Source organism: Argiope bruennichi, chromosome 8 (assembly GCF_947563725.1).
Source record: "Argiope bruennichi chromosome 8, qqArgBrue1.1, whole genome shotgun sequence".
NCBI classification, from domain to species: Eukaryota; Metazoa; Arthropoda; class Arachnida; order Araneae; family Araneidae; genus Argiope; species Argiope bruennichi.
The window spans coordinates 59,472,047-59,593,942 of record NC_079158.1 but is presented as its reverse complement, the minus strand read 5'-3'; the positions used below and the strand labels follow the sequence as shown (position 1 = coordinate 59,593,942).

The 121,896-nt window shown below is 27.7% G+C and overlaps 4 protein-coding genes across 6 annotated transcripts; 1 reads left to right on the top strand and 3 right to left on the bottom strand.

Annotated features, from left to right (window-relative positions):
* Positions 1 to 652: 652 nt before the first annotated feature.
* LOC129981893 (KRAB-A domain-containing protein 2-like) lies at positions 653 to 13,131 on the bottom strand. The gene is made up of 5 exons (XM_056092939.1): positions 11,639 to 13,131; positions 9,634 to 9,744; positions 6,075 to 6,206; positions 2,950 to 3,013; positions 653 to 763 (listed from the first exon to the last, which is right to left on the bottom strand). The coding sequence occupies exons 1-4, from the start codon at positions 12,863 to 12,865 to the stop codon at positions 2,975 to 2,977; spliced, it is 1,509 nt and encodes a 502-aa protein (XP_055948914.1). The 5' UTR covers positions 12,866 to 13,131; the 3' UTR covers positions 653 to 763; positions 2,950 to 2,974.
* An 11,993-nt stretch (positions 13,132 to 25,124) lies between these two features.
* LOC129980849 (uncharacterized) lies at positions 25,125 to 53,765 on the bottom strand. Of its 3 annotated transcripts, none has more exons than XM_056091278.1 (11): positions 53,434 to 53,765; positions 49,579 to 49,927; positions 46,144 to 46,289; positions 45,918 to 46,001; positions 44,786 to 45,113; positions 43,970 to 44,094; positions 43,771 to 43,872; positions 41,703 to 41,872; positions 34,005 to 39,069; positions 28,570 to 28,698; positions 25,125 to 27,214 (listed from the first exon to the last, which is right to left on the bottom strand). In XM_056091278.1, the coding sequence occupies exons 2-11, from the start codon at positions 49,805 to 49,807 to the stop codon at positions 27,089 to 27,091; spliced, it is 6,504 nt and encodes a 2,167-aa protein (XP_055947253.1). In that variant the 5' UTR covers positions 49,808 to 49,927; positions 53,434 to 53,765; the 3' UTR covers positions 25,125 to 27,088. The 3 variants fall into 3 exon arrangements, with proteins under 3 accessions (XP_055947253.1, XP_055947254.1, XP_055947255.1); XM_056091279.1 differs by having other exon boundaries at positions 53,452 to 53,765; XM_056091280.1 differs by having other exon boundaries at positions 49,579 to 49,810; positions 53,452 to 53,765.
* A 1,303-nt stretch (positions 53,766 to 55,068) lies between these two features.
* On the top strand, positions 55,069 to 68,919 carry LOC129981659 (cytosolic non-specific dipeptidase-like). Its single transcript, XM_056092589.1, has 12 exons — positions 55,069 to 55,272; positions 55,608 to 55,731; positions 55,897 to 56,067; positions 57,070 to 57,225; positions 58,511 to 58,665; positions 59,751 to 59,825; positions 61,460 to 61,604; positions 64,072 to 64,171; positions 66,013 to 66,184; positions 67,108 to 67,193; positions 67,297 to 67,463; positions 68,666 to 68,919. Exons 1-12 carry the CDS (start codon positions 55,256 to 55,258, stop codon positions 68,708 to 68,710), a joined length of 1,413 nt encoding a protein of 470 aa, XP_055948564.1. The 5' UTR covers positions 55,069 to 55,255; the 3' UTR covers positions 68,711 to 68,919.
* A 931-nt stretch (positions 68,920 to 69,850) lies between these two features.
* Positions 69,851 to 82,475, bottom strand: LOC129981054 (cholinephosphotransferase 1-like). Its single transcript, XM_056091681.1, has 10 exons — positions 82,248 to 82,475; positions 80,988 to 81,137; positions 78,061 to 78,190; positions 77,608 to 77,752; positions 76,622 to 76,763; positions 75,664 to 75,748; positions 74,931 to 75,068; positions 74,665 to 74,814; positions 73,292 to 73,423; positions 69,851 to 72,004 (listed from the first exon to the last, which is right to left on the bottom strand). Exons 2-10 carry the CDS (start codon positions 81,125 to 81,127, stop codon positions 71,795 to 71,797), a joined length of 1,272 nt encoding a protein of 423 aa, XP_055947656.1. The 5' UTR covers positions 81,128 to 81,137; positions 82,248 to 82,475; the 3' UTR covers positions 69,851 to 71,794.
* Between the last annotated feature and the right edge of the window lie 39,421 nt (positions 82,476 to 121,896).

Genomic DNA, 121,896 nt, shown 5'->3' with positions numbered 1-121,896 from the left:
GTTAAAAATTCAAAGTGTCTTCGACCACAATTCTGCTTCAAAAATTATGTTTACATATATATATAACTTTCCCCATGTTACAAAATAACTGCAGTAATATTGTTTGGATTTAACCCGTTTGGAGTATGTTAGAAATGTAGAAACCTCAAATGAGTTTGTAAATGGGCCATTTTGCTTAAGGAGGGTAGAAATGGTGGGGGTGTCTAAATTTTTATTTTGCTATAACTTCCTTAATATTGAAGATAAAAAAAAATAAATCAGATTAATGCTTCATTAAGACAAGAATCTTTAAAGCTTTTCGATAACTGCAATATCTTAGAAGTTAGGGGTTAAAAAGTGATTTTGAAGTCTCAATTATGTCTGAAATTAGATTCAAGAAATATTAACTTAAATAAAAAGGAATCTACCTTTGCCTTCCAGCTTGCTGAAAAGAATTTGTTTTTCCTCTGTCTGGAGAAATTTTTTAAAAATTCTACTTCTAATATTCTATAATAGATTCTATATTTTAAAAACACATCTTTAGGACTATTTCAGATGTTGCATGAATATAGATAAAGAAACCTTTTTATAAATGCATAACATTGTATTTTCTTTATTATTTGTTTTTAGAATTTATTATACTTTTCATAATTACAATAATAAAAAGTATTCCTAAAAATGTTTCAAAAACAAACTGTCATAAATAAATCTATAATCTTCCACAGTTTTCTTTGGAATGTATTTGATAAATCAGATATCACTTCTTCATTTTTCTATAAATGCCCTATAAAAGAAGAAAACGTTATTAATATATTAATTAAATCATTCTAATTTCCAAGTTACTCAGCATTAAAAAACATTGATAGCTGTAAACAGAAAAATGAAAAACAATTTTACTTATTTTCAGCTAAAGTATATATAGTTAATTAGCAATCAATCTTGGATATTTTAATTTTTTTTTTTTTGAGTGAATCTCTCATTGTAAAGAAAAATTTATTAACCTTTATAGATGTTTTGAAAATAATAACTAATTATTCAAATATTTTGAAATGCTATTTCATTTTAAGAACAACTACTAAAACTGATTTTCTTTAATATTCCACCTTCGATTGGTGATTTATAAATTATGATTTACTTCACTGTTTTTTAACAAAAAAAAAAGCAGGAAACTACCATTTTTGTTCAGATTATGGAATTTGTCTGCCAATAAATTAATATGAAATTATTTATTTATTTTGAAATTTTACTTATTTGATACTACTATAAATATGAATTTAATAGAATCAGTTTACTACAAATTATCGAAAAGGCAAATTAAAAAGTATATATTCTATGAAATAAAAGTGGCTCTGGAAAATCTACTTCAGGGTTAATATTCAAAGAGAGCACTTTTTTTTTTAAATGTTAACTTTGACGAAATCAAGCGAATATCCTGATAGTTTGAATTTCCTCATAACATTAAAAACCAATCACCCAATTGTGTATCAATAAATTTAAAGAAAAAAACATTTCAAAAATGAAATCAATTCTAATTTTTATGCGATGATAATTTTAGAAGATACTAGCAGTACCCGCACAGCATTGCCCGTGACATAACATCAAAGAGGAGCCTCCACCCGATATGACACAGGCATATTACGTAACATCAAACAAACATAAAAATATATTTAAAAATTATCAAAAATAACTACAAAACAATTTTTTACAGCACACATTCAGAAACATTTCTTCTGTTAAAAAGGTAAAAATATGATAAGTTCTTAGACAAAAAAAAATGCACTAAAAATATACAATAGAAAAGCTATTTTAAAATTTAAAAATATACAAATAAGTCATTCTATACATTGTTCCACACTTATCAACTCTGTATAATCTGATATGAAAATAAAATACAGCTTGCTTTATAATATTTCTTTGTAAACTATATTGGTTGTTTTTCCTCCCGGTGCCACGACAGAAAAATTTTGTTTGGATGTAGCTATAAAAAGTGCCCATAAAGTAATCCATGAGAAAAACATTCTTCGCTTAAGTGTGGACATTCTTCCTCCGATATTCACTAACTGAACGTTTCTTTCCTTTATATTTTCATTATCGCATAACAAACGTAGTGCTTTGTACTCCGGCCAAAGTTGGATTTCCTTTTTATAGGCAAAGAAATGTATTGCATTTGCATACCACAGCTCTTGTTAATTGTGCATGTGCAATTTGAGGTTTTCGCATATGTGCGGATAAGTGCAAAGCACAGATACTGTTGTTTTTACGCATACGCGAATCATAAAAAAAAATTATTAAAATCTCAATTATAAAACTCCTTTTTTTTTATTTTGATATGACTTCAATATACTGAAACCTTTCACAATAGATGCCCTATAAAATGATACAAATATCTTCAATATCGGTTAAGTATTTCTCGAGTTTTTCTCTTTCAAACATATAGATGATTTCAGGAGATTTCATTTCATATTATGAATAGATGAACAACAAATTCCATATGCAAGTCACAGCAATTATCCATCTGGCGATAGTAAAGTTTGATGAAACTAGACTGATCAAAATTCTTGATTTCTTTTACATCTTTCTGAATAGAGCTTTTGCTGATATGGCGAGGTCTCTTCTGAGCATTTCTAATAATATTTTGTAACCCCTTAAATTATCTAAGCTGAGTGTTGAATTAAGTGCAGCTGTAAAATGGTTTAATAAAGCAATCTGAAATGTTCATGGAATGGTTTGTTTACATTTGACTCTTGCCATTTGACAATATATAAAAAGAGTGAGTTCTTTGTCATGTACATTCATGCTTTATGCATATAAAACATGTAATACGTTTTACATGGTTAAATAGAAAAATAAAATAATAGATCAATTAATTTTCATCTTAACATGTGAAAATTGCAATCAATAATTTACTGAACAAAAAAGAAAAAGAAATCTATCTTCATGCCTGTAGAAAATTTGAAAAAAATAATTTACCATTTCTTTGATTTCAATTCATATATCAAGAATCTTCATCATCTACTTCTTGTTTGATTACAATCTACAATATAAAAAAGGAATTTTTTTAATAAAAAGTAGAATTAATAATAATATTCTTCCAAAAATTATATCATGGCAGAACATTACGATTTTTGAAATACAACTAAAGAATATTTTACTTAAGACTTTTACATACAGAAGAAGAAAAAAATTGTTATTGATTGCTGTATCAGACAGTATTATGAATGGTCAAGTAACAAAAATAATCAAATAGAATCTTAAGCTGTTACAAAGGACGATGACTAACAGAGAAATTGGATATATAAAATTTTTTTAGACCAACTTCCCATTTGGAATCTACATGCAGATTACTAAAGGAAAATCTTGCAATCAGGCATGAATATATGACATCTGAACCATACCATATTCATCAAAGTTTTATATCATACTCACATCTATAAAGAGAATGACAGGTGTCATTCTCTTTATAGATTTCATACTGTCACGTAGGTACTTTAGTGTGGAACTCAATGACACACAGGAAGTAAAGCTAAACCAATTTATTAACTCAACTCTGAACTCAGAACCCCATGTCTGAGAGATCTTTGGCTTTTATATCAGCAGGGAAAGTTCCAGAATACTTTTCTGGGGACAAAAGTCCACAGCACTTAACTGGTAAACTAAAGAAAGGTCTAGAATCCTTAGGAACATGAAATAAAGGAGAACATAAATCAAGGGAAAATATTTACACAAATTTCGAATCTTATTTGCATCTAGTGGGATTCAAACTCACAATTTCTGGTTTACAAGACCAGTGTGATGACCATTCGGCTATGGAGAGTCGATTACTTCTTTTCAATGCGGCACTATTTAGCAGGCTTATATAAACGAAATCGGAAAAATTCAGAATTATATACATATTTATATATCTTTTTGAAACATAAAAATTCTTCTACTTTGACTTCTGAATTGCAAAAAACTTTGAATTTACCTAGCTTTTGTTATTCAAATTACAGTAATTTTCACTGATATTATTTATCTTCCATACCTATCACATTGGCAGCCTCAAAAAATGCTAAATATATTCTTCATCAAGAGAATTTTCATTTCAAAATTATATACTCCAGTCTTGAATTTCTCTCTTTACAAATTCAGGTTACTTACAACTCCATGCACTATATTTTCCTTAGATCTGTCATGGAGTCCAATTCTTTGCAAATGTTCAAAAAAGTTAGTAAATGAGCATCTCATATATTTATAGATTAATTTAAGATTAAAATAAAACATTTTTGAGTCAAATAATTACATACCAATTTTATTTTATATATAACTACATATCTGCTGGAATTTTACATTATATTATTAAAATATTTATCAACAAGTAACAACTAAAATATTTTTTTTTTGCCTTTAGAAAATAATAAAAGAATTATTTAGGCACTAAATAATATTTCTCTCCCTATATATAAATATCTAATGTAATGATATCTCTTAATCTAATTAATTCCTAATCCTTCATTAATTTCCAAATTTTTATCTTTATTTAACCCATATTAACTTCATTCTAAAATGTTCTCTTATTTCCTGATCTAATTCCCACTTTTTTATTTAATTAATTCTGCATGCTCTTTGTAAAACTGCTGAATTTGGTGTGAAGGGTGCTTCACTTAATGCTTACAACATTCTTTTCATATTTCTAACCACTTATTCTTTGTTCATAAATTATGCTTCCCATGATGAAATAAATCAATGTTTTAAAATTTCAAAAGTTTCTTCTTCTCGGCCATGCATCTGCTAAAATATGTTTACATATATATGAATATATAATGAATCTTTCACTAAGCAAAATTGTTTTACAGTTGAAATTGAATCTGTTAATTTTGTCTTTATGAACAAAATGTTTAAAATTAAATAAAATCCACTTACAATAAATTTTGCTGTCTGAAATTTCTTCCCCCTTTTATTGCAAGTGTGAATATAAAAATTATTTCCTGCTTTATTGCATATAAAACTGCGTAACATAGCTAACTCTTTTCATTTCTCTCTCTTATGAAATATGTCACATATAATCAAGATCCTTCTAATGTGTTCTTCATTTAATATGTGTAATAAATCAGAAATTGTGATATATATTTTTTTAATTTTGGCAATAATAATAATTTTATTCTTGATATTATCATAAATTAATCCAGTTTAGAGTTGTGAATAATATCTTCGGTAGTAGAATTTATAATCCATATAAAATAATAATCTGATGCTAACATTTAATCCTTTCTGCTACCAGATATCCATTCCCTTCAAAAAATCAAAAGTGGGAATAGTAATATTTTTAAACAGGGTTTGTATTTCTCAATAATAAGTTAATGTTTTAGTCCCTTATGTTATTTTAAATTCATTAGGTTCTGGAAAAACTAATGTTGAATGTATGATTGAAGTTATAAAACTGTCAAGCATACTCTTGAAATAAATACCATAGAATTTGTAAAATCTTGCTCTTCTATCTGTAAGCATTGCATAAGCAAGCACCTTAATTGTATTCCAGCAATGAGCGGAGATACATTCATAACACTCTACTCATTTACACTTCACACTTAGTTTAGTTATATTAATGTCCCGTTTTAAAGCAACATTAGGGCTATTTTGCAATGTACCTCGTAATTTTGAACCGAAGTCAGATGACGAGGACGACACCTGAGCTGGCACCCACGCAGCTCTCCAAACTTTCATACCACACCAGCGGAAGGACGTTTGGCTCTGATGGATTTAACACACACCACACTTGCTTACATAACAGTTCTTCGGTGGAATTAAGTCTTGAACCTGAAGCCCTCTGATTCCGAAGCCGAGACCTTACCACCAGCTACCTCGGCCCCACTCTTATTTGAAAGAAGATTGTGTTTAACTGATGGCTGTTAAGATGATTTTTACAAAGAAATAGATCTAGTTCTTCATTCCAGGCCACTGTGGCCCAACACTCTTGAATAAAAAAATTTTAAAAAGATGCTAATTCAACAATAATCTATCTTGGTACATATTTACAATACTGAGGATATCTTTAAACTAAAGCATTCATTATACAAAAATTAAAGGAATTAAGGAGAATACTAGAATAATATATTTACTTCTAAATTTCCAAGACCTGGTGACATGCAGCTGTCATTTGATGAATCACTTATCTCAAAACCATTTGCTTTTTGTGCCTCTGTATCAGAGAGAGGTTCAGGTTTTATCACAGGAGAAAGATTTTGTTCATTCTTAAAAGAAAAATTAACTGTCAAAAACTTCCAAAATAAAAAAATTGTTACAAGAATAAACTATGACAATTATTAACAAAATTCAAGTAAATGTCAGCTATGATTAAAAAATGTATAAAAATATCACATTTCATCAAAATGAAAGGATAATTTCTAAAATCATTCTTACAGATTTTCAAACAATGGCAAAGCCGAAATTCTATCAGTAAGTTAACACAAGAGATATGTAAACTAGGAAATTAACAAAGCGTTGCATAATGAATTCTAGTGCAGTAATGTTTAATGTTATTTTTCTAGCAAAAAAGCATTGCATAATCAATGAGTGTTTGAATTCTAATGTAGTTAGTGTTTGAATTCTAATGTAGTTAGTGTTTAAATTTAACGTTATTTTTAAGAGAGAATAATTTGTGTAAGTTCTCAGTCAAAGGTATCATGTTCATGCATATTAGTGAAGAACAAAAGCAATGGTTAATTTGTATACTCAAAGGGATTGATTCAGTAACCAGTCATAAATACGTATGCTATCTTCGAACCCCATATAAGGCTATTGGATCAGATTTTTTTGCTAACTGAATCATAATCTTAGCTAAGATTTTTTTTATAGTACTTATTTTGTACATATTTAACAATAAGTCTTCAAAATAATGCAAAAATCTATTAAAAAAATATTGACGAAGTAAGTCCATTGATATCCAAATGAATGTGAATCAATATATCACCAGGTTAATTCACATATACCTGGTCTAAATTAATTCCTTGCTAATTAAAAATCAACCAAGTCAAAAAAATTATTACATTTTTTTTCACATTGATATTTTTGATTATAGCAAAATTAATTGTTTAAATTTTTGTTTCAACATTCAGAACACTGAGCCTTATTGTATAAGTTCTATAGTAAAACTTCATAACAGAGTAAACCAAAAAAAAAAAAAAAAACCATCCCAGTACAAGACATCAATGTATCCAAATAAACTAAATGTAATGGTTCCCAGATCAACTGTCTCAAAAATGAACTTACTTTTTTTCTCTTAATGCTAACTCATAGGTTCATTAATGGGTTAATATAATTAAAATGTAGTTTAATTATATTATTAACTTATTTCCAAGTAACATGAGGACTATTTAGGGACAGCCTTGCGATTTTGAACTGTGGCCCGAAGAGAAGGAACATACGTCACAGAACCTTCTCTCAAAATTTTCTTAATACATCTGAAACAAAATGTTTGACCTACATCAGATTTAGTGTGTACCAGCTCCATATATACAGCAGACCTTTAATGGCATTAGATCGGAACTTAGTCCCCTTCAACTCTAAAACAGATTTCACCATGATCAATTAAAAATGGGAATTTTGGGAGTTTAGAAGAAGGTAATTTGCAAAACTAAAGATTTATGATATGTAATTCAACAAGCATTTTGTCTTCAGATGCTCAGTAAAAGATTTATAAATCTTCTAAATGACATAACACAATTTTGTCAATATAAAAATATTGGAAGTTCTTTACAATTTTTCATGCTCTTTAAATATTTGTTTTTCTCTTCAAAGATAGTAAATTTGCTTCAATTTCAACAGCAGTGATGAGCATACTTTTCAGCTATGATGGTAAATATAAGAACTCATTTTGCATTTTATCCAATAAAATGTTATAACTATCCTGAGTTGAAAGCAAGAAATTCTATTCAATAATTTAGACATTACAAGTGATGGTAAGAATATGGGTCAAAACAAAATAATAAATTTTTAGTTGGAATAAATAGGGGGTGGGGGGAGGTATTGTACTTAGAATGAATTATGGATGATCTTTGCATTGATTTTCTTTTTAATTTGAAATTTTTTGCTACTAAAAAATTAAAACCACATGTTAATTGTAGGCAAACTACAAATTATCATTTCACTAGATATGTTGTAATCTATTATGAGTGAATTATATGACTATCAAAATCTGAAGTTTTAAAATATTTTGATGAAGAAGCTATTAAAGTAGGAATTGCATAAAATATTTAATTAAAATTTTAACGAACATTAAGATTGGTGAACCGGCTGGTCGCCAAAGGCGGCTAGTCTATCAATAAATATCTAAAAATAACAAATTAACTAATTTCATGAACACTTTATATTTCACATATTAGGTCATCAAACTTTCAAGTCACTTGAAAACTTTTTCAACCTTGCTTTAATCTAGTATTTCTATAATTTTCACAAAATTGTAGCACATCTATAATTTTCTAATTTTTAATAAGCAATAAAACTGATTAAATTTTAATATAAAAAATATTCAGTTATTCAATGTAGTCCATTAATGAAAAAATTAGATACTTTTTTATGAATTATAATTAATTTTGACTGAATAAAGTTAAATGTTAAATAATTTCATAATTAACCCTGCAAAACTTGATGTGCAAGTTCTATATTAATTGGCCATTTTAGCACCAGTTTCTGCTTCAAATGAGGAATGCAGGCAAGCAAATGATAAAGCAAATTATCACCAAGGTTGCCCTTACTTTACATCCTGAATCCTTCATTTGAAAAAGAAAATGGCCCATTAGTATAGAAAGAACTCACATGGCTGGGTTGGGTCAAGTTAGTAGCCAAGTTTTCCATCCATCCATTCCAATTGTCTTATTAGATTTCAATATAAATATTAGTCTTCAAATGATTTTTGCAGATTTTTTTATTTGACTTGACTTGTTCCATGTTCATAAAGATAGAATTTAGAAATTGACTTTTCACTCACTTCTTGATGCACTAGAGTTACAAAATTTTATACACTTATGTGTTCTTGATGAAATTGTATCATTTTAACACTTTCAGTATCAAATTATCAGTTAACAAATTAACTTACTTAAATTTTAATTCCATATTTGAAATGTTATGCAGTGAATTAGAGAAAAAGTATTAAAAAAATTATGTTTGTAGTAATGAATTATAAATTAGAGACAAAAAAGTAAAAATATTAAAATAAAAAAATCTACTCTTTAGTATATTAATACAAACTTTTACTAATAAATTCATTTCAAATAGCCCAGCTATAAAATTATAAACCCTGCTTCATTTAATATAAATGATGACTCCTGGCAACTGGCCATACTGCGATAGAAAGTTTATAGAAATTATGGCAGCCATAGAAACAAAATGCAAGGCTATTTATACATTTTTTAGCTCAAATATAATGTGGGCTAAAAAACAGTCATTTACATTAATTAAAAGTGAAGGTTGGAAATTCAAATGTATTTATGTGCTATTTACCCCCACTAAGCTATTGCTACCCATGGTATCTGATAATGTGGAAAATAATTAAATAGACCTGGAAATTGCTTGCTGATTGAATATTTCTTAATCTTTTCATTAAGTAAAATTAATTTTTTTATATGAATGAAGAAAAGAACCAGAATGTAAGAAAAATTAATTTTGATAATAAGCACTCACTTCAGATTCTAGCAAATCAGAAGGCACATTATTTTGAACCAGTGAGCATATTTTTGGATCCAGTGACACTTGCAGATGTTCACAAGTTTGTTGTGAAGAAGGAACCACTTTCTGAAACAGCAAAAGAATGCAATAAAATTAATGAAGAACAGCTGAATTCTAATCTTCAGGAAAGTTAATATTGTATTAAATAAGAGAAAATGATTTATATAAGTAATTTTTTCAATATTCATACATCGATAAATAAACTAATACATAGAATTATAGAAGATATAATATCCTTTTAATTGATATGTTGGTTAGTTTAAAAACTATTAGGATGAGAAACACTAGTTTAAAAAATAAGTCAATGTGAGCCTAAACTGGAAGCTTAAAGCTTATATATATATATATATATATATATATATATATATATATATATATATATATATATAAACTGTATACTTGATTTAATTTGATTGATGTTCACTTTGAAGTGACATGAGGAATACTTTAAGATAAGACTTTATAATTTAGAACTCTTATCAAGTCATGATACTCAATTCTTTGCTCTCCTTCTTCAAACTTCTAGATAACACTAATAATGGAAAGGCATAAAGTCTCCTATCCTTCCTTTTCTTATAAAATTGGCAATAAATATATGTTTTGCCATGCACGATTAATGCAGTCACATTTGTTATTCACTCTGGCTATTGCTGTGCTAGCAAGGAAAAAAATACTTGTTTATTTTACGGTGCCTGTAATAAATGAAAAAAAAAATAAAATGCAAACGTGACTTAGTGATTGGCAATATGTTACAATCTGTAAATCATCAAGTAAACCAATTACTTTGGCATAATCTAAGAATTGCCAAGTAAACCTAGGAATACAACTAACTATCTTAGCATCTTATATACAATGGATCTTGGTATGATCTGAAAAATCACCAAGTAAACCCAAAAATGCAATCATTTTGGTAAAATCTTGGTATTTTAATGCATAATGAAACATAGCCATTTGGGTGTAATTTGAAAATCACCAAGTACACTGAGGGGCTGTGAAAGAAAGCAAGTACAAAAAAAACAAAAAAAAACTATTTACAATATTTATAGAAATTAAACAACTTAATAATCTTTTCCTATTCTGCATAATCTGATTTTCTGAATAAAATCACCATAATTAAATTTTATTAAGGCGATTTAATATAAATCTAAAAATTCTATAGTGTTTATTCAATAGGAGTGATAACTTTAAAGATAACACTATTTAATTATTATAAAACCTTTCTTGTGAGCTTAGTTTGGAAATTTTTTTAATACTTTGGATTTCTAAATGTAAAATATATTCACGAGTTTTCACTTTTATAGCAAAAAGGAATACTAACTCGATAACTTAATTTAAAGGAGTGTTTAAATAAAGTCAATCAATTCTGCAAAATCCCACTGTGTAGAAAAAATACTATGCATGAACAGAAAAAAAAACAGCAAAAAAAAAAAACAATAGCATGTACTTTTATAGACAGAACAACTGCAAGCTGTTCTGCCATTTCTATACTTGCATAATCTTACTGGATTAACAGTATTGGTTTAGCTCAAACATAGATTTTAGTTAATTTCACCTAATTTTATAATAATACTAACTGTAAAATAAAATAAAATTTTTTTGTTGTTTTTTTAAGAGAAAAATAATTGATAGAAACTCCTTTGCAAACATTTTACACGCACACACACATATATATAAAGAGACTTTTAAACCATAGTAAAATATCAAGATCTTGCATTACCAAAAATAAATTAAAGATACAAAATAATTTTAAAATGGCAAATCCTTGATTTCAAAATTTGACTGATAGGTGTTATATGTCAGTTGAAAATTACTTATAAATATATATTAACTTGCAAGATTAAAAAAAAAATTATTTGTTTCACCAACAGAAATGAAATATAATTGTTCTATAAATAGGATGTTGCGAGTTAATGAGGAAAATGGAGAGATAAAGTATTATTAACAACATTGTGAAACTTACTTCAGATAAATTCTGTTCATTTATAAGACTCAATAAGTTTTCTTCTTTATCTGCTTTCTTTAACAGATTTATGTCAATTTCAGATGACAAATTTGAATTTAAGGAATGTCCAAAAAAGCATTCATATGAAGACTTAGAACTATTACAGGGGATTTTGGTATTTTTTCTCAATTGCACTAATTTCAAACCATAGCTCCAATGATTAGACTTAGTTTCACACATCCATGTTTTTAACATGGAATTTACCTCACAGATACAATTTTGTGCAACTTCCTGAACTTCTGCATAATTTGTTGAGCCTGAAACTAATATAAGTTCTGGTAGAGCCTGTTTTAGTTCTTGAATAATAGAAAATAAAAAATTGTTTTCAAAATTGCTATGCAAAACCTGAGGTGGACCCAATAGAGTGAAAACACTAAGAAGATGAGATACTATTTCAAAAGTACATTTACATCTAACTGGATACAAAGCACAAAGACAAGTCTGTACATCCATATATAAAAACACATATCTATAATCTCCATCTGGTGAAAAACTATAATCAATTAAATCTATAAATCCTCTAGTAAATGTGCAAACAGTAGTTTGTGGTATAGAATTATTTTGATTCAATTCAGTTTTGGCTTCTGAAGATAAAAGATTCTTTAAAACAGTGTTTTCTGTCCCATTTTCTATAGTTAATGGAATTTCTTGGATATTTTTAGATACAGGATTGCCTGAAACTTGGACTGATTGACTTTTAGGTCCAATTCTACGAGATGCAGAATTTTTCCCTGGCCTGCAAAGTTTACAGAAAGAAAGGAATAATTCTACAGTGTCTCTTGTTATGTTTACAATACCTTGACTTTGAAGTTTACGGACTATCCTATCTCTACAACCATGTTTTATCCATTTATGTGCTTCATTCAGAAAACCATAAATCTCTTCAAGTGCAACATAAAATTTCGTAGAAACACCAACTTCCTGAGAATTTTCAGCCAAAATGCAATTTTCAGGCTTGCAGGACAATCTTTCTTTTCCATTAATATTAACAACAATAAATTTTCGTAGCAAATAGTATTCTCCAGGAGTATTACACGGTGGATTTTCTTCGATTGTTTTTATTTTTTCTATAATATCATTATATTTAATCAGTGGATAGACATTTCTAATTTTGCCGTTGTGATAACGTCTCCATAAAGCAGCATTAAATTCATCAACGGGCACACGAGTATCATTTGAATCCATAATTTAAAATATATACCTTCAAAAATACATATTATCAATTTGTGAAAAGGCTTTGAACTTTCATGGGTTGAATTTAATAATATTTCAATAAACTTTTGAAACTTCAAGATAGTTCCGAATTTAATCAAGTGTTGTATTTGAAGAGTGTTTTTACTGGCTTATGCTGCAAGATAAATCAAATGTAAATACATGCATAAGCAAATACATGCAGACAAAACGCATACTATTTTCATAAACAACACATTTGTGACTTGTGCTAAAAGCAATAGTTTTGTTTTGGGACATGAAACCGGATTTTAGAAATGTTTTATACATGGTTGGTTATTCACATTTTCGGCTTACCAATGTGACTTCCGGTTTAATGCTCGATCAATGGACATCATCAAACTAATGAATATTTAAGGGCTTTTTTTAACCTCTTATGACTGACTACATTCAAAATATCAAATTTGGGTTTTTATTGCAATAAGTTCTGAAATTTATTTAAAATATGATACTCCTCTATAGAGTGACTCCTGTTATTGTTGTTTAGGGTATTTGACATAGACAAGCCCGCTGACTAAATCAGCGATTTGAAGCCGAGTTTTAGCATTTCTTGTTTCAGAAGTGCCATCTAAGACCAAGAGTACGTCTTAGCTACTCATGCGTCACAGCCTTTTTCACAGGGCGGACTTCATTCATACATTTTATTTACTCATCCACAGATCGTAATTTAGACCTGAATCAGAGAACGATCACCTCTGGTTCAATTGGTGTTGTCTCGACTTGGAGGGCTTTGTGGCTACGACAGATTTATACGTGCAACAGCCACTATATACACGGAGAATAACTCCTACAATTACTTTATTATCACTCTTTCTAATTGCACTTGTTGGTGGATTAATTTAAGGAAATTAATAAAAGAAAATAAAAAACAAAAAGAAACAAAAATATTAAATTTGTTACTTTTTGAGACACAGACAAATTTGAAACTGGCCCTCAAGATAGATTATCTTGCGATTACCTAGATTCTTTTAAAATTTTAGAGGTTGTTTCTAAATAATTCAAAAATAAATTTATTCAACGAGACAAAAATTATTTTGAGAAAAAAAAAATCATAATTTAAAATCATTCTCAGATGGCGAGGGTAGCTCCTAAGCCAAAATTTCGCACTAGAACAGCGTGTTTTAACCTTTGCAGCACATTTGTGTTCGTCCAGCCCACATATAAGGTGGATTTTTTGTATAATCGAATCTGCAATCCTGTATGATTGGAATCTTTCAACCAATTCTTTCATACGGGATTATGTTACATTATCGTAAAAATAAAAATACTGCATTATATAAAGATGAAATATGCGATACATTTACAGCAAAACCAAAATGTTTCATCCCCATTGTTATCATACAGTTGTCTGAGATAGGAGCTATTCAATCGATAAACTTGCTTTCTCCACAGGAGTTGTCTTGGTTTCGGGACTGGAAGATCACTCATGTTTTCGAGACCTGATTACTTGAAAGAAATACCATGAATATGGGCTCAATGCCTGGACAAACGTCCTTCTGTTGAAGTTGAAAAAAAGAGTGATGGCTCAGGCATCATCTTCATTATCGAGATTTGTCCTAAAATAGCTTTGAAACTGGATTTTAATGTAACTGAATCTAAAATCTGTCTTGGTAATTTTGAAATAATTCTTGTTTTTTTTTCCAAGCCGCAAAAGTGCCTTTTAATAATTAATAATTCCTTTATCATTTTTACTTTAGCAAGGAAAGGAACTTATAGTCAAATAATTATAGCTGAAATAATGTAATTTAGCACATTTTATTGGAATATGAATATAATTTAATCTTATAAATTATTTTCAGCATCTTTGCATATCACCATAATATTTGAAACTTTTTTTTTCTTTTCTTGTAATAGTCTTTCCCTCCCTTTATATATATATATATTTGTCTTTATTGGACTACTTCAAACTTTCATTGCTGTATGTAGAAATGTTAATGCATTTTTGTGCGTTTTTTCCTCTCTATAATATATCTTGTTTCAAAAAGCTATTATAAGACTTAATGCCGTTTTTTTAGTTTCTGTTGCATTTGTGCGGGTTGGGGTTCGAACTCGCAACGTTAGGGTTCATAGCCGAGTAACATAACCACTAGACAAAAGAGTACTCTCCTCTCCGGAAGTTGTTATCTGGCTTATAATGTTACCACTACAATAGTCCCCCACCACTGAGTCAGTAGAGTTTATCGCGCCAGTTATGGCGAGCGACGAACGTGATTATCGCGCCAAGTGTTATGGCGGGTGACGGCGAGCGTGTGTGAGTGGTTGCTGCCGGTAGATGGAGCCACGACAGCTGAATGAAGGATGCGGTTATTCAGAACCAGGGTCACCAATGTGCGGGTTGGGGTTCGAACTCGCAACGTTAGGGTTCATAGCCGAGTAACATAACCACTAGACAAAAGAGTACTCTCCTCTCCGGAAGTTGTTATCTGGCTTATAATGTTACCACTACACATTCATACCATAGATATTTAATTTAATTTGAACAGCAATTTTCCTATAGCTTTGTATATCACTAAAAAGTTTGAAAACTAAAAGCTATCATTAAATATCATTCTAAATCGCTTGTTTTATAATTTAAACATTTTACATTCTTAAATTCATGCATAGTAATAATAATAATCTGCATAAATCAGCGGAAGTTATTAACTTTTTTTTACATCCCTATAAAAAAATTCTAAGAATTAAAACATTATTCTGACAATAATCAAAATTTTAATTTATGAGGAAATGAATACCATACTTAAAGTGCTGAAGACAATGCTGTTCCTCATCAAAGTCAAGATTAAAATGAAGATACAGATCTCTAGAAATTTCTTTCTTAAATTCAGCAACTATGCAATAGGCTACCAAATATTTTTCTCATATAATGAGCAGATTTATGCCTATCTTTTACATAGCAGTCTATGGACCCTTTAACTGTTAGAAGTTTTCAATTTGTAACTAAGAACTTTTCTCAATGACTTCTGGTTGTATTTACATCGAATTTAAATGCTAATAGCAAACTTGGACAATGAATATTCCCAAATTACTCTACAGTTTTTTACTTTCTTGTAAACTATATATACAAAAAGACAGTATAGTAATCGAAAAAAAAATCTTGCAATATTAATATCTCAATTTTTAAAACTTCTCAAAATTAAAAAAAAACATGTTTACACCTATGTCTGTAAACACGGTAACTGGAAAAGGGAATGAGCTAGATGGTAGAAAGCTGGCATGTAATTAATATAATTTTTTTTAAAAAAAAATTTTGGACGGAATAAGAATTTAGTAGCTAATTACTCTATCTTTGAGCATTCGAAATCGATAGTTCAAAATTCAAAAGAGTGAATGTTATACTATAATTTATAACGCAATGTCTAAATAAATGAATTTTAATATATGATTTTATTAAATATTTTATATTCATTTTGTCAATTGTAAATATATCAATATCTAATACCCCCCCCCCCACCAAAGAAATCAATTGAAAGGGAAACATCCAAAATGCATAATCGTTTTTTTTCTCCCATTACACTATGAAAATTTTGATGGTAATTCAAATTTTTCTTTGATTTTTTTTATATTGCCTATTAAACTATCATCTGCAATTCAAATTCATTCTAGGTACCAAATAAAAAGTTTATTTTTGAATTGCTTTTGTTAATTATATACGATAATAACTTTTTTTACCACCCTTCCCCCTGATTTTATTGCATTATAGTGTATTCAATTATTAAGATAATACAATTTTTCACTTTTCATATTAGATATGAATTATGTGGTTCATTCCGAAGTTTTATTGTATTAGAGCAGCTTTTCTCAACCTTTCAGTATTCGTGGCTCAGTTTTCAATCATAATTTTCATTGCGCCCCCCGCTTACAATAAAATGTATACAACAATAATGTATATTGAGTATTTTGGATTCTGTTTTTAAATTATTTTTAACTAGCTGCCAAAACAAGAGTAAAAGTGAGCCAACGTTGGCGAGAAACCAGATCTTGCATTTTAGATAAGCGTGCGGTGAACAGATGAAGCGAATGAAAGTGGAGAAAATTTAAATATTATATTTGAAATGAAAGCCAAACAGGGAGATAACGTTAAAAGAATATGAAAGTAGAAAAATTCATCAATGAAAGTTAACCTAGACAGGGTGGGCTAAATTTAGAAACTTGGGAATACATTTTTTCGAATAATAAAAGAAATAAAACAGAAGCATGACAAAACAAAAGTGAAAAAAATAGCAATGTTTGTGGAAGGGAATACACACGACCGATGCCGTCTCGAGCATGCGCGGAGCAAATGTTTTCTCATAGGAAGAAGGAAAATATTCGATAACGCAAGTTTCAATTCCAGCCAGTCTCATTCGAGTCAATCCTTTTATCGCTATCGAATCTATCGTGAATGTGTATGTTATATATGTTTACGTGTTAATTGCAATTCACCATATTAAATATTCACAGCAGCAGATTTATGCAGACTCATGAATACATTTTTAAGCGGAAGTAAGCAAGCATTAGACGATAGTCAAGCATCAACAAGTCCGCAGACGAGCGTGATTCCGAAAATAAAATCAAGGAAATATTCTCAAGAATACTTAAATTTTGAGTTTACCAGTACTGAAGTAAATGAAGAAGAAAGGCCCCTGAGTATCATTTGCTTAAAAATGTTGGCCTAAGACAGCACAGTTGACCTAAGACCTAATAAACTTAAACGCTTCATAGTGAGTACGTCAACAAACCCAGAGAATTCTTCGAATTAAAATTAAAATCATATAGAAAGCAAAAATTGTTTTTTAAAGAAACTTTGTCTGTGAATAAAAAAGCTTTAATTGCATTTTACAAAGTTCACATTAAATAGCCAGATGCAAAAAGCCTCACACCATTGGTGTAGAGCTTATTTTGCAGCAGCAATTGAGATTGTAGAAACTATGTTTGGAGATAATTTTTCAAAATAATTGTAGTCCATACCACTTTTAAATGATACTGTTGCTTGTCGAATTGGCGATATAGCTGAAGATGTACAGTGTCAGCTTTTCTCGAAGTTGCGTGACAAATTGTTTTTCCATACAGCTTGACGAAGCAACAGATAGTAATAAAGATGTTCATTTAATTGCCTATGTTCGAATTTGTGATATGTCAGTAGTAGAAGAACTACTTTTCTGCAAGCCAATAGAACTCAAAACATCCGCTCTCGCATTATTTGCTATTTTAAATGATTTTATGAACGAGGCAAACATAGAAGGGAAAAATTGCGTCGGAATATGCACCGATGGTACTCGTTAAATGTCCGGAAGATTCCAAGGTATACAAGCACTTGTAAAACAAAAATCGCCTCAGTGCACACATTTTTTGCGATGGTTTATTTCTGATGAAATTGAGGTACTTGTTCGACATATTCGAGAAATTAAATAACTTGAATCTTCAACTCCAAGAAGCAAATACACATATGTTGGATACGAGTTATAAAGTTAATGCTTTTTGTAGAAAATTGGAATTGTGGAACAGAAATTTAAAGCAAAAAACCTAATAATGTTTGCAAATGTGAATGATTGTACTAAAACTTATAAGGCTGAAGAAGAACATGTAAAAGTTGTTTTTGTACCCATTGAAAATCATTAGCCATGCTGGCAAAGAATTTTACAAAAGTATTTTCATGCTGACGACTAACTGATAGCAAGTTACGAGTGGATTAGGGATCCATTTCATAAGACTCCCGAAGGACTCTCAATTGATGAGGAAGAAAAATTCATAGACTTCACGACAAGTGGCGAAACTAAAAGGTAATTTTGTAATATATCACTATTTGAATTTTGGGCAGGAGTAAAGATGATTTTTCTGCAGTAAAAACAAGGACATTTCACATTCTATTACCATTCAACACCCTACATTTGTGAAACTGGATTTTCTGCTGTGGCTTCTTTGAAGACAAAATATAGAAACAGAACTGAGAGTGGCTATTTCTAATACTAAGCCTTCCTTCGAAAAACTTTTTAATTTAGTATGTTTTGATTAAGTAAGTTGTTTTACTTTAATAAGTTATTAAATATGTCGAAATGTATTTTGTTTTCTATGTGTTTGTGTGCTTTCCTTCCAGTCAATTAATCAATTTTTTAAAATAATATTTTCTCTTGGATATTCTTGCGCCCCTCCCCCTTTAGTGTGCTCGCACCCCCCTAGGGGGGCGCGCCCCACAGGTTGAGAATCGCTGTATTAGGATGTCCCAAGTTTCTTTCACTTCGCGTTTTTAAGGTATCTGCATGGGTTGCCAAGTCAGTTTTTGACTAAAAATCAAATTTTTTTTATTGTTTCCTTTGAAAGACCAATTATTTTCGTCTCCAAATATGTGTTTATTTTGTTTCTACGATTATTATATCAGAAAATATAGATGTTTCTTTAAATCAACATTAACGAAAACGAAACCGGAAGTAGCACGTAAATAACCGGAAGTTAGTTTTTTGCGCTTTAATATCATTAATATTCACTGATTAAAATTCACTAAAAGTTCTGTTGTGAAATGTGAATGTGTAGGGCATGTTCAAAAGCAAGTGGTTACTCGCTTTTGAACATGCTCTACACGAACTTTAAAAAATCTATTAAAGGTATCTGGGTTAAAGGAAAGCTTACAGACAATGTCATAAATAAATTACAAAACTATTATGGCGTTGCAATAAGATCCAATGTTGGTAATTTATTGCAGATTCAAAGTGCAAAACTTGCTGCATTTGCTCATGTTTGTTCCAGTAATAAAAAACCAATGCATGGTCAACGCCCAAAGGGAAATGATTCTTGTTGCAAATACCAATGTGCACTTTCAGGAGGTAGAAATATAGACTCAAGTATAGGACTCCCAAAAAATATTATGAATATTATTAAACCTACATATATTAAATTATGTGACTAAAATCTTCTGAAAAAATGCCTTCATGGGAAAACACAAAATGTTAATGAAAGTTTGAACAGTCTATTATGGACAATTATTCCCAAAAATACGTTTGTCGAGTTGAAAACTTAGCGCTTAGGAACTAATATAGCTGTATTGTTATTCAATGATGCTTTTTTTCTGGCATAATAGAAATTTTTAATCAATTGGGTATTATTTCAAGTCATTACATGCTAACACAATACAGTAGCTTCGACAAAGAGCGAAATGTTGCTGCAAAAAGACATTCTTTGCCTGTTACAAAATTGTCTAGAAAAATAAAATGAACTTTTAAAAAATAAAAAAAATTAATAAAACAGCGAATAAGGAAGGCATTTGCTACAAAAATGGTGAATTTTAAGTGTTTAAAATGAAATATTATTTTAAATGCATACCAATAAAAACTTTAAATGCATTTTTTAAAGAATGTGTTTTTTGTCAAAATTTTACTACGCAAAACATAGTTTCACAAAAACTTATGGATATATTTTCTTGAAATTTTGTATATATATTACTATAGGTGTAATGAACTAATGATTTAGGTTTAATATTAATAGCTTTTGATTTTTAGCACTTTATTGCCAGTAGCAAATATGATTTTTACCATAAAAATGCTCAAAGACCCATAACTTTTTTTCATTTGTATATTTTTCTTAGCTTTTACTTCTTGCTAGGGATTGCAATACCGGTATACCGAATACCGGTATTTTGAGCCATTTGTACAATTTTGTAATACCGGTATTCACAAGTTTAAATACCGGTTTTTCGGTATTTACTAGAAATTTTTTTAATTGTCTCCACTATATGTTCAGAGATCGCCTACATAGCAAAATAGTATACGTGTTTGTTTTTATGTCTCCCTAACGGACGAAATTAATTAGCTAATTAATGGCTTAATTAATTGCTTATATCTAAATTAGCGAAACATAGATTATCCCTGAAAGAAGATATTGTATCCATAACGACTAATGAGCAACAATTATGAAAAAAGTTTTAAAGTTGATTGGTGCAAATCAGCAGTTGTGTATGCTCATGGCATTCAGTTAGGAGTAATAGATGTATTATACAAAATAAATAAATAAATAAAAAAGTAAATAAATAAAGAAAGAAAGAACAGAAGAATCCAAATACTGTGGATATAAAAACTTCGGATTCCGACATTGAAGAGAGTAAGAATGAGAGTGATATTGACAATGAAGATAATGACAATGTAATTGTTGAAGAAGATATTGCTAATGAGGATGAAATATTTACCCATCAAGAATTGCTTCCTATAATTTATAAAGTTCGAAAAATTGTTAAGATATTTAAACGTTCCCCTACAAAAAATGCCATATTACAAAAATATATACTAACTGAAAATAAAACAGAATATATGTCAATAATAAATTCTAAGACAAGTTGGAATAGTTTACTCCTAATGATGGAACGATTTTTGAAATTTAGAAATCCAATCTAAAAAGCAATAATCGACTTAAACCTGTAAATTAATTTTTCAGATAGTGAATTCGACTTAATATTCAGAACTATACCAGCTCTACTTCCAATAAAACTGATTATAGAGACATTATGTCGGAGAGATTTTAATTTATTAACAGCTAATGCAACAATAAATTTCATGTTGCAGTCATGAAAGAACGGCACACAACACTATCTGAAGAATTATATATTACATTGAAAAATCGCACAGAAGAAAGGCATACCGAAATAGAAAATGTCTTATGGTATTTACATAATTATAAAGATTTTAAAAATGAAAATAAAAAAGAAAATAATGAATTCAAATCTGATTAAATTTATAGTAAATTTTTTACCCACAAATCTATCCACATTCAGAAGAATTCGGTTCAGTTATCGAAGATTATGATGACACTAATCTCGATACTGAAAAGGAATTGTCTCTTGAACAAAAATTAGAATTAGCGATAAATTTTAAAAAAAATCAACGGACCAAAATACAATATAGAAACCAGCTATATTCAAAACCATCCGACGAGAAATTGATTTATTTGAAGATGAGGGATTTAGAGCTAAATACTTGGGAAAAATATATCGCTCATTGCTAACAGTATCACTAACTAGCGTAGATGCGGAAAGAGCGTTTTCGAAGCTGGTAAGTTTTACACAAAATTACTTTTCAGGCTTAATGACAGTACAATTAATGCATTATGTTTTTTAAGATCTCATTTCAAAAATTTGTAATAGTACCACAGACTGAAATAGTGTTATTTACACTTTTTTTGTGATATAAATAAATAAGTAGTTCCTTTACTTTTTTTGTGATTCTTTATATACTGTTATAATTTATAAGTTACATATTATTTTTGTGCTATTTACACTCTCTTATAAAACTGGCAAATAAAACAAAAAAACACCTGTTTTTTCTTTCTTTTTCTAAAATTTCTAATACCGGTATTAAAACCGGTATCCCGGTATTAAGATCTAAAAAATACCGAATACCGGTATTGAAATTTTGGTCCGGTATTGCAATCCCTACTTCTTGCCTTTATAAGTACAATAATTATGTTATGTAGAAAAATAATTTAAATTGGACAATTTAGTGTAGAGTGTTTTGCTCGAATTTCATCAAATTTTACCTAAAATACTTCAATTTAATTAATTAAATTTTTCTAATTAATGTTATTCAGTGTTTTGAGTCATAATCATCAAGAAAATCTACTAAAATTGATAATCGAAGGATTATTTAAGCATGTGCCTCCGAAACCAGTCAGATACCTTAAAGAGACTTTTCACTGAAGACGAAACTTGGATTGGATATGAAAATGTGCATAGAAATTGCATTTGGTGTAAGGACAATAGGCTTTCAACGTCTCAAAGCCTGGATTACACCCTAAAATTCTTTTGTCCATTTCGTGGGATTGGAAAGGCGTAATTTTCTACGAGCTCCTTCTTCAAGGTGAAACAATAAATTCATCAACTGGATCAATTAAACCCTGCTATAGCAAAAAAAAAAAAAAAAAAAAAAAAAAAAAACCCGGCCAGAATTAATGAACCGACGAGGCGTTGTTTTTCATCATGACGAGAGACCACGTATTGCATTAGTCATAAGAGAAAAGCTCTTCTAGTTTGATTGGGATGTTTTACCGCATCCTTACATCTAGGTATTTACTCATCAGATCTTGCTCCATCTGATTATTATTTCTTTCTACCCTAAAAAAATTCTCTTCGCGATAAGCACTTTAAATACATCAGTGAAATAAAAGCGCACTTCGAGGATTATTTCTTGGCCAAAACACAACAATTTTGGAAAGAAGACATAATGAGGTTTCTCGAGAGATGGAAGAAGGTAATAGAGCAAAAGGGTTCTTATATAACGAAATAAATAATATCTTAAACAGTAAATATTCTGTATTCATTTAATATTAGAAATAAGAAAGAAATTTATGGGACACCCTAATACAATCGTCGCATTCATTGCATAGTATATATTTAGTTTATAGAAATTACTGTTTATTTAGCAATCAAATATTATTTAAAAAATCTATTAAAAATAAATCAATTTCCATTTTAATTTAAAAGTTGTAACTATCTTGCTGTATTCATTTTTTTTCATTCAAATTTTTGAATGAAATAAGTTGAATTTTTATTGTGGTTCTATTAGTTTTGAATAAACCAAGTTTAAATTACTAAAAAAATAAAGTCAAAAAATCAGATTTTTTTTTTTCAATTTTTATTTAAGTTAAGATCATACAATTTTTTTTTTTTTTACACATGTGATTATTTTAAGTTTCTTCTACATAAAAACTAGAACTTGATAATGAGCAGCTGCTTTCCTCCTGTGCTTACTGAAATAAGGAATACAGCACAGTTTTCAAAATATTTTGTTCAGCTATTGACAAAATATTTTATACACACAGGACAATTAATTATCCAATAGATTAAAACTGCCATACATAAACATTTAAAAAAAACAAAAAAGCATTTATATAATCAACGATTTTATTTCAAAGACCCTTTAAATTAGCAAAACAGCACAGTAAATCACACTAAGTTACAGAAAAGCATAATCATAACACTATTATTATTTCAAGAATTTTTTCTCCCTCTTTCATTTAAAAAAAGCTTGTGCATAAATTTTAATTTACTTGACAGATTAAATTTTATATATTCAATATAATTTGACTTAAGTGGCTTTCAAAGCATTTTAATTATCAAAATTTAACAAATATTATTTCAACTAAACTGTCATCCATCTATTAAAACCTAGCCTTTATATCTGCCATATAAAACTTAATGTTATTTTATAAATCATAACTTTTATTTATTTAAAAGAGTGTTTTTCAGCACAATAACAGCATCAATTAATAAATACATTATTTATGAAATAGCAATTCGTACATTTATCCCCCAAATTTGAATTGGTTTGATTTAAAATCTAAATCATTTTGATTCTCAAAAGAATATTAAGATCAGTTTTTTTTCTTTCTTTTTAAATCAAGTCTTTAGCATATTATTTCTTAAAAAGAAATATATATATATATATAATTTTGTCAAAAGAAATAATATTGAGGAATTCTTTTTTCTAGTAAAGGATCAGCCAATGAACAAACCACACAAATGAACATAACAGGGAAATACAAATATATCAAAATAATAATTAATTAACTAATTTAGTTTTTCATAAGATATATACATAAGCCGAAGCCATGTACAATGTTGATATTCTTACCTATGCAAAAAATGATTAAATGTTATAATTTATTAAAATAAAGAACATTACATTTTTACATACAAAAGCTGTAAAACTAGAAGCTGTGCAGAGATTATGAAAATATTTATACAGTAAGAAGTACTTTATTATTGTTTATACCTAGATGTATAAAAGTGAAACATGCAGAAATTTAATGAAACTGAACAGTTTTTTTAACCTGCTCTTCAATTACAAAAATAAAATATTCCAATTTTTTTTCAGCAATTTTATAAAGCATTGCAAATAGAATTTTTTCAATAATCTCTCCTTCCTCTATTTATATATGCAGTAAGATTTCTTACAAAAAATCACTTAGCAGTGAATTTATACAAATTTCTATTCCTCCACATGAAAATTTATATGAAAATGCTTATAAAATAAAGAACGCATAACTCTGAAACTAAGAATTCAGATCTATAAATATGATAATTTTTTAAAGATATTTATACACAACCAAATGAAATGCTTCTATTTACATAATTTAACATTTGTAAACAGGAAAAACAATTTACATACAAAAATAAATAAATACTTCATTGAATAGATTTCATATTAATTGAGCTAATAAATATTTCATAGTTAAATACTAGTTTAAATAAAAATAATCAGCTTTTAATGCTTCTTACATAACATATTTTTGACTAAAATTATTATTATTATTACACTTTATAAATTAGCAACTCTAAAATAAAGTCTATATAACATTTACCATATTTTTAAAATCTCAAATTAAATTACCATTGTTGTTAGATTCACTTTCTTTGAGATATTCAACAGTTACATAATATTTCAACAAAATAATTCTATACTGAAAAATTTCATAATGTCTTTTTTGCATTAGCATTCTTTTCATATTCATAACTGGACCATGAACTTGTTAAAATTTCTTTTTAAAAAGCGACTTCTCAGTTGGAAGGCCTTTGACATCAAATTTTTATTCCTATCAAATGGAAGCTCTCAAATAACCAGAGAAAAGTTTCAATGAAAGATAAAACTTTTATAAAAGATTACTGCATGTATGCGGAGAGAAAAATAATTATAATTTCGGGCTTTTTCGAAGATATAGCAAATACATAAAACTTACAAATGGTTTTTCAGAAAGTAAAACCACTTCAAAATTTTTTAAACATGCAGAAACTTTATTTACTTCCTCAGGTCAATGAATCAATGTGATCAAAATCAATGAATCTGAAGATTAATATTTGGGAATTAATTTATCTAAAAAGATTTCCTTGATTTTCTATTTATTTTCAGTATTTAATTTATTTACAGGTGAGAGTTTATTACAATTTAATTTCATAGTAATAGATAAAAGCATTATTTCTTATAAAAATGTGCTGAATCAACAAATGCAACATATAAATATATTCATAAAATTTTAAGATTTTAAAGCAAGATATCTTAAAACATAGGGTCAGGTACCAAATTGGTAATATGCATAAATTTTATACTAACAAATGCATTCATTTTAGAAAACAAATATCACAGGAGAAATTATCTGGATTTTAAATATATAATTAAATTTTATAAATAAACATAGATTTTATTGATCAAGATACTGGAATTTCCACTCCCCCACCCAACATACATGCAAGTACACTTTGAATCATAAAAAAACATTGTTTATAAATAGGATTGAGGAATTTTTCTCTGATTTATTTTTAAAATAAGACCACAAAATTAAAAAAGATCAGAAGCTCCATTTTAAAAGAAATAGTGAAAATGAGCATGTAGCAGTAGCTTTTTCACTATAATTATATTCTAAACTTTAATATGCATTACATTTCACAATACAAAAATAAACTAAAAGAAACAAGAATAAAATTACTCTAAATTCAACAATTCCATAGACATATACATAAATCAACCATAAAGAATTAAATACCTATTTTCTAGGTAGAGATAAAAGCATACAAGCAACAAAATAAAGAAAAAGAATAGTACAAACACATAAGTTATGCAATAAGAGGGAAAAGAAATTCACTCTGTCTATTTATATTGGGATTGTGCTGTTATTGCTTACTTTTGTTGGTTCCACCAAACTTTTCGCCATACAGATGTATTTTTCAGCATACTGAAATTGTGAATAATTTGTCATATTGGAAAATGTAAGTACCATATTCAAATTTGATGATTATTTACAACTATGCATAGTATGACCTTATGTTTCATATGGGAGTAGTTAAGGATTTTCCAGTAGATTGCTGATATTGAAAAAATGACAGAAGACCAACAGATTCAGAAGAAAAATAACATTGTTTCTACTTCTTTTGTAGCTGTTGTTTTTACATTTATACTATTTCTGGCAAACTGTACAAATTGATTTATATGACTGAAATAGCAAGGAAAAATATCGTTTTGTAAAGTTCAGAGCATATTTCTCGAGACTTTTTTTTTTCTTTTTTTTCTATATACAGTACCAGCCTCGAGAGTTTTATAATAAATAGTACATCTCATTAAATGCTGTATAAAGAATTTTTTGCACAATGACTTTTTTTTCACCAGTCAAGAGTCAAGCACAATCAGATTAAAAAATCCATTAAAATAATAATAAATGCTCAGTTCTCTATCATGAAAATTTAGATGATTTCTTTTTGTCACCTTTCTTTCTTGCATGTTTAGCTTTCTTAACATAACATTCTACAAGATTTTTAACCTTTACTGGATTGATTTCACCAGATTTGTTATGACATATCTAAAAAGGAAACAAAGTACAAATTTAATCATTATATTTCATATAGTCATAATCACTAAACATTTTGCAAATTTCATACAAAGCTAAGTACTTAAATAATGGAATTTGGAATATTAGCAAGAATACTTTTATCGCTAAAACAAAAGAAACTTTAACATTATTCAAAAACAACAAAGCATGATTTTAATCTTTTTTGCTCTAACATATTAAGGTAAATCCACAATTCGGACTTGTGCTAAATATGAATTTTTGAGTTAGCCAAAACAACTTTCTGACTTATCACTAAGACATCAGCATGGACTAAATTAATTCTTGAAAAATATTCAAGGAAAATTTTTTCCACATTTGTGAAGTGCTAGACAGAAAGCATCCGGAAGAAAACCAAATACAAAGAAAGTAATTTTGCAGGATCAAAGTAATACCTGAGGAAGAAATATGGCTTAGCTTTAATATGGGAGTAGGTTCTGTTCCTTTAAGGAAAACTTATTCAGAATTTTGCTTCTATTTGAGAAGAACCAGAAGAACTAACGGCATTGATTGATTGAAATTGGGGGCTAAAGATCAGAGATTCAAAGAAGAACCTTCCATCAATTCATGTTTTATGTCAAAGCCTTAATCTATTAGACCATAGGTTCACATACAACAATATTCAAATAAGTATTAAAAAGAAAGTATTATTCATATGTATGAAAAATTGTCAAAAATAATAAAAGGCAATGTAAGAAAAATCTTTTAGCTATTCCTAACTTTCCAACTCTTACTTATTTATCAACTGCATGCAGTGATTAATCTCTCTCACTTGCACACAAAAGAGCTAAAGATCAAATTCTAATAAGCTCTTTTGTAGCTAAAGTTTACTAATGGCATGTGGTTAATATATAAGTACTTAAATCTCTATAGGATTAATAAAATAAAAAGCAAAATTAACAAACATTTCCCCAATTAATGATTTAAATATTAATGAGATGATTTATTCTGCTTTCATTTAAGAACACAGTAAAAAAAAAATATCAATTTCATAAATATACAATTTAAAAAAATTAAATTTTTCAAAAAGAGATACTAGTCACTTCATTAACTTATTATAAACAGAGATAACTAAAATACAGAAAATTACAAAGCATACAGAATTACAAAATCTGATCAGACAGCATACAGAAAATTACAAAAGTGATGTATCATTTTTCATGCATGATTCAACATAGGTGTTCATGTCCTTTTTTGGACTTTAAAAACAGAAATGGAACAATTTTTCCAGTTAAAATTTAATTTTTAGCAGAAAGAGACCATGACTGCTAAATATAATTTCAAATGTATCAACAAGATCACATTTTAGAATATTTAATGAAACTTACTTTCGGCACAGACTTTCTAAGTATATCTTTGTATTCTTCCTTTGTTACATCTCTTGATTTATAGTATGGTTTTAAGGCTAACTTGACTTCTTCTACAACACGTTCTTGTCGATTCAATTTCTTCAAAAACTAAATAAATAAAAGGATTAGTCATAAATTTTCTCATAGTAAATTAGAAAATAATAAAAATGGTCACTGAAAATTATACTGCTACAAAATGAAAACAATAAAAAGAAAAAGCATTTGATTTTCTATCTGATAAAACAAGAATATAAAAGAAAGCAAACAAACAAAAGTTGCTCAATTATGTACTTGAAAAATGTCTGATAAACAAACCAGTGCCTCTCCTAATATTTCTTGAGCTGGAAGTTGCTATGAAGCAAAAGTGGCAGAGGATCCTATGAGAATAGGAGAAGAATCTAATCCTGTACATTCCCCATTAATGTCAATGTGATGTGTGTTGGCAGATATGGGTGAACATACACCCCAATGAATAATCAATATATGGCACACTCATCTAGTTTCACATGCTTTTGTTTATCTCCATTAACTACATAATCATGTCACTAACTACATAATCATGACTATTATCATGACCATAGTCATGATAATTTAATTTAAAGTACAGTTGCATAATGAAACAACTGACTTTTTGCTTCTTTTATTTATTTACTTCTTTGATGTTTTCATGTAAAAATAATAAATAATATTAATTTTGAAATATTCCGTAATCTTTTTGATTAACATATCATTGTAATTAAAAAAGTCATTAATAATATTAAAAATCTTTATTATTTAATGTTATATATCATCATTAACATTAAAAGAACAAAACAAATAAAATGAATAAATCAGTAACAATATGATCTGAATTTATCAACTTCCTCTCTTTTCAACAGTTGATGTGAATGTAAGTAATTAAATAAAAGAAGCTTAATAATCACAAGTTACCAATTCAACCTGCCTAAAGGCACATAGAAATTTTGAATGATTGTACTTCAGGAAACATAAATGGAAAATATGGTTGAATTCTAAGGATCAAGCACAGTCCTTCCCATAGAAAATGTATACCATTATAATTTCTGTACCGGTCAATGAAAACCAACCAACTTCTTATTCCCACATCCATGGTGCTCCCCAAGGGAATAAAAAGCTTAATAAAAGAATCTTTAAAAATGTAAATTAACCTCTTCAGTCCTGATTTTTTTAAAAACTGGTTTAAAAATTTGATTTCAAGATCTTTTACCTTTGTTACATCTCAATAGTATGTGGGAAAAAAATTTTACTGATCAAACAATTTTAAGTCCCATAATTTTAAGCTGCACATATGTGTACCTCGGGTCTTAAGTAAGTCAAAATATCCTCAACAAAAAAAAAAATAATAATAATTTTCCTGTTTACTTAATAGCTATATTTTTCTTATTCTAAGGCCTTATAAATGAAAAAAATACAAAATTTATTACATTAATAATCTATTAAACCTTATTTTAAAGGATTTTTTTTTTTAATATTACGTAAATAGATACTGCATTTTGAGTGCTTGACTCTTCTCCTAGAGTTATTTCCTGTGTATCTGCATTTCGATACATACTTATCGTCCATGGCTTGACATATCTTAGCTATTATTTCTTTTTAATTGGGAAGGGACAATTTTTCTTACTGTTTTAGTGTTATTTTAACCAGATGGTGGTAATGAAATCTCCAGTGATCTTGTAGTTGCATTTCCATCATTTGATAACCCTTCTTCTATTAATTTGTCTTCATTGAAAGATGATTTTTTTACTTGTTCTTGGTTTCCTTTCTTGCTGATGATGAGAATTTCCTCATATTTCAACAGGGACCGAATTATATGCATTTGAAATTGCAATAAGGTCATAAGATTTTCATTTTCATTCCTGACAGCTCAGCTTGTCGCTTTGCCACCATTTATCAAGCAATTGACAACTACTAAATCTACAAAATGCTTGAATGCTCGCATCGTCATTTTTTGTAATTACTGCATGCCGGTAATATGCAAAATAATGGCCGATATTATGTTTTTATAAAAGCAGATTTTTTTATGTTAGCTTTTTGTTTCAATTATTTTGTCTATCTTTTGCCTATTCCAATTGCCTCATTACCTATACATGTGGATAATAGTCGCGGATTTATTATCTTTCTATTGATAAGGCAGATTTGACTATCGTCTGTGACCCATTCACCCTATTTGCCAGGTTTCATTATTTTTGATACATGAAAAATTCTATTGTTTCCACTAAAATCTCTTTTTCCTAAAAGTTCAAAAACCTACTTGTGAGTTAAAGCCACTTGACGTGAAAAAAATATTATTACCTTATAAAATTCTGTATATTCTATACATGATGTCGGTTTGAAATATCAATTACTAACTTCAAGACAGCTATAAAATTAAATTTCTTAAAGTTAAATTAGTCTTAAAGTCTTTATTAAAGTTAAAAAAATAAATATTTTTAAATTTATATTTTATTACATTACAGAACATAAGAATTATTTATTATAAAAAGTTATACAATATATTCAAGGACAAGAAGTGACAATTTGAAAACAAGCGCTCAAAAGATAAGCAGGCAATGGATCGCAAGCAGTCAGCAAACGGGTTCGAAAACGCCCGAGGTACACATATGTGTACCTTAGTTAAATTTGTATTTTCACCGATTCTATTATAGATAACAAGATATAATTTGGTAATGACTTTAACCAGACACTTAGTATTTTATAAAAAAATATACAAGCGTTTATTTTAATAATAAATATTAAAAAACGTACTTATATTTGTTGCGTTTTCTGTTCAACACCATTTTTGTTATGTATCTAATTAATAACGATGGATATGAAAAAAATATCGAACTGCAGTGCTATTTATTGATGAAAAATGGAAGTTAAATTCATAAACGTTGAAATGCATGCATTATGTCGTCAAAATTTAACTTTACCGGATAAGAAAAATGAAAAAAAAAAAAAAAAAAAAAAGGATTTGTACCTCGGGACTGAAGAGGTTAAAGAATGTCTTGGTCTCCCCATATATATAGATCTAATTTTCTTATTAATTGCATTTGGCAATCAACTTTTTGCCTACAGAAATTGATCATCCGGAATTTCAATTTGATCTGAAAAATTTATTTAAAATTAACCCTTTAAATTTTTAATTTAACAATTAATAACTTCTTGCTAGCAGAACTGATTGTCTGGAATTTCAATTTGACCTAAAGCAATTTTAATTTTAAATTTAACAATGGAAAAGAGATTAATCAGAGTTAAAATATTGACACAAAAGATATGAAGAAAATGGATAATGAATTAGCTGTCTGTTAGTTAAACAATAAATATACAGCTACTATATATAACATCAGATTTGCAAACATATAACAGATAAAAAAAAAACTTTGTATTAAAAAAAAAAAAAAAAAAAAAAAAAGGAAAGAAACATAATTCCCCCCAAAAAATTAGTGTTTCCATTTCTGGTGCAGAAGTTCCTTTATAACATTATGGAAAATGAGTGGAAAATAATTTCAGAATTTATAAGAAAGTAAGCATGCTATTAGAATAAATCCATTACAAATTTTGAAAAAAAAAAAAAAAAAAAAACCTCAACTTTAACAAATAATAATCATATTTAAATGAAATGTCCAATTTTAGTGTTATTGTTGTATGCAATTTTAAAATATGACATATTCATACAAATAATGTCAGGCAAATAAAAACAAAACATTTAGTAGAAAATTTACGATTCCTAATGATCAATACAAATTCAGCTGAAAGATCGAAGAATACAAAATACAGCAACATTTATACCATCTGACAACTTCCAAAATTCAAATGAAAAAATACTGAATAAAACAAGACTTTGTATATACATGCAATTACTTACAAAGTAAAATGAAAGCAAAAATCTATTTCTTTTATATTTTCAAAGGAAAGGAGAAGAAAACGTTAAAAGCAAAAGCTGCTTTCAACTCGTACAACTGAAAGCACTGCCACATAAATTCTAATTAAAAAAATTAGTAAAATTTAGAAAAAAGTGGCATAAAAATAATGTAATATTACATTTATAAAAAGAATCTGAATTTCTATATTTTATTTAAAAAAATATGACGTCTTTGAATTTTTTTTTCTTAATTTCAAATAATAATTATTAAATGATTGCAAATATTATAGAAAAACTAATTTAAAATGACTTCAAAACAAATAAAAGTACAGTCAAATTCATATCTAACTCCTTGTACTAAAATCAATATAAACAAGTTCATATATTTTTTAACATTATTACTGCTAGTAAGAACTGTAATAAAGTACTTACTTCTAAGCTATATATAAGTTAAATTAACTGGCTTATATTGTGTACTATCTAATTAATCTTCTATTTTGAGAATGGTTTGGTTTGATTCAAAATCAATAGAATACTTGAATATTCGACTGTTCTATAAATTTTGTATTCAATTAAGTATATAACTATATTACTGTTTAAAAATGTAAATATGTGATAAGTTGATGCATGGATGATTTATTGGCAAATTAGTTAAAAATGTAGCAAAAAAAATTACCATTTTTATCACAGAAAAGGCTTTTTCCTTTTATTCATGTGAATTCATATATAGCATTAGGTATGGGAGAATATTATATTTTTTTAATCCACAGGAAAAAGTAACATAAGCATTTTTTTTTTTAATGTCATAAGTTAAAAAATATCTTGCAGTTAAAAATCACAAATTACTTTATAGCACGCTAGGGGAGTAAGATTCTTAACTTTTAATATTTATATATTTTGCTACTTGCAAAGACAGGTAAAATAATATGATGGTAATAATATGGCAGTATTTGTAATGTAAACAGGACATATGTGATTTGTAATATTTCTATTATTTCCTACTTTTTAGTCATTTATATATTTCACATTTCATTACAATAATTATAACAGATCTTGACTCCAAAGTTTTCTAAAATTCACTATTGGCTTTTAGTGCAGAAAAAAAAAAAAAAAAAAAATCAAAATTTATTTAAAGTTAATCAATTTCCAAATAATTAAGATTCTAAAAAAAATTAAATTATTATATTGTTTTCAGTAGTACACAAATGTACAAAACTCCAAAACTGTAGCACATCAAAAAGAAAGAGTAAATAAATATGGCTTTGATCAAGTTAAATTAACATATGTAAAAATGGCTGATAATTTAATAAAAAAGTGCTTCAATTCATACACATGAATAAAGCATGTCTTAAAGAATGCTTAGAAAACTAGAAGTATATTCAACACTATTTGATTCATTCTTCTAATATTTACTTGTATTATTTATCAGAATTGTATCATGAACTCATACAAATGATTCGGAATATATTGCAAGTAGAGGAAGTTGTAATTCAATGAAATATCAACTAATCATTAAAAATTAATTGCCTATTCATACAAAGAAAAAACTTACCTTTTCTTTCACTTGCATTTCCACAGCAGAACTAGGAAGTTCATCCAAGATTTTTAATTGAGAATCTTCTAACTTTGTAACAGTGTCCTTTTTTTCGGCACTTTTAAGTTCCTTTCTAGACTTTTTATATTTGTCCTTGACTTGCATTCGCACTGAATGCCGTGCTTTTGAGTCTGATTTGTGCTCATGTTTTGATTTTTTAGATCCTGAATAGTGTTTGAACTTTTCATTAGTATCAAGAGTCCGCTTCTCTGAAGTCCTTTGATCTGCAGGAAATAAGCTATCAAAAACATCTTTAGTTTTTGGAGATGAAGGAACAGGTGATGTAGCTGGAGAGTAATCAGCAGGGCTGTTTTCAACAGAAGGCGAATCCCCGGGTGAATATGGAGTATCAACTTCCATATCAACAACTTCATTCTTTTCGACAGATGGCGATGGTTTAGAAAGTTTATCAGTTTTCTGCTGAGAATTGCTGCTGGTTGCCATGGATAAAATGTGTGATGAAATGAAATTAACAGCACTACCCTGAGATTTGTTGCTATCACTAATATTTTGATTTTGCAAAAGGGTGCCATGATTTAAAAGTTGGTTTTGTGAAAATACCATTCTTGAGACTTGTTGATTTGCAATGCTTGCAGGAAGACTTGTGGGCTGACTTTGTGAAGTACACACAACAGGGGATTGATGATTAGCAAGAATACCAGAAATATTGGGAGGCAAGTGATGAATCATCTGCATTGGTGGAGCATTCATAGTATGGGCCATTGTTAAACTTTGTAATAATGAATTAGGTGTTAAAGGTGGTTGGAGACTGAGACGAGGATGCCTTGTTTGAGGAAGTAATGTCATACCAGCAGGAGGAGGTGGAGGTGGTGGCACTGTGCTCATATGTGCCATGTTAGGTGGATTAGGTGGTGGTGGTAAGGTACTGGTTCCAGCCATATGCGGCATAAAAGTACTACTCATTACCTGTTGTGAATGGTTAGCAGGTAACATCACTGTTGCATGATTTCCCATTTGGAAACCACCATTTCTTGTCGGCACTAAAGGAGACATTCCAGGTAAATTAGTAGCAGCTGAAGACACATGAGCCATAAAACTAGGTGGTGGCAATAACACACTCTGGACTGAAATGGGACTAGCCACTGATGTTTGAGTGTGTACCATATTAGGCTGAACAGCACTAGACACTACAGCAGTAGAAACACTAACAAATTCACTTGATGTGTTTAGCTTGTGACTATGAAGATCTTCACGCGTGTCAATTGGTTCAGGTTCTGGAGGCAGAGGTGGAAGCTCAGGAGAAGGTGGTGGTTTAGGGTTCAGAGTAGGTAGGGGTGGTGCTGGAGGCATAGGTGGTGGAGATGGACTTTTAGTTGGTTCACATGGATCATAGCTATCATTATCAGCAGGTGATGGAGGTGACGGAGAACGAGGAGACCTTCTTTTAGAGCTGAAATTTTCATTGTCTTTTGATACAGTGTTGCTCGTTTCTTTATCAGATATGAAAGAAGGCTCTTCAGAAACTGAATTATTATCTTTAGATGCTAATGGCGATTTTGTTTCAGGACTATTACTACTATTTGAAAAATTATTAGTCTCAAATCCATTAGCAGATCCTACATCGTTCTCATTTTCTGCACAAGTCTCTTCTTCAGATTTTTCAGAGACTGGTGTATGATTACCATCAGGGTCATCAACACCCTGCCAATAACATTCACTAACAGATAAAACTGGATTTTTTTCAGGTGGTGTAACTGGTCGTTTACAAATTGAATTATCTGAGTTTTTACTTTTTTCAGCAGAAGAATGTTTTGTTTTAGTTTTTATTTCATCAGAACCCACAGGTTCATCTAATTTCTTATCTTCAGATAAAACTTTCTTATCTTTTATATCAGAATCACCCCCCTCTGATGTGGCACTTACTTTAGGAGATGAGGCACGATTGAAATTAACATTAATAATGATACTGTCACCTTTAGCAAAAATTTCTTTGGATTCTATTGATGTTAATTCAGAGTATGGACTTCTTTCACTTTCAATTTTTCTTTGAAGAATCTGCTTTTTTTCATGTTTTGTTTCTTTTCTTTCTTTGTGCTTTGATTTTTCTTTTCGGCTTTCCTTTTGTTCTACAACTATTTTTAATTTATCATCAATCTTTCGAACTTCTCTTTCTCGTTGCTTATCAGAGAAATGATCACTCGAATGTGAATGTTTGTGTTTCTCACGAGAATGGTCTTTACTCGATTTGCTACTTTCACTTTTGCGATCTTTATGCTTACTTTTGTGCTCCTTATCTTTAAACTTGCTTTTTTCATATACAATTCTTTCAAAACGATCCTCCTTATCATACCTTGCATCTCTATCATATCGTAATTCATCTTTTAATTTCTCTCTTTCATATTTATCTTCATCTTTAGAATGCTTACTCTTATCATGCTTATCCTTTTTGTCTTTTGAATGCTTATCTTTGGAATGTTTTTCCTTGCGTGATTTTCGCTTTTCGCGGTCAGAATAATTCCAATCACTACTTTTGCTTTTCTCACTTTTGCGGGAACGTGAATCATAATCATTTTTTAATTTTTCAGATTCTAATTTCTTTTCTTCTCTACGCCGCTCAGAATTTTTGCTATCACTTTTCCGACCTGAATCAGATTTATCTTTATTTCTTGATTCTCTTTCACGATATAATAGCCTCTCATCTTTAGGTCTTCCATCACGATAGCTTCTTTCTCTGGTGTGTTTAGAAAGTCTTTTCCAACTAATATCCACTCCTCCAAGATCAACCCTACTTAACACACTAGTTCTCTTGTTTTCAAAAGATATTGTTTCTGGTATGCTTTCCTTATCCCTATCACGTTTCAATTTTGGTATTCTAGGTAAATCTGAGATATTTATTCTGGGTGCAAAATCACCATAATCTCCACTATCTTCACGGAAACGATCTTTCTTTTTCTTACATCGATGAACCGGCCTTTCTTCAATTATTTCTCCTTCTTCACGATCTTCATAAGACTGGTTAGAATGAGGAGGTGTATGCTTGTTGTAATCATTTGATTTTCGGGAATGTTCAATCTCCATATCATTGTCTTTGTTCTTGTCAGGACTAAAATGTTTAGACACCTTCTGCTCAAGATCTTCTGACTCTTTTTCGACATTATTAGTTGAAGGTTCCTCGGTATATTCTTCTCCTATTTCTTCACTGCCAGCTTCAGAAATATCTTCTATGCCTAGATCAACAGCACTTTCTGGAGGTTCTTTCTGCAGATTTTCATCATTAGTTTCTTCAGGCTCAACTCTTTCTTCAGTAGCTTCATCTTTCTTGAAACTGCATTCTATATTATTAGGTGAGGATGACTCAAACTCCTGGCCTTCATCATCAAAATTCTCATCATGAATAGGTGAATTTTCTATTTGACCTTCAAGGTTTTCATCTAAACATGGAGTGCTGGCATTTTCTAATGAGTCTGCATTATCTTCATCATCTGATTTCATAGTGATATCATTGCAAATATCTACCAGCTCTGATTTATCAGCAAGCTGATCACTTTCTTGATTAACTTTAGAATCATTAAATGTATCTGTTTCGCTATTCTCAGCATTTTGTTGATCACTAGTGAAACTAAAGTTAGAATTATTATCAATTTGAGAATTTTCATTTACTTCAGCATGTGAAACCTGATCACTAGTATTAGAATTGTTTCCACTATTAAAATTTTCAGTCTCTCCCATTTGGGAGACAGAATCACAAGTATTTTCATTCTCCATGTTGGATACTTCCTCATAAACCTCTTTGGATTCGTCTTCCTCATAACAAGAGTTGTTATCACAGTATCCACTATTCTCATTTGAAACACTATTTTCACACTGCATCTCAAAACCATCTCTAGTCTCACCTTTGAATGATTTTGGAGACGATTTTAAGCTAGCACATGGAGTACTGATATCTTCCTGGTCACTTTTCTTCGCACTGTCTGCAGAATTTTCTTCCTCGCCCTGCATGTCAACATCACTTTCATGAGGACCAGCATCACTGTCCGATTCATTTTTAGAAGCATTTTCTTTCTCAACACCTGATTTAGAATGATTACTTTCATCATTTTGGAATGCTTCTTGAGAAGAATCGTCACTTGGTTTATAACCATCATTACTGTTTTCAGCAAAAGAATTGTTCGGATTTGGTGGATTAGTATCAATCATTAATTGATCATCATCAGAGACTACATTACTGCTAACATTACTCTCTTCACTTTCCACACAAGCAACTTGAGAATCATTATTATTTGCCTCCATAGTTGAATGGGTTGATTCTTGATGCTCTTTCATTTTATCATTATCTTCATCAACTTGCTGATCCTCATCAATAACAAGCTCATTATCACTTGAGTCACTACCCTCATTCGGATTACTCAGTTGAGAGTCTTCACATTTGTAATGGATTTTCATAGAATCAACTCTTTCACTTATTTCACCATCTTCTTCACCTACAGATTCTATATCACTGTATATGTCAACTTCATCTTCACTATGATGACTTTTAGAAACTCGACCATCTTTTTTAATGTCATCAGGAACAGATGCACCACAAAAGTTTCTCTGAACAATTGAAGAATATGGATCATTTCCAAATCGTTCATTACTATTAGCACCAACTGATGGTCTAGCACTTGGGTTGTCATCGTAGTTCATAGATCTCTCCATGGGTGCACCAGCAGAGCTACAACTATAAGCTTGCATTGAGGTGCCACTATATTTTGTTGAATTGTTCTGAGTTGGATGTAGTGGTCTTTGTTTTGCTGTGACAGAGTTTAAAAAGGGTGATATTGCATTGTCACTAATAGAGGATGAATTTAAAAAGGAACTTTGACTGCTATCCTCAGAATTATTCACTGGTGATAGCGGATCAGAAGAAGGAAGTCGTCTGGAACTACTTTCACTTTTTGAGCTTCGCACTAACGTTCCATCTCGTCTTAGAGTTAGAACATCAGGGCAATGAAGAAGAGTTTGACTTTCAAGGATGCTGCCAACAACATCAAAATTTTCAGTAACAGGTGCTGATATTACCCTATTCAAAGAAAAAATTTCAGTATTTATTTATGAATATAAAATTATAATTTCTTATCATAATACAATTATATACTTTCAGACTAAAATTAAAATAAATCTACACTGAAAACAGACCTCTTTTTTTTCCCTTAAAAAGAGAAAAGAGACATAATGAGAAAAATACAAAAGTATCTAAAAAATGAGCACACATTTTGAATAAATACTATACGAAGAACCACCAAAATAATACACTCAAATTAAATAATATAAATATAGAATATTGACAATTGTCTGAAATAATCAAAATGGTCACATCATCCAACTGCTGTGAATAGATATCAAATGATAGAACTAAAAACATAGTTAAGCATACTAATTGGTATTTTGACTCATTTTTTTAATTCCTGGAATGCTGCTGATCTTAATCCCGTTTCATATGTAAAAACACCCTTGGATTATTCCGATACTTATGGGACATATTCAAAGTTTCCTCTTCAATTAGCGATGTTTTCACCAGATTTCTATCAAAATATTCCTTTAAATAACATTAATTACAAAAATGACATTTTATTCATTGTTATGCAAGTTATTCAAAGCATGCTTACATAATTTAGGACACTCTATAAGTGAACACAAAATAGGTCAAAAGGTTTGATGAATGGAAATGATATAAGAAGCTGAAAGCAAACAGTAAACATTAAAGAATTAATTAAACATTATATTTCTTCTCTTACCAAGTTAATAGCACAGCTGAAGACAAAAAAGACAGCTTAAAATGAAACACAGAGAGTTCATGAAAACTTTTATGTCAATATACTTCAAAATTATGTTTCAATTCTATTAAGACATATTTTAGCTCAACTGTACAGTACTTGCACTGCTTTTCTAACTTCAAGGTCATTCATTTTACCTTTGTATGTCTTATATTAAAACTCGTAGCCAGTGAAACAAAATGCAAGCTCATAAAAAAGAATTCTTTAAATTTTGATATTTTACTTATGAAGTCTAAATTAAATAAAAATGAAAACAATCTTAGTTGATGTCAAAGATAACAAAGAATTTTTTCATGACAAAATATATTTTCAGCTATCTGAATCTAATAGTAAAATTTATTTTCATTAACCCATAAATCAGTTTCTTAAAAAAAAAAAAAAAAAAAATTGTTTTTGACAGACAAAAAAAAAAAAAAAAAAAAAAAAAAAACTATTTTATTTTATTGAAATCTAAATTTAGCACTTTTCAAAATTCAATAACGTAGGAAGCCATAATTTTGTTTGGTCTTAGAAATTAATTAGCTTAATTTCTAGGAATTACATTATTCTCAATTAAAATATTCCTAGTCATATATTAACAATAGATAAGCTCTTCAATTTTCTTCTCAAAAGATTATACAACATGTGAAGATGTAACATTTTCTAATGTTTTGCATATGAGTAGCTAAGTAGAAAAGAAATTTGGCTTTAACAATTCAATTTATTTTTTCACAGGAAAGTATGGTTTATACATTGGAAAGAAAGGGGAATACATTCTGTTCGCATTTGAACATAAGAAGGAAACGCAAAAAGTTTTTCCTTTAGTGTTTTTACTAAGAAATTCTTATAGGGATTTTTTTTCCCATTGCTTACAGCGTGAGAATTACAGAATCAGCAATTTTTTTACAGCATGTGTTAGAATAGTCAAATAAAAAAAGCGGGATTCAGATCTCTTAAATAAAAGTTTTAGAAGCAATATAGGAGAATAGAAGATTTAAAAAAAAAAAAAAAAAGAATTAGGTTTTATTCAAGATTAAGATGCACATATTTTCAGAGAAACTATATATTTAATAAATTTGTTGACAAAATACACAATTTCAAAATCAAATAATATGCACGAAACATTTATATTCTTCCTTTTTTTTAACTGCAAATAAAAATCATCCCTCAAAATATTAATAATGGAAGTTTTACAGATAAAGAGAAATAATTCTTAGAATGGGGAAATTCAATAAAAACAATATTTAAATATATTTTAATTAATATATATAAAAATATTTTTTTTAATTTTCTTCTTTTCAATCTTTATAAAAAATTCTTGAACCCCACCCCCAATTCATTTTAAAAGATTCCATTTATACAAAATCGAAAATTAAAAGAATAAATTGATTAATCTATAATAATACCTCAAAACATTAAAAGAATGCATTACAATACAAATGTACAAAATTCTCTCAACAAATTTGAAAAAAGTCAAATAAAAGTTTAAAAAAACAATTGAAAACTCAGAGAAAAATACAGAAGCAAGAAAAAAATTTATATAATATTAGTATACTGTACAGATTATCCCAAAATTAATGCAGCACAATTTTGTTTTACATGAATGAAATAATTCTTGCCAATTTTTCAAATTTCAAAATCAGCAAACTCAGAGAAAATCCTAAATAATATGTATGAGCAATAAAATGAATCATAGCAATCAACAGAAAGAAGAATCAAATTTCCATACTCTTAATAAAACATCAATTCTTTTCAATCCTAATATTTAAATGATGTAGAACTTTTAACCGCAGTTTTACCAAAATTAAAGAAATTTTTCTTAAATGTGGAGATTAGAATAGTGAGCTCTATTTAAATACACTACAGCTAGACAATAACAATCTTCTATAGAGATTATCACCTGTAATCATTTAAACCATCATCAGAGTCACCATTGTATAATGGTCTAGATTCTGGAGCTGCCGAAGCTGCTGCTGAAACCAAAGCTTGATTTCGGGCACGGCATACTTCATTCCTTCGTTTACTCAATAAAGGACATCGAGATTTTGTAACTGATGAAATTACAGGTCTCTACAAAGGATATATATATATAAATAAAAGAATTAAAAAATTATGCTATTTAATTCAATAATAAAATGTTGCACTTTATAACAGCATAACACCACTTTAATAAAGAAAGATGAAACTAAAGCATTAACAATATTTTCCAGGACATAAATTAAAATTATATTTTTAAATAATAGATGGCTAAAATGATGAAATCCACAATATTTTACAGTATAAATATCATTATCAAAAAACTTGCCAATAAAATACAATGCAAAAAATACTGAAGGAACAATCACACTTTCTACACAAATATTATACATGATTACATTATTATTAGACTATTTAAAACTGCGAATTTGAATCTCTTTAATTCTAATCATCAGTAATTTAATTTTTTTCCTTGGTCACTTGCATTTTCTATTAATATAATACTGAACCATAATCAATAATTATTATTTTGTTTCAGCTTATTTTAGTTAAAGATGGATTCGATTTCATTAAATTCAGTTTAGTTTCCATTCTGGGAATATTAAAAGAAAAATTCATTAAAAAAATAAAATTTTGTTCATATTAATTTTAAAATATATTTATTTATAATGCATTGAAATTATAACAATGATCTCTATTTCACATTTTAAATTAAAGCATCACATAAATTCAGGTAAAATTCAAAAATATTCAAAAATTTCTAAAAATCTGTAGGCACAATTAAAATGGTCTATTCTACAAATAAAATACAATATAAATCAAAGATATCTTTGTTAACTTCCATATTCCCAACTAGAAGCACTGGCAAATTGTTTAATTGTGAAAGAATTAAATTGAAATGAAAATGTAAAGGGAAGGAATTATCTTCTGAATTTCAAAAGGAGGAATCTTCTTGAATTGTTGCTTTAAGTCATCACTCTTCTGCTGCAATATTGTCAACTTTGTCTATTCATAATTACTATTTGAGCAATTGTCACTCATTTTTTTATTGATATGCACAGTGTGGTGAACAACAGTTATAATGTAATTAATGCAGAAGAAAAACAAAAACACATTTAAACAACAACTTTGAAATGTACCATGGAATACAAAAATAAAATTCCGCATTCTGTATTTTTGATGCAAAAATATGTTTTCCATTTCCTTATATTTCCATTTGTATTCATATTTAGCTTAGTAATAAGCTAAATATGAATACAAATAGATAATTTTAATATTTTTCATTATTTTACTTATTCTTTAGTCTGACCATTTTTATAATATCACATTAAAACTACATTTCTTCATATTTTACTAACTGATTAATTGAATATGAATTCGACCAGTAAATGATTAATTCAAAGTCAAAGTTAGAAGGAAAGAAAGCATATTTTTGAATTGATTTTGTTAGTTAAATATATTATTGCCTAATGTTTATAGTGACAGCAGATTAGAAATTTTTAAGGCACATATTTCACTCAAAAATTTCACAGATATGCAATGTATTCAATCTAAAAAGCAATACAGAATTCCTAAAGTAAAAACTTGAGCATGTTATATGTGAATAGCACTGTTTATTTATCAAAATTTTTTGCAGGTTAATTATTATTCATGCATTATTTATTAAAATCATTAAATATTCAAAATAAATCTTCACTGTCATATATAAAATAAAAATGTGCATTTTTTTCCCCTTGTATTATTTTTAAATCTCGTTTTTCTTTATTTAAATTTTTTGAATGATGGAATTTTTATTGTGCTCCCATCAGCTTCAAGTGAACCCTGTTTCACTATATTTACAAACAAAATATTCATGAGTAATATATTAATGCAATTATATCATCAGTAATAATATGAAGTTACCATCTAATTATTCATAATAAATAAAAACATCCTTATATAAAATTTATTATTTGTAGTTAAACGAAAATTATATATCAGCAACAGAATACCTGATATAATCTGGAAGGAACAGATCTGTGATCAGTTTCTTCATCTGATGAATCTGAAGATGACAAAGAATTCCTGAAGAATGTTTCGAAATATAAGAATCCCTGAAGAAAAACAAAGATTTTTTTAAAAAAATACCTTTCTCCAAAATTATGTAAATGAAAATATTAAAATGAAACAAAATGTAATATATAATCTTACCCGACGCAACCTTTTGAATTCTTTATTTACAGATCTTTTTGATCGTAAATTTGAATTAGTAGGAGAATGAGTTCTACGGCTACCACTTAATGCATGATAAGGTCGAAAAGCAGAAGATGATGAATCTTGAATAGATAAGAAAGGATACTTCAAATATTTTGTTATCAATAATTAACATTATATATAATTATATAATTTTAATAAAAACAATTACAAGCATAAGATCATTTCATTTTTCTAAATAGAAAATAATAAATAAAATAATTCAATATTCTTTCATTCTGTTTCTTACATTTTCAGTGTCATTACATACTTTGTTGTAACAATCAGTATGCAAGTCAAATCCACATTCTTTAAAGTTTATATTAAAAACTCAGCTTGCATTTTTCAAAGCCTATCTTTTTTTCTGTTGTACAAAAACTCTTCATAGTAGTTTAAACATTGAAGCTGTGTAAACTACTTGTGTTTAAAGTATTATCATCATACAAATAAATTTTAATCTCTCAATATATGTTTGAATCAATCACACAAAATTCTAAAAAATTTTTACAACATTCAATTGGAAGTATTTCTTTATAATATTCTCACTTTAATTATTACAGACAATAATAACAAAGCAAGTTCAACTCATTTATATAAACAACAGCTTAAATAAGTAGCTTATCTTAAGACAATCAGGTAAAACTACAATTATTGAGGAAATATTATTACCTAAGAAATACAATTCATTTGGGCTTTTTATACTGTTCTAAATATGGATGCTAGGCATTAATAGTTAAAAATATTGCATAATGCAACAATTAAAAAAAAACATACTTTGACAGTGTCTGGCCAATACAGCATCATTTACACAATCAGGGCATTTCCAAGGATCAGATCCACTGGATTCCAATGAAGATGAAATACAATAGAGATGATATGCCTTTCTACACTCATGACACCTTAAAACAGGGGCTTCACCTCTTCCACATAAATCACAATAATCAATTCTAGAACTGATTAATGTGGTTCTTCTACTATTGAAAGATCTATAGAGACGGAAAGCAGAACTTGATAAATTCTGTACAAGTGGCTCTAAGGTCTGCGAGACTGATTCAGTTTCAGAATCTGAATATGATGGCAGTGTTGAATTGTTGATGATAATCTGTAAGGAATAAAATAAAGACAATATTATTATCAATAGAGCATTTTAATAGCCAAACAAATAAAACACCAATACTTTTAGAAATCACCCTGATTATGGATGTCAGTGGCGATCATAGAGGTAATTATCCCACTAATGGCCAAAATTGATTTATTCAGTCTCTTGAAACCAAAACAGACAAAAATGATTTTACATTACACAAAAAACTCTTGGAATATTTTATATTAATTTTATTATTATTATTATTTTGTAAATATCAGGTTCATTTCTAAATTTGCAGCAATGCAGTAATTTTACTTTGTCTTGTAAACTTTACAGGTATTAAACAGATTCTTTCTTCAAATTTGACCAGTGGAAGAAAATCATGCAATTAAATATGTGATGGTCTGAACTTCAAACCAATAATGCAATATATAGTTGGAAATTAGGGAACTAAATAAATAAATAAAATAAAATATTTTCAAAATTAAGAAAAACTCACACAACTAATAAATTGGTATCGTTAAAAAAAATTCTTTTTTTGCTCTAAATTTTAAAATGATGTAAAATTTATTTATTGTGCAATAATGTTTTTAGAAGTTATTGCACAAAAATATCAAAATTAAGTTTAATTTTTAATTAATTAAAATTTTAGTTAAAATTTAAAAAGATTGCACCAAGACGGACACTCCTTTCTTCCAAAATATATATGTGCCAAATTTGGTACCTCTAAGTCAAGCGGTCTATCCTACAGAGACAACATACACACTTTCAACTTTATTAATAGTAGAGATTGTTTTATGATATAATTCAAGGAATACTTACTGTCTTTATAATTTTTTCTTCTTTATGATGACGTATTAAGATCAAATTGAATTTAAGTCGGTCAATGGGACATGTATTAACATTCTAAATGGAAATTGAAAAATAAGAAATGATTATCACTACATTATAAATGCATTAAATATACCAAGAAGCATTAAATATTTAAAATAATTCAAATATTACAAATAATACATAAAATGTTTAAATAAAATTTGCCATTTAGTACCTTGGCCCATTCCTGTAAGCATTCTAAGCAAAAAACATGGTCGCACGTTTCAGGTGTAGCAATATCTTGACCTAAGAATTTACTCAAACAAATTGCACACTTTTCTGCTTGATCATTTTCATTTAAGTCACTTGAAGTTTCATTACCTGTAAAGAAATTAAAAAATTCGAAATTATTCATAATTCCTCTTGTACATATAATGTATTGATCACAGTGTTAAATTTATATTAAATTGAAAAATTATGATTAAACATCATATTCATTCAGTTGATAGCTGAAAAAGCATGACTAAATTCTTATTAATATTTAATAATTAAAAAAAACATTAATATATTGCAAAGTTTTTTTTTGGAAACTGAACAACTTACACAAGTTATATTAAATAATGTGCATCATGCAGTTAATATAAAGAATAAACATTTCTGAAATATAAACTTCTGACCTTTATTATTTAAAATTTAAATAAATGTCTCCTCCTCCTTTTCTGTTTACCAGATTTAATGCACAAATGTAACAAACAGAATTTTAAAAACTTGTAATATCATGATTTGTAATTATATAATTGGACTAAAATTTGTTTTTATTTAAAAACAAAACATATCATTTGAAAATATTTTTATATTGAAACAGAATATAATCTTAATTACAATACTGATATCACATTAACTAGAAATGAATTATTTTCAGAATATATAATCTATACTTATAATAAAGCTCAATGTGTGTGTGTGTGTGTTGGCGCTCTACAGGCCAGGTCATTTGACATACAGCTATCAAATTTGGTACATGTATACCTTAGAGGTCGGGAATGTGCACCTGGGGTCCCTTTTTTTGAAATTTTAATTATTAATTAAAAACTAACTTTCCCGCCAAAAAAATCTTCCATTTTCCCCACCGCCAAATGAGTAAGGCTTCAGTTTTTTTTTCTCCCAACAGTAATCAGGCTAGGGTTAACATTTTTCAGCCGATTATTTCAAACGATTCTGTTTATTTTCTTAAAGTTTTATGCATTTAAAATTAAACATTGTTAATTAATCCATGTTTCAGATTCATTCTGAAGTACTTTTGAATTAAAATAACACAGAATAAAGGAAATTAAAAATGTCTAATCTGCATAGTGTTATCCCAACTGGCGAAGAAAATTCACGCACACGCATTGTGTTCTGATTGTTGACATGACAACCATTGGATGATTTACATTATTTTTAGGTTAGTTGCATGCTTTTGTAAGTAAATTTTATTTATGTTAGTTATATATTTTTTTTTTGTATATGCTTATAATTTTAAGTGCATCGTTTTTTAAGTAGTTTTTTTAACCTGTTTTCGACCGATTATTTTAAACGATTCATTTTATTTTCTTAGTGTTTGATGCATTTAAAATGAAACATTGTTAATGAATCGATCTGTTCATGATGAATCTGAGAATTTTTTGTTGACAAATTCTTGAGATATTACATAAATTAAGAAAGATATTCTTTAGTGACCATAAAGTTTAAACGCTCAGTGACTCTATTATCAGTAATCATATTATTAAAAAAATGCTTTGTTTCAGTAAAAAATATTATTATATTAATTATTTAGATTAGCAGATTAATCATTTACGCTTTAATTTAAAGCATAATTTCTACGAGGGGTAACAGAAAATGAGAGAGATACATACCACGCAATGACTGAAGGCCTTTATAATATTACGAGTGAATTATATGACTATCAAAATTTGAAGTTTTAAAATATTTTGCTGAAGAATCTATTAAAGTTGGAATTGCATAAAATATTTAATGGTACGACCGGAGTATTCCGGTTCAACCTATTTAATTATTAAAATTTAAACAAACATTAAGATTGGCGAACCGGCTGGTCGCCAAAGGCGGCTAGTAAAAAAAAAAATTGAACTGAAATATAAGTAACATAGACTCTGACCTTTTTTTTACAACTCACCTATGAAACATTTTAAATATATCTACAAAAATTGAAAATAAATTATACAATCCTACAAACTATAAATAAACAACTAAAATAAAGAAAATTGAAAAAGAAAAACAAACATAACAAATATCAAATGCATTACATATTTTAAACTTTATAAAAATATGATATAGGTGGTATGTTGGTATTTGTAAAACAGTAATAAAATTATACTAAATAAAGAAATGCAGTTTTGTTAAGCAATTTAATATATTTTATGTAATTTGGTTAAGAATATCAATATTTAATAAAAATTTTTTTTAGTTTATATAGATTTTCCTAAAAATCTTACTGAAAATAAATTGGTTCATATTTTATATAGATAAAATGGTGTTAGTACAATAATGACATTAAATATATACATTCGTACTACATTTATTTTCCCAAATTTAAAACAATAAATTCTTTCAATATAAAATTAAATTTATAAAGAAACAATAGCAAATAATAACTACAAATGATATAACATACCTAAGAAACAGAAAAGAAGCACATATATTTTTATAATACATCAAACACCACACAAAATAATCTTTAGACTAAAATATGAAAAAGTAAAACTCATGCATGTTTTGTTTGATATCTAAAATTTTTGTACATACATTAAAGCAAAAAAAAAAAAAAAAAAAAAATCAACATAATTTGTTTACTTTTGTTAGTAAGTTCAGCAGCTTCAATCTGATCTATTGATTAAAGCTAATAACATTACTAATTGCTCTCTCATGTGGTAATAACATAACAGGCACACTTAGCTGATATGCTGATATACACATGATTTACAATAAAGTCAATAATACAAACTTTAATCAATGGCAATTTAAGTATACAATGCAAGTAAAAGCCAAATTATATTTGTTAGATGTTTACCATGGTTACAAATCTTTATCTTGTGGTTTAGCAGCAATAGAAACACATTTAGGGTGGACTATTAGAGGACATATACCAAAGATTTCTTTAGAGAAAAATTAATCTTAGTAGCTAATTTTATGTTTTCTGAAACTAGAACAATAAAAGAATTGTGGACTTCTGTCACTTTCAGTATTAGCAATCTATATGAGAAGAAAACTAAAGGAGATCTTTAGGAATCCACGAGAGCACATCTTATTAACACAATTCTGGTCAATAAAGAAAATTATTCTGTGGGGCATTTACCTTGGTTTGCCGATCATCCTCAGTAGCTGCAATTTAAAGAGACGGGACAGTACTGCACAAAAGTTAAAAAAGAAAATTTGCATAATGCTTATAATCAAATATTTGAATAATGGGTGAGAGAAAAAATAATTGAAGTTCCTAAGTATGGGATTCAATAGCTGTCCCATTATTTACCACACAGACATGTCATGAAGGAAAATAACCAAAATCAGACCTGTATTTGATGATTTGGCAAAGCTGAGAGGTTTCCTTTTCCATAAAGTAAAATTAATATCTCTCAAACTAGCCATGTTCAAAATAACACAGGAAAAAACTTACCATTTTTTATAGTGGACCCAGAAGAAACTACTTCATTATTACTATTTTCATCTTCACTTTCACATCTCAATGGTTTTCCAATTATTTTTGGTTTTATTTCAATGTCACTATCTTCATCTTCTGATTCACTTGTACTAATAATATTTTTTGGTTTCTTTTTACGCTTCACAACAGGACGTAAAACCTCCTCATCTGAACTATAGCCATTGGAATCAGCACTACTAGCCATGGACTGTGAAATTTAAATTTTATAAATACATTTTTTGGCGATTCATAATTGAAAACTCCAACATTTTTAAGTAGAAAACATCTGAAATTGACCTTTGCAAATATAGAAGAGTTCCATTACCTAAAATGAAAATATATTTGTTAGAATTTCCAAGTAACAGTATAAAAGAGAGGTCTTCTAAAATATTACTTCATCAAGTTGAAAATTTTAAAATAGATTTGGAAGAAAGAAACAAAATCTTAAAAACAAATATCTAACAAGAGTTTTTTTAAAAGTTATGGTTAATTAAAAAAAAATTAATAAAAGATATTTTATAGAAGTTTTTAGAAAATCATATCATACTACATAAAATATTTCAATGATATTTTATACAAACATTAAAAATGACTATAAAACATTTATGCAATAAATTTTTTAAAAAATCATTTCTGCAATTTAGTTTTTTATTATGAAAAGAGCTTATAATGTCAAATGGTATTAGTTCATATATATATCAGTTCATAAAGAATGGAATAATTAAAAATGAATTAGTAAAAAATATTTTACATTTTTCAATAAGAAAATTGAAACTGTTAATAAAATTATGTAAAGGTAATTAAATTGTTATACTAAAGGGTTCTGTTATCTTGCTTCAGCTACAAAACCATAAAATTAGTTTAGCATACTTACGATTTAACTATAATCTGAATTAGTATACTATTATCCAATATCAATACATAGAACTTACAAAATATAATTAAAATTTTTTCACTACAATCAATAAAATATTTGTGCTTAATTTCTGTACCATAACAATTTTCAACATATTTTAAATAAGCCCCCTTGAGTATTTTCCATGTGTATTATTTTATTGTTGCAAATTAAAATAAGAAAACTCTTATTGCACTTAGATGCAATGCACTCAAAAGGAAGAGAAATACAATTTCATGCATCCAGAATTTGCTCTACATAATTAATGACAAAAAAAAAAAACATAGCTACAAAAAAATAATGAGCAGATTTACTATACATCAATTAAGAGATGAATAAAATTAATAATGAAATGAGCAAAAAAATCCAGTTTCTTTATAATATAATTTACTGTAGTTACCAAATATTATTTCTTTTTTTTATATTTTACACTTATCCAAAATAGATTTCTTGCTTTTGATAGCCAATAAGATTTTTAACTATGAATCATTTTTCTATAAATAAGATAATGTAATATATTATCATAGATTAGATGCAAAATGTAAATAGAAATAACATTCTTTTTAATTAAAATATTAGAGAAATTGGATTTTAAAAAATTGTTGATCAAATATTAGAAGCTGAAAAGTTTTTAAAGATGAATTTTGTTTTTGAAATCTAGAAATGTCAAATTTAGTTAATATATGGTTTTCCAACACTAGTTAGTTTGTTTTAATCAGAGAAAATTTTAAAATTTTTTTTGAAGAAATTAAAATTGCCAGAGCAATGAATTAATGAAGTGTTAAAAATTCATTATAATATAATTCAGTATGGAATTCCCACACACGTAAGAAAACAGTATAATATTTTTTTTAAAAAAAGAAAGCTTTTTATATCAAAAAATTTTAACACAGGAAATCTAAACTTTCTATATATTTTGAAATTTCATTAATTTTTATAAAAAAAAATGTGAATAATCTTAATACTTTTCAACTGAAGAGATTGTTACAATATATTATAGACATTGAGTGCAATTTTTACAATTAATAAGCAATGAGATTACGAAGTACCTTTCATGTTATACATAGAAAGATACTTTATTTACAGCTATAAGAAGATACCAGTTTACATTTAAAAATATTAACTATGTGCAAATCTTCAAAAAAATTAAAAATCCATTAAAAATTTTACTTTATATTTTTACTAGGAGCAGAAACTCTAGTTTATATTTCATCATAATCACATAGAAAATAATAGTTTCTCATAATATTATGAATTTCTATAATAAATAAACTACTTTTTATGATTATTGATAAGATGAACAAGCATTCCCCAATAATTAAAAACAGTCTCAGTTTCTGTTTTCCTAGACAGAATAATATTAAAAGTGATAATTAAGAAAAATCTTATGAAAGAAGGCTGTGTTCCTGAAAAATAAGGTTCAAAAGAAAGGCTCTACAAAGAAAGAAAATTTTTCATTACAATTGTTGATTTATTGTATCTCATAATTTGATTAACAAGAAAAGTTAAAATGTGGATAAATATGTTATGAATAAAGAATTGGAAAAGGAAGGAAAACATTTAGAGTACTAATAAATTCATATATTCTCTATTATATAATTTCACACACACATACAAAAAAGAAATTTATAAAAGGAAATCAACCTGCAAGTAACCAAAATGAAAAAGATTTTAAGATTTTCTTGGACAGTTGCAAGCCCTCATAACTAGGATCAGGTAAGAATTGCAAGTGGTTTATTCAACGTGATTTTTCAAGGTCAATAATACATTTCTCTACCAAATTATAAAAAATGGAGACTATTTTGTAAATATTAATATCAATCATATGTAATAATACTATTGAATATAATTAGTGAACATTTAAACCAAAAATATGACTACTAACCCAATAAAAAATTTAAAAATACATGATTATTAATAAGTCATAATCAAGAATATACGAAATATATAGCATAACTAATGTTCTTTATTTTGAATTATAATTCTATTATAGGCATATGTGTGTGAATATAAACAATCTGATGCTATAGGAAATTTAATTTAAAAACAAAGTATATTCATATGCTCATTTTTGATTTAAAAAAATAGTTCCTTGATAAATGTGTTAATTTTATCATCTTAAATATATAAAAATATTTTATAAAAATTTATTAACAACTGAAACTTAACCTAATAATAAATTTTATAAATTCAAATTATATAAAACGGACTGCAGTATCGACATTTGCAAAGATCATATAAATTTATAAATTAATTTTATCCCAGAACCCATTAAAAATTTGGTAACTGTGACTTGTTATAAGTAATAATAATTTCCAGTAAATAATTAGCCATTAAAATGCATTAAGATTTAATGAATATATAATCTGTTTTGTGACAGAATATTAGTTTAAAGGCCAATTATAAAGTATACAAAATATGTAGCAAAGAAAATTTGAAGGATTAAAAAGGCTGATTCAAAATCATGTCTACTTATCTAATCATAAAGCTTTCAAAAAGATGAGCAATTTTCCATAAAATGTAAATAAATCAATAATTCATATTTCAGAATTAAATAATATAATTTATTTAATACGATTTTATTTACACAATTACCCATTGTTATCAAAATACACTTATTCTCATGACTGATTAAATGTTTACACTAATTAAAGTAAATATTAATTTAAAAAGCAGAAGTGAATACCATGAGAAGTTTTAATCTTTTAACATTTTTTAAAACAGAAATCAAAACATTGCGTGATCTTCATTGTTACTTAAATTTGCACCAATCTATAACAATACATAATTGCTACAGATAATAATCCCATTTCATACTTAAATATTTACTGAAAGCAGAGTATTTCATGGTAAATAAAAACACATACAGACTGCCATACTTTGAGGCGACATGTAAGACGCCATTCCAAAATATTTATTGCAACTGGTTACTTAACTGATAATATGCTATTAACCTTTTAATACGATTTCAAATGTATTAATCCTCTTCACAACAGTAGATTCTTCTGCTAAATAATTTTCCTGACTGTCACTGATATTCTTGAACTGTATGCGCAAAAGCCGCAATTTTTGACATACAATATAATATTAACAGTCATTGAAATCAGAATGTTATTTTGGCATAATAATATAACAAATGAACAGCAAGTGGAACACAGTTATAAAACAGAAAATTTCAACAGCTTAAACAATAATTTTTTATTGCTGGCATACTTAATTAAAATAATAACAAGTCTACACTTCAACTCTTCATTCCCGGATCATGAAATATTTTGCCACCAAATAGAAACAAATTTATTTCTGGACTTCGAGGCGCTTGCAAAAGGGTAACATTTTAATCTAAAAATAGAAATATATTCGATTAATTACGGTTAAGAAATTAAAATTGAAAAAAATTATAATATTCAATTATGACAAGAATCTTTTTCAAAATTTTTACTTATTTTTTTTAGCTAACCTGCACGATAAATGAGTGCGCCATTTACATTTAAACGAACACCCCATAATCCTTTTTGAAATAAAGTTGAAAGTTAGTCAGAATTTTAAAATAAATTATATTAAAATCAGTTATGAAATCCAATTATATATAAGCAAATGTTATACCAAAGAATGAATAAGGACCATTTGTCTAGATACCATCGATTTGAAGGGACCTTACACCTTGTTTTCAAAAATGTTTAAATTCTAAAAGACAATTCAATTCTGCACTTTTTTCGTATTTAAATGAGGATCGATATAAAATTGGAATAGAATTTCTAATCAAAACAAATTTTTTTAATTTTTGAGGTGAATTTCTACTTTTTCAAACTTTATTTTACAGATATAACATCACTTCCGGTGAAATAACCTTCAAACTTTAACAGAAGAGTCCTGTTATTAATCTAAAAAAAAAAAAAAAAAAAAAAAAACAATTTTGATTCTCTGTCTCATAAAATGACAATTTCACTGAGATTTCTTATTTAAAATTCGGTATTTTTTTGCGTTTATTTCCTTAAATTGCTTAAATAATATAGGAAAAGAAAGCGGCAAATTAAAATTCAAAGGGATTGTATCATTCGGATTGAAATTCAAAGAAATAGAATTCATATTTGAATAAGGTTTCTAAACAGCCAAAAATATAATATTATGGTAATTAAAGCAAATATTTTATACCATCCAAGTTTAAAAAATAATTTTATGAGAAAAATAACATGCTGAAGCTGCATTAAATTTGTTGTGTCCATAAGTATCTGCTCTTTATAACAATCTAGAAATATTCCAGTTTACAGAGTTATAATTAACATTTTTATCAATTACAAAGCATCTTCTACTCATAACAAACTGAAATATATCTTGAAATAATTCGACTGAAGATAAATACCGGAAGTAGATTCTCGTTTCAGTGGAATTTCAGATTTGAAAACAAAAACCTGACTAACCTGAAAATTAAAAAAAAAAAAATCTTTCAAATTTTTAAAAACTTTAGTTTTTTTTATTGCAAAAAATCTTATTTTAGATTGTAATTTTATAACCTTTTTTCATCTTTTAATTAAAGTTTACACATTAGTTTCATTCCTTTTTATGTATTCTCGTTTCGAGCAGAAAGTCCGCTGATTTTGAGTGTGGCACGGTTGTGACTTCTGCTATCTTATATGTACGTATCGTTTCGCTTCTGGCAAGATAACACCGATTTCGGAACTCCCTTCTGATTTTGAATCATTTGTCATTGTACTGTTGACAGAAGTGAATTCCTGTTTGACATCTCTATCAAAGAATATAATGGAGGAGATTTTTAAGTAAAGCTTACTTTGTCATTGCTTTAAAATTTTATTTGCCATATGTAGAAATTACATTTAAATTTTAAATAAACAAGGAAGAGATTTAAGTTTTTTAAAATGATTTTTCTTCTTAAATACTCTTTAAAAAAATCTTTAAGAATGCTACTTTTTACTGTTATGATTTCAAATTTTTTTTTTTCCAAAAACTTTTTTAAATGAGTTAATTATTCTAGATTTCCAATTTTTACTTTCTAATTTTATGCATTCACCTATTAAAATTTTTAATGCTTTTATTTAGAGAGATTTTTTATATGGCTTTTTTTGTTATTGAATCTTTTTTTTTTACCTCCTAGGTATATTGATGAACATCAGAAAGAATATATTGATTCTTTGAAGGAAGCTGTAGCAATCAAAAGTGTATCGGCATGGCCAGAGACTCGAGAAGAGATTGCAAAAATGGTTAAGTGGGTTGCAAAGGTATCATATGTTCTTATCACTAATAATAAATTCTTACATTTTCTTTTCCCCCTTCTTATTTTTGCTAGTTAAATAATATATATCTGTAACATTTAAAAATATTTCATTCTTTATAAATGTTATATGGACTGTAATAAAGAACAAGGGAATTATTTATCTTTTTAGTATTTAGAAAATGAAGGGACTAAAGTCAACCTAGTTGATGTGGGCAATCAGACATTACCAAATGGCACTACTTTGCCATTACCACCTATTCTGTTGGGTACTTTAGGAGAAGATCCTAAAAAGAAAACTGTTTGTGTGTATGGCCATTTGGATGTTCAGCCTGCAAACAAGGTGAATATATATTTTTTCATTACTTTTCTATTAATAAATTCCAAATAGTGATAATTAAAAGTATTGATGTTATTTCATTTTGGTGCTATTAGTATTCATCATTTTATGAAATTTGTTACTAAACTTTTGCAGTTTTTATCCTGGGTTTGGTTAATAGAAAAGTGGATTTATTCTTAACATTTCGGCATTCTGACTGAAGTGCTTCTCATTGTAATCATGATTTATCATTTATATTCAATTAGATAGTTGGGTTGTTTAAAGATATTTTTTCATCCTTTTGAAAAAAATCATTAAATTTGTGGGTATAAAATTGAAAAGAACAAATTTGCATTCTTAAACTTTTAGCAAATGCACTCATTTTTGAAATACATGCACTTAAGTGGGGGTCATTTTCATTCCAAATCACTACACTACATGTACTCTTATTTTATTGCCTGTTCTAATAAAAAAGAAAAATCTAATAAAAAATATCTGAGTATTTGATTATGAAATATTCTAATTGCTATTATAAAATATAATTGATGTTGTATATACTTGGAATATGGTGATATGTTTTGAAAGTCATAAGATAAAAAAAAAAATATTTCACTTCATATACAAGGGTTGAATTTTAAGTTAAATTTTTATGGGGGAGGAGATTACACTTTCAGATTGTACTAACATTGTCTTGTATTCAGAAATATGTGGTGCAGCATGGATTGTCTGATGTAAATTTGAAGTCTTGTACATTATGAAAAATTCTTTTGCTTGAAATAGGAAAAGGAATAATATATCAAACCTTCCAAAGATGCTTATTAACAATGTAATCTATGTGATAATTAATTTTACTTATTGGATTTTTTACTTTTAGTGATCACTTATTTTTTTATTCAATAAAAAATTATGTTTTAAAATATTTCAGTTTTATAGTAATATATTTGCTTTGGATCTGATAATAAATGTTTTAGATTTGATCATTTTTATAATAATATAAATAAATAAAAAATGTTTTGCATGAGGTAGGAAGATGGCTGGGACACCGAACCTTTTGTTTTAACAGAAAAAGATGGTAAATTATATGGGCGTGGTGCTACTGATGATAAAGGTCCTGTTTTGGGATGGTTACATGCAATTACTGCTTACAGGAAGACTGGAAGGGAACTACCTGTTAATTTAAAAGTAAGTGCTTTTTTTTTTTAGAAAATTCAATAATTGATATAATTTACAATGTTTTATTTTCTGCAAAGAAAGGGCTAAAAGTCAATTTCTTGTATAACAGTTTTTTTGTACTTTATAAATTATAGAATTTTGTTCTTTATAAATTATTTTTATTAAAAGAAATTGATTACAATTTATTTTAAAGAGAAATAAGTATTTTCTTTTGGTGAAAATAACTTTTTTAAAAATAAATTATTATTCCTGGTTACATGCATCTTTCAATTTATGAAGGAATGCAAATGTTTGTAATCTTATCAGTGGTATCTTTTGGAATGATTAATTTCCTTGGTGGTAATGGTACTTTTCAAAATTTTTTTAATTATATTAAAGAATGATTTTGAAAAGAATCTGCACAAAACAAATAATGTTTTAGGAAAAGAAGTTGCGTAATTTTAAAATTAAATTTTTAGTTATTAAATAAGTTACTATTTTGTATGCTTGATTCTGATTTGCTGAAAGTTTTTGCTCCATTTATTATATTATTGTGAATTGGCAAACAAGTTTTCCAAACTTCTTGCTTGTGATATATGCTTGTTATTTTGCTATTTTGTATCAGTCAAAAACTGAAGTACATTTTAATAAAAATTCAATGATTTAGTCATTTTTGCTGGTCAGTAAAACAGATTTCTGAAATATTGCTCATTATGCAAATATTTGTCATTAAGAATTCTTCAAAAAGGGTTTCTTCATTCGTGTCTCTCACAAACAACAGATCATCTATTAATTTCAATAGCATTTATATTATAAAAGCTTCTTTAGTGGCTGATAGATTTCTAATTTATTTTTATATGTCCTTCATTTTCTTTTTTATGGTTTTAGTTTGTGATCCTTCAGTAAACTTCTGTTATTTAAAAGTGGAAAAGTTTAGATTATTTATTGTTGTTATTTTTAAAAAATAATTTAATTTAATTATCTGAAAATCTGTTCTATTAATGTTTAGATAAAAATGTTAGGTGTTTACTTTTGTAGTAGAAGTAAAAATCTAATTTTATGTCTGTGCCAATCATTACCCATAGTAAAAAAAATTTCTCTAAAATAACATCTTTAGACTTTTAAAGGAAAAGTTTGATCAATTAAAAAAAATATTGTAGCCATATTGAAAAGAAAAAAAAAATTAAATAATCATGAGTAAGGAAAAGATTCATTCCTTACTACATTTATAACTTATTTCTTTACAAAAGTAATTTTTATTTGATTTTAACTTGTAAAAAGGATTAATGTATTCCTTTTATTTCCCTTCTTTTAGTTTTGTTTTGAAGGTATGGAAGAGTCTGGTTCTGAAGGCTTGGATGAACTAGTTTTTAGTGAGAAAGATAAATTTTTTAAAAATGTTGATTATGTCTGCATATCTGATAATTACTGGCTAGGAAAGAAGAAACCTTGCTTGACTTATGGTTTAAGGTACAGTTAATTTAAATTTATTTTGAAATAATCACTTTTAATACTAAATTATATGATTCAAATTACTTGGTTGGAATTAAAGATTGTGTTTGGTTATTTTTGTGAACAGATTATGGAGATGAATAAGCATAAAAGAAATAGAAATTCATAATAATTGAATTTTGTTATATTATTTTCGACAACGTTTATTTTTAGCATAGATTTTTTGGAAATAAATTCTTAAATTATGCTGGAAAATTTTCATTCTTTAAAAATTTATAACATCTAGGAATATTAGCACTTGTTTTTACAATCCATTGCATTTTTTCCTTAGAGAAAATAAAACTGAATAAAGGAAAGAAAATTTATTTTGCATTTTTAAATAATAGTATCTTGAGCTTCTCATAAAATACAACGTGTTGAGTGTTTTATTCTTGTTTATTGAAAATCTATCATTTAGATAAATTTTATGCAATTAAACATTAATGGTCTTATTGCAAAAACTCGCATGATGCTTTCACCATACATGCTTAAGTTAATAATAAACTGCTTTATATTTAAATAATTTACAATAATTCTATTAAGAAGGTATGATTTCTTCATACTTACATATAATTACAAAAGTCAGTAATTAATTGGAGAAATCTGAATCATAGATTTGCTTCAGCAAAAGAGAGAGAGAGACTTAAAAAAATTGTTGATTCTGATTCTTAATATTAGAAAAAAGTTTTTAAAAAATACTGACTTTCCATGCATTATAATGCCCAGATTAAAAAATGATCAGATAAATCTAAAATGTTAATTTCCATGTTAATAAGATTAAATTATGCAATATTTTATATTTATCAAAGTATATGTCTAGTGAGATAATTAAGTCTAAATATTCTTTTGAAATATATATTTTAAAAAAGACTTATAGTTATTCTACTTTTTACAAATATTTGTTACTAATATATATTAATCTATGATTTCATTAATTTTCTTTGTATTACACTGATTCAATTGTTTTGTGTTTTATAAAGTTAGTATTCCTGATTCTTGAAAGGTGAAACTTGACCTTTTTTAAAATTATTTTTGTGTAACTTCTTTTTTTTTTTTTTTTGCAGAGGTGTATGCTATTTTTTTATTAAAATAACATGTGCATGTAAAGATTTGCATTCTGGAGTTATGGGTGGATCTGTGTAAGTTTGTTTCTTTTGATATTCTTTTCCATTATCCAGGGCTACTGTGAACATAGCCTATTAACTAATTTTTAAATTGTTAGAAATGAGTATACAGTTGTAGAAAGAAATATACTTTAAAGATGCAAAAAATGATTTTTTTGTACTGTGTCCGCCAATCAATGTACTGCTGGAAAAATTTTTAATCAGTTCTTTGTATTTATTTTTTATATTTAGTAAAATACTTTTAGCATATTGGTTTTAAAGAAAATTAAATCGACTTTTTTGCATCTAAAGCTGTTCCAAGATTTGAAATTTTGAATTTCATTGTTTTAAGTCAATCAATGGTCAGTTTGAGTAAATGCAGTCTGTTAATTGAAAGATTTTCCTTTAGAAGACCTTTGGAATGGTTCTGAAATAATGGTATTCAAAACTTCATAATTCAAGCAGTTTTAATCCCAGAGGAGTAAAACTTGTTTTGTTTTTAAAATTTTTACTATGTCAAGAATATTTTACAAAATATGTCTAATTAAAATTTTTTATCCAATTAAACTTTCCTTGTTACTTAAAACATTTTTAATTTTGTTAGAAGAATAGTTCTATTTCCAGTGATTTATTATGGCCTAATAGCTAATTTTTAAAATAGACATTTTTTAGAAAACAAATATGCATTCTTAAATGATAGCATATCATGTTTGAGAATACCACTTTTTACAAAAATTCTAAATAGACTGCTTTTTAATATAAAATAGCTTTGAAAAATACTATTAATTATTAAATAAAATTATATAAAATTTAATGATAAAAAATATTATTTATTCTGAATATAGAAAAAAAGTTTCAAGCATAACTTAGTACTTTTTAGTTATAATAGTTGAAGATATTATTGAGGGGTTTGAGCTTATAGGAATGTTATAGATTTAATATTAATGTAATTTAAATAAAATTTTAATTGTTTTTTTTTCTTGTTTTTTTCATATAGCTAATGAAAGTACTTAATTTCTTTTGACTATTAAGTATAGTCTTCTGAATATAAACTATTAAAAATAATACTATTAATAATAATACTGTTGAAGGGATTCTTATTTTTCTTCGCCTATTATTTGAAGAAAAGACATTTCTTAAAACATAGAGAGAGTTAAATGGATATGTTAGTCCTCTCCTTCCCTTAAATTAAGAAAACCATGTTACAAAAAATGAAATGCAATTAATTAATACAGTATCATTCTTTTTTAATTAATAATTATTCTAAACACTATAAAATTTTGCTTTTTTTTATATTTTACATTAAAATTTACAGGCTATACAGATGTTTGATTGTTTTGACGTTGCTCTGTAAACGCTTTGGAAACTATTATCTAAAAAATTTTTACGCCATTTTAAAATTAAGTAAATTATTTCAAATATTCAAAGGTTTAATTTATTTTTAATTATAGGCATGATTGTGTGTGTACAAATGAATGTATTTAGTATTTTTAATGGATACTAATTTAGAGTAATATTTTGAATACTTTTTATATCTAATCCTAAACTTTCAGAAACATCATAGAGAAAAAAAATTTAACCAGCTAACTTATTTCTTTTAAAAATCCATTTATATCTATTTTTATAATTAGCGCTATATCTGTATAGTTAATTTTTCCCTTTTTTTATAGCCATGAAGCTATGGCTGATTTGATTGCTTTAATGAATTCTATGACTGATGCAAGAGGAAACATACTTATTCCAGGAATAATGGATGATGTTCTTCCAGTAACTGAAGAAGAAAAAAAATTGTATGAGAATATCGATTTTGATCCAGTAAGTAATCATTGCTTCATTAACAATTTATAATTAGTAACATTAAGTGATATTTAATTAAATTTCTGTGACTTTTAATTGAATGTCTAATATAATGAATTTATCATTCATTGTGTGAAAGCTATCCAATTTTTTATTTGCATTTCATTTTAATTCTAAAATTGTTATAGAAAATATAATTTGCTTAATCTATTTCTGTAATTGATTTATATAAATAGTTAGAAATAATGTATTTCATTGCAATTTAAAAATTATTTCTGAAAATCATTTTATAAAAGGTTTTATAATGGTTTAAAATAATGAAGATATAAGATATTTCAAAGTTCTTCGATTTAATCGTCTTTAAAATAAATAATTTTATCAAAATCTGAATATAAATAAATAATATTCTGTAGTTAAATTCTAAATTAACTTAAAAAAATTTGCTTCAAATTAAATTAAATCAACAGAAATTAGTTTTTTCTTCCTTAAAAATAGAAAAATATTTTTAATTTTTTTGATTTAAATGATAAAAATTGACTTTTGTCTTTGCATGAAAATACCTTGTTATGATTACATGTTCACTGATATTTAAACTATTATATAATATTTTCTCTTTGCTTTAAATTTCTTTTTTGTAAATAAAGGCACAAAGCTATTCAAATGATGCAGAAATTTTTTAAAAATATCATTTTAAACTAATTATTTAAAAAAAATCTGAATGAAATTTATATGAACATTTTTAAAATTTATTTATGTATATGTATTATATATGTTAGCATTTTTTTACTTAAAAATTATTCTTTAGATTGCATTTTAATCGGTTAGATTCATAGTAGTTTTCTTAATTCATTTAACATTTTTTATTACATTCTTATTTCATAAATATTTGCTTTAAGATGTCATTTTGGAGATTTGACTTATTATATTTGTTATTGATTGTGTGAAGAAAAGTAATCAATCATTGGAAATTATTGTAAAAGTTTAATATATTTTAGTTGGAATAAATATTCTGATCTCTAAACATTACTGACTAAATAAACAAATTTTTTTGGAAGAATTAGGAATCAGTTATTAAATTTCAGTTATTTAATTATCAGTTATTTAAATTCATTCACAGGTTGCAAATAAAAATCTTAAAATTGGAAGTTTTATAATATAGGAGAACGGATGAGTTAATTGTAATTTAACCTTCATGACATGTGACTGATACACACCTGTTGAAAAACATATCTGATGTAACATCTTGCAAAAGAATATGCAAGAACATTCTTATTCAAATGAGATAAAGTATATGTCACCAAAGTAAACAAGAGGGTAATAATTAAACTCCACCTGCTGAAAGTATTTTACAAGAGCACATAATATGACATTCTTATTCAAATGAAAGATAAATAAATGAAAGCAATGCAAATAATTGATAAATTATGTGGTAATAAAAGCAACAAACTATTGTTAATTTTTTATAGTGAAATTTTATATAAAATATAATAATTTATATTTCTGAAGAGTGTTGCTGTTATTCTAAAAAAGGTTTTGCAATTTTCATATATTGCTTGAAATTAACAAAATATTTAATTTTTTTTTTAAATAAAGGTTTTGATGATTACAGGACATGGTTATTTTGCAAATGTTACAAGTAAAATTGCATTTAAAGATGCAAAATGTCAAATTATAGAAAAATTTTAATAAGATTTGAACTTTTATATCAAACTAACATAGCTTCGTAATATTTTAGAAAAGATTACTCTATCTTTATATTATTTAAAAAATTTTCTTTTAATTTATGGCAGTGATGCGATACACACACACACACACATAAAATGTTTTGATTTCAAGCCAAGGGTGTCTCTCTTGTTTTTCAGTAGCACCAAAAAAAAAGTACTTTATGCCATTGCATCATCCATAAGAAAAAATGCAGTAGCTAAAACAATGTAAAGTTTTGTGTAAAATTTACATAAATTTTTTTTTATATACAATTTATTGAAATTAGAGAAAAAATTCCACAAAAATAAATTTGATGTAATTGAAAATCAAAATTTTTAAACTTTAAAATATTGTCATAATAAATTTTTGCAATAATATGCTCCAAAGTTTCAGAGAAAAAACATTGAAATAATGATTGATTTTTAATTAAAAATCCTTTCAGAATGAGTTCTTATTACCTAAGAAGTAATCAGTACTAATTTAATAGCTCTGGTTCCAATAGCATTAGTAATTTTTATCATGCTTGTAACTTTAATTTACAGAGAATATACCAACCTGTGAACATTATCATGCTAAAAAGATCAGTTCGACTTTTTATAACTTAAGAACCATGACCATGAATTTTATAGATAAGAAATTGCTAATCTAGTACTTTTAAAAGTCTGGTAAAATTCATCAGGAGCAGTTGGCAGCATAGTTGATATGATGAATGTTATAGTATATTTTAAATGGCATGAATAAAAAAGCTTTATTACATAAATATGGCAATATTTATTTGTAGGAGGAATACAGGAAAGATGTTGGTTGTGAAAAACTAGTCCGAGCTGATAAAATAAAAACTCTAATGAGAAGATGGAGATTCCCATCTCTTTCTCTTCATGGTATGATATATCTATTTTATACTACATTAATAACATTTTTTTAATATATTCAGAATATCGCCTGTTTGTAACTAAATTTTTACTACCAAAATAAGTTTTATGTAATCTGATAATGAGAGGTTCTGAAATTTTGTGTCACATAAATGAAATTTATGTACCAGCATTTATATTTACCAGCATAAAAACATTATCTAATACATCTGCAAATTAGTTTTTTTCCATCAAGGAGTTTAATATTTGTGATAAAGGAAGAAAAATCAATATCTGTATTTTTTATATTTTTAAAATGGGGATTTACAATTATGGGGAGAGTGTATATTCCTTTTATTCAACATTTGCATAAAATAAATTATAAATATATTATGCATTGCCCTAAGCTATGAGTAATAAAACATAACACATATTAAAATTTATTATTGATAGGAGAAACTATGATGAATATGCTTGTTCTCTATAACTATTTTCAATATATCAAAGCTTGATCTTTTAATTTCAAATACCTTTCAAATTGCAACTGTGCCTTATATTTATTTTTAACTAATCACTGTGAATTTAGGTTGTATTGAAATACCTTTGCTTGAAAATACCTTCAATTCATTTTATGTTTCAAAATTAATAATAGAAAAATGAAATCTGTTTCTATAGATAATGTGCATAATTATAATATTCTGATAAAGTAATGGGATTTCTATTAGATTTTTAGTAGAAGGATAAATCATTAGTTGTATGTCAAATCAATGAGGTTAGTTATGCCTCTCTCTCTCTCTCTCTCTTTTTTTTTTTTTTGTAGCATTTGACCTTTATTTTTATTCTTTAATATTTGCACAGTTAAATTAATATTTCAAAAGGTAGGTTGTATGGCAGATTTTATTTTCAAGATATCTTAATTCATTTTAACATCTTTACACTTCACTTCATACAAATAAAGAAAATTATTTCAGATTACATATGTCATAATTAAAATTGGATTACTTTTATTTTTAATCTTGTAATATCATTAGCTGTTTAAGACATGATATCACAAATGCAACACTATTACTTTATTCCTTTGAAATTAGTTATGGAAAGGTACTTACTCTTCTTCAGTTCCAGTGCTGTTATTTTGTACTGTTATTTTTTAAAAGAGTTCAATAAAGTAATTGTTAAATTATAATACATTAGTAAATAAAAGAGCAAAGTAATAAAAAAGTGACTTAACCTTATCCTTGAGATCAATGGAACCTACTTTCAACCATTTATAATGTTCAGCTCTAAAACGTTGTTTATATAATAATGTTTATAGGTTGAATACTATTTGGAAATTACATAATGAAAAACATTCTACAGGACAGACCATTGGCACAGAAATACAAAATTAAGTACACAACTGATTTTTTTTGGGGGGGGGGGGTAAGATAGTAGATATTTGTGGTGGAAAATCTTTTTTATAAGATTTTTTAATTTAAATGCTAATATTTTTCTTCAATAATTTTGGAGCCATTTCATATCACCATAAAATTTAGAAAAAAAAATTATCTTTTCAATTTAATCAATTTTATTTCTTATATTATTTACCTTTTTAATTAAAAATTTTTTTAAATAAAATATTTAAGTTAATGTTAGCAAATTATCAAACACAACTCGTCAATTTTGCATGTTATAGATTTTTTTTTTTATTACATAGGGTGATAACATCTCTGAACTTATTTTTTTTTTATCCAACCTCATATTTTATGGGCCAATCCATTTCACTTGGTCAACAGTTAATATAATTTAATCATTGCTGTGAGAATTTTATCTTTTTTATTGAATTACAAATAAGTCATCACTGAATTAATCGTTTACATTTTTTTTAATATTAGGTATTGAAGGTGCCTTTAGTGAATCAGGATGTAAAACTGTGATTCCTTCAAAAGTAATAGGAAAATTTTCCATTCGTATTGTACCCAATCAAGATCCTAGGAAAATTGAAGAATTAGTAGTTGCACATTTGAAGAAAGTTCACGAAGCAAGAAAAACTCCAAATGAATTAAAGTATATCACTTTTTAAAAATGAAATTCATTTAATTCCTTTTAAATGTCTTGTATATTTGTAGTATTCAAAAAAATTATTACTTATGTATTCTTTTTTCATATGTTATAAAAATGATATTTAAAATATTTTTGTTTTTGTTTTCCCAAATTAAATCTAATAATTCTAAAGGATTTTTGTAAATTAGATAAAACGTAAAGACTGTTTAGTATCGTGATTTACTCAGTATAAAATCAATATCATTTTTGTAAAATTTTAAAACTATTTTAAAGGTTAAGTTCTTCTTTTAAATTATATGCCATTCAAGAAAATCATCGAATTTAGTAATAAAAAAATTCAGCTAGTTTCTTGATGCTGTTAATAATGCTTCTCAAATAAATACATTTGTTATGAACTGATTTTGCAATCCACTCAGTTACTTAAAAATATATTTTTATGTTTCAAATAATGTTGAATTTGTCTATTTTAAAGTTGGTTAGATTGTAATAAAATTTCTATACAAATGGAAGTTCAAATAAAAAAAAAACTGGGCATAAATTAATCATAACCAGAGAATATAATAATTTTTAATATTAAAAATAGCCATAAAGATTTATTTTTAATAAAATTACTAATAAATATATTAATGTAATTATAAAATAAAAAACAATTATTCTAATTAATTTTTAATAATTTTTGTAAACAATGTATTGCTTTGTGAATACAATAATTCTACAATAGAACTACAAAATAAGTGAAAAAAAATGAAACATGTTTTTAAAATTTGAAAAAAAAAAAAATCTTTTTAGTTATTGCATTGAGATAGTTTTGAAATATAAAAATGATTATTTATATTTATTTTACACTATAAATTAGTTTTTTGAAATTGTAAATTTTGATAGAATTACTTTCTAAGAATACAATAAAATTGAATCTTTATTTTTAGTGCTTTCATGGTTCATGCTGGTCAGGCATGGCTAAGTGATCCTAACCATCCTAATTTTGTTGCTGGGAAAAAAGCTATCAAACGAGGTACTATTTGACAATTCTGTAATCAAAATATTTTTATGAGCGCTTAAAATTTGCAAGGATTAAAAAAATTGAATGTTTCAAATGATATTTTAACCTTTTTCAGTATACAATGTTGAACCTGATCTCATTAGGGAGGGAGGAAGTATTCCAGTGACATTAACTTTCGAACAAGCTACTGGTAAAAATGTACTGCTCTTAGGAATAGGTGCAAGTGATGATGGTGCTCATTCTCAGAATGAAAAGATAGATATTTCTAATTATATTGAAGGGGTAAGCACATTAAATTATCCTTAAGTTTTGTTGATAAAATTTTGTTTTTAACAATTTATAAAATATTATTCCTTGAATGTTATAAATAAAGATTATTTTTAATATTCACATAAAAGTTTATTAACAGTAAACTTGGCCTAAGATAATAGGTAAACCATCAGGGATAGTCATATACTTATATTTGGAAAAATATTCTGGATGATATAGAGCATTATATTCTATATGCTGAAAAGGTATGAAGTGTAAATTTTTATGTAGTCTTCTGATTCTAATTAGAAGTCAATTTAAACGTATATAAAATACCAAATTTGATATTTGTACATTGGCGATTGTTTACATAATAATGAGTTAAAGATCATATCTGTTGATGATCTCTATATTACATTGTAGATTTGTTAAATTATTTAAGGACGGCTGTCAGAGTTCAAGGATTAAAATATTCTTGACATGTTGAAATTTTAAACAATGCACATGCCATACTTCTTCACTTAAAACTGCTGAGTTATGAATTTCATAATTTAGCCCAATCAATGGAAAGTAACCTTTGAGATAGATAGATAGATACCTTAAAATATTAATTTGCCAAAAAGTATTTTATTAAGTATAGAACTCAAAAACTATATTAAAATTTAGATTTTGCTATTATCAGCAGTACATTTGTTGACTGAAACAACTTACAATATTATTTTTTGCAATTTAGAATATTTACTTAATGTTAAGCATTTTAATTGTAGCAATAAGTATAATATGGGCTAGAAATTAGTATTTGGATCTCAGTTAAAGTAGACCTCTTGTGTGTAAGGGAATCTCTGTATAAATAAACTTTAAAAATCCGAATATTTGTACATGTTAAATATATTTGTAATATAGCTGTATTAATTTTAACTGAATTTCATTATTTATAATTCATTTTTAAACCGAGTGCATTGAAATAAAAATGCCTCTACCCCATTCCTTTTTTTGCTGTTGTTCCTTTCTATCTATTATATTATAAAATTTCCCAATGAAAGAATTTTGATTATATTGAAATATAAAATTACTTGATAGAATCCCTTAAAAAGTTAAAGTAAATATATTACTGAAAGATTGGAAGTGCTATTTTCAAGTATTGTTAACATAAGATATTTCATATTGTAATGTAAGAAGTTTAAATGGTTCATTTTAAACTATTATATTTTTAAATAATTTTTTTTCCATTTCAGACAAAAGTATTGGCCGCTTATATCCATGAAATTGCTCAGCTTTGAAATGAAATTTCATCCTGCTGGGAAAGTTTAAAATCAAACTGACAAATTATCATAGCTGGACTGTAAAGCTGACGAATATATTTTGAAATGATTTTAAATAAAAATATTTTTTTCACTGTACAAATATAATTACTTTCTTTTTACTGAACATTTCTAAAAAAGCTGTTTAACCAAATTTTTTATTAACAATAAAAAATTTAAAAGATTTATTTGTATTGTTTTACCACAAAATTTTACTCTACTATGTAGTTGAAAAGCTACCTTTTATAGTCGAATCTACTCAATTATTCTAGTATATTTTATAATGATTAAATTTTAGTATTTTTTTATTTATGCAAAATTATTTCTTTCCTTGATTGATTGAAGAAAGTTTTAATTATCCTCTTTTTTTAAAGCATAAGAAAAGGATAGAATACTTTATGAAATCCCCATTACAAAGGCTAAATTTTGAAGTTTTGTAAAAACATATTTTCCATATCTTTAATTTCTGGAATTTTAAATAATTCAAAAATGTATAGAAAGCTGAATTTGCATTAAAGATAAGTATTTAACTTTTGAAGTTAAATACTTAAAACTTCATAATTAGTCTTAATAAATATTTTTTAATGTTAACTACTTGATTTAATTAGTTTAAGAAGAAATGTACTCATAATACTTTAATTGTCAGTCGATATGATTATAAAATATGGCTTTCATAAAAACTTGAAAATTTTTTAATACTTTAGCTAAAAATCCCAAGTTTCAATTCAGAATCCAATTATTCATTTTTAAGCACTTAAAGATTCCACTGTATTTGAATTAAAGGCTGGTGTGGAAAACTTTTTATAAACAATAATAAACTAGCATTTGAAAAAAAAAGATTTATCTGAATTTAACATATATAATATATCAAAATAGAAAGTAACTTTTACACGAAAGGAAGTTATATAAAAGTTACTTGATACATAGTAATTCAAGTTAAAATTCCAAAAAAATTAAAGCCGACTTTTCTGATTCATACAATTTGATAAGTTAGAAAATTTTTCATACCAAAAAAATCTTTAAAACCACTTTCTCTTAACACCTACAATCAAACTCACAGATTTTTTATTTCTCTGAATAACGGACTTAAATTAGAAGGAAAAAAAAAAACTCATACTATAATTTTAAAATGCCCTGTTTATTGGTGTTTTCAAAATCTGTACAATTATGAAAGACAGAAATTTCATAACAAGAAGGAAAAAAAAAAGTATATTTGAACTTAAAAAAAAAAACTATAAAAAGCAACATTGAATGTGAAAGCATATTTCATTTTGTCACAGTAATAAATATATATATATAGAAAAAAATCAAAGACATGCTATCATATAAAACATTTCTAAATTATTAAAAAGATCCACAAAAATTTTGATCATATAGAAATTCTGATAATAAAAATTTTATACATCTCTTTAAAAACTATTTGCCAAATAAATTATAATATAAACAGTATTAAAATGCAATAATTAAGACTAGTATAACAAGTTTTAATGAAGTGGTTGTTAAAACCATTTCATTTCATTATAGATATTTCATATTAACCCTCCAACAAAGTTAAAATATTTCTCATTTTGTATAGATCTAAAGTATTGAAAGTTTTTTCCCCTTCTTAAAAAATATATAACTGTTAAATAATAGCTTGGAATAATAAAAAAATTTTTTCAATATGCTTTAACTTGCTGAACTGTTTCTTCAATTTTATGTAAATTTTCTTAAAGTTCCATGTTTAAGAAATTTCAATGCTTTCCTGTATACATAAAAAAAAATAAATTCAGTTTGGTCTTCAGCTAATTTATCAGAATACAAAGTTATTAGGACCCTTGGAGGGTTGAACATTAACAGAGACTAGAATTTTAAAACATTTTCAGTAGAATAAATAAATATAAATTGAACACAATTCCAGCAGTGTAACAATGTTAATATTTCAAATTGCAAAATAAATATAAAAAGGATTTTCCCCATAAACGTAAGGTACATCAACGTTTTCAAGTAATACAGTATCAAATACAGTTCATGTAAAATTTTGAAAAATTCTTTTAATATAAAAAGAATTATAAAAGCAGTTTTTCCTTGAAAATGATTTATACTTTGTATCTAATAATACTTTCAAAGTATGTTTTTTTTAATCAATCACAAAGTCTCAATTTAATTTTCTGTAAAAGGAATACAGGGTGAACACTAAGCTTTTTCTTAATATCAAAACTTTAGAACAAAATAATGGTAATAAATTAATGTGATACATAGTCCTGCACGAAGCTTTTTTATAAAATCAAATAATTAGCACCAATATGGGAGGAATTGCAATGCACTTTTTGGTTCTGTATATCAAATCTGCTATTTTTCTTCAAAGTAATTTGTTTCTATGGCTGCAACATCATGATACTAAAATATTGAAAGCTAGGATTAAACAGTTCAAAGTTAAATGCAAGACAGTATTATAATAAGAACGAGAATACCACCTCAACATTGTTCAAGCAACAAAGAGGTACACATTTAAATTGGTCTTGTCATAAATTCAATAACCAAATTTAAGAAACAAACATATAAATAAAATAATGTTCAAACTTTTTTTATTATGATTAAGGAAAAAACTTCAAGCTCATCCTGTATAACAGATCCTTTAAAATTACAAAAACATTAAAACCAAGAAGCAACGCAATTAATTTTACAATGATCACATATCTCTCAATAAATATACACAATCACAGTATATATGCAGTCAGCATGGATTGAATAAATAAAATGCATGTTGATATGAAAGTAGTGTATATTTATACAATGTATCTTAGTGGATACCGGTCATTTATTTCATATTCTCACTAATATACATCATTGCAAATTAATGTATAACATCAATGCACTAATGATTCACAGTGTAAGTAGACCTCTCTTTTAAGATTTATTAATATAATAAAGCTTGCAATTCTAAACTGGCTTGTTTGTTCTAAATTTGTACTTGTTATATTCTCCCTCTTTTCTAGACTCGAAGAGAATTCGAATGTGAATCAAGATCCACATATAGTAACGCTTCAGAATTTCCCCCCTTTTTCAACTGGAGCTTTCTTTTCAATCATCAGAGTGTAAATCTAATTTTTTTGCAGATCCAAGAATTTCATTGTTGTTCAAGCCATTGACGTACACACCTTCACTGTGTTTGGAGTGGAATTTGGGATGGCCAGGTGGATACTTCAAAGTGAAGATGTAAGCGTCTAATGCTTCTCGCAAATCCCAACTTATGTAAGTGAAATAACGAGCCACATCCATCAGATTGTAAACCTATATGGATAACAAGAACCGAGTTAATTTCACCCACAAGAACCTAATACAAAAATCATATAAGGTTCTGAGATTCTAACAATTATTCAGTGGAATTTTATTAATACAAAACTTACAAGACTACAATAAGAATTATTTTAAGATAAACAGTCTAATAAAAAAGAACATAGCAATAGAAAAAATGGCAATTATTAAGAGAAAAAGGATAGCAAAAGTCAAGATTTATTTTTTAAATTTAATTTTTATTAAAGCAGAATTTTAATAAATAAAATGTAACAATAAAATTTAAGAATTTCACACAAAATTATTTTGATAAATAAGTAAATCACAATCTGCAATAGGATAAAACAACTATAAAACAGAATTATAAAATAAACAGTATAATTCATATCTGCTTAAAATTTTCTAAAAATCTTTTTGACTGAAATACACTGCACAACAGGAAAGTCTTTGAATGAATTAAGGGTCTTAAACTATTAATTTACAATCACAGAAGACACAAGGTGTAAAAGTATTAAAACTTAAAAAATGCATTTTTTAAATTCTGACTCAGAATTATTAAAAACAAATTCGAATCATATCAAAAAAAAGTTAAAAAGACAAAAACATAAATTAGAGTTAAAAATATTTTGAATTAGTCAAGATCCACTAAAATTGAGAAAAATGTAAGTATATTGGTAATTTATATCAGAATAAAAACCTAACATAATCTGAGCTTATATCAAGTATTAAATGGTACTTTTGTTTATTCATTTTACTAATTATGAGAATATTTGTAAGAGATTCTCAACTGCTAATGTTTCTAATCTATCATATCAGTATTAAAAATAAATCTAAAATATCACAACATACAAAGGATTATTAACTCAATGTTTGTAGTCTAACCTACAATATTGATCGATAAAGATACAGGAAACAATAATTCCATATTTCTAGAAAGCTTTCTTAACATTTTATAAAAAAATAAAAAAAAGATATTGTGAAGTCAAAAGATCCCCTGCATACCCTCACAAGTTAAAATATAATTTTATAATATAAACAATGAAAGCAAACACGCACGATGCATTTTTGAAATTAAATGGAAAGTAAATTACATCTCTAATTTTTTTTGTAGTGGATATATTTAAATATCTAAAAAGATATAATACCTGCAAAATAAATATCATCCTTAAAACCATCTTTATATCATAAAATGAATGTTAAATTGAAAAGCTGCAACAGTAATTATCTTAATCCAGAATAATAATCTGTATGCTAAAAACCAATCAAAAAATTATCAGAACTTACCAAACCACAAAGCAAAGCTGTACATGCTGGCAACATGTACGAAGTGGGCAAATAAGTATTTAAACACAAAAGAAAAGGAGCAACAAGGCTACTGTCCCAAAGTTCCACATCAGCATACGTAACATTAGCAATCTAAATAAATGAGAAGATATATATGAATGTCTATTTATATGCATATAAATTTTTAAGAACCATTCCACAAATGAAGATATTCAACTGGCAACCGATTTGAAAATACCCAATTAGTAAAAGAAAATATTGTTGAAAATATTTGAATTGCATTTTTTGTTTCATGCAGGGGAAGAAAAACACTTTCAAAATTATAATGTTTTATAATATACCAGTTATTTTTCAGAATTTAAATAATAAATTATTCTTCAAAACAGGTCAAGAACTTACCACTTTTTCACTTAAATTATTAAATCGATGTGAATATTATAGTTATACAAATAATGCAATTGCCCACAGAATTAAGTACTAAAAAAAGATTGAGACATTCATTTCACAAAAGAATTTCATTTAAGTGTAAAAAATATAAAATGACTATAATTGCATTATTGCTTTATTTTCTGGGAATTTGTACCATAGGAACTACAAGCAAAGTATTCAATGATTACATTGTTTCTATGACTATGCTCCAAAAGCTACAATTGAATATTATCCTTAAAGTATCATACGAATTATAATAAGTTCATGAGATTCAGATATCTCCAAATTAGTTTTAACATGATAATGTTTACAATTTACTATATGTATATTGTATCATGCAATATGCATGATGAAAATAACTTCAAAATGTTCTATTAAGGCAGACCTATGAACTTAAGGCTTTCAAATCTGCCATGCACTTACTTCTTAAATAATAAATGTTCAGATAAAAAAACCTCTCCAAAATTCTGATTAAATTTTTAGTTAATAATTAACTAAAATTTTCATATTTTCCTTAACAATTTTAGAATATATTCATGCATAAAAACCATTTTTATAAACCTTTAAAAAGAAATAGAAATTTTTAAAAAATTCAATGACACCAACCTTATTTCTCTCTATATATTTTTAATTTAAATTTAAAAATATCTTTAAATATATTTCTTTCGTTGTTTTAGTAATGCATTTATACTTGCAAGCATTTAAATGATCTAGGATATATTACTTTATGCGCATATGGTACTGGCATATAATTAATATAAATTAAAAATATATAAAGACACAAATCAACTCTAAAACATCATCAGATGGTATTTTCATCTAGAGATTTATATCTTCTTAAAAATTTTATAATTTTTTGTAATGAAATAGTAAAAACTTTTTTAACTATCCTAAAATATCCAGTATATTTTAAATGTTTTACTGAATCATAACGTAATACTAACCACAAGTTTCATAGTCAGTTTTGCATATGCCAGACCAAATGCAATTATAAAGATGGATGGACTAGAGTGAAAAAGTCCCGAGGCATAAGCTTTGGCAGCAAAGAGAGTCAAAATGGAAACAGGAACAACAGGATTCCATATCTGGATACCCTAAAATGGATTATTTACATTCATTATAAACATTAACAGATAAGCCATAGACACGACACAAAAAGAGTCATGAAACTAAGATATTATAAAAAGTCAAACAATTAAATAAAAAATACCATTTTCCTTGGAACTTTTACATATTCATCAAGAGGGGTTTTATTTCCAAGTACATATCCAATGTTGGTGATTATGGTACCACACATGCTCAGTAATGACAAAAATCCAAGTATCAGTCTTAACTCTAAACCAAAGATCTAAAAAAAAGAAATTATTAGTAATGGTTAGAGTAGCTACATAATTGTTTATTAAAAATATAAAAATAGAAGTTTTCCTATGTATTTAATTATAAGAACACTCAAAATACATTGTGGAAAAAAGCATGTTTTCTATAGTATACAGTTTCTGTAGTAGAAATAATTTTTTGAACAAGAAATCTAAGAAAAAAAATCATAAAAGCATGATATATATATATATATATATATAAATGCTTTAAATTTAAAATTGTATCATGCTTGTATCAATATTTTAATTTTCTTGAAAGTTAAAATTTTTCCTGATCGATGTTTCATTGCGATTTAATTAATCTAATATATTTATCATTATGAATAAGTTAATAGATCACTAAGAACTTTTAAAACTAATTTTTGTTAACAAAATAAATCATATTATAATATTATATTCAAAGCCTAAAGCTAAAAGGTTGAAAAGCCAAAAATTATTGAAGTTCCTTAAAAAGAAATAGGAATTTCAAATACATTAATAATAAAATTTACTTCTTTAAGCTTTTAAAAAGACAAAAAGCTACAAGATATTTTTAAAATAAACTATAATAATGATAAAATTAATTACTGTTGATCGCCAAAGCTGTTGTCCATAATAAGCAGTCAATAAGTGAACCAACATTACCGAGAACTGTATTTCAGATACATCTATCCTAAAGAAGATAAAAAGATACTTTTTTAAAACTCATTTTTACAAATAAGTGATAGAATTTAAAAAGTGCTGTATATTTTTAGTAATCTGAATTTTATTCCGCTCTAGATTTTCAGTTTTTGTGCATTTAAAAATAATAATGTGATTTTGGTATACAATAAAAAATGTATATCTTAGCAGATTGACTAATATTTCTGTTGACGATCAAATGGAAGAAAATGGAAGGAAAATAGCGAGTATTTGATATTTTTAATGATAAATGGTTGATGCAAAAGAGAAAATAAATTGATCTGTGTTTCTTAATATGTGCGATGAGCATAAAGAATAACAATGTAGTGATGGAAGCAGAACTTTTTATATTTTATCAACAACAAACGTATCGATCAAACAACCACTTTCCAACAGCAGTTTTAATTTATCTGTGAAATATCAGCAGATTTACTGCTAAAATTCTGAAAAGTATTTCCTTTCATTTATTCTTAATTAACCTTACTTTCATTTTCCAAGTTCAAAATAGTTACAATTTTTTTTTTTTATCTAACTTGAAAAGTGGATACAATTTAAAGAAGTTCAAAAGTCCCAATATAAATAAATTAGATTTTAATTTCAGCAGTTAGTTTGTAGCAGTTTCATCAAACTGGACTGAAATCATAAATAGTTTGTCTATCTTGGCGAAATTTTACAATAAAATAAAAGAATACATATAATACACTACATCTCTTAAACTTTAATGCTATACTATGCTTTAACTATTTATGCTATTATAAATCTGAAAATAATGTTAAATATTTTTTCTTTATGATTTTAACACCCTATTCAAAAAAAATTTTATAAAGGAAAATCTAAGTTTTTCCAATAGAAATTTGAAACTTACTTTCCAAAAATCATAACATGTGTCACATGATCTTGCCAATGAGCACTATAAAATACCAGCATTGAGACAATAAAAAATAAAAACATGAGTAATGGCAAATTAATCAACTGGCAGGCAGCAGAGGTAGTTAAACACACAAACACTGCAAAAGAATTAAAAAATATTTTAGACAAATATAATAAATTTTGTAACAATTAAAAAATTATGAATATGTTATATCAATTTTTATCTTCATTATTTTAAAACACAAAATTATCATTATTCCATCTCTTATTTCTCATAAGATTTTAATAAAACTTGAATAGTCAATTCATAATTTTATATAGCCAAGATTCTAGTTGAGAATAGAAAGCAATGTTCCTTCTTTTTCAAACCATTATAAGATTTGTGTTGTTCTTTAATATGCCCATTAGGTTTATTTATTCTTATTTTCTCTCATTAAACAATTAAATCTATCCATCAAACAAGGAGCAGTACAATATTACAGAGAGAATAAAACTACCTACAAAGCAATTAAGGACCAATTAGTCCTTCTCAGGAAGGGGAGGGTTTGTAAAATCATAATGTCTTAGCAGGACAATACTGACACAAATCTATTCAGAGAAAAATTTTAATGGTGCAGCATCTGTACCACAAATGAAAATATTAACAAAAGACTAATTCTTTGATAAGATCTTTATATGTTAACTGGAATTTTAGAAGATACATGAGAGCTTTTAAACAGCAGTTAATCAAAATATTGTAACAACTGAGGTCAGTATTTCAATGTAAGGCCAAAAAGTAATGTTTTGTTACAACTATGATAAATATTTGTTAATCAATAATTATTATTTGTTAACCAATAGAGGATTTATTTCATCCTCTAATGTAACAGATATTTTAACATAATCAAAATGGGCATTATTAGGATGATTACATTATGCTATAATATGTTTCATTAAACTACACAAATGGTTCACTGAACTAAAATTCGAATGACAGCATACCAGTGGAAATGGCATCACAACCATGATCGTAGACTTCTTCTATCTGCGTATCTTGAACTTTTATAGCTTGTTTCCCATCCAAGGCATCAAGCGTTTGATAAAGAAAAACCCCAACAGCACATAATACATATACCCATGAAGGAGCCTAAATAAAATTTCAAAAATAGTAAATTTTTAAAAAATTACTACTTTAAAAGGAATTTACAAATGTTTATATCCACTAAATAATTTTATATAAAGCATATTCTTCTATTTATCTGAGAGACTAAGTATACGTATCTTCTCATTTATTAAAATATAACTATTTTCAAAATATGCATGTAGATCAAGAGAGATCGTAAAATATAAATCCCATAACTGAAATATTTCAGAACAATATATTTTAAATCCAATGATAAAATGAATATAAATTTTAAAATTACTTTTATACAAAATTATTAACAACATATTTACCTCAACCCTTGCATCAGGACTGTAGTACAAAAATGTCAAACAACAACCAAGGTTAATAGATAACCCAAGACAAGTCAGAACACAAGGTGCTACTTGCATAGGAACATATTTTGATAATCGCATCCAGAATCTGAAATAAATTCACAATTTTAGAAGCATGCAAAAAGAAAATATAAAAAATTAAGATTTATCAAATAATAAAACTTAATAATAGAATAATTTAATAAGGTAAATATTAATATGCACATTAAAATAATTTATCTTTTAATTTGAAAATATATATTATGTGATAGAATAGTAGAGAAAATCTGGATATAATAAGGTTGAAAAAGTATATATAACTACTAATTAGTCAATAATACTTAATAATTAGCTATTTTTCTTTCATATTACAATCTAAAATTAAAAAAAGATATCCTAAATTAAAAAAATAATTTCACATCTGATATTTTGTGAAATATTAATTGCAAGGTTTCAGTTCAATAGCAGATAAGTAGTATGACATAATTATGCGGCTAAGTGATCCTAGGTAATTTCAAGGTTATATCTAAACAAGACATATTTTGTAGTTCAAGTTTTTTTTTTTTGTGATAAAAGACATAAAACAGTGCTAAAAAGCATGTCATATTTATAAGCCTCATTCAGTTTTGCAAATGTAATAAAATCTCTATTTAGAATATTTGGAGAGTGTCCTGGAAAAGAAACTATTTGTACAATATTTGATTTAATAGACAAATACGATTTACTGATGAGTTATTTTCAGAATAACAAAGGTAGCTAATTTGCACATTTGAAAAAAAAAAAATGCAAAATTTGTGCATTTTAGTAGTTAATAAGTATGTGCATTCTCATGTTGGTTGTATAAACCATTCACTTTGTCTAATTTATCATGTATAAACTTTTTATTGGAAAGTTTAACAATGATTTAATAAATAATGGTATGGTTAATAATCAGCTAATGGCAATTAGAGTAATGTAATAAGAAAAATATTTAAATCTTTGCCCATGTCTAATACAAGTCAGAAATAAAAGGATACTATGCGATGCTGAGTGATATGGCATTCAATGCACTATAGCTATGTCAAAAATATTTTTAAATATAAATTGGCACAGCTATTTAAAATTTACAATAATGTAGCAATGAATTTAATTAAAACGAATTTTGTTAACAGCTTCAAACAAAATGTCTGTAAAGAATACTTCAAAATTTATAATACAATATAAAATAAATCTATGTGATAATTGATATATTAAATAATATTCAGGGAACAATATAGTCTATACTAAAATTAGAAATCAGAAAGCAGGCTAGAACAAAATTTATCTTAAGATAAGATACACTTTGCTCTGTTGGATACAACCTGCTCTATTTCTTCTCAATACTTCAACTACAGCCACGCACAACAGCCATAAAACCATGCTCTCCAAAATAAAGCTGTAAAATTTAAACTTTGATAAAACAAAGGTATTAAAATTTGGAATAAAATAAAAATCATAATGAACAAGTCTTGATAAAATGATTTGAAACAAAAAGATTAGAATTAATCCTAAATTGATGCTTCTTTTACTAAGCAAATTTTAAATTATGGCTGGTTGTTGAAGGGAAAAGGAGAAATTTAACAACTCAAATATTTTGAAATAATTAAAATATTGTCTTTAAAATAAGTAATAATATTACTTAATATTAATCCATCATAATAAACAATTTCTTTTTAATCTTAAGATTAACTAAGTATAAATTATTAGGGTGAAATAATTATTGTTTGAAGTTTCTGAACTAAATATATTAAGTCTCTAATAATTAAATAAACTAATATTGCTCATTAACTAAGAAACACATTTTCTAAATTGAAAGAGATTTAAACTTTAGAATAATATAAATTAATGATAATATTAGCATTTTGGTTCAAAATTTCCATATATTTCAACATCACGTGAAAATACAAGGTTTATACTGCTTCATTTAAAATAATTGCAGCTATTCAACTCATTAACTTTATATATATATATATATAAATGCTAGGAATTATAGAATATTATAGGTGAATAATTTAACATTTATTTATGTATGTCTTAAGGCTATAGAAACAGTCTAAAACCACATTTTCATTTAAGATATAAAATATCATTACATAGAAGATTGTCTAAATTTATTCCGTATAAAATTCTGTGAGAATATATCAGTTACTTTTAAACACATTAAAATCATACTAGGACTATTTAAATGGGTATGAGAACTTTCATTATAATATCAAGCTGTGGTCTCCCATAAGATTATGAAAAATCTGAGAATATTGTGTTCTCCATCATCATATTGATAATTCTTTGTTTCTTTTGATAGCCATTATGACGGATACCTTTCTTAATTTAGCAAGCTATCTATTCCATAAAAAAAAAAAAAAAAAAAAATTAAGTTTCACCAACATTTAGCAACGGCACTATATTCTCAAAACTATTCTGCTTTTGATTATGGATATTTTTGGTATTTTAAGAACATATAGTGTTTACTAAACCATTGTACATATGCATTACATAATGTATATGATTGTACAGTTTTTCATAAAAGATTTTGTAAAAAAAAACCCTTATTAATAACTAATTTTTTAAATTATTATTGTATTACATAACATATTTATATTTTATTATAATATAAAAGTTCTATTTAAAAATGTAATTAAAGACCATAAAATATTTCATCCTTTAATTATAAGAACTCAATTTAAGAATATTGATTTTTAATTAGAAAATACTTATATGACAAATATATTTTTGAGTCTTGTGCGGTACAAAACTTTAAAATCACCGACATAGAAAATTAAAACTTGAGAAGAAATATCACATAAAGAGCATTGGGGAAAGAAAAAAAAAAGGGAAAAAAAAACAAATAAAGTTACTGCATAAATAGTTTTTTTTTTTTAATAACATACTTTTGTAAAAAGAGAAGTTCTAAAAATGAGCCAGCTGTAGCATTATAAATGTATGGTTTTTTAGTTAAAACATCCATCTGTTCTGGCAACAGTATCCATCCTGGATTGCTTACAGAATTTTTTGCTTCTTTAACATACATGTCTGTTCAGCTGTAAATTGAAAAAAAAAATCTCTTTGAGAAACAATAATACTTCTCTATAATTACAATCCAAGTAGAAAATATGAAATTATGGATGACATACCGCAAAGGAAGGATAAGAAATAACTAGAATTAATATTTACAGAGAATATTTATAATGAAAAACATACTATAAAAAATTTAAAAAATACTGTCAATACTACATAAAATTTATACACAATATCATAATCAAATCACTGACCTAGAACATTTCAATACAGAGATAATAACAGTATTCACTATTTATTTTCATATAGGTTTTACAAAGAATGAACAAATTCATTTTCACAAACAATAATTTTTATTTTTTCCAAGATATTTTTAATATGAGAAATTTATATATATTAAATTTATAATGCCTGTCAAATTTTCATCTTCAGAATGTTTTGAACTAACATTTATATTTAAACAGTAAAATACAGCAAAAAATAAATAAATAAAAAAAATGAAGCACTAGTGTACATCTTTACTACGGTAATTTGATAAAATACTTAATTAAATTATTTTAGTGAAATATGAATAAAAGTATTACAAGGCGGTAATCATCTTATATTATGATTAATTAATAATCAGACATAACAAAATATTTATAAGGGCACCTAAATACATCAGGTATTAAGATTTAAAAGTTCACACTGAAGGTGAAATAATTCAAGTTTGATCTGCATATTTTCGGACATTCAGAACAGATAATTATAGGTTCTGCATGTCCGTATTTTTATGTTTTTAAATGAAATATTTAGTAAAACTTTTACACAACAAAACTTAATTACACAGAAAAAAATCAATATCAAAAATTAAGTCCTTTAATTGGTAAGAAAATTTTTAATTTCTCCCATAAAATAAATCTTATATATTATTTTTAAAATAATGATAATATTTACAGAATTAAATACTGTTTTCAATAATAAATCGGAATTAACCAGTTGCGGCATATTTTGCGGTTATTAAAATCTTATATATCAGCTACTAAATAAAGTATTTTTAGCAGCGGATAAAATAGACTAATAAATCAACGATAATTGGAGATCAATAAAACAACTACATAATCGATTTTTATAAAATCAATTATTTTTCATACCGAAATTTTCACGTAAAGAGCACTCCTCCGGTTAATGAGATTTTAGAATTTTCCAGAAAAATTAAAGGTTCCGTCCAACGAAATGAGAACGAGCACAATAAATAAGGCAACGAACGTGAAGCGCTAAGTAATGAGTGGAATCTACAAAGACTTAGTGGTTTTTCTTCTCTCACCCTAAGCATAAAATTAACGAATCCAATGAAATCTAATTCAAAACTGAATCACCACAGCTAACCTTCCGTCTTTTTCTGTGTGCTTGAGCTAATCAAACGTCACTGTAGGTTTCGCTATGATTGGTCTAAGGATTGTGACGTAACGCTAGCGAGTCGCGAGTTCGATTGCGCTGTGGTTTTCTTTTCTTTTTTTGTTTTTGTTTTTCTTTTGTCTACCTTCAAAGACAAGGAGTGCATTGAAATTTTTATTGCTGGCGATATTATGATTCAATGAAAGTAAATAAATAATTACTGACAAAGCTAGTGCTTTGTTTTGTAGAGAGAAAACACAAACTTGTTCAATAATTTCTATGTTGCTCACATATGATGGTTTCACTTAAATATCTTTCATATTTTATATTGAGTATTGTTCATTGGAAAATTCAGAAGATCACATAAAAAAATAATGATCTACTTATTTTTAATTGCTCAATTTATGGAGTTTTGGAAATAATCATAGAATTTCTGATAACCAATTAAACGCATGAATAATGATTTTTTAACAAACATATATGTATTGATATTTTTTATTTTATTTATTTTTTCGCATTAATGAATTAATAATAGAAATAAAAAATCTTTTTAGTATACTTACAAAAATTTTAAGAATTTATTTTTTTATTAAAATTTTTTAACTTAAACTTTTGCTATATCTCTGCTAATAATTAAAGAACTTGTAACTGTGTATATGTCTGTTGGCATTCTACAAACTTTCAAACCGTAAGCCGCTAAATTTGACTCAAATATACTGGAAGGAAGAAATAGTATCTCAAAGAGATTGTTTTGAAATATTAATTACAATTTTAACTAATTAAAATTTTAAAAAGGCTTTGCATTTAAATAAGATTTATTTTTCCTAAAACATTATTGCAAAAAAAGTTTAATATCATTTTAAATTTGAAGAAGCATTTTTTAATGATAACAATTTATCCTACATTTTTTTTCTTAATGCTGGCTTTTTTAAAAAAAAAATTTTATGCATTTATAAATTTTTTATTTTATTTAATTAACTTTTTTTTTAAATTCTTAAAAACTCTTCATCGTTGCAATAAAATTCAAGCCATTTTTACTATTTTTCATTACATATTTAATTGTAGGGTTTTTTGTCCATTGTTGGAAGCTAAGTAAGGAGGACTCTGTTAATTATTTGCTCAGTTTACATGTGGAATAAATAAAGTTTCACTTGCGCGAAAGACAAAGACAATTAGAAGATATATTGCCCAGACAGTTATTGTTCTTTTAACGGCACTACAATGTCGTTGGACTTACCTCCATTAGGAAGGTTCGTATTCGCAATAAACAGAACGGATGTAAAGCTTTTAAAATAAAACGACTTTAATATTTGCATAATTTGCTGTTTAAAAACACTTTGTTATGGGAAATTATGAACATCAAGTTATGCTTAAGAGATTTAATTGAATTTAAATACAAACAATATTCTTGGAAAACCAACTAGCTAGAATTCACACAATACTTGAACTATTAAGATATCTCTTCTGTACTGCGAATTTGTAATACCTAATTCAGTAGTTTTTATGAAACAAAAATTCATAAATGTTTCAACAATTTTTACTTGAAACAGCATTTGCGGAATAAATGATCGATTATCATCAGTGCTCAAAGTTTCGCCAATCAATCGCCAAAGTTCACCCAAATGAATCTTTCAGGTTTTGATTTATAGACTTATTGTCTCATTAATCTCGTTCGAAGGCCCCCTCTTTTATTCTGGATTATGAAGTACCTCCTACTTCTACGTAGTTATGTACTGGATGCGGAAGTGTTATATTTTGCATTGCGATGCAACGGTTCCCAATTTTTCGTTAGAGGTCCACAAGTGGGTTGCGGATAATGTATTAGTGGATCTCGAACAGCCTTTTCGTATTTATTTTAGGCGCTGATTTCCGAAAATTGAAAGCGAAAACCAATGGATCAGAAACTTTTTTTGAAGAAGACTGCAGAAAGGGAGAGAAAATGAAGAAGACCCGTTAATTGAATAATTATCATGTGATCCGATTCTAAAATCGATTTTTAGAATATCATTATTCGTTTGGTCTTCATAGGTATTCAGCAACACTATCTAGCAATCGCCATATTTGCATTTATCTAAATGCAAATGCTGAACTAAAATGCCGTTTCAGCAGATTTTTTTTATGAAACCATATAAATTCAAAATATCTTCTCATGGCCTTTTTTTCCCCTGCATTCTGCCTTCCTCTTAAGACTGCGACATTACAATTACAAAAAAAAAAAAAAAAAAAAATCTTGATAATGGTGAAAAAAATGGAAAAATGGATGGAAATGGATTTTTGTAACATCAGGAAGAATGAAAGATAAAATACTCCATGCTTATTTCTCATAAAATCAAAGAATGTTTTGCACTCTCACACACATACAACTAGCCGTCTTTGGTGACCAGCTGGTTCGCCAAGTTTAATGCTTAGTAAATATTTCAATTTAATATTTTTTTGTGACCTGGTCCTCAGAAAATATTTTCAAGCGACAAATTTTAATATGCATTCATTTTATTTTAGAAGTCTTATACGGTTCTGCTCATTGTGCTATGTATTTAACTGATTTTCTGTTCTATAAATGCAATTATATTAGGAAAGAGCAACAGTGTATAAATATAAACTGACTTTAAGAATATTTTACAATTGCTTGATTCTGAAGTTAAACCTTAGTTGTAAGCTACGAATACTGTAGACGGTTTCTATTGTATTTGTTCTTTCACATAGTTAATTTTTAAAACAATTCTTTCTTTAAAAATTGAAATTTGTCCCCACTTCTCATATTCTTGATATATTAATTTGCTTTCCATTAATATTTTGAGTTTGAAGTGTAATGTCGAAACAGTCAAATTTTGCGCCTTAAACCTCCAAACATAGAGATAGACCCATTTATGAAAATAAAACGCTTCATTAAGTGATAATGCATGACATACAGGGGGACGTCACAGAATTTGTTCTGGAATTACTGACGCTAAAATCATTGATAAACTCGACAGATGATAGCGACGTAGCATCCTGCCCTTTGATTCTGTTTTATTACGTAGGAGAACCTCGAAAGAATATGAAATTTTATCGAACGAAACGAAGGTTTCCTGTGACGTCACTTCGTTTATCGTATCGTTGGCACCCAGTTAATAGTTCCAAAGTATAAGGAGATTTTACGCAAGAATTATCATCATGTTGGCTCCTTTTTGTTTTCCCTTTTGAACTGAATGAAAGGATATATAATATTTTTGATTTTTTTCGCTTCATAAAACGTGATTTATCAGTATATAAACGTGAAGATATCAATAAGCATAACAAGCAGATGTTATAACAAATAAATATTGTTTTTAAAATGATATTGAAAATCGTTTGCTTTTTGTTTTTTATTTCTTGACATTTTTAATTTTCCAGATGCTTTTTCTTGTAGATGTTCAAACAAAAATCCCTACTGGTTTCGGAAATCTTACAAATAATGACTCAGATTTCCAATTTTGATCACAGATATCAGGAAAAAGTAGAGAATTTTCACCCAACTCTCGCCTAACTTCTGAATTTTTAGAGGCAAAGCGTTCTGTTGAAATTCGAGAATAGATAAAATAACTTTTACAAATTTGCGGGCTGATAATCTATGTGTTTAAAATAATTAAAGTTGCCAAAAGAAGATATTTAAAATAGTTAAAGCCTACTAAAGAAGCAGAACCTCAAATTTAGCCATCATTAAGGGCATTAGGAGGTGCTGAAATTATTTCGAAACAAATCAGTTAGCCGCCCTGCTTATCAGGAAAGCTTGCACTTCGAGTCCTTTCATCTCCCCCCCCCCTTCCCTGCTCCCATTTTCTCACATTTTCAAATTTGGTGTAAATTTTAAATTAAAAAAAATCATGGTACACATACTGAAAACTTTTTCATGTATTTATTTTTATAGTTTTTGAAAATGAGACTATACTTAGCACCACTTTTATGTAATCCCTGTAGAAACTTTTTCCCTTTCTGTTAATGCTGCCAGAAAAATGAATAATTTTATAATTGCATAGGACAGCAAAAATGAATATTGGTTTGTAGAAGAAGCAGAAATATTTTTGGTTAACAAATAAAATATATATATATATATAAACAATAAACAATAATTTAAAACAGAGACTTGCGAAAATAGAAATTGCAATTCCAGAGGGAATCCCGAAAAGCAATTTTTAATAACTTCGTATCTTCAAACGATCTGAGATTAAATCTGCAAAAGCCGTTAAAATAAATTCCGAGATTTCGAAAAAAAAAAAAAAATGAATATAGTTTCCGAAATAAAGTTTAATCTTTAGAGTTTTCTGGAAATTTCACAGCTCTCTTTTTCTTCTCATTTCTTCGCATTTGGATTATTTTTAGACGGATTGGAAAATTTTCATTCTGAAATCGAAAGACGTTGCAAGTTCTATTTTCGAATTTTATAGTTTAAAAGTTTCTCATCGATTGTTTTAGCGTAGTTCATTAGAATGAAAGTTTTCGAAGTTTAATTTTCTTAAATTCGAAAAACCACTTATTCCTTTTTTTATTTTAGCTTTCGATTTGCGATGTAAAGACCACCTGTACATTTGAGATGCATATATTTCAGATGTAAAGACAATCTAACCTTTATATCTGAAATGCATCGTTCTTATACATCTCGGGCATTAATTGCGAACTATACAGATTATTCATTTCTACTCACATTATGTAAGAACGGAAACAATTATTATACAAACTCGATGTCTAGATATAATTAAATAATCAATTAAATCACACTTTCTAATTTAAATAATACATTAATGATTTCTGTTACATGATGTTTTACTTTCTCGTATAGAGTAGAGAAAATATTATAATCGTCAAAAAACTCCAGAATTTGACGAATCTCCACCTTTTAGACCTCCCTAAGTTCGAAACACACATTTTTAGAAAAATGTCTTTTTATGTCTATGACAAAGATAACTAAAAAACGCTCTGATCTAGAAGAATGAAATTTGGTATACATTCTTTATACCAAATTTGCAGATTTCTATCAAAATTTGAGTAAAATATGTTTAAAGGAAGCTGCTTGTCCGGCTGTTCGAATATAATTTAACACGATAATTACACAAGGAAGAGAGCTAGATATATAAAATTCGGTATACAGAATTAACATCTATTGTTTAGAGTCCTTTCAAATGTTGACCCAAATCCAACAAGGAATTGGCTGTCTGTCAGTCTGTACTTTCTGGAAGTAAATGTGATGACTCAAAGAGAAATGACTTAAATATTTCAAATTTGGTCTGGGATTTTGTGACTACAATTGTAGTACTGTGCCAAAGTTTTGTCTAAGGCGTCTAATCACAAATTCGATTTTTGGATGCTGTTAACCGCATGCTGCGTATAATCGCCAAATAACTCGCCAAGGATCACATGATAGCTTCAGTAAAAATACTATTTTCAAGTCAAAGTTATTATTTCGTAACTATTATACACCTATGCTATGTGTCACAAAGTCCTCCAATCTTTGACTTTGAAATCCGACAGCAGCGACCGCTGTATTCTAGTCAGTTGATACCGATACCTCCTACTAAAAACACCAACACATGGTCTTCGGGTTAGACTGTAAACTGAAATTTAAAATGCCTTTAATTCTAAGTGTTATTTATGTTTATTTTATGTGCGTGAAGTGTGTGTAAACGTTTCGTCTCAAAGAATGTGGATTATTTGTGCAAAAGTGATATTATTACTCATCTATAGTGGCAGTCCTGGAATATAAGGTAAATCTAATTACCTTATTCGAATTAGATTTTTTCTTCATTTTTTGCTGATAAAATTATATTATTCAAGGCATTCTCTTGGATAACACATTTATTAGAAAATATGCAAGAAAGTTTTGGGGAGACTACTCCCAATTGTTTTATTTCAGTAATTTGCGAAAATCCGTATTTTATAAAATTACTTTTTTGTATGCGAAATATATAAAAAGAATTGTAATCGCCAAAAAATCCGAACTCAGATTTTGGCGAATTTCGGTTCAGGCCTCTCGAGTCCAAAAAACACACTCTGGAAATTATGTCTGTCTGTCTTTAAACACAAGAACACCAAAAAAAACGTTTTGAGCTAGAAGAATGAAATTTAGTAGGCTGTCTTGGTTTTTGAAATTTGAAAATTTTTAAAAAAATGTGAACAAAATCCATTCTGGCGAAATCTATCAATCCAGCTATCCATATAAAAAATGTAAAAGTGAACTCAACAACTACAAAATGATCTAGACAGATTAGTATATAAGTTTAGAACCTTCTTAAATTCTTATCAAATTCGGAACAAAATATGTTAAAGGTACTTTCTAACGATAATTTACGATAACTCAAAAGTCACTGGCCTAAATTGATGAAATTTTGTATTTTTTTGTGACTACTATTATAGTTTGTCAGATTGTGGTTTCCATCTCTTCTGATTCTTATATAATGTTGCTTCTCATCACGAATAGTCTCATCGTACGAAAGATCGTTTTACGATCAGCTCTATTCGATGCTGATCGGATGCCGAGTCAGCGATCCCAGAGCTCAGTGACAAACTTGGCGACCATCTGGCGACTTGCCGACGACTTCTGTGACAAAATAGATAATACTGGAATCTTCCAGAATTTTTGTGATAGAACCAACAGGAGCTATGCCTGTTGTTCCAGAACCTTCTCTGCCAGCGTCCGGTAACAATAAAAGACTGGCAGTCTCAAGCTGAAGCCAGTCGGGTATCGAGTCATGGATAGAGTGCTCGAGAGGTTTAGTGTCGCAAAACGAGTCAACGACGAATAGTTGGATCAGTCCAGTGAAGAGCAAGCTTTGTGTGTAGCTCAAGCAATTGCTGAATTGTGCTGTGGGCCGAGTCCTGGTGTTTATCGTAGAAGCAGCATCGAGTCGTGTGAGGAGTAGCTGCCAGTTGTGTAATAGTGAGTCGGCAGTTGAATACAGCTAAAGCGAGGAGACAGCGGAGAATTGCAGCGTTTGGAGAGACTGTAGAGAGTAGCTACGGATATTCCCTCCTCCTGCTGAATTCTGTTTGGCCGCTTTATATGCTGTGGTTGTTATTATTACCGATTACTACTTGTGGGTTACTGTTTGTTGTACTGTGCTGTTGTGTGTTGCCTGTGTTCGTCTCGGCTGTATATTTGTTCCCTGCATGTTCTTGTTTTCGTGCTTAATAAAAGTCGTCGTTTGTCACTGAGACCTGCTGATTGTTTTCACACCATACAGCCATTACAAGCGAACTCGGTGACTTTATGGACTTAGTGGAATTGAAGTTCCGTAACAATATTAAACAATGTTAGAGATTAATTGCCAAAAAAATCACTATAGATCATAAACTAGAATCAATAAACATGTTAAGATTGAAATTGAAGATCGATCTTCCGTAACTATATTTCGCTAACGGCATGCAGTTAATACACAAGTACTGGTTTTCTTTATTACACTATATGCGTGGAAAAAAAAAATCGAAGTGCTCGTGGCATTCACGGCTTTGAACACGACCCACAATTTTGAGCAATGGGGGGGGGGGGGGATAAAACCTTTATTAGAGTACAGGAGAAAATTTCGAGAAGACCATCCTCGTTGATTTATTTTTTATGACGCATGTCTGTGCAGCATTCTTGTTTGTATACACTATTATTTAAGCAAATGTTCAATGCTTATAAACTAAACATTGAATATATACATATCGTTTGCCACGGATTCTGAAACCCTCCGTGCATTTGCGCATGCGTTAGTATGGGTTTAATTCGTCAAAATAGATGTGAGAGGAAAAACAAAAGGAGTAGATGTTTACATCTATACTTATAATAAAGCTCAATGTGTGTGTGTGTGTGTGTTGGCGCTCTACAGGCCAGACCGTTTGACATACAGCTACCAAATTTGGTACATGTATACCTTGGTGGTCGGGATGTGCACCTGGGGTTTCTTTTTTCGAATTTTTAATTAGAATTTTAATTATTAATTAAAAACTAACTTTCCCGCCAAAAAAATCTTCAATTTTCCCCACCGCCAACTTTTTCGCCAAAAAAATCTTCCATTATCCCCAGCGCCAAACAAGAAAGGCTTTTATTTTCTCCCAACAGTAATGAGGCTAGGGTTAAAATTTTTCGGCGGATTATTTCAATCGGTTCTGTTTATTTTCTTAATGTTTGATGCATTTAAAATTAAACATTGTTAATGAATCAATCTTTCAGATTCATTCTGAAGTACTTTTGAATTAAAATAAAACAGAATAAAAAAAATTAAAAATTTCTAATCCGCATAGCGTTACCCCAACTGGCGTAGAAAAAATCACGTATTTGCGTTACGTAACCGGCGAAGAAAATTCACGCATGCGCATTCTGTTCTGATTGTTGCCATGACAACGTTATCAATGGATGATTTAAATTATTTTTGGGTTAGTTGCATGCTTTTGTAATTAAATTGTATTTATGTTAGTTATATATTTTTTGTATATGCTTATAGTTTTAAGTACATCATTGTTTAAGTAGTTTTTTTAAAACCTGTTTTCAACCGTTTATTTTAAACGATTCGTTTTATTTTCTTAGTGTTTGATGCATTTAAATTTAAACATTGTTAATGAATCGATCTGCTCATAATGAATCTAAGAAAATTTTGTTGACCAACTCTTGAGATATTACATAAATTAAAACAGATATTCTTTAGTGCCCATAAAGTTTAAACGCTGAGTGACTCTATTTACAGTAATCAGATTATAAAAAAATGCTTTGTTTCAGTAAAAAATATTATTATATTAATTGAAAATAAATTCTTTCCACTTTAATTTAAAGCATAACTTCTACCGTTTTCAACCGTTTATTTTAAACGATTCGTTTTATTTTCTTAGTGTTTGATGCATTTAAATTAAAACATTGTTAATTAATCGATCTGCTTATAATGAATCTAAGAAAATTTTGTTGACCAACTCATGAGATATTACATAAATTTAAAAAGATATTCTTTGGTGCCCATAAAGTTTAAACGCTGAGTGACTCTATTTTCAGTAATCAGATTATAAAAAAATGCTTTGTTTCACTAAAAAATATTATTATATTAATTGAAGATAAATTCTTTCCACTTTAATTTAAAGCATAAATTCTGCGGGTGCTAACAGAAAATGAGAGAGATACATATTACGTTATGACTGAAGGCCTTTATAATATTATGAATGAATTATATGATAATCAAAATTTGAAGTTTTAAAATATTTTGATGAAGAAGCTATTAAAGTAGAAATTGCATAAAATATTTAATTATTAAAATTTTAAATAACATTAAGATTGGCGAACCGGCTGGTCGCCAAAGGCGGCTAGTTTAACAATAAAGTAAACTCCGATTACTCACAGACTAAATTAAAATAAAATAATAAGATCAGAAACGACGCGATACTCGCATACACGTGAAAAATATTGAGCGAAAAAATATCTAATGAGCGAGAATTAGGGATTGCAATATCGGACCAAAATTTCAACACCGGTATTCGGTATTTTTTAGATCTTAATACCGGGATACCGGTTTTAATACCGGTATAGGAAATTTTAGAAAAAGAAAGAAAACATAAGTGTTTCTTTGTTTTATTTGCCAGTTTTATTAGAGAGTGTAAATATCACAAAAAATAATTTGCAACTTATAAATTATAACACTATATATAAAGAATCACAAAAAAGTAAAGGAACATCTTATTTATTTAAATCACAAAAAAGTGTAAGTATCACTATTTAGTCTGTGTTACTATTACAAATTTTTGAAAAGTGATCGTGATCTTAAAAAACATAATGTATCAATTGTACTGTCATTAAGCCTGAAAAGTAATTTTGTGCAAAAATTACCAGCTGCCAAAAACGCTCTTTCGGCATCTACGCTATTTGGTGGTAGTGTTAGCAATGCTCGATATACTTTTTCCAAGTATTTACCTCTAAATCCCTCATCTTCAAATAAATCGATTTCTCGTCGGATGGTTTTGGATATAGCTGATTTCTGTATTGTATTTGGATTCGTTGAATTTTTTTTATTTATTGCTAATTCTAATTTTTGTTTAAGAGACAATTCCTTTTCATTATCGACATGAGTATCATCATAATCATCGATAACTGAACCGAATTCTTCTAAATGTGGATAGGTTTGCGGGTAAAAAAATTTAAGAAAATTTACTATATACTTAATCAGATTTGAATTGGTTATTTTCTTTTCTTCTTTTTCATTTTCATTTTTAAAATCATAATAATTATGCAAATACCATAAGACATTTTCTATTTCGGTTTGCCTTTCTTCTGTTCGATTTTTCAATGTAATATATAATTCTTCAGATAGTGATGTGTGCTGTTCTTGCAGTGACTGCAACATGAAATTTATTGTTGAATTAGCTGTTAATAAATTAGAATCTCTTCGACATAATGCCTTAATAATCAGTTTTATTGGAAGTAGAGCTCATGCAGTTCAGGATATTAAATCGAATTCACTATCTGAAAAATTAATTTACAGGGTGAAGTCGATTATTGCATTTTGGATTGGATTTCTCAGTTTCAAAAATTGTTCCATCATTAGGAGTAAACTATTCCGACGTGTTTTAGAATCTAATATTAACATATATTCTGTTTTATTTTTAGTTAGTATATATTTCAAGCAATATGTCATTTTTTATAGGGGAACGTTTAAATATCTTAACAATTTTTCGAACTTTATAAATTATAGGAAGCAATTCTTGATGGGTTAATATTTCATCCTCATTAGCAATATCTTCTTCAACAATTACATTGTCATTATCTTCATTGTCAATATCACTCTAACTCTTACTCTCTTCAAAGTTGGAATCCGAAGTTTCTATATCCGCAGTATTTGGATTCTTCTGTTCATTATTTTTTTGGTATAATACATCTATTACTCCTAATTGAATTCCATGAGCATAGCACAATTGCTGATTTGCACCAATCAATTTTCCAACTTTTTTCATAACTGTTGCTCCATCAGTCGTTATGGATAGAATATCTTCTTTCAGGGATAATCCATGTTTCGTTCATTTAGATTTAAGCAATTATTTAAGCCATTAATTAGCTAATTAATTTCGTCCGTTAGGGAGACATAAAAACAAAAACGTATACTATTTTGCTCTGTTGGTGATCTCTGAACATACAATGGAGAAAATTTTAAAAATTTCTAGTAAATACCGAAAAACCGGTATTTAAACTTGTGAATACCGGTATTACAAAATTGTACAAATGGCTCAAAATACCGGTATTCGGTATCCCGGTATACAGGTATTGCAATCCCTAGCGAGAATCAATGTCAAAGAATGACGAAGAATTCCGGAAATGCACTCATCCTTCCGCGTCTCACCCCTTAATGAGTTAGAATCGCCGAAAAGTGGTCGTCTCAGGATACTGAAACGAACAGTACCCAAATGAATATACTGAAATATTAAGAAATTTCATTATTTATGTTTGACAAAGTGTTAATTATCCTAATATTTTATTATTAATCAAATCTGTATTTTTATAGAAAGATTAGAATTAAAAGACATAAATAGTCTAATCTAAAGTAGGCAATGTAATTGGTTACAAAATGACTACACGTGTCCTCAAGAAATCCTGGATCCACGATGGCTGTATTAGGCTTTGCATATGCAGCTGTAAATTTAATGCTTTGAATGCATTTAATTTTCTTAGGTGAAACAGAAAACGTATGAACTTATGATTTTATTAACGTATTCTTTAGTTTGGAGCGTTAGATCGAATACGGTAGCTTCGGATAACGTACAGCTGATAACGCAGTTGGAAAAGACGGAATCGAAATGTGAAAATATTTTTTACAGGCCAATCGCAAGGATGTAGTTTCCTTATTTCCATATTGATCTATGAAATTATGAAGCCATTACACAGGTTTGAAATAAGAATAATTATCCAAAATATAATTTGTGTTTCTTAATGTATTTTGGTTGGTGATTACCAGAAAAATGATTAAAAAACTCCTCCGCGTTCAGTTTCATTACAAATCACAATTCACATTTATTTATATTATTTATACAAATTTATTAAATACTTAATAGATTTTAATTAATCATTTGCTTTGTGTAAATGCTTGTTACATAAAACAGTTAATTAAAGCTTGTTTAGGATTTCCTTGTAAATTGGTAAACTGTTTGTTAAACAAAATAATTAAGTTAGAAAAATTAGGTATAAAAGTGGATAATTAATCTGTTAGTGTTTATCTGTCCCCCCTCCCCCTTCATCACCTCCCTCTGTCTTACTTCCTGTGTTAGATGCTTATAATCTCGAATTTTGAATAGAAATGCATTTTATCTTTCTCGTTTCGATGCATATGTTACGGTCAAAGCCCGAAATCGGCCAATTCGCATTTTGGCCAACATTGTTGTAAACTTACCAGCCAATGTCCGATCTTTTCTTGATTTCGGGCTTTGGCCGGCCAATTCGCGAAGTGGCTTGGGACGATCGGCCAAAGTAGGAAGAAAGAAATCAAGAGCAGATTGTTTTATACACTGTTAAAAATGAGGTATTTAAAAATGAATGTGTACTGTTCTGTGTACTGTTTTTTTTTAAGTACAATTGTTTCAGAAACGAGTTCAAATATAAGTGACACCTCTGAGTTAAAAATATGATATATAAAAATATGATCTCATGTTATTATGTCCTCATATTAAAGCCATAATAGAAATTATTCAGTGGACGCATATGCTGTAACAATGTGATAGCGTGAAGATTAGATTTGCGCCCTTCAAAATGACGAATTACATCTTGAGCAAATACGTTGCGTATCGTGTATGAATACAAAGGCAAATTGATTCCCTAATTTGCAAACTACTTTTAAGGGTGATCCTTAGTCTTTTTCGGCTCCATAGACCTAATATTAACGATCCCAGATCATATTGTCTCCCGAAATATCGCTTCAAAAAATATGAAAGTTTTTGCAAAGGCAAATAGCAAATATAAGGACCAATTAAAAGAAATATGAAAGAAAAACGGTTTTGTTGTTAATATTATTTAAAGACATTTCTTTGTGGCGTCAACTGTCGAATTTGACCCACAATATGTCCATATTTATATTTTATACATAAATGTCTTTATATTTATTTTAATTTACTCTTAATATTCTTTTTTTCTCTTGTAAATAAGTCCATATTTTATGAATAGATATTTGGGAAGAGAATATAATCTGGAAAATTTAGCATTAGGTCTATGGGACATAAAAAGATTGACGATCACCCTTAAAACATTTCTTGGGAAAGCACCGTTTTTGTGCGAGTTAGCCTAGTTGGCAGCGCATTGGGCTGCAAATCGAGCGGTCTGTGTTCGAATCCCTCTGTCGAGAATTCTTTTTGCAAATTTAGGTTTGCATAATTTCTGCAGATTTGGAAAAACACATACTTATATTCGAATCTCTGTACATATTCAAAAAGTGAGTACATGCATTTCTCAAATTTAAGTCTATTGTACTCGGCGCAATTATAACAACATGAAGTACTTAAGAATTAGTACATTTTACTTATTTTTAAGTATTCTGTTTGATGTGCCTCCTACCGATCTATCTACCATTATCCTATCGGGCTTTGGCCAAGGATTCCCAACCACTTCGCGAAATGGTCAGCCAAAGAAGAATATACAATATTAATTGCAAGTACTTCGGATTTTGGTCAAACCTCTTGGCCAAAACGCGAATTGGCCAACTAATACGCGAACTGGCCGAACTTTGGCTTTGGCCGTAACATATACAAGAAAGTAAACAAAATAAAACTAAAAACTATCCCAAAATTAACGCAAGAATTGAATTTCCCACCATTCGTGCAGTAAAGTGTTGGCAGTCCTATTAAAAAAAAGCCATTCTACAACTGATAGTTTAGGTTAGTAAAATTGGAGCGGTACACAATAGAACAACGTGTTTTACTGTTGAACAGTATTTCAAAAATAATGAAAGCCTGGCGGCTAGAGTTCGAAAATTTGAAAATTGACCCCCTAGATCGTGTCATTTAACACCACTGAGTTTCTTTTTATGGTGTTATTTGAAATCAAAGGTCTATGTTAAAAAGTCCAAAAGCACGTGTGCATTGAAGGAGGAAATTCAACGCTGCATCAGCGAAATTCGGCTACATTTATTCAATAGGAACATGGAAAATTTCGACAAAAGAGTGCGTATGTGCCAGCAAAGTCGTAGAAGCCATTTGCCCTATGTGTTATCCTATGAACCCTAACCCCTAACCCTAAACTATTAGCTACCAAATCGTTTTTTTAAATAGAGTTGCCAACACTTTACTGCACGGATGGTGGCAAATTCAAATCTTGCGTTAATTTTAGGACACCCTTTATTATAATCGTCAAAAAATTTGAGCTCGAGGTTTTGGCGAATTTTTACTTTCAAATCTTTTTGAGTTCGAAAAGTTCATTTTCGGAATTGCAAATGCTTGTCCATTTATTTATATATTTTCGGAATTGCAAATGCTTGTCCATTTATTTATATATTTTCGGAATTGCAAATGCTTGTCCATTTATTTATATATTTTCGGAATTGCAAATGCTTGTCCATTTATTTATATATTTGTGCAACAGCTCAAAATATTTTAAGCTAGACTGATGAAATTTGATACGTGGTCTATAAATCCAAATTTGTAGATTTCTATCAAATTTTTGAACCTACTTTATTCATAAGAAGTTCAAAGTTTTACAGAAGATTTCCCAGTAATGAATTAAATTTTTTTTAATTAAAAATTAAATTCATGTTGCTCAAGCAGATACCACAGACGTGCTCATGATTCGTTCAATAAACTAAATTCAAAACTGCAAAAACATGAAAAAGCGAAATATTTAAATAAGATTTCTTTTATCTTATTTATTTTGAAAGGAAGTCTTTACCTTGAATATTGTTAGTAGTCTATTTAAAAAAAGTTATTTGAAATTTCGCTGTTAGATTTAACGATCGATTGAGATTTAAATTTTCTTCCGAAAATGGATGCCTTCACATTTATTTTATTTTCTAAACACATATTTAAAATGCCACTTACAATCTTTACGTAGATTACACATCATTCTCGAATTATTTATGGTAACTGAAGGAAGAAAAACAATTTCTTCCGGTTTCAAAAATCATTATTTTTTAAAGAAACTTCTTCTTCGACTTAAAATATTTTTTTAATTTAAAAAAAGTTACAAAGAATAGAAAGATTTTGTGCATTTAAAAATATATACTATATATATTAAAATCTTTTACATTAAAAATAATATTATGATCTCTAAGATGATTTTATGGAGGTTTTGTATTGTAACATAATATCGGGATTATTGTAGAAAATTATTGGGAAAACTGAAGAACTTGCTCTCCAGTTTCAAACATTTGCTTGATTCTTCCTATTTTTATTTCAAATGAATTCATGGTCTCTACATATATCGTCTATGGTCGTTTGTTTTTACCCATCTTTCATTTTCGAGAGAAACTAAAAAATGAAACTTTGACAAAGCCTCCAACCCTAATAACTAGACTGATTTCACCAATATAACGACATGCTCTAAATTTATTGTTCAAATTTAATTCAAAGTAGCGCCTTATTTAATTTATAAGATATTTCCCATCTAAGTTTGTTGACATGACTAGGTTAATACTATTAATGTGGTCAGAGATGGCATGTATTTTAAGTAAAGGAATTTTTTCCGTGAAAAATATTTTATACATATTTAAAAGATGTTTGTTTATGAAAGTATTAATTATTATTGATATATACACTATATAATTAAGTAAACTAAATAATGAAGTTTAATTATATACAATATATAATTAAGAGCATCCAGACACCTTTATGCACTACCTATCCTGAAAATGCGTCAATGTTGATGGAATTGGGCCATCTTCTGCAGTGACTGTACACCATTCCTGTTAAAGAAATTTGGTAAGCTCTGCTATTGATGTTGGGAATTGGGGTCTAGCTCTAATTCGACGTTTCAGTTCATCCCATAGATGTTCAATGGGATTGAGATCAGAACACTGACAAATCATACCAATCTCTTGAATACAACGCTCCAATTCGTCCCACAGATGCTCAATGAAATTGAGATCTGGACACTGAAGAACTAAAAAAATATTTTGAATTTGGCGCTCCAGTTCATCCCACAGATGCTCAATGATATTGAGATCCGGACACTGAACAACCAAACCAATCTCTTAGAATTACTGTAAGCAAACCAGCTCTGTTGACAGGAACACGGTTTTATTAAAGCAAGAATGGATTTGTAAGCAAATTGGTATCATTAATATTTTATGCCATATATTTATTGTTATTTATGATGCCTAAGTAGCTGAAATTTAAATTATGTATTTAAATTATAACTATTTAACATATTTCCAACACTTTTACAATTCTATATATTTAATCGTTGATTTAAGTTTAAAAAATATTGTGGAAAAGTCCTCATGGTTTAGTTTCTGTTACAGAACAAATGTAATGTAAAAATTATACTGCCATTACATTTGTTCAATCAAATGTAATGGCAGTATAATTTTCAAGTTTATAGATATTCAACTGAAATTTTTATACGTTGCACTATACATCTGATTTTGAAGTTATTAAAGAAAAAATATACTATATTTCTTATATGAGCAATTCAAAATTATTTACTACAAAAAGCATATATTTCGAAAAATTTTCTTCACATTTTAATATAAAACTTCCCTGACATATTGCAACATATCCTGTCATATAATTCAGTTGAAAATCTGCACGTTATAAGCAAACAAACATGCAAGATTAAAAAAAAAAAAAAAAAAAAACAGCGGAAGTGATTTTTTCCAAACTTTCTCGCCTATTCTCTAACAAATTTTTCATGCCAGAGAACGCATTATATGGCACTGGCGTACAGTAGTTACTAAAGATTAACTTTTGGATTGAATTTAGCATTTTTACTGAATGTGTCATGCTTAATCAATTTTTTGGCGAATCCCTGGCAAGCGTAAATAGAATGCAAAAATCGAATTTGTGTATTAGACATGCTTTTATAAACCGACTAAAACAATAATATGACACAAAACTGCACTTGTAGTCACAAAATTCGATACCAAATTTGATATATTTAAGTCAATGAGTTTTTGAATTATCGCGTTTACATGTTTCTGAAAGTACAAACTGGATCTGACTCAAAATTTGACAAGTCTCTAAATTACAGATGTTAAAGCTAAGCACTGATTTTTTATTTTTTATTTTTATCTAGGTTGCTCTTTCTTGTGTTAACTTATATTCAAAAGACCGGAGAGACGGACTTCTTCTGAATGGATTTTACTCAAAATTTGATAAAATTTACAGATTTACTGTAAAGGCTGTACACCAAATTTCAATCTTTTAGCTCAAAGCATTTTTGAGTTATTTTTGTCACAAGCAGACAGATGGACATCTTCCAAAAATGTGTTTTTCGAACTCAGGGTGGTCTAAAACGTGGAGATTTGTCAAAATCTGGAGTTGAATTTTTTGACGTTTGCTATAATTTCTCTATACTACGTATACAAGATAGTAAAAAATGGGATTTCTTAAGAAAACGTTTATGCGTTCTAAAACGTGTCCTATCTTCATGAAAATAAATACATGCAAGCATTGCACTCAGCAAATAAAACCACAGATGAAAGTTGCAAATAATTATCAGCTTTTCAAACAGGATGTATCCAAATCATTTTTTTCCTCAACAGTTTCTGTAACTGTGACCAAACCTTCACTGTAAATGCTAAATATGCGGAAAAAAAAATGCTTGAATTCGAAAAGTGTCTCGACGCTTTTGCTCACAAAATGCAAATGCATATTTATTTTTATGATTGAATATAAATAACTAAATGATATTATTTGAAATATGACATATTTTTATTTCATCTTTTGGTAAGAATATGTTTAATATGTGGTAAAGTCGATCTACACGTGTTAATCTTTGAGAATGTTCAAACAATTGGGAGCGAGGCGAAAGTATAAGAGAATTCATTTTATGCCAGTACGCTTGAGCTGTGTAAAATACGAGCTGCGAATAAAATTGAGGATTAAATCTGAATGAATCCTTTTTGCTTTTATTTCTGAAGATGAATATTTAGCAATGAAACAAAGAACAGTCAACAACCTTCTGATAACTACTATTATTTTTCCATAATGGTGACTTTGACGACACTATGACGACTTTGTAAACATTTTTTTTTTTTTTTTTTGCTTCTACCGTTTTCAATTTCCTCAAAATGGCCGAAATAAGCGCTGTAAGAATTCCTCCTTACAATTTCAGCGATCCACATCTGTAGTTTGTTATTTGCGAAAAAGCTTTTGAATGTGGAGTACCCACATAAGAATTTTCAATAAGAAAAAGAATAACATTTTTGTTTTATATGTGTCATAATTCAGTCAATTTTGTATGTGATACGAATCCATAAATCTATATCAAGGTATTACTACAATACAAATTCAACTTAGCAACGTCCTTCAAGGATATTCGTGAGTCTTGGTTTAACTGGAAGTGGTTACTTAATAGATATGCTTAAAAGACGATAAAAAATCTCAAACCAAACTTCACGTGCATTCGAAAGGCGTGCATATAACCGATAACAAAGAATTATTCGAAAGTGACCATACGTTCCGGAATGAACGCACGTGATTTTTTTGGAAATGTCATTGATCTCCAGAATTATTCATTATACGTAATTAATTCATATGAAAAAGAAATGAGGTCAAATTAAATTAAAACCAGGGGGAAAGGTCTTGAAATTTTCTCAATTATAATAAAGCCATTCCCAGAATAAAATTGTGGACCTTTGGTAAGCAGTAAACACCATGAGCACTGAGACTTTTATTTTTATTCTCACAAAAGAATCGTATGCTTTATGATATTGTAAAAAATAAATTTTGGATATCTTTTTTTCTCTCGACCGAAACTGATGTAGAACTAAAATTGTAGTCTAAAGATCGTATATCAAATTTCATTTATTTTTGCCGCTGCATTTTTGAATCATCGAGATTACACGCATGCGAAAGTGCAGTCGAAAAGGCGGTCAACACTTGACAGACATCTAGTTACGTATCTACATTTTAGAGGCTAAAGTGGCGGACAGATCTTATATATCTAGTTCTTTGCGTTTTGTAGTTATCATGTTCAAATGTACTAGCTTTTAGTTTAGTTATATTAATGTACCATTTTAAAGCAACACTAGGGCTATTTTGGGACGGATCTCGTAATTTTGAGCCGCGGTCAGATGACGAGGATGACAACTGTACTGGCACCCTCCTCTCCAAACTTCCACACCACATCAGCGGTAGGACGTTTGGGCCCGATGGATTTAACTCGCACCAGACCCGCTTACACGACAGTTCTTCGGTGGAATTGGGTCTCGAACCTGAAACCCTCTGATTCCGAAACTGAGACCAGGCCAACGCCAGCGCACATGTACTATGACAGACCTGCATTGAATGGATTTTTTTCAAAATTTGATAGAAATATACACATTTATTGTAAAGATCACAGTCCAAATTTCATCCAGCTAGCTCAAATCGCTTTTAAACTATCGTATTTACAGACAATATAATGCAAAAAATATGATTTTCGCACTCAGGGTGGCCTAAAATGTAGAGATTCGTCAAAGTTCGAGTTCGAACTTTTTTATAATTACTATACTTACTCCTTGTACACTTACATACAAGATAGCAAAAATTAGCTTCAGAATAATAAAGATATGCAAGACCAAGCGAGATTAAAATCATTAGCAACACGATTTTAATCTAAAAGAAATGATTATACTTCACTTAATTCGTTGAACCAAGTATAAAACATGTTCTACAATAAACAAAAAATTTTTTGTCACTGTCAGTTGTCATAAAAAACACTGTCAGTAATTTTAGCAATTTAGTAAAGCAGGAGTTTTTATATTTCAATGTCCCGAATTAATTTTGCATATCTTGAAGGTGGCGGAAAATGGCAAAAGAAAAAAAATCATAAAAAAAATGAGACTAGAAAATTAAAAACCTTTTTAAAATTAAAAATTAAAAACAAATACACTTTGTTGATCGAAAGAACAAAATTCGAAGTTTTCAAAATGGAAGAATTCTTATCAAGTAAAAAAAATATTTTGCCTTAAAAGTAATTTATTAAAAATTCCACATCTGCTAAATACCAAAACTAATGCGATAAATATATTGTATATGCAATGGGTAGGGAAATATTCCAAACATGGTTCAATTTTTTAATTTGTACGGAAGTGGTACTTATTGCCATATATTAGAAACAAAATAAAAAAAAAACTATGGAAAACTTCAACACCTAAAAAAGAACAAAGATTTTATGATAAGCTATATTCTGAATACCAAGAAGTCAGAATTGCTCTTTGTAAAACAAAGTAATGAACAGGTTTCTTTATTACGAAATAGTTTTTACGTAAATTGTATAATAAAATACCTTGTCAAAGATAAAATTTATATGTTGATTGAAAACTTAACCCTTCGAGAAAATCGAATGTTTAGATTACTGACCTCAGATAAGGTGAAACATCAGATAAAAACGTAAAATACTGAACTCAATATATGACGAAAAGAAATGAAAAGAAAAAGAAGTGACGTTTAAAATCGTTTGAGATAAAGCTTTCTCATAGTATGTTGTAAATACAGAGTGAAGCTACAATGCGACTTCGGCGATAATTGGAATTTTCCTCTGTTTCTCTAGAATTTTCTAATAATATAAATATCGTCTGTAATTCGATTTTATTTTGTTAATTTGACTGGAAACTGAGAACTGTTTAGTTAAAAAATATTATTTGTGTCCTCTGATGCTCAGGGAATAATTTGTTTAAATTCTTAATTAAAAGGGATTTACTATTTTATAGTGTAATGAATCAAAAGAAGAAATAAAAATTGCTCACACTTTTTTACTTTCTCGTACACGAAGTATAGAGAAAGTATAGAAATTGTCAAAAAATTCGAACTCGAAATTTTGACGAATCTCCACTGTTTAGACTTCTCTGAATTCGAAAAACGCATTTTTGGAAAATGTCTGTCTGTCTGACACGAAGATAATTCAAAAACGCTTTGAGCTAGACAACTGAAATTTGGTTAATTGTCTTTACACCAAATTTTCAGATTTCTATCAAATTTTCAGTAAAGTCTGTTCAGAGGAAATCTGTCCAGCTGATCGAATATAAAATAATACGATAATTACAAAATAAAAAGAGCTAGATAGATAAAATTCGGCATAAAGATTTAACATCTATGGTGTAGACACCTTTCAAATTTTTGACCAAATCTAACCACATGTTAGCCATATGTCGGTCTGTACTTTCAGAAACATGTAAACGTGATAGTTCAAAAACGCAGTGACATGGTAGGATGACTAAGTAGTACAAAATATATAGTAATCGTCAAAAAATTCGAGATTTTGACGAGTTTTATATCTGCTTGAGTTCGAAAAACACATTTTTGAAAAATGTCCGTCTGTCTGTCTGACACAAGATAATTCAAAAACGTTTTGAGCTAGACGTTTGAAATTTGGCATATAGACTTTACATCAAATTTGTATATTTTTGTCATATTTTGAGCAAAATCTGTTCAGAGTAAATCTGTCTGTCTGGCTTTTCAAATATAAGTTAACACGATAATTACAAAACGACGAGATATATAAAATTCGGTACACAGATTTAACATCCATACTGGAGACATCTTTCGAATTTTGAGACACATCTAACTAGAAGTTGACCGTCTGTCGGTTTGTACTTCAAGAAACATGCAAATGTGATAATTCTAAAACGCAGAGACTGATATATATCAAATTTGGTATGGAATTTTGTGACTACAAGTGTAATTTTGGATCAAAGTTTTGTTTCAATCCGATGGGGAAAAACGAGGCGAAAATACAAATTTTATTTTCGAATATTATTAACATCATGCCTTGGTCCATCCCAAAATAGCCCTAGTGTTGCTTTAAAACGGGAAGTCAATATAACTAAAACAAACTAAACTATTGAGATTATATCCTTCGTATATCATACACGCACTGCCTCCAACAAATTCAAAATATACTTACTCATAATTCTGTAAATACTTACAACCACAGTAAAAATATATAAAAAACGCATCAAATTCTATTTATCTGCTTAGGAACACTTTCTTATCGAATCCGATATCAAACACTACCAGCATGAAATAGCGTATGGCCAATTTTTTACCACTTTATTAATAAAAATGCCTGGTACTTATTTATTAATAACATATTATGAAGTAAAATTTTACAAATATATGTTATGGTATCTCTTAATTTAATTGAAATTCTAATTAGTTTCCTAATTTTTATCTTAAATTAGCTCATGTTAACTTCATTTTAAAACGCTCTCTTTTTACCCGATCCAAATCCGACTTTTTTATGTAATTATTTCTAAAACGCTCTCTAGAAGACTGATGATTATTGCAATTTCTCATACTCGTAACAAAGGGATTAAAATCCCTAACGCCCACATATATTTTTCCCTTTTCTAAGACTACACATAGCAAAGAAATCTCTATCAGAATCTCATAGTAATTGAAGGGACAAATTTTCCTGTTTTGCACTGGTGTCGCAATGTAGACTGACATATCTCTTATTGCTTCGTCCCTATGCATAAAATGCCTCCCGTGTAGAATGAATTGGTAAATTTCAAAATTTTCTTCTTTTCGGCAATGCATCTGCAAAATTATATTTACACATACACACACACACATATAGATTGCAATACCGGTATACCGGGATACCGAATACCGGTATTTTGAGCCATTTCTACAATTTTGTAATACCGGTATTCACAAGTTTAAATACCGGTTTTTCGGTATTTACTAGAAATTTTTAAAATTGTCTCCACTATATGTTCAGGGATCGTGAACATAGCAATATAGTATACGTTTTTGTTTTTATGTCTCCCTAACGGGCGAAATTAATTAGCTAATGAATGGCTTAATTAATTACTTAAATCTAAATGAGCGAAACATGGATTATCCCTGAAAGAAAATATTGTATCCATAACGACTAATGGAGCAACAATTATAAAAAAAGTTGGAAAGTGGATTGGTGCAAATCAGCAGTTGTGCTATGCACATGGAATTCAATTAGGAGTAATAGATGTATTATACCTAAAATATAAAGAACAGAAGAATCCAAATACTGTGGATATAGAAACTTCGGATTCCATCTTTGTAAAGAGTAAGAGTAAGAGTGATATTGACAATGAAGATAATGACAATGTCATTGTTGAAGAAGATATTATATTGCTAATGAAAATGAAATATTAATCTATCAAGAATTGCTTCCTATAATTTATAAAGTTCGAAAAATTGTTAAAATATTTAAACGTTCCCCTATAAAAAGGATATATTACTAAAATATATACTAACTGAAAATAAAACAGAATATATGTAAATATTAAATTCTAAAACACGTTGGAACAGTTTACTCCTAATGAAGGAATGATTTTTGAAACTGAGAAATCCAATCCAAAAAGCAATAATCAACTTAAACCAGCAAATTAATTTTTCAGATAGTGAATTCGACTTAATATCCAGAACTATATCAGCTCTACTTCCAATAATACTGACTATTGAGGCATTATGTCGGAGAGATTCTAATTTATTAACAGCTAATGCAACAATAAATTTCATGTTGCAGTCACTGAAAGAACAGCATACATCACTATCTGAAGAATTATATATTACATTGAAAAATCGCACAGAAGAAAGGCATACAGAAATAGAAAAGGTCTTATTAAATTTGTAATAGTACCACAAACTGAATAGTGATATTTACTCTTTTTGTGTGATTTAAATAAATAAGATGTTTCTTTACTTTTTGTTATTATATACTGTTATAATTTATAAGTTACAAATTATTTTTTGTGATATTTATACTCTCTAACAAAACTGGCAAATAAAAAAAGAAACACCTGTGTTTTCTTTCTTTTTCCAAAATTTCTAATACCGGTATTAAAACCGGTATCCCGGTATTAAGATTTCACAAATACCGAATACCGGTATTGAAATTTTAGTCCGGTATTGCAATCCCTACACACACACATTTGTAAAATTGCCTTTGACGATTTTTTTTCTTCATTATTAGATTCAACTTTTTTATTAAACAATCTGAAGGGCTGTTTTTCTTATAAAGTAAAATTCCTTTTGGATTGGGATTGATTTAAGAAACTCGATTTTTTGATTAAATGGTAGTCAGAAGTCGCTAAACAAACAGCTTCCATAATGAGTGGCAATATTCCCCACTGTTCGTTATTTTCAATCTCTTCATGTTGATTACATTCTTAAATGAATAAATTTTTTTATTTTCTTCATATTCTTTTTATTAATTCGATTAATAATCTTAATCGTTACTCAGCCATCTTTTGTCCCGAATTGAAAGAAATATAAATATGCTAGTCTTTAATAAAAATTCAAAATTATTTCAAAGATGACATTTAACATTTTCTACATTCTCCAACTGATTTCATTCTCCAGTGAATAATTGAAATTTTTTAATGTGTTTGTATTTATTTAATTAATAATCTTAATTATTTCCTAGTCAATTTTTGTTATGATTTGGAAAAATATAAATATTATAAAATTTAGTGAAATTTCTTAGATGCTATCCCGTATTTTCTATATTCTCACACAGGCTACGTCTACCAGCACCTTGACATCGAATATCTGTTGCAGCAGAACTAGATCCACGCTTCTGGGAGGTAAATACACTTATATCACGTGCCAAAACACGTGCCCTTGCAGACACACTTGCCGGTTTAGAACAGTTATCCGGTTCACGGGTTGCTAGGCAACTGTACACGTCAAGTAGGCGACGGCCATAATTTTTCGGATGTGGGTTGCTGGAATAGTAGGAGAATTAGAATTCTACTACGGCCATTGTGTGTTATTTTATTTATAAAAATGGAACATATAACTATATCCATACAATGGTCGAATTTATTTTTAGATTCAGATTTGATGGAAGTATTCGAATAAGAGAAAAGAACAATTAAGAATTCGAATAAAAAAGAACGATAAAAAAATATATATATATATATTTTAGTTATCATCATTCCACAAGAATACGGAAGTAGAAATCTTCCAATATTCGAGAATTATTTTGTTATCATTATTTCACAAGAATACGGAAGTAGAAATCTTCCAATATTCGAGAATTTTCGAACCTTTTGTAACAGATGAAACAGAATAATGTTATGAACAATCGTTTTAATGAAGATTTTGTTTCATATCTTCTTTCTAAAGTTGCAAGATTGGATTTTTTTATTGAGCTCTTGCAATTTTTCGGATTCTAATTATATAACTGATACAGAAATTTTATTTTTATAATCGAATTGCTCAGTGCTTTCAGATCATTTTCTGTTGTTATGGGTGCAAAAATAAAAATATTTTTATAATGCTGTGAATATCATTTCTTACAAACATTTTGCACCACAAAAAAATTTAAAGAAAAAATAAATATACAGCAACATAATTAATAGTCCTATGAAATCATCCATAAGTTCACTGAAACCTAACAGTACGCACAAATTGAATACCCATTTAAGTCATACTTAGTTTACGTTGGTTCAAAAAGAACTTTTAAAATCAGATCATTACCATTATCATAGGAGCGTAAAAAATCTGTTTCATGGTTTTACTAAGAATAAAAGTAAAGGAAAAAATGGCGCCAGCAATTTTCGGAAAAAGAAAAACTTTTATTAAATTCAGTAATGCGTTTCATTCTCTGTCAAAATATTTTTTTTTTTTTTGAATTCTACTCGCACCCTTTTTTCGTATACATAGTATAGATAAAGTATTGCAATCATTGAAAAATTCGAACTTGAGATTTTAACGAATTTCCGTATTTTAGACCACCCTGAATTCGAAAAACAAATTTTTGAAAAATGCCCGTGTGTCTGTGACAAAGATAACTCAAAAACTCTTTGAGATAGACGGATGAAATTTGGTATTTGGTCTTTATACCAAATGTGTAGATTTTTATCAAATGCTGAGCAAAATTTGTTCGGTAGAAGTCTATCTGTCCAACTGTTCCAATATAAGTCAACACGATGACTCTAAACAAAGAGAATATATGGATAAAATTCGGTAGACAGATTTAACAACAATAGTGTAGAATTTGGCTCAGATTTTGAGCCAAATTCAGCAAGTGATTGGCCATCTGTCGGTCCGTACTTTTAGAAACATGTAAACGCGATAACTTAAAAACACAATGATTTAAATATTCCAAATTTGCTATATGATTTTCTGACTACAATTGCACTTCTATGTGAAATGTTTGTTCCATTTAGTTTGGAGAAACACTCCTAAATAGCAAATTCAATTTTCGGATTCTGTTAACCGCATGCCAGTGATTAATCTCCCGAAAACTTGCCAAGAATAACACGATAGATCCTGTAAAAATGCTAAATTCATGCCAAAAATTAATATTTTGTAACGCCAATGCTATGCAAGACATTCTCTTGGATAACACCATTATTAGAGAGTATACAAGAAAGTTTTGGGAAGACTATCCCGCTTATTTAACATTACCTTTCTAAATAGTCAATATAAAATAGGAAAAAAGACCGGAACAGAATCGGACTTAATATAAGCTTTTAAAAAGTATTTTAGCAAAAGATTTAACCCGCATAAATATGATTTTTATTTTCCTCATTAAATTCTAAATAGAAAAATGTTATAATAAGGATAAGATACAATTTGCCCTACGATTACAAAAAGAATAAAATTTGGCAATATAAGCAACCTTCTTACAAAACTAATTTTGGCCAATTATTTTCATTTCTAAATATTCCATTATCTATATTTCTCTATAAAATGATATGTTGATGAATTCCTGTTCTAGTTGAATAAACACGGTCAGCTTCGGAATTCAGAATTGGCAGCAGAATGCTTTTCAACTAATGTGACAAACTCTTACGTAATAGTGGAATTACATAACCGACGTATTTAAGAAGTCTCTTGATTATATAAGTCGTTGGAATCAGTAAATGAGAGACGATAAGAAAGAAATGGTCTTTCCACTTTGTACCATGAACTGTAGTTGCAGTAGCAATTGAATTTCTTTGGATTAAGCTAGAATTTACGATATGCATTTATGTTCGGATGTTTTTATAAAGTTGGCAATGATTTACTAGTCAACCATATATCCTTTACAGCATCATGTGACTGTTCTGTTGCAAACCATTTCAGAGCTCACAAAATCCAAAATAAACTAATGCATTCTAAATCTATATTAAAATCTGTTATTTAGTGCACTACTAGTCTACTTTGATGATCAGCTGGTTAGTCCGGAAATTGTCATTCCTGGTTTTTAAACTATTGCGATTGAATTCATTTATTTAAATTTTTATTATATTATAAGACTAAAAGAAGGTGAATTAATGGAATAAGTTCACAATAAATTATTAGGAATTATAAAGTATATACATTACGAAATAAAAGTGGAAACGGAAATCCTACTTCGAAGTAATATCCATAGATAGAAATTTCAAGTCTTAATTTTAGCACTGACAAAAGCTTTCAATCCACTCTTTTGATGACACAATGAAATTAGTTTGAATTTCATTCAAACAATAAAAAGTATTGTTACAGATTGTGCATCAAATTTAATATTTAATATTTATTAAAATTAGAGAAAAAATGGTCAAAAGGAAAGTAAATTAAGAAATTTAAATTTTAATAATGTATAAATAGTGCAATTTAGAAAGTGTAAACTAATTATTGTAAGATTATATTTCGAAAGTTGTAGCAAAATAAATAAATAAAAACCTGCATAATTTTTGCATATTTAAATTAATTTTCGGACACGACAGTTATTTTCTTCTTGTCTCGAAGAGCATGTATGCTAACTTTCTTCAAGATTATGTAAAGACACATAAGCATATATTCATCTTTGCATATATAGACGCTCTGTGATAAAAATGCAAGAAAGAAGAATTCGACATTCATTTTCATTAATACATTGTTAAGCATTCTTTGATCGACGTTCTAACGCAACATAGTGATAAAAATTCAAGAAAGAAGAATTCGATATTCATTCTCATAAATACATTGTTTTAGAAGCATTCTTTGATCGACGTTCTAACGTAACCTCTTGTGATAAAAATTCAAGAAAGAAGAATTCGATATTCATTCTCATTAATACATCGTTTTAGAAATACACTTTGATCGACATTCTAACGCGACGTCCTGTGATAAAAATTCAAGAAAGACAGTTCGACAATTCGTCATTCTTTCAGGTACAACATTTTACAGGGGTTCTTTGAGAGACGTACTAACGAGACTTCACAGATTTTTTTTTTTTAAATTCTTCTAAAATTATGAATAACGAAATTAAATAAAATGACCTATTTACTAATAGAAAATAGATGGAAAACCAATCCTACACATTTCATAATTAACGTGTGTTACGGAGGATATTTTTAGAAGTTTTATGAATGGATCTAAATAGAACATTCCATTTAAAAAAAAACATTTCCATCCTAATCAGTCAATTACTGTCAAAGAGGTTTAATAATAAAACACACCCATTCCTTCAACAGGTTTGAGTTAAAAAACGAACTACATCCTCTTCAAAAAATAACTATGAGATTGGCATGCCATTCGCAACAATAACACAATAACACACCGTGCCAAAAGTCCACCAAACACCTGTTTTCGTTTCCCGTGCTCTATCAACAGGAAACAAACTTCGTGTGTAATGCCAACATTTCCTACCAAAACAGCGCATCTCCCACAGAAGCACCATGTTTATTTTTTAGTGACTTTTTGATTCGACTCCAGTTCTAGTATTTATAGTTACATATGTGTATTATGACCTTACAAAATTTTTGAATGGATTTATAGATGCCATAGTACTTTTTTTGATGGGGGAGGTGGCGATTTCTAAGTGCATTTTTTAAATGTTGTTCAAGGAACCATAAAAATGATGTTTTATCAATCTTGGCTCTAAATGAGATAAACTCCTTGAGTTAAGGGTGCAATTCAATGGTATTCATCAACTTTTTAATAAGATTTTATAATGTCAGAATTCGACACAAAAATTATGCATGATTCGCACCTCGAGTATTCCTTAGATTTTTAATTAAATCAGTAATATAGCACATTCTCGCAATAGAAGGCGTCATTTAGTAAGATAATAAAAAAATCATCACGGGAAACTGGAAGGCAAAGGTAGATTCCTTTACATATGAGTTACGATCTGGAAATATAAATTGTTGATGTTAAAAACAGTCAAAATGAGAGCTTGAAAATCTCTTTTTCAGCTCCTAACTTCTAAGATATTGCGGTTGTCGAAAAACTTTAAACACAAAAGTTGTTCGTATTAATGAGGTGCTGATATGGCTAATTGAACTTATTTTTCTACCTTCAGTATTAAGAAAGTTATAGAGAAATAAAAATTTAAACCCCCTCCATTTTCACCCCCTTTAAGCTACATAAGCCATTTACGAACTTATGCTAGAACTCTTACATTTCTACCATCATATTCGTAGAAGGTTAAAATTAAAAAAAAAATACTCTAGTAATCCATTTCACAAGATAATATGAGCAAAGCGTTATACGAATATAGTATTTGTCTAAACCTTTCAACTAAAGATATAAACTTTTGAGTTTTAGGGAAAATGAACAGTGAAGAAATGAAAAAAATTTTCCGAAGTCTTGTCAGAAGAACCATTGGAATCTACCTAAAAAGAAAAAGAGTTAAAGGGTTAATAAAAAAAAACAGCTAACATTCTAAAAACTTTAGATTCATTCACAAATATGGTAAACATTTATTTTTTTATAACGAATTTTTTTTTTTTGGCACCAGTAGTAAGAGTTTTCTACCACTGCTAATAAAATATGCACATATTCATAGATATTTTGGGTGAAAAAGGGGAGATCGCACATCAGGAAAATCAGAATGTCTCCTTTTAAGTTCAACATCCTGCAGTTGCTTAACCTTTAGATTCTACAAGACTTCGTACCCAACTAATATTTTCACCACATCTGCTGTTTCGAATGATATGCGCATTGATTTGCGAACTTCTCTGATGTTTATTATTAATAATCTTTATTCATTAGATTGCAAACTTATAAAGAGCACGGGAGTTTTTTTTTTTTTTCTTCATTGGCTTGATTTAAATCAGAAAGGCAAATGCTGTTCCGGCATAAGTTTTTTTCTACGTCACTTTTACTATTCTAATTTTTGAGCTACCCAGCATAAGATCGATTCTTTTTTGAAAAATAAATTTCGTGTCCCTAACAGAATTCGATTTAAAACATAGAAATTCGACAAAATCTCGCATTTCAATTTTTTAATGATTCCATGTTTCTCTTTTTACACTTCATAGATGAAATGGTAATAAAAACATATTTTGTAATAAAAATATTTTGTCTGCAAATGTAAAACTGAACCGTTAATATCTTAAATTTTTTATTTGTATATTGTATTGTATTTATATTGTATTTATTTGTTATCTACTTAAAAAAAATATGTTAATATAACAAAAGCGCATTCTAAGTATGATGTTTCCATGGGAACAAGGTTTCTTTCATTTTTTTTTATTTTTTTCATTTTGTTTCTACTTTACTCCTTTATTTCAAAGAGCGATGAAAGGAGTAATTATAAGACGTTACAAAGATCCTTGAATTATGAAACTCGAACTATACAACCTCTTTACGTTATTATGTAACGATAAGGCACGTTTTCAGTGTTATGTTCACGATCACTAGCATGTAAGACCTTATCATGTGTTACTTCACTTTCACGTTTACTTATTTATAACGTTACCAAAGTTTTTAAAAAAATCATATATATTTTTTTAATTTTAGTTATTTTATACAAATCTCTTAATGTGATCTCGAAAACCTTTATTTTTAAAAAAATTTTCGTATGTAATATAAAGTATCGTAATCGTCCAAAAATTCGAATTTGAGATTTTGGCGAATTTCCATATTTCAGACTTCCTGAGTTCGGAAAATTACTTTTGGAATTGTGTCGGGTCTGTCTGTGATAAAGATAACTCAGAAACCCTTTAAGATAGGCGGATGAAATTTGGTATATGGTCTTTACACCGCATTCATAGATTTCTGTCAAATTTTGAACAAAATCCTCGCATACAAAGGATGCAGAGAAAAAATGTTGTAATAGTAAAAAAATTTGAACTGGCGATTTTAATGAATCTTCAAGTTTTGGACCTCTGAAAATCCTTTTTTTGCAACTATGCTTGTTTCTCTGTGAACACGATGAATCAAAAACGTTCTGAGCTAGATAGCTGAAATTTGGTATATAGAGCCTAACACCATATTTATAGATATCAATCAAATTTTAGACGAAACCTGTTCGGAGGAATTCTGCCTATCCAGCTGTCGATGACATGAATTCGACAATTTCAAGCCATAAGTAGATTGATTCAGATTGATACCCATGTTTAGCTAGATCATTATCAACTTTGGGAATCAAATCATTCAAGGGATTGATCGTTTGCTTTGCACTTTTGAATTCATATATATGTAATAATTCAGATATATAACAACTTAGGTTAAAGGAAATTTGATTCCCAGCTTTAATATTTAAAGTGTGAAAGCTTTCAATCAAATCTGTCAAAGGCACAGTTGTCTATCGGTCTATACGTTCTCAAGTATGTAAATGCAATAACTCAAAAACACAGTGGTTTAAACAAATGAAAATTGGTATGTTATCATGTGATTATAATTATAATTCTAAGACAAATTGAGGTTCAAGTCGATAGGAAAAAATGCACCCAAAATACATATTCGATTCTGGTAGTATGTCTGCATCAATCTCATGTTACTAAGTAATCGCTGGGAAAAAATGCTGAAAATCGCTCATTAGATTAAAAAAAAAAAAGAGCAATATTAACGCCAAAGTTTTTTCGTAAGAATGTTCTCTCTTATGCCATTCAGTTAATACATAAGCACCGGTTTTCTTTACTATATTACGTAGCACACAATTTTCATCTGTAGAATTTAAAAGTCTGAGCACGCATCACATTCACGGTCTTGCCTAAGGCTCACAATTGTATGCGTATTGGAAAAGTTAATAACACCTTTATTAGAGAGTAAGTGTAGAAGTTTTGGGCTAATATTATGTGAAAACGATCAAATAATATATATATATATATATATATATATATATATATATATTCATGTTATGCAGTAATGATTCGGTATGTTTTGAAATTAATTAGTTTATTATGTTCTTTTGTTGGAAGTAAGAAAGTTTAAGAAATAAAAAATAAAATAGATCCAAAGAGATCAATTTTTTTAAATCGTATATTGGTAAATGCATGCAAATGTAAGATTTGACGAAATTATAAAATTGGGTTGAATTTCATAACAACAATAAAAAACTTAGCCTCAAATTATTGTATTTCAATAATTTCTTTCAAAATTAATTCTAAATTTGAGAAAAAAAATTGTACTGTAGTAAAGTTATCAGCATTTAAAAGCTACAATAATTCTTTTAAATTTTAAAATGACTGACTGAGTTTTTTAATGAAAAATAATAACAAAAGTTAAATATTTTTTTTAAATTTTAAAATGTTATAAAAATGATTTTTGTGCAGCGATAAATTTCGAAGTTATTCAGAAAAATTCTTAAAGTTTCAATTAATTTTTTATTAATCAAAAAGAATAATTAAAATTTTCAAAAATTCTATAAGATAATGTCTTTCAAGAAGTAGTTGCTTGTTTATTACTTCTAAGACAAAAGGAACACTGCATTATGAGAGTAAAGATTTTTACATCGCAGAATAGCCTCACAAAAAATGATTTTTTTAGAATGCAATATTTGTAAACAATTGATATTACGGTATTTTATGCAGAAAGGTGTCCCCAGTTAGGCTCAAATACCACATCTTCCATTTCTTTAATATTTTTCTGTATTTGTATGTATAAATAATTAATATAATATAAAATAAAAAATTATTTTAAAAACATACTTTTATTAAGAATTTAAAGTTGAAAATTATTTTTTATTCAAAAATTTGGAAGTGGGAAAAGAAAAATTATCGTAAAAATGTATTTATTATTATCGTAAAAGCATCAGACGATAATTAAAATCTTCAAGCAAATTAGAAATTAAATCATATTTATTATATACTTAAATGCTTTCGGAATGTTTAGGGATTTCTTTTCTTTTTTCTTTACTGAGTCTCAACTTCCTTACAGAACTGACTCAAAGATAAACAGAAAATAGAAAAGAAATTTTTTTTTCGTTAAGCAAGGCAGACAATTATATGTCATTTAATGATGCTTAACTCTTTGTTCCTCTTCCTCTGTTTGTGAAATCTTTCGACTGTGACGAAAGAATGTTTGCTATTTTGGCTGATTCCAGCCGATTCACGAATCACTTGCACTGCAAGAAAGAATTATTTTCTTCTAAATAACGCAACTAGTCTCAGCAACTGAATTTAAATTATTTATTTTTAGATGGAACATTTTTCAAAGATTTACTTATTAGTTTATTATATTTAAGTGAAAATCAATCAAAATTTAATAGCAATGCTTGTTTCGGAGAAACAAAATGTTTGTCTTTATTTTGTTTTTGAAATGTTTGTTTGAGAAATTAAATAGTAAATTACAATTTCTAGAACAGAACAAGAAAAAAAAGAAAAAAAAAATTGTTCGGGCTTGAAAAATATGCAAACTTGCATTTCAAATTCTTCTCATTATCTGGCCTTTTATATAAGAATAAATAACTAAAATTTAAAAAATTATATAATACTAAAATAAAATAATATATTTGAAAATGAGGCTTTTAATAATTCTTTTATCCGTTGAGCAATTGGCTCTAAAATCAGAAATGTTCTGAAACTTTTGGCGTTCATATATAGCATTTGGCGCAAATATCATTAAATATGGTGCATACTAAATATCATTTATCTTGTTCCTCGTTTCTCGAATAGAGAAAGCAATTGCAATTGTCAAAAAATTCAACTCGAGATTTTGAAGAATCTCCACGTTTTAAACATACTTGAATTAGAAAAACAAAGTTTCGGAAAATGTCTGTTTATCTGTCTGTGATAAAGATAACTCAAAAACGCTTTGAGCTAGACAGATGAAATATGGAATATGGTTTTTAGACTACATTTGTAGATTTCTATCAAATTTTGAATTAAATCCGTTCAGAGGTAGTTTGTCTGTCGAGTTGTTCGAATATAAAAATAATAATAGCAATAAATATAATAATATAATGTAGCCCCTATATTGTAATAAGGTCTACAAAATGAAAAGAGCGTAGATACATAAAATTCGGTACACAGATTTAACATTTATATTTTAGACACCTATCAAATTTTGAGCCAAATACAACAAGGGGTTGACCGTCTGTCGGTCTGATCTTTCAGAAACATGTAAAGCGATAATTCAAAAACTCAATGACTTAAATATATCAAATTTGTTATGAGATTTTGTGGTTACAAATGTAGCTTTGTGTTAAATTTTTGTTCCCTTTGGTTGACATAAACGTGTCTAAAAAAAAATTCGATTTTCGGTTACTATTAACCGTATGCCAGGGATTAATCGCCAAAAAACTCGCCAAGGATGATACGATAGATTTAGCAAAAATGCTAAATTCATTCTAATGGTTAATATTTCGTAGTTATTGTGCGAAAATTCCATGGAAGACGTTTTCTGGAATAACACATTTAGAGAGTATGCTGTTATTAGAGGCTCTCATGCTGGCTATTTTCTCGTGTACGAATGATACAAGCAGAAAGCATTCTAATCGTCAAAAAATTCGTACTCGAGGTTTTGATGAATCTCCACGTTCTTCTCTCCCTGAGTTCGAAAAATCTATTATCGTCATTATGTCTGTCTGTCTGTGAAAACGGTAACTCAAAAACGATTTGAACAAGATGGATAATATTTGGTATATGAATTTGATAATAAATCTGCATATTTCTTTCTGATTAATAACGAAATCTATTTAAAGGAAATTTGTTCATCCAACTGTTTTATAAACTAATAGAGATGAGAAATTAAATTTTTGACTGTTTAAAATAACATATTCCTGTCTGATAGGTCCAAATGTTCCGAAGCACCTGGGCGATCTCGGGAGAGCATCTAATATGAAAACCGGCTCTGTTTATGATAAAGTAATAATCCTCATGAAACAGGTAAAAAAGTACAAGAAATTTCCATTGCAAAAGTTGCCTTGACAGAGGATTAGTCACACCCACGCGTTCTAAAAAAATTAAAATACGAGCGAGTTTTCTGTTGAAATAAAGATTAAATATATGAACCTTCCTGGAATCCAAACAAGTGCTGGCAATTTTTTTAAAAGGTCAGCAAATTCATATCTTCTTAACGTAAGCCGTTATGTTCACAACTGAGATGAATAATCCAACTTAAAAAAATTCTTCATATTTTTATGTGTATTTATTACAGACGACATGGCAATCCATGATGTAAATAGTAGAGTCATTAGATATATGATAACAAGTTTTAGTTTGTGTAATGAATTGAAACTATTTTTTAAAGCTAAGTTTAGAGCTTTAACGTCATACTTTTGATCTTGTCATTACTCCGTGTGGCAGATGTCTCGTTAATCAAGTTATTTAAGCAACAGATATAAGTAAAATTATTTTCTAAATACATTGCTAAAATACTGAAAGAGAAACCATTTTAAAATTAAAAAGAAGTCAGTTCGACTTCTGGATTTACACTAAGATTTTTTTTTCTGTATTAAAACTGTCGTGTACGCTATTTAATCTAAGCAACTCAACTTGACGATTTCTGGGGAAAGTGCAAACGATAATTGAAGGACATTTTTTCCGAATATTTTTTTTTTTTTGTAAATATTAATTTTATTAAAATTCTTTTCTTTTCTAACAGCTGTGAGCATTATTTTGTCACACAAGCAAATTTGTCTAGTTCCATATCAATTTTACGGATTAAAAGAATTTGATGTCCCAGCATTTTAGTAAGTTTTATTTATAGAATTTTATTGATACTAAATGTTGATGAAGCAATGTTTATGTTTTTTAAAGTAAATTAAATTTAAAAAATTAAAGTATTAGTCCAAGATATGGCAATTTTTTTGCATAGAAACATTTTTACTTTTTAGTATAGTTTCTAGTATATAAAGTATAGAGAAAATATTGTAATCGTAAGAAAATGCGATTTTTTGTCGAATTTTCACTTTTTATTCTACTCTAAAAAAAACGCCTTTGAAATTACGTCTGTTTGTCTGAGAACCCGATAATTCCAAAACGTTTTGAGCTGGATGATTGAAATTTGGTATACGGACATCAGACCAAATTTTGAATGAAAGCCATTCAGAAGAAGTTCATCTATCTGGCTGTTCGAATGTAAATAAATTCGAAAACTATAAAATGTAAAAGGCTACATAGTTAATATTTGGAACTTAGATTTAACACCTAAAAGTATATTCTTATTAAATTTTGAACAAAATGTGTCACAGAGTTGACTATAGGTAGATTTGTTCTTTTGCATGCATTTAAACGCAATGACTTAAATCAATGAAATTCAGATGTGATTTTATGAATATAATTGTAATTCTATGTCAAATTTGGATTTCAATTTTCGGGAAAAAAAGGCGACCCAAATACACATTCGTATAATAAATTTAATAAAAATTATTTTTTTAAAAAATTTAGTATAAATTTTTAAAAATATATATAAATTTGTATGATAAATCTAGTAAAAATAAATTTAATTCATATGACCACACATATATATTTCGTAACTATTGTTCACCATTGCCATGCAAGGTATTCGAGGCTTTATCCAAGGTCCACAATTTTATGCTGGGGGAGGGGAGGGTATAAGTTCTTAATCGGAGAGTATGCGAGAAAGTTTTGTGGTGACCATTATTTAAAAAAATAATGTCAATAGAACAATAAGTCAGAAACCTGAATTATAGTTTGTTTAATTTTCAATTTTAAGGTGCAAAATTCTATATGTAGATTATATTACACCAAACGAGTTTTTTCTCTAATGCAAAGATTTGAATCGAAAAATAGTTTAAAGTAAAATAACGCAAAAAAATCGTTTGAAAAATAACAATAAAATATATAAGATCACAGTTAAAAAACAAGAAGTGAGTTGAAATTGAACTATAAAATCTTATGAACGTTAAAAGTCAAAAAGATTATCATTTGAGTGTTTGCCAAGTAATAATGGCAAAGCCTCTGTTGTTGTTTTGAAGTAAAATAAACGCCGAACATCAAAATATGGGCATTCAACAAGGACGTGAAAAACTTCCTTATTGAATGCCTATAAAAATTCCTACATTTATCATTTATAATTGCTCTACATTTATAATGTGGATAAATATAGCGCTTTGAAATTTGTACCTGAAATATTTTTTTTGTTATTAAAACATATTTGCTTTTGCTTTGCTTCCAATTATTGCAATAAATTCCACTGAAAGTGTTTTTATTCATTCACAATTATAAAATATAATCATTAAGGCAAAATTTTTCTTTGTATATTTTATACACGAGAAAATAACAAAATTAGATAAAAGGCTTCACATATTAAAACTCCTCGAATTACATAATTTACACATTTGGGAACTTACGTAACATGAGGAAAATGAGCTGCAAACGGCATAAAAGATGTGTATGTACCTAAAAGTACATAAATATGTCCTTATTACATAAACGCAATTAATAATTCATTAAATCAGCTGAAAACTACACTACACAAAAGAATCAAAGGTTTGTTTACGGTGAATGTCTGATGAAACTAATGAATATAATTTCCAGTTACCAGTTAAGTAATAAAATATCGTTTGCGGAAAATTAAAAAAAAAAAATAAAAAAAAAAACAAACAAACCGATTTTTGGAATATGAGATGAAACATTTAGCTGAAAATACTTTAACACTTAAAAGAACCTTTTTTATTTTAATTTTTTAAAAAACTTGTTTGCAATTTTGTTGAGCTTGATAGTAATACGCTCTATTGTTGATACTTTTAAGATTTTTATTAAATATTGTCTCTGAAGTAAGATAATAAAAAATGAAAAAAAAATGTATTTATCCATTAATTGGGGCAGGATATAAAATATTTTATTCATTTTTCCCCCCATAGAAATGATTACAGGCTTTCCATATTATAAAGAAATTTTAAGCAGATAAATTTAATAAAAAACAGAGTTTTAAAAAACTTTTTTATTATAATACTAAAAAGCAGATTATTTTATTTTAATTATTTTCAAATTCAATTTATAATTCATAATTACAATTACTATAGAATCTTAAAATTATTTTTCCTCAAGTTAAATATCAAATAGCCTCCTCATATAGAATCAAAGCTGAATTAAATCAATCGATTAATTGACAATAAAGTTTTGTAAATATTAACATAATAAACTGGTACCGAGAAGACAATAGCATATAAAATTTCAAAATTTTAGTATGCAACGAAGTGTAAAAAAAAGATTGATATAAGAAATTTCCTCTTTACAAACAAACAAGTCACGCTCAGTTAAAATGCACACAAATTACTGTATCATCAAATTTCTACAAATATGTTTTAAAGGATTTCGAAGTTATTCATCGTCCTAAGACCGAAAAATTTTCTGCATGTGTGTCAACAGAAAGAGAAAGACTGATTGAATTTGTTGTATGATCTTAATGAAATTAAAGATCTTCATCATATTTTGGATAATATTTGTCTAAGAAAAAATATTTTTTTCTCTTTCACCTTTTTTTGACCATGTGAATATGAATTCAATAATTTTAAAATATGTAATCAAATTGATTTTTAATAAATAAAGTTTCAAATTTTAAGTAACTTTTGCGTTAGTATCAAACCTGCAAATTTTTATTTAATTGTTTGTTTTATAAATGCTTTTTTAGTCATTTTTTTCAATCTTTAAATTTTTTTTTCAGGTGTAAGATTTTTTAATAAGACTATTCATATAATTTATTTACTGTTTGTTTCTTGTTTCGCTATCACAAATTCTGCTTAGAGTTTTTTGCTATTGAAAGCATAAAAATAAACAAACATTGATGTTTATTGTTAGTAATCTGCTTGCAGATACGCAGGAAGTAGTAATTTCGCCCAAGTGAAGAAACTTATGTCACTGACAACAATCATCCTGCTTTCTTTTGCATTCTAGAAACAAGTGTAATTTGTTTACACAGAAATTTATTTTATTCGAACAGCTGGCAGTTCTGAAAAATGCGAACGATTATATGATTATTTCTTTTATTTGTCAAGTATTGTCAGTGAATGATGTGAAGTGCAAAACGTGAAGTTCTAGAAGCATCGTTATCTGTGTTAAGATAGTATTGCACACATATTTTTAATAATATTTCTATTTCATAATGCGAAAGAAATACAAAATAAAATAATATTCAGTAATTAACACTTATATGTAATGTATGAATTTTTCATATTTTTTATGCTTTTATCATTTTTTTAGTGTTTTTGTTCATTTAAAATGAAAGTTAAAATTAATTACAACTTAA

What these genes read in the sequence shown, in the direction of transcription:
- LOC129981659 (XM_056092589.1), top strand. An exon ending in AACTACCTGTTAATTTAAAA is followed by an intron (nt 57,226 to 58,510) that starts GTAAGTGCTTTT and finishes CCCTTCTTTTAG; the next exon opens with TTTTGTTTTGAAGGTATGGA. An exon ending in GGAGTTATGGGTGGATCTGT is followed by an intron (nt 59,826 to 61,459) that starts GTAAGTTTGTTT and finishes CTTTTTTTATAG; the next exon opens with CCATGAAGCTATGGCTGATT.
- LOC129980849 (XM_056091278.1), bottom strand. Translation starts at nt 49,807, where the DNA reads ATGGCTAGTAGTGCTGATTCCAATGGCTATAGTTCAGATGAGGAGGTT. An exon ending in TTCCTTCCAGATTATATCAG is followed by an intron (nt 41,873 to 43,770) that starts GTATTCTGTTGC and finishes TATCCTTTGTAG; the next exon opens with AGACCTGTAATTTCATCAGT. An exon ending in AAATGCAAGTGAAAGAAAAG is followed by an intron (nt 28,699 to 34,004) that starts GTAAGTTTTTTC and finishes TTATTTATTTAG; the next exon opens with TTTTTGAAGAAATTGAATCG.
- LOC129981893 (XM_056092939.1), bottom strand. Translation starts at nt 12,865, where the DNA reads ATGGATTCAAATGATACTCGTGTGCCCGTTGATGAATTTAATGCTGCT. An exon ending in ATGAACAGAATTTATCTGAA is followed by an intron (nt 9,745 to 11,638) that starts GTAAGTTTCACA and finishes TTGCTGTTTCAG; the next exon opens with AAAGTGGTTCCTTCTTCACA. An exon ending in CAGGTCTTGGAAATTTAGAA is followed by an intron (nt 3,014 to 6,074) that starts GTAAATATATTA and finishes TTTATATTGTAG; the next exon opens with ATTGTAATCAAACAAGAAGT.
- LOC129981054 (XM_056091681.1), bottom strand. Translation starts at nt 81,127, where the DNA reads ATGTATGTTAAAGAAGCAAAAAATTCTGTAAGCAATCCAGGATGGATA. An exon ending in GAACTTCTCTTTTTACAAAA is followed by an intron (nt 78,191 to 80,987) that starts GTATGTTATTAA and finishes AATTTATTTCAG; the next exon opens with ATTCTGGATGCGATTATCAA. An exon ending in AACAGCTTTGGCGATCAACA is followed by an intron (nt 75,069 to 75,663) that starts GTAATTAATTTT and finishes TCTTTTTTTTAG; the next exon opens with ATCTTTGGTTTAGAGTTAAG.